The 114,624-nt window shown below is 34.8% G+C and overlaps 4 protein-coding genes and 1 long non-coding RNA gene across 13 annotated transcripts in view; 3 read left to right on the top strand and 2 right to left on the bottom strand.

Annotated features, from left to right (window-relative positions):
- LOC108358870 (uncharacterized) overlaps positions 1–8,770 on the top strand; it is a 28,144-nt gene extending 19,374 nt beyond the window's left edge. The window contains exons 2-3 of the mRNA XM_017610386.1: positions 1,675–1,797; positions 8,503–8,770. Of these exons, the coding sequence (XP_017465875.1) occupies positions 1,675–1,797; positions 8,503–8,691 (312 nt within the window). The 3' untranslated portion in view covers positions 8,692–8,770. The remainder of the gene's footprint in view (positions 1–1,674; positions 1,798–8,502) is intronic.
- Positions 8,692–10,092, top strand: LOC108358856 (probable serine/threonine-protein kinase dyrk1; the record flags this gene model as incomplete). The annotated part of the gene is made up of 1 exon (XM_017610353.1): positions 8,692–10,092. A coding segment is annotated over one exon (738 nt), but the record flags the coding sequence as incomplete, so codon positions are not given.
- A 42,079-nt stretch (positions 10,093–52,171) lies between these two features.
- LOC108358867 (uncharacterized) lies at positions 52,172–106,886 on the top strand. Of its 9 annotated transcripts, XM_017610383.1 has the most exons (11): positions 52,280–52,421; positions 53,742–54,022; positions 76,986–77,038; positions 79,177–79,304; positions 90,237–90,334; positions 90,416–90,530; positions 101,202–101,335; positions 101,392–101,676; positions 101,760–103,548; positions 103,865–103,979; positions 106,027–106,886. In XM_017610383.1, the coding sequence occupies exons 3-10, from the start codon at positions 77,002–77,004 to the stop codon at positions 103,937–103,939; spliced, it is 2,661 nt and encodes an 886-aa protein (XP_017465872.1). In that variant the 5' UTR covers positions 52,280–52,421; positions 53,742–54,022; positions 76,986–77,001; the 3' UTR covers positions 103,940–103,979; positions 106,027–106,886. The 9 variants fall into 9 exon arrangements, with proteins under 9 accessions (XP_017465869.1, XP_017465866.1, XP_017465872.1 ...); XM_017610380.1 differs by lacking the exon at positions 52,280–52,421 and adding an exon at positions 52,172–52,273 and having other exon boundaries at positions 53,774–54,022; positions 101,760–103,979; XM_017610377.1 differs by lacking the exon at positions 52,280–52,421 and adding an exon at positions 52,172–52,273 and having other exon boundaries at positions 101,760–103,979.
- Positions 79,555–97,536, bottom strand: LOC108358868 (uncharacterized). Its single transcript, XR_001846840.1, has 3 exons — positions 97,526–97,536; positions 96,238–96,243; positions 79,555–79,747 (listed from the first exon to the last, which is right to left on the bottom strand). It is a non-coding gene; the product is annotated as an uncharacterized LOC108358868 (long non-coding RNA).
- Positions 106,088–113,923, bottom strand: mus301 (mutagen-sensitive 301). The gene is made up of 9 exons (XM_017610374.1): positions 112,565–113,923; positions 112,099–112,277; positions 111,749–112,022; positions 111,456–111,661; positions 111,235–111,380; positions 110,720–111,173; positions 109,738–110,619; positions 109,540–109,674; positions 106,088–107,032 (listed from the first exon to the last, which is right to left on the bottom strand). Exons 1-9 carry the CDS (start codon positions 113,616–113,618, stop codon positions 106,964–106,966), a joined length of 3,399 nt encoding a protein of 1,132 aa, XP_017465863.1. The 5' UTR covers positions 113,619–113,923; the 3' UTR covers positions 106,088–106,963.
- Between the last annotated feature and the right edge of the window lie 701 nt (positions 113,924–114,624).

The following is a 114,624-nucleotide window of genomic DNA, read 5'->3' as shown; positions in this document are numbered from 1 at the left end:
CAATTGCAGCTCTAAAAGCACCACAAACAATTATTTTGGTAATGTGAATTACATTAAGCATCATGCCATCAGGTTTTTTTCTTACTAGCAATTAGTTGCTATTAAAAATTCATCCAGTAAAGCTTGCAAGTTCAGCTGTCATTTTTGCTCTCTCAATTTCCCCACCTTTGCTAGTTTCTTGCAAGTGTTTGCGTACGAAAACGACATTCAGTAAAAAACCAGTAAAATTAGTACTGGATTTACTGGATAGTGCATACGCGAACAGGGCTTATGCCACTGTTTGCGACTATGGTCTACCATTATTGCTGTTTACATACATATGTCTACATTCGTATGCCATTGTTTCAGTGACACGCTCATGTCATGTAAACTACATATTTGCGTCCACAAAGCCACCCATTAGAAGGGTTCTGAGCGCTCATACATACATACATATGTATTGTATTACATATTATGTGCATAGTTTTTGAATTTAATTATGCAAAAAATTGAATACTCAGTGAAGTGGATGCTTTCATACGTACTTATGTAGTATGTAAGTATGTTGCGCAATATTTCGTTATTTGTCATAAATACATACGATATGCACACATACATGCAATGCACATGCTCATGCATGCATATAATTTATAAATAATAATAATAGTCTAATTTATAAAAATTTGCAGGTCAATATGCGAACTGACATACTTTTTGTATTTTACCCAGTTTGTGCGCTTATTTGTAAGATTTTTTTTTGTTGTTCTTCATAAGTAATAAACATTGAGAGACAGGAGAATGATATAAAGAAAGGTCAAATAATGCTTCTGTATTAGCGCGCAATATCATTTGTTACACCAAAGTCATTAAGATCGGGCGGCAGTAGACAAGACGTCAAATCCTCTGTTCTGGATTACTTTATATAAGTTGATAACCTGTGGTGTAATCAATCTAGACCCCCCGAAGTATGTTTGGTATTGTAATCTCCTGCTACAATAAACTTACTGCCAAACTTTGGGAAAAAGTAATTAAATTGTTTTCCGCGGTATATAGCAGATACACTAAGGCCACCCAAGTGATCATCGATGTGTATTGCAATATTATGAATGACCTCATTACTATTTGATTCTAATTCATAGTGCTTCGTTCTGTTATGAATGAGAATGGCTGTTCCACTTCGGGCTTTCCCTTGTGGATGCTTAGTATCATAGAATTTGTACCCATTAATTTGAAAGTTATTAAATTTCGTAAGGTGGGTTTCAGATACAAGAAAAATGCTCTAGGAAAATTTCCAGTTCGTTTTTATGCTGCCCGTTCGCTTTCCAAAACCGAATTTTTATATTATTCTTGGTTTGGCTAAAATGGCTTGAAGTAATAGATTTTGATTTTTAATTTAAACTAGAACTCCCTTAATGAACATACACACACCCATACAATGTACATGCTCCCATGCATATGATCATGCATGCAAATAATACATAAATAATGGGGCGTATTCTTGTTTTCGTACGAATCGAAAATCATGAAATTTTTCTATCATTGTTTATACAAAAATTTCAAATTTTCTATTCGTACAAAATCCAGAATTTGCCTCAACAAGTCCAAAAAACTATAAGAAATGTAACATGGCATATTAAACTTAAGCTTGACAATAGGCCATTACTCTAAAATTTTTTTTCTAATTTTTACTTCCAGCAAGTTGATGGCTACACTGCGGGCGTAGATTATCCTGCCTACGAATCGGTGCCAAAAGGACTTTCATTCAAATGCCGGAACCGACTTCCTGGCTACTATGCTGATACGGAGACACGTTGTCAGGTACATACGTAAAATATAAAATACTCGCACACACGTAAAATTAAAGGACCGTAGTGGTTATGATCTTTATACTAAAAATCATAGTTTAATCGTTGAAATTGGATTTCTATTTTGCCGATCAAATTTAACCGTTATTTTAGGATAGGTCTCGACCCTATTAAGCTGGCATTTCAGGGTACTATTTTATATATATATAAGGGAACTCGAGCCCCCCCTGCCCCTACTTGGCTACGCCCATGTAACGGTTGTTTGTAATAGGCAAAACGAATCGATAGACAAATGTACACATAAATGATCAGAGTGAAAAAAAATCGATTAAGCGGTGACTGTCTGTCTGTCCGTCCGTCCGCCTGGCCGTCCGTCTGTGTACACGATAACTCGATTACAAATTGAGATATCATAGCGAAACTTAGTACGTGTACTTCTTTCGGGCGATGGACGGATGGTATTGAAAATGAGAAAAATCGGACAATAACCACGCCTACCTCCCAGAAATACGAAAACTGCGCTATTTTAATAACTACTGAAGATTATTCCTTCAAAATTGATATTTGCAATAATTTTTTAGACGAAAAATAAGAATATTATAAATTTTTGGAAAATGGGCGTAGCCACGCCCTTTTATGATTACATGTATATATCTCGGTAACTGGTCCACCAGGTTGGCCTTTATACAACATACCAAATGGCTGAAAATTTTGAAAATCGGACAATAACCAAGCCCACATCCCATATAACGGTAATTTAGAGAAATTCGAAATCATCGATAAGTTAGTAAATACTAAAGCTAATTGTTCAAAATTGATGTTTGCAATAATTCTTTAGCAAAAAATACGTTTATAATATAATTTTGGAAAATCGCGTTGGCATCGCTGACTTATGACCACATATGTGTAACTCGGTAACCGTCTTATAAATTTGTACCAAACTCGGTATGATTATTGTGCTGGTGAAATGCGACTAAAATTACGCCTACTTGTCATATAACGGTAAATTTTAGAAATGCTTGAAACTTCGATATTTCGAGATTTAAGTGCGCTAATTTACTCAAAATTGATACTAACAAAAATCCCTTGAAACAAAGTAGTATTATTAAGGAATTTCGGAAAATCGGCGATGGAATCGAAAATGTTTGAAATATGGGTAACACCACCCCTGCTTACCATGTAGCGGTAGTTTTCGGAAAAGCGGAAAAAACTATATTTAATAATTGCGCTGGGTACTTAATGCTCGGTTCCGTCCGAACTTAGACTTCTTTACTTGTTTTTTTCGATTATTTTTGTATCGCAAGTTTTGATTTTCATTTTTGCGATCATATTATAACCGCTATTTTGAGATTTGATTTTTTTGATCATAAAGATTTAAAACTTTCATAAAAACGCCCTTGTGAGAGAACCGTCCTAGTAGCGTTGGACCAGCAAAAGGCGTTTGATACCGCCTGTCATTTCACGCTACTATTTAGATGACATTGAGACTTCCTATGTTCCACAGGGACTCAAACGGGGGTCGGCGAATTATACGAGTGGTCAACACTCGTCTGTAACCTTTCCGGATCAAACTTCAAAACCAATAATGGGTACCACAGGGGGTGTTCTATGCTCGCTACTGTTTAACTTCAATATCAACTATTCGATACTAGCATCCGAGAATGGGATTAATGACCTCTACTCGAAAGTAAACGGTTACTTCCCTGAACATTATCGCTTTTTCATTATACAGAGTCTAACCACCTGGACGAAAGAGATAAATCTTCAACTAGTTATTTACGTCGATGGCACACAAATTCCGACGGTTAAAAAACCGAAAAATATGCACGCTGTCCTAACTTACATCGACCAACCACTGGACTCGACAGCGTACGGACAAAGTGATCAACGGCATTCACTGGAAGAGTTGGTTACCATCTACCACCACTCTCGACCTTATAATTCTATGATCGAAGCCCAATCTCCTCTTATCGTTCAGAGCATCTACTACCACGCGAGACCCGCGTCTCTCTGACCCATCTACCGTGTGGATATCGTTCCGCCGAAATCGTTCGTTCCATGGGCGTTAGTTGAGCCAATGACTTATGAGCAAACTGACTTAGGCGGGGCTTAGCCAGGCGGCTATAGGGGGTCCTGGACGCTATGGTGGTTTGCTCGAGATTGGTAAGAGAATGTCTGACCTCCCTATCAACCGTTTCAGAGTATTTTCCAATAAGGCACACTTGAAACGCTATCACCGGTTATGGAGCACTGGGGATGGCTTTGCCCTCCTGTGGTTCACTCTTGGACTGTGAGCTTCATGTAAGCTCAGCGAGCGCTGGGTAAAAACTAGTGCATATGCAATGGCAAGATCGTTCTAGCCTAGGGTAATCAAAGGAGCCCTCCATGGTTGCAAAGCTTCAACTGTTGCTGTTGAAAGACTTCGGATATGCCATTGTGCGATTGGTATACACGCAGTAAAATTAATAATCTTAACTGATCCCTCCGGTATCACCTATTAAGAGGATGACGAAGTTGCAGCATTCCTAATTTCAGACCAAATAATGGTCTCCATTCAGTTTTCGTGGTATCACAAAGACTATCTCCTGATTGTGAGTAGATACCACAGTAAAAATGAGTTTGAAATATTTAAGAAGCCTACACCACTGTTAAGGCAGTGTCACACGATTGGTACATTGGGACGACAATTATTTGAACAAAGTTTTTTTTTTATGATTGGAGTAAGGAAAAATATTTCGCCACCTGAGTGGAGGATCGACCTATCTCGGCAGCCCCATCTCAGAGTTACATTGAAAATGTGCTAAGATAAGGCATTTTTGAATCGGCAGCTGAGATAGGACGTTCTTTAACCAAATTCTGAGATAGGACGTTTTTAAATCAAATTCTGAAGTAGGGCGTTCTTGATAAGTTTTCTAAGGTAGGGCGCTTTCGAACTAGTTCCTATTTTTAAAACCTCGCTTAATTTTTCGAGTAGTGTGTTTCGGGACAGAGTTCGCAAAAATTCCTCAGTGAAGAGTAAAACTTCCATCTTGCTCCTCACAACAACTAAATTTAAAAAAGTTAAAAAAGAAAATGAGCTGTTCAACGTAATTTATCTTTCATATAACGAAATTTTTTTTTCCCAGATTTACCTCATGCTCCCGTGCCATTAAAAATAATACTTCTCGTAAAAGAGAATTCCGTCCATTTGCTTGCCTAGCTTTCTTCTTCTTCTTGTTCTTTTTCTTCTTCTTCTTCTTATATGGCGCATAAGCGATTTTGGCCGAGTTGAACAAAGCATGTCCAAGTCCTTCTCCATTTGGTCGTTCCATCACTGTGGGGCCTCCCGCTACCACCAGCGGGTTTAAAGTTGAATACTTTCATAGCTGGAGCGTCAAAGTCCATTCGATCGTCTTAGCCTTAGCTTAGCGTAAGGCCCCTAAATCTTCCGCAAATCTTTCTTTCGGATGTTCTCATTGTCCATGCTTCTGCACCATATGCCAGCCCGTGCGTGAGTTACTTATAGAGTGTGATTCTTGTAACGGGTGATTTTTTTGAGGTTAGGATTTTCATGCATTAGTATTTGACAGATCACGTGGGATTTCAGACATGGTGTCAAAGAGAAAGATGCTCAGTATGCTTTGACATTTCATCATGAATAGACTTACTAACGAGCAACGCTTGCAAATCATTGAATTTTATTACCAAAATCAGTGTTCGGTTCGAAATGTGTTTCGCAAACCCAATTGCTGCGAACGGCGACGAATCGACATTTCACGGTCTTCAGCAACACTCTCAGAAACAGACGCAATATTCTCTTCTGTACGCACTGTACGCATTCGTGTGGTTGGTTTAATGTCCAATAAAGTAAACTGAGTGCGAAACTTGGTCACAATCGCATTAATTGTTTGCTCACTTGGTCGATTATGTAGACCATAAATCGGACGTAAAGCGAACCGAACACTGATTTTGGTAATAAAATTCAATGATTTGCAAGCGTTGCTCGTTAGTAAGTCTATTCATGATGAAATGTCAAAGCATACTGAGCATCTTTCTCTTTGACACCATGTCTGAAATCCCACGTGATCTGTCAAATACTAATGCATGAAAATCCTAACCTCAAAAAAATCACCCGTTACAACGAAAGAGGACTTTACTTCTCAATTACCTATTTAGTCCAAAGTAGTACTTTTTGGCAACAGTGATTCTCCATATGATTTCGATGCTGACATTATCATCGGTGTTTATGCTGGTTCCCAAGTCAACAAAATTCTCTACTTTCTTGAAATTATAACTATCAACAGTGACGTAGGTGCCAAGCGAAGGCGCGAATGCGCTGACTGTTTGGTTGATTGCAGGAGATACTTTGCCTTATCCTCATTCGCTCCGCTTCCTTACCCAAATTAGAAAAGAAAAATTAACTTCGCGGGTTTTACTCACTCTTGTAGTTAATTGTTCCTGAGTGGCTCAATTCCGCAGGCCTTCTAATCTTCTCCAACATCAGATTAAAGAAATCACACGATCTAAAACCCCGTTTGGATCAACCGGCTCGGAGATTTTTTTCCCAATTCTGACAGAGCTGGTGGTATTGCTCAACGTCATTTTACAAAGCTGTACTAATTTCGCGTGCATATCAAATTTAGACAACGCGGCGTATAAACAACTCCTTTTAGTGCCGTCGAAAGCGGCTTTGAAGTCGACAAATAGATGGTGAGTGTTGATCACGTTCTCGCGAGTCATTTCCAAGATTTGGCCCAATAAGTTCATTGACGGCGGGCTTCGGTCGTTCACTTAATACTCTCTATAAGACCTAGATGGATTTACGAGCTCCGTTTTAAGAATATCAGCGACTGTCACTTTTAAAAACTTGCATTAGTTTAATAAATAGAACACAAGAAAATATACTGAGGTTGTTTACACTTGCCTGGTTATCAAGTTATCTGATTCAAAATTATTATTGTGTAGTGTATTTTATTGTTGTAAACCGAAAAATTATTTTTGTTTTACGTGGGAAAAATTATTTTTGTTTTACTTTATAATTTTGGGAATATTTGTTCACATGAAATTCGTGAAAATTTACTTTTAAATTTCTCATCAGATTTTGCAAAAAATTAGGCTTTGTGGTTAGCGTATCACCATTAAATTCAACAAATTTCGAATTTAAAATTTCCAATGTATGCAAAGAACTTGAATTTGTCTTGCGCAGACCGCCCTCCGATAAGCAATTAGCAACATTCATATTATATATATAAGTATAATTTTGATCACTTTCTTCACCCGTTCTGAAACCTAGTTTCGTCAACCCTCTTTTTGAGATTATGCATTAATTTTCAGGTTCATCATATTCGACATCTTTGAGTGGACTGATGAAACCTTCTGCTTAAAGAAAATATTACTGCTCGTGATCAGGTAGCTCGAATTTAATGAAATGTCATAATTTTATTAAAAGTCAATTGGTTAACAACAACAACGAATGTCATTAAATGAAACTACCTTCTTTTCTGTATCATGCATAGTTCAGCTTTCGTCACTCGAAAATTTTACCTCAAAGAGGTGTCATATATTCATTCATATATTTGAGTATATTCGTACATTCCTTCCAACTAAAAAGCATTCTCTTGCATACCCAAAACAAACGCGAAAAATACCTCCCATAGAACCTCATTGAAAATTTTTCGCGATGAGTTTATCGCGATAAGCTGTTGTGAGTGATCGCGAATGGATTACTTGCATCGTTTTTCTCATTTATGAGAGGCCGAGAGGAAATTTCTTTGCTTTTTTCGATCGCGAATGAAAAGCAGCGGAAATTTTTTTTTCGATCGCATCCCGAATGTAAGAGATGATAAATTTGTTTGCATTTTTCACTCGCGATAAAAGAATGCAAAAATAGATTTGGAATATTATCGATCGCGATAAATCTCATAAATGAATGAAAACGAATAATCATAAATGATAATTTCCGAACCCTGGGTCTAATGCTCAATAAGTTAATAATTGTGAATCTAGTTTTCATACTAACAGATACATCATCAATTTTGTTTGGATTGGAGGGGGTCCAATATTGAACAGTAAAATATATTTGTTTTTACCCACAGAAACAACGATATTATCGAAATATACTAGAATTAGATAATACTCATTTCTCTGAAAGTCATGAGACCCATGGGTCCCAAAGTATATTCCGTTTTCATGTTACTTGAAAGACATGGACAAAGACAATATCGAAATTGTAATTTCAGTGTCTGAAATATATCAGAAATAAACGTATCCGATATGGAAAACTGTAATAGTCCTGTGAAATTGTGAAATAATCAGATGACATAATGACACTAAAAATTTTAAAATGAGTTCACTAAAATTTAATTAATGTAAAAATAAAGATTTTGGCAAGTAGTTATCGAATTTAATGTAAATATAAACGTTTTTTAAGAAAAGATATTAATTATTTTTAAAAGGTAAATTTTAATACAACTATTTTATTTATACTCCCAAATTTAGGATATAAAATCCCCTCTACCAAAAAACTTTTTTTTTACAATTGAGCAATTGTCAAAAATCTCCTTTTTAATCAAAAGTTGTTTATTGAATCTACCTTCTTTTTAGTATCATGATACATATATCAGAGATTTCACACACTTTTTCATAAACATAAATTAAAAAAAAAAACAATGTTGAAAGCAAATAATAAATAGAAAATTGCCTTTTTCATCTTCCTTAAAAAATATATTTTCTTTTTTAGATCTGGCATTGGTGTCTGCACTCTGGCCACCAGTACTCTTTTATATGTCCCAATGGCACCGTTTTCAACCAAGCAGTACGCGTTTGTGATTGGTGGACGAATGTTAACTGTCCAGTAGCTGAACAATTGTACAAAAACAACGATGAGCTATACCAAACCACCGAACCGAATCCTCAGCAGTACCTCTGATATAAGGCCAATCATATAAATCAATCCAGCTTATTAAGCCAACAAAATCAAAATTATCAAACCCAACGGCAACGACAGCAACAGCTGCAGTATTCACGACAACAACATCAAAAACTACAAAGACAAAGGACGCCCAAAAAATTTCATGTGGACGATGCCTATTATGATGCTCGCGAAATTAATGGCTTGAGTGAGTTAACCGGATCAGAATTTGCGCGAACACAAACACGGCTTAATAAGCAATCTCAACCACAGCCACAATCCCAATATCAGCAACAGTTACACCAAAACTCATTGCTGACCACTCATAATTTACCAAAAATTAGTTTTAGAGGCAACATCAAATACTCTCAAAATAGTAGTGGAAATAGTAACAATGACAGCAACAATAATAATAGCAACAATAAAAATAACAACTATCAATATAAGAGCAATAACAATAGCAAAAGGAATGAGAATAAGAATAATATAAGCTACGGTATATCAAACCAAAGTGGTGTATCATCAAATGGTCGCAACTTAAACAGCCGAAATAATAGTAATCACAGCAACAGCAATAGCCGCAACAGCAATAATTCGCAGGGCAAGCATAACAAGAATAAAAGTACATCAACCAATGCCAATAATGTGGATAATGATGAACTTAAAGACTACAAGAGTAAAATCAAAAACAAATACAACATCGACTACGACCATTCACTGGATGAGGAATATGAAATAATCGAGGCCATCGAATAAATGCATCTAATCGCTAACTCCAGTGAATGATGAACTTGATGATCTTGCCGACGGTGGCGTTGGTGCTGCTGATGATGAAAGCGATGGGTAGAACTTAAATTTAAGTGCCTCTGATTTTAAGCCTCATGCTCCAATGTCCTCTAATCAGCTTTTTAAATGCATATGTATGTAAACGCATGTGTATGTATCTATCTGAGACGGCGAAATTGATGAGTTATTTTTGTCCAGATATTTGAGCCACGAAATGGTTTTTTTGTTTTCTTTGTGTATTTTTTATTGATGGATTGATTTATTAGCACTAAGTTGTGAACTTTTATACATTTTTTATATGCGATAATTAATTAAATTAAAATTTATGTTTTCTAATGTGATAAGCAACAAATTTAATAATTAAAACTGTGACAGCGTTTTAATCAAAGTTTTATACATATATTCCACATGCATACTTAGAGCTAGTACCTTAAGTATTATTATAGTTACTACGCCGTGATCGAGTGATTTAAGGTGCGCATTAACGCTCGGTAGGTCCAGGTAGGTCCAGAGCTCGATACCTCAAGAAAAACTTTTTCCAATAGCGGTCGCCCTCGGTAGACAATGTCAAACCTCCGAATGTATTTTCCCCCATTGAAACCATTTTGGAATAAAGAAACAGTGTAAATGCACTGTTATTCGATAATCATACCATCGGATAGACAATCTTTAGTTCTCTTTAACATCTTTTTGGATCACGAACTTATTCGCGAAAAACGCAATTTTATAATGACAGTTTAGGTACTACAATTGTTTACAAAAAGTGTATGGTGCACTTGGACTATTATTAACAGAATCCCAAAGAAATTCTTGTAATATTAAAATAACGCTAGAGTACTTCATTATATTGCTGCTTACTTTCACAGGCAGCTTCAAAATGTGAATAATGAAACAGTGTAATATCGACATACATCAATTCGTTTTTCTGAGTATGCAAATAAATAAAATAGTGTACAATGATTTCATATAAAAATGTTCAAAGATAAAATAGTGTATAAGCAGATGCTTTCAGAAAAATGGGAAACATATTTTTTGTGAATTATTAGCTAAGGAATCAATAGAGAGTGTGGTGTACTTAAAATGTAAATATTTTGAATAAGAAGCGCACATATGAAGTTTAAGTTTGGTCGGTTGTATTATAAAAACTTATAACTCGTTTCTCCCAAACTATATTTTTTCATGTTACACTACTTCATTACTCCGGCTACTATATAATTGAATTAAAAATTGTGTTATTAATTTTAAATTGAGCCGGAAATCGTATCACACCCTAGATTTAAAGTAAGCCAACTCAAATTTCAGATTCGGAAATATAACTGCTTGTGGATCGTACAGATTCAGAAATTTCGTCCACCTCTTCGCATATTACGGTTTCGGATGTAGATCATACACTGCACAAATTCTGGGAGATCGAGGAATCCAAACCACCTCTGTCAATGGATTCCGATGATCTTTTGGTAGAACATCATTTTCAGAACAAATATTCTGTTGGTCTTCATTTTAAAGCTTAGTATCCAGCTCTTAAGAAAACGGTCAAGAAAAAATTGCCATTATTTCGCGTGTGTGTCCAAGGAATTTTGAAATTTTTTATACCTCACAGCCTGTTGCCTCACTCTTTCCTCAAGAAATAATGGAACGGGCATATACTTCTGTTGCAAACCTGGGTTGCCTTGTGCTCTTTTTTCACAAAAAACTTAAGAAAACCGTAGTAGAAAGCGTACTAAATTTCTGAAGAACTGCGTACTGCCTTAAGGAAATTTGACTCAAGAAAATTTCTTAGCCATTTCTTGTACGTCATTTTATATGGAGTTTTTGCTTTTCTTAAGAGCTGGATATTAAGCTTAAAGGAAAACCATCGTATTTTTCAGTTTCTAGGTTGTATGCAGTAGAACGACACTTGTTAAAGACACGCCGTTAAGAGATCTGTATATCGTCGTTTAAAGTACAAAACCGCGTATCGTCATTCTGCAAAACCGCGTAACTGACGTTTGCTGCCAAAAATTGGATTTACTCACACAAGCTCTTGGCTCAATCCTTATCCATTCGTCCTGAAATATACTAGCCAGAAATGCGATTGCTTTATAAAAAAGAGAACCATTTTGAAATAGAAGTGTTTTTACTCTCTAGAAAATAATTTATGCAACGTCACATACGCGGTTTTGCATTATCTTCATACGCGGTTTTGCATATTTAAGTAATTACAATCCAGTAGGCTATGTTTGGTCAGAAAGGACAGGTTTCCCAGCCGCACTGACCCTGGGGTTGGGTGGTCGGTCTGAAAGGACGAGTTCCAGAGCCGGCATTGATATATTGCGGATATCCACATATATTATATGGCTCATTAGAAGATCTCTTGCCAGCCGAGTTGGGTGGTTCCTTAACCGTACTGAGTAACTGGTGCTTAGCCCTCTTATGTCATCATGCACGTATTTACATTAAGATCTTTGTGAATATTAGTATTTTTGACGTAGAATACGTCTTACCTTAAGGTATGGGGGCTATGTTNCGACCGCAGTCTTTGAAGTCTTTTCAAAATGGATTTGCACGCTGTGCCCCAAAGCCCAAGTCCATATGCTCAATATGGTTTAATCATCATATTAAAAATCAACATCTTGTTGGTGGCTTAATTTAGATTTGTGTCCTTTAACCCATTGAAGGCTTGCTTGTTTTAGTTTCGCTTGAGAAATTTTGTTTTCTATATGCTTTTTCCAGGTAAGTATTCTATCTAGTGTTATCCCAAGGTATTTGACACTATCTTTTTGTGGTATAGCCTTGCTGTTAATTTTTAGTGGTGGGCAAGATTCTTTCTTCAGAGTAAATGTTGTCTGAACACACTTGCTCTCGTTAACCTTTATCCTCCACGAACCTAGCCATAGCTCTAACTTTTTCAAATATTCTCGCAGTTTGGAAGAAGCCTCTCCTTTCACTTGAGTTGAATTGAAATTTTATGTGTAAGAAGGAGACAGTCCTATGACCAAAATGGGAGAACTGGTGCGTTAAGGTAACAACTGTTCAGCAAGAATTTACAACTGTTTCAAGAAAATGGATAATTGAAAATTAGTAATTGTAACTGCTACGTTGAAGGTCATTAAACATAATATCCATGCCGTGTGTGAATTGAGCAGTTTTCTGAGAATAGACAAATATTTAATCACAAGAAAATGGAAGAAAATATAATTAATATGTATGCATGTGTGTTCATATATATGTATGTATGTATATTTCAATTGATTTGAAATAACCCAGCCAGCAAAATATCCGAAAATGGAAACAATTCCGTATAAAAACCTGATGTTTCATCCGTTTTCGGACGTTTTTCAGATCAGTTCTCCCACTAAAGTGTTCATCCGAAACGTATGTGCAGAAAACTATCGAAAATGGTTGCAAAACGAATGCGCTTTCGGCTGTTTTCCTGAAATTTGTCTGAGTCAATTTTTCGTTGAAAACTATTTTATTATGAACTTCGCAGAAACTTTTTCATAGTTACAGGATACCAAACAAAAAACAAATTTAAGATTTTGAAATTATTTCAATGTGAATAAATAATTTTAATGTATTGCTTCTGACGGAATTCGAACCTGGGACCACCTGAAAGCTAACGAATAATTGCCAGAAGCGATCAGATACAGATAACAGATCAATAAAGCACCAGAGGTAACAAGTGACAGAACACTTTGCAGTATCACCGACGATATCCACAAGCGCAAGAGTCAACATCTGACTGACAAAATAAAATAAAATTGACCACCTCTTAGAGCTTCGCGTCCGCTTATGGGATATTTTTTTCATAACTGGATATTTTTGAGTGTCCGCGTCCGTTTATCGGGAAGTCCATGTATGGGAGAGCATTTTGTATTGAAAAAAAAAAAAAAATAAAAATTTTCATTCCCAAGAATGTGTCTTCTTAAAGAAGATCGCCGCTTATTACAGCGTCCGGCTATGAGAGCTTTCACTTTTATTTTAATTTGTTGTTAGTAGGGTCAAATTATTGTGAAAAAATGTCCTTTATTTCACATAAGTATGGTCGCTATAAGTGATCATATACAGAGACGATTTTTAAAAATAAAAATGTTAAAATTTTATATTGATACAATTACTACTGAAAAAAAGAAATTATTCAATCAAAATTCATTTGTATGAAAAAGTACCGTATAAGGTACGAATGTTCTCACAAAATCTACACTGATATGTAGTTTGATTTTTTTCGGAAGATTATTTTTTTTTTTTGTTGAAAAAGGTATAGTTTTCAGGTCAATTCAGTTATCCCCAAAAAAAATATAATTATCAACTACCTATAACTCCTACTTGGCCAAAAATCTTCTTAACAAATGCATTATAAATTCGTGCAATAAATGGGAACCACTATTTAAGTTTTACAGCATAATTTTAGGCCTAATAACAGTAAAAACAAAGCTTTTGGGTTTTGTTGTGCTATGTGTAAAGATCATACATACATACATATGTAGGTACATATGAACTTGAAAAAGAAACAGGGGATCACTGATCACAGCATAATATATATATATTTTATACTGAGTATATTGGTCAAAGAGCGCGTCCATTATTTGCTCTCATTCTCAACTAAATTTACGTACATAAATATGTATATTATACCAGTGATGGAAAATCACAATTTAAAATTGGGCCGAATTTCTCCGGAAAAATGTGCCTAAATGCAGGTCAATGTGCCAGGTGTAGGGAAGAAAAAGTGCAACACCTTCAACGAAAAAATGTCTCAAAAATCAACGCGAATTAAATGAATTATAAAACTGCATAGCCGAAAGTATGTCTAGTTTAAAAAAAAAAATTACGTATAAACAAAAATCATCGCTCAATCACTAACCCTGAATTACGAATTTTAAAAATATAGAGCATCAGTCACAATGTCCAGCTTGTGCAAACTTACTCGTAACTAGCATTCAGGCATTGTTGCGGATATTGGACAGTTCCATATGCTGTGGTCTAGAAAATGAGAAGGCCTGATTCCTTGTATATTTACATTTTGGAATTCAGGGTAAATTATAATTTAGTAAATTTGTTAATTTTCACTGAGATCATTATTTGTACATAATATAACGCAGTACTTTTTTTATATCGAAGTCAATGTTATTCGTATCACCAGAGCTTACTGCCTTTGGCGCGAAAGCAGTAACGGCTTTTAAAATTGCAGTATCAAGGTGCTCTTTTTTAAATCTTGGCAAAATTCAACTTTAAATTTCAAAGCATTTTTAATTACATTTTCTGCAAAAATTTTTTTAGTAAGAAATATTTCGGCTTCTGTTTATAATATTTATCAGTTTAAGCACATCAATCACGATCAAATTAAAAAAAAAAAATATTTTTAATTGCGGATCCGATAGAAATAGTGCCGAAAATCAATCCGAAAGGGCCGAAAATGGCACAATGCACACTCATTTTCCATCAATCATATGTACATACAATATGCATGCATACAAGTAGATGTATAGTAGTTATGTATGTATGTGCATGCATAAGTATAATAAGTGATATACTAACCAGTGCTCGGGCTACTGAAACTCGACTCAAGACTAACCGCCCAATTCTGTTGATTATTATTATTAAATTATTTGTAAAGAAATTTTATCAAATAAAAGTTACCATCGCATTCTGTGTCAATACGATTTCCACATGAGGGGAACTGATTTCCACATGAGTGTAATTGATTTCATTGCCACATATGTATGTATAAAAAATGTCAATTTAAAAGCAAAAAGGCGTTTGACTGCCGTAGGTAGGTAGAGATCAAGAATGATAGAATACAAGATTGCGCCGATCAGAGAGGATTTTTGAGAATTACTTTTGTGTGACGTCCCACTGGTGCAATTGCGAGGGAGAAATGCCAAAACGTGAGCAAGAATGGAAGAAGAAGAAAAAATGTTGCAAGGAAAACGTAAACAAGTTGCACCAGTGTGACGTCATGCAAACAACGATTCTGTCAAATTCGTTAAGACAGGAGGAATATTCTCTCAATCGTGGGTAGAGATATCGCTTATAATTCAGTGTGTCGCAGGTTTAAACGCCTACACATGCAGCATTTAAATGATAGAAACAAATTGTTTAATATACAAAATTTATAATTTTCATATGAAATTTTAATTTGTTAACGCTTGTCAATGTGATTTTCAATCCTGATAATTTATCAAGAAAAGAGATTTCGATTTCTGTGCTAGATTATTGATAAATAATAAAAAATTTACAAATTATACCATGATACAAAAAAGAAGATAAACAACTTTTTGATTAAAAAGCAGATTTTTGACAATTTGCTCAATTGTGAAAAATTCGAAGCGGCATTACCCAATTGTAAGTTTTTTGGTGCGGAAGATTTTATATCCTAAATTTGGGATTATAAATAAAATAGTTGTATTAATATTTATCTTAAAAAAAAATTAATATCTTATCTTAAAAACGTTTAAATTTTACATTAAATTCGATAACAACTTGCCAAAGCATTATATTAATATTAATACAATTTTAGTGAACGTATTTTAAAATTTTCTTAGTATCCTCATGTCATCTGATTATATCACAATGTAGTTTTCTATATCGGATACGATGATTCTGATATAATTCAGACACTGAAATTACACATTTCCATGTGTTATTTAATACATATTGTCTTTGTCCGTTTAACAGCAACTGGAATTTACTTTGGGACCCATGGGCGTGAAATTTTTCCAGCATCACATATTAGTTTCAAATGAAATTTTGACACACCAAAAAGTAAAGTATACAATAATTAGATAAAAACAAATTTTCAATCAAACTGATTGTGTAGTTCAGAGACGTCTTTTGGTAAATGTTTTGGAGGCTGTTTTAATATATCCGATCTTATTATATATTTGTTAGCTTTTCTACATTCTGAGAAGTTGAGAGAATGAAGTCTAATATTATTTTTTGGTCAACTACGACGTTTGTTTTCATTTTTTGCAATCATTAGTTCAGTTCGCTTGAGGAGTCACAATGCCCATACCGGCTGTACCCATTTTTTTGAAATTTCGGACACAAATTTTCCAAGAATAGTTATGGGCTAAAACAAAACCGATATCTAAAGGGGGTGTGGAACCTCCCATACAAATCGAATTTTTCATAGTGCATATCTCTGGAAGTATTTGTGGCAGAGTCCTGGAACATGATATGGATATATATATATGAAGTCAATGAATGAAGCTCATGGAAAAATATGGGTTTATTGGAAAATGCAGCGTGCCACCGTAGAACTTGGAATAGAGGTAAATGAAATCAATCCCAAACCTATGAAAAATGGGGGTATATGAAAATGATCTCGTAGCCAGCTACGAGAGCTGGCGGTATACGCCATATAAACTAAAATTCTGGTGACGCATAGATACCTCTGGAAGCATTTACCTAGAATACTGAGATGAGGCATTTTTCCAATGGAAATACGTACAGAAAAACGGGCGCGACACCTTCTGTAAAGTAACATGATCACAGGGTGTATCCCTAGAACCATGTTAAGCTAAACCTTGAAGGATTACATTCTTGCCAAGACCGACAGGCATAAGCTGAAATTGCGTCGCAAGTTTTAAGATCGGCTTGGGTAAGGTTTAACCACTTGACGCCCCTTTGTTTTTGCCGCTAATGAATTCTATAAACTGTCAGCTTTCACACTATTTAAAATGTTTAAATAGAATAAATAATAAATAAAAATTGTATACGCAATTTAACAGCTTTTTCACTTGAAACAGGAATAAAATACTATGCTTAAGAACAAAGATTTTTAAATCGACAAAAAAATAATAAGAAAATTTGAAGGATTTTAGATATTGGGTATGGTAGCACGAAATGTCACAATCTGCTGTTTGTCAGGTCGCTAATATGGCAACGAAAAAGTGGCAATGGAACTACCTTGTTTTTTGTATCATGAATTATACAAATTTTCAATTTATCAAATGCACAGAATCGTGCTGTAAAACACTCGAAAAACAGGAGTAAAATACAATTTCCGTGGGATATTTGCATTTTATTTTTTCTTAACAGCGGTCGCCCCTCGGCAGAATATGGCAAACCTCCGAGTGTATTTCTGCCATGAAAAACAGCTTCTTATAAAAATAAAATCGCCGTTCGGAGTCGGCGTAAAACTGTAGGTCGCTCCGCTTTGTGTGACAACATCAAGGCGCACGCCAAAAATCGGAGGCGAAGCTCCGCCAAACTATTATTATTACTATTACTAATTTATCCACTAAAAAATGCTGACCGAAATTTCCCTATAAAATAAAAGAGTTGCCGCCAGGAGGCCTCTATAGGCAATTAGTTTTTAGCTACACGCGGAGGCTCTTCATGAAGCAAATGTTACATATATATATATAATGTACATATATGGATAGTAGAGTAAACATTTTGGAATAAACCTAAACGCAGGGTGTCCCGACAGTACTCCAAAAAAAATTTGTTTTAATAAAAATTTTAACAAATAGTAACTAATATTGGAAAGAAAAAAATTTAATTATTTAATAATTTAAACGTACGGTTTCATAACTTTCGAAGGAGAAAACAAAAGTGATGCATAAAATCAGCTTTTCCTTCATCGTTAATGCTATCAAATCGACATCGTTCGTTCGATTTTCAAAAAGTTAGGTATCAAGTTAAAGAGTTGGACCTGTAGATGTGCAATAAGGTTTAATTTTTTGAAAGGGTTTGTCACCTGTCATAAAATTAAATGAAAATTATTTAATAAGTTAAATGAGTTATTAAAAGATGGGTAACAATCGAAAAGGATTTGAAAAGGCTATATTTCTTAACTACATGTAGCCACCTATTTAAAAAGTTGAATTCCATTTGAATTAAGGTAATAAGGTAATTTTTGGTGGGATGTTTAATGTTTTTAACAAAAAATAAAGTAACCACACGTAATTTTAGCAAAACGACAAATTATTTCTAATTGACAGCAATCTCTGGATATATTGGACATGTGGCTTTTCTACATATATTTTTGATAAATATTCATATCTAAATTTAAATGAAAATGAACATCCATTTAACATATAAAAAAGCGATTTGTTTCTAAATATGTATTCACCGATATTTAAAAATGTTTCTGGACCATTTCGAAATATTTTTTATACGCGGTTACTCGTGGGGTGTCGCATACACTCCAAGCCAATTTTAAAGCAATTTTTTTCTAAACCAAATGTGCGGAAACAACCAGCGTGTACCAGCTGATAAAGGGGGTCAATGCACTCAGTTATTAGAACAGGCGCGGTTCAAATACAAGTAGAAAACTAATAACGCCAAAATTATAGGTAGTGGGTAGGGCTGTAAATCACAATGAGACTATCGATGTTTGAAGAATCGATGTTTCGAAAAATTACATCGATGGTAGTTAGATGTATCGTATTAAAACGTCGATGTTTTAACCGATATTTCTACATACATACATACCTATGTACATTAGAGTGGCCCAAAATAAGTAAAGTCGGAATCTTAATGCTCTCACCCCTAAGATTGTTCTATATCGAAAAAAGTATACCCCTATTTTTTATTTTAAAATCCAAAAATAATTATTGGTCGCTCAAAGCGCAGAGAATATCTGTATTTGTTTCACCATGGGATTCATAAAAACAGTGACAAACATCGATGTTTGAAGCCACGACCATCGATGCTGCTCGATACATCGATATTTTTTTACATCCCTATTTAATTATATTATAATTTATGGTGCACCTCGCGAGAGTAACCGCGGGTTAAGTGAGTTTGCTTTAATCAGTATCTGCATTTTTAATTTACATGCTTTGAATTCTTTACTGAAAATTGTAAGTTAGCTGCCGAGAAATGGCCCCAACAAGACCAGAACGAAGTAGATCTTAAAACTTTTCAAAGACTGGAATAAATCTACTCCGATCGGAGTAAAGTCCGAACGCTAGTATGCACACAGGGAAGTAACATGCTATATATGCAAGCTTTTGTTAACAAGACTCCAAGTAATGCTCTCTGAGCTCAGCAACAAGTATGCTCAGCTGGAGTACGTGGCGTTTGATAAAAACTTTCCAGTTGCCAAAGCATGACATCCAAAATCGGTTGATAGAGTGGCTCTCCTAAAGCGCAAGGGAAGTAAGAAATATTTATTAGAGTTGTTTGGATATTGGAGAATTTCTTAATAATTGAAAAACACTTATGTAAACAAAAATAAGTTAAACGAATTTTCTTATTTCTCAAATTAATTACGTTGTTTACCCGGTGTTGTATTAATTGTGTTAGAAAGTAATATCATTACAGTAATTTCGAAGAACTAATCAAGTAAAGCAGTGCAAATGAACGCCCGACTTTGTACATATGGATTCACATGCATGATTTATGTACGTACATGTATATCATACATAGGGTGCATTCCAAAATGTCAAAATCCAAACCATCAATAGCTTTTATTTCTAAACCACTGATGGGCACTGCCATGCCCGCGGGTAAAGCTCTTTTAGCTTTCAATACATTTTGTATAGGCGCGTTTAGAGTAAAAGCTCTCTCTGCGCATTCCTGTTCTAAACCGTACTAAAAGAAAGAGTATTACTTGCGTGACCTGGTTGAAAGCACTGGTTTACAGCAAAAATTTCATTTCGATGTCACTATCAAATTCCTATGCAGAATTGCTCGGTGATTCCGAAATCGAGTTTATTATTTTTTTCTATAGATATGTTTTCGCGATATTTGCAATTTACCGCTATTCAGCTTAAAAAAAAAGAATGGATAGTAGCGTCTGGAGAACAAAAGCCAAACTATAGTTGCGTTCCCCAACTTTTCTGGGTTAAAATCTGTAAAACTGTCAAAAGGCAAAAGCAGCCAGAGAACTGAGTACGGGAACGCTTTCTGGCAAAATCCTGTAAATTCTTGCAACTTCTTGCCAGTTAGGGAACGCAACTTATGTAAAAATTGTGATCCAGTGAAATTATCTTCTAACAGTGGTTGCTCACATTTGGTATTACAATCTGCCGAGGTTTAGAAATAAAAGAGACTTTGCATTGTATTTTGAGATTTTGGAATGCACCGGTACTAATTATTTGTGCACAAGCATTTGAATTTTCAACACAATTTACAAATCCGTATACTGCAAACCTATGACCATAAAAAGATTTGTATGCAAGCAAAAAATGTGTAACATAAAGATCGGTTCATTGTGTGGGTGGTCCGTGTTGAGCTCAAATTCACCTGGACTGAATACAACAACTAACTATGAGCTAATGAACTTATGAAGTTTTATGTACACATGTACATACATATGTATGTATGTAATTTTTTGTGCGAATGCATAATTCCTCTTGAACTCTTTCCACACCTTTAGTTAACTTAAAAGTGACACAAATTTTAACTACGTGATCGGTGCCTATTAGGACACCAATATTTCTTCAATCAAACCGGTAGTGAATGTGTTCACGCTTACTGCCCAACTGCGCATGTGTAGCGTTTTAATTCAAATTAGCAGAGGCAATGTGCCAATCGGTGTTGCCAGACTTTTCGATGCCAAATCTAGACTTAAATTTTTTTCGTGGCCTTGAAATTTCGGGTCTAGCGAAAACAAAAATAAAATATCAACGTTACTCTTAGTCACTTGAAACTTGCACTTTACCCTCCTGTAATATACTCAAACACTATGGGCCAAATATAGTAAAACTGCGTTTTTAAAGATATGATACATTTTAAAAAACTATTTAAAAAACTCAGCGCAACGTAGAATAACCAAAACCAGTACCAAATGAATGAAAAAATTCTGTAGGATTTAAAAAAATTAACATTTTTTGAGTTCACAAGAACGAACAGGTATTGAAATGCCCTTTTAATCAATTTTATTTTTTAAGCTAATAAAGTTAGGAGGACTATATTCGAGGCCGTTGTCGAGTTTATATTAGTCCTTAACATACATCTTTTTCAAAATAAATATTGCAAGGATATTCAAGAATACAATTTTTAAGGATATTTTCAATACCTTATGCACCTACAAATTTAATCTGTCCTTTGTTTACAGAATTTTCTCTTTAATTTCATACCCATACTGTTTTCCTAAGTAGATTGCTTTAAATTTTTTAAACCATACTCTGAATTGCTCATACTAATAAATTTTCATAGTCTTTTTAAAAAATCCTGACGTCACCGAGAAAAGCTAAAAACGCAAATTTACTGCTTATACATATTTAACCCAGATTGCCTGTCGCAAGGTGTTATGTGTTAGCTAGACATATATAAAAAAATATTAAATATTAAATAAACAAATGAAATATCGCGAAAACTGATCAACATAAGGCATTCGATTATTGCTACCATTGCAAATTACAAATCCCGTAAATTCCGGGATTTTTGAGGATTTTTTTTTAATTTTTTTCTTCGGAGATATGATCTGGCTTATCATGTACTTCTTCAAATCGTTATATCTCGGGTTCTGCTTATCGTACAGACTTCATCTTAACGTCGTTTTAACGCTAAAGAATCCTTTCTTTATATAGCATGGTCGAGATTGTCGTAAAGCTAACTTAAAGTGCGCAATATCCTTTTTGTGTGGCTTTTGAGGTCAGCCCATATCTGAAGAAAAATAAAGAAATCGTATTTTTAGTTATGTTACTAGATTATTCAGAATTTTTACTACCAAGTATAAGCTTACCTTCTTCTATTATCCCGCCCCATCGCTTCTGAGCCCCGGCTCGGTCAGAACCAAACTCTGGCACTCCTCTTTCAACATCCGCTTTTTGGTCCATCTCTTGAATCAGCACCTAAAATTGTGTTTTTTAAGTGGTGAAAACTAAAATATTATTATTTGTTATATTGATTAGGTATACTTATTTTGTTTTATAAATTTTTTACTGTTCTTACGATTATCGTCTCTCTTTTGTGCCCTTTTCGTGTTAGAAAATTACAAACTAGACGAAAGCAAGGTAATGATCAGCTGTTTTCGTGTTGCCAGACGAAAACGAATTACAAAGTACCCACGGACGAATGATTCGTGTGGCAGATGATCGTTAAGCGATCGTAGAATACATTAGGGCTGTTCAGGATGTTGTGGAAATGGTCTTTGATTTGCAGTCGAAATGGCATTTGCAAATTTTTGCCGTGGCAGCCGCGTGAATTTTATTGTTTGAATTTACAAATGCCCCACATATGAAAATGCAAGTGCTTATGCACAAGATCCTGAACAGCCCATTTGTGTAACGAAGGTTCCGTTTTCCTATAGAATGACCTTGTTCTCGAATAAAAGACCTTACTCTTTCCACGCTCATTTCCGAAAGCGAGACTTGAACAAGAAACTTGTTTACTAACCATTTTCGAATTTTTGACCAAGCCCATTGCTTACAGATTGCAGATTTTGAAAAAAAAATTATATTGGAAAACCGCATTAGTTTACAATGATATAATTTTATAGCACATATTGTGGAGCTAGTAAGTGCGATGGTTTAAAATATCATTATTTTCGATTTTTCATTACTTACTTCTTGCTCTTATTTATCAACTGATTTCGATGAATAAATTAATATAAGAAAAAAAGAAAAATAAAATATGTGCCAGCGACAAGACGCATTGCCGGTGCCAGTCTGAAGGTAATCGACTTCAGCGTTTTGCGATCTGCAAGTATTTCTGGCAATTTCCGACCGGTTTCGAGGCTTTTATTTTTAAATTTTCTCGTACAACTAGTTCTTCTTTGGAGACAATGAGTTTCTCAATACCAAATTAAAATCCTAAATGTTCGTTTTGTGATTTTTTGTTGGAATTTAAGCAGATGCGTTTACATATGTCTGTATCTACATGCGTATGTACATATTATATTTATGGTTTAGTTTGTTTCATAAAAAAACAATATTAAATTTAAATGAGTGGAAATGAGTAAGATCATTGGATTAAAGTAGATTTTTTGTATTTTTAATATTTTTATTGAGCTTTGTACCACGATTTTTTATTAGGAAAAATTGAAAAAGCAACAAAGTCTAAGCGGTAGAAGTTATAGCACTATTTCGGAGATCACCACATCTCCTCATCAGACTTCTTTTTCTAGACTTCAGCAGGGAGTTTTGTAGTTTTTGCCAAAGAAAAGAAGAAAAGGTTTCATTGAAAATATGTTTAAGTCCCTAACAACTCATAAGGATCCATATTTCCTAAAATATCCCTGCAGTATGGGGGAGCGACTACAGGACTGATGAATCGGTAGCTACCTGATAAACTCCGTCAATTACCGACCACTTGCAGTGTATTTCATCGATTACTATTGCAAGGCAATACCCTAGGCCAGGCTTTCCCAAAGTGGGCTCCGCGGCCCCCAGCGTATTTTTTTTTTTTTTAATTTTGGCCATCTACTGTAGACTTTCGATACTTTAAGGGAGCATGGCATCACCCATACATATCGAATAGTTCATTTTGCATCAAATGGCACCAAATTTTGAGTATGCAGTTTTATAGTTCACCCCATTTCCGCTGATGATGTTGCGCAGTTTCTCCGTATAACGAATGCGTAGGAGCTTTTTTGTATGGGAAAAAATGCCCACGAGTCTCAGTATGTAAAAGACTTATTCTGGTGGCTTAACTCCTCCTAAATGACCGAAACGATTATAATGATAATTTTTAGTGGCGCTGGAGTCGAGTTATTGCTAAAACTCGTCGATTCCGAGGCACCATGGATCTAAGTCAAATTACCCCCTTTAAATCAACCATCAGAACCATTGCGGTCCTTGCTTTACGATGACTAAACAGAATGTGGACCAATGATACTCGCCAGTGCAGAAATTGCAACCAACTATACTATACAGATTCAAGGCCGATTCACTATCGAGGCGCAAGGACTTCCTCCCGGTATAACGCTTTCGTCAGGTTATTTAAGACGGCAATGAAAGATCTGTCGACCACAAAACCAAACGTGAACGTGAATTGCTGGCGTAAACGTTGGACGTATATTAGTATCTAAAGGTACTTGCAATAGTTTTACGACTGAAAAAGTATTAAACTGTAGGGAGTTGAAAAAATAATAATAATTTCGTTTTCATAAAATACTAGCAGACCCGGCGAACTACGTCCCGCCCAAAATAATGTTTTTCTAAAACTAAAAAAAATAGTCTCTGCAATAAACAAAGTTCGGTAATTCCCTAAATTCAGTAAAGAGAGGCAACCGTCTCTGCGACTGAAAATGTGTATATACTTAAACAAAGTTAATTGGTTCACCGAAATCTGTCAAAATAGAAAATCAGCTTCGTGACAGTTCGTTGGGTTTCGATCTGTGTTTTTTTTTCACTTTAAGAAAAATGAATGAATCAAAAGTATATGATTTTGTATTTATACATTTACATTATTTCTTTATTATTTCAAAGTATTATATTCTAATAATATGGACACTCGGTTATGATAAACAATTTGACGCGGTCCCGTTGAGTCCGGATTGCACTGTATATGCTAATATAGGAAAAAGGTTACCTACGTACCAAATTTCAAGCAAATCGGACCATAAATAAGAATTTTTCGAATATAAGTATCGTTCCCTGGTTCACCTTCCGTAAAGTAATTTTTTTCCCCTTGACATGGTGATTGCTGAAAGCTATTTATAAACAAAATTTCATAAAAGCCGGATCGCAAGATAACCTGTTACAAAAAAGGGACTTCTCTTTATGTAATTTGTATAGCATTTTCAGTTTAAATGAAACCATTTTCAAATTAAGCGAAACCCTTTTCAAATTAAATGAAAGCTTTTTCATGTTAAGCGAAACCTTTTTCAAATTAAATGAAACTTTTTTCAGATTCCGTGAAACTTTATTCAAATTAAATTAGACCTTTTTTAGATTCAATGAAACTTTATTCAAGTTGAATGAAACTTCTTTTTTTATTACTTTGAATTAGCTGTTACGTGTTGCTCTCCCTTACGGCCAAGGCATGTTGAATACAGTGTTGCCGTTTCGGTCCAATTGAACCAAAATTGGTAGTTTCATTTCTTAAAATAAGGCTTTGGTAGGTTAGTTGTTTTGTTGCGCTTTTCGAGGGGTTTTGGTAACTAGAAAAATCATATAATTTATTCATTTTATAAAACTTCAAATATCTCTGTTTTCGGGAGTACATGTAAGGATGATGTGAAAAGGAAAAGAGAAATGGGACATGTCAAAATTTTCCACTATCACTAAGCTGGTGACAAATAGTGAAAAATATAATTTCTCCCAATATATTTACTGCTAGTGAAATGCCTAGTGCACTCAAAATTTAGTGCACTACCCCCAAATCAACACCAGGGTGAGCCGAAAGACACAACGCGAAAAATGAAACACAAAAGAAAAAGGGAGCAAAAGTCTGGGCAACATCCTGCTAGAGAACAAGGCGAGAACAAAAGTTATGAAAACTTAACGTTAAGAATGAGAGGGGCGTCTGCGTGTGCGGAGGAAAACGAGCGAGATCCACGGATGTCTAAGCCAGAGGAAAGTTCGATCATTTCAACTTCCAGATCGTTTATCATTATGGTGAACTGTCCATTTATAGAACAATTTTTATTTTTCTGTGAAAGAAAAGTTCGTGTCTTAAGTCTTTCGTTAACTTTACTTGCATAATTATTTTTCAGTTCTTTTTTAATTAACTTTAATATTCAAACTTCAGAAAAGATTTGTTCCTTTTTCGTTCTCTGTAAGAAATTTCCTGGGACTTTAGCCCCCAAATTGTTCTTCGAATGAAAGTTTCTTAGAATTTAATTCCCGTATTTTTTTCTTTGCCAAAACGTTCAGGAGAAATTTGTTAGCATTTTGTTCTCTTAGAAATGTTCCCGAAAGTATTGTTCGCATCTTTGCTCTACAGGGTTTTGTTCTTATATAATTACCAATGAGAACGTTCTCGCCACTTTTGCTCTCATTTTGGTTTTGGTTTTTACGCGTTCTTGAGAACAAAACTACGAGACCGACATTTAGATTCGATCATACATTTTGTTCTCGGTCCCTGTTTAAAAATATTAATATTTAATATTCTTTAAAATATGCATACATACATACATACATANTCTTTGCCAAAACGTTCAGGAGAAATTTGTTAGCATTTTGTTTCTTAGAAATGTTCCCGAAAGTATTGTTCGCATTTTGTTCTCTCTGGGAACGTTCCACAGGGTTTAGTTCTTATATAATTCCCAATGAGAACGTTNTTCAGTTCTTTTTTAATTAACTTTAATATTCAAACTTCAGAAAAGATTTGTTCCTTTTTCGTTCTCTGTAAGAAATTTCCTGGGACTTTAGCCCCCAAATTGTTCTTCGAATGAAAGTTTCTTAGAATTTAATTCCCGTATTTTTTTCTTTGCCAAAACGTTCAGGAGAAATTTGTTAGCATTTTGTTCTCTTAGAAATGTTCCCGAAAGTATTGTTCGCATCTTTGCTCTACAGGGTTTTGTTCTTATATAATTACCAATGAGAACGTTCTCGCCACTTTTGCTCTCATTTTGGTTTTGGTTTTTACGCGTTCTTGAGAACAAAACTACGAGACCGACATTTAGATTCGATCATACATTTTGTTCTCGGTCCCTGTTTAAAAATATTAATATTTAATATTCTTTAAAATATGCATACATACATACATACATACATATGTACACATGCATGCATGTATATGCATTTACAAGAAGTAAAAGTTTGAATTTAAGTACAGAAACTAATGTTTTAATTTATTTTTCTTGTCTTCGTCTACTCAAAAAAATTATGAAAAAAAATTTTCTCACTGAAAAAATATTTATCCTCACCAAAAAGAGTATACAAGAAGCTTTATGTCGCTTTACCCGGGTGTTTTTCGTTTAACCGGCATCAGCATATGTATATTACCCGGGTACCCGGGCAAATCGGGTAATATCCGGCTGCACTGGTAATAAAAGCCCCGGGTAATGCCCAGGTAATCGGGTTCCCGGGTACCCGGGTATCATCAGCCATAATATGTACATACCAGCATACAGCAGGAATTAATATCATTTAAAGAAATGACATGTCGTCCATTTCCTCTGTAGCGTATATAGTGCATATTTTTAGGCGCAATATTTAACTTCTTCTGGCGGGGCGACATCTAGAGTATTCTAAATGTATGTCTTTGATATGATATCTGCAACGAGGTTGATATCGAGACTTTGCCATAAATATCTTTGCTATTTTTATAGTATAAATGGTGGTATAGACACATAACATTTCAAGTTGATAAAAGCGTAAAATGTCCATTTGTTTTATTTCATTTTACTTTACCTTGGCCCGAGTTTTAAAGGCTACGATAAAGTCCAAATTTTTTTTGATATTTTTGTGTACTTAATATCAGTGAAAATATCCAAAATCAAAATGTGTTTTGAGAAAAGGTATAGGACGATATAAATATATTATATTGTTTCATCTCAAATTTCATTTTAATTAAGTATTAACTTAATTTTCAGAGTGGTGTGGAAAAATGGTTCTCTTCTGAGTATTCTTAGTACGTGCTTTATACTTTTAAAAACCAAAATGCATTTTTAGATGTTTAAGTGTATTTCAAACATGAGCACAGCCCAAATTTGCTTATTAGGACATTTTCTAAATTTTAGTTTTGCACAGAATAAGAGACTATTTGGCCTATAGTGCTATAGTGGGTTCGAAAGCTCACAGCGTTCGAAAATATTAGTCAAAAAAGACCCAAAAAATATCGATGCACTCAGCGCTACCTTTGTATATAAGTATTTAGTTCCAATCCTTTTAATGCATGCGTTAGAAGAAATAAAATGATATGTTTTATTTTATTTTCAGATATTTTCAAGTAATCAGTAATGTATGCAATTAAATCAGAAGCATCATAATATAAAAATCATCAAACTAGTCGGCGAAACAAGCATATTCTAAATATTAAACCTGTTTTTGGTGCAACAATTTAAACAATGCAAAATGAAGCGCATGCTTATAAACTTGACTTCAAAACAAGTAAGCTGAAAAATCGAAACAAAGTAATTGCATAATCAATTTGAGCGAAGAGATACTGGGCAACGTCAAAAAGACGAGCGTATTTAGTCAACGAAGCACTAAACCGATTAAAAATTTTCAGTTATAAACACCCTTACCTCGAACCTTTTTTCGCCGATTGGAAGATTTAGCAACGAAAAAACCTTAAATTGTCCTTTCTTCACCTCTTCGTATATAAAAAATAGCAAACATATCCACATAATTATGGAAGAGAAATACATATAAATTTATATACATAAATATGTAAGTTTGTATAGCAGCGCAGTCAAAATTAGTAAATCTGGAGCCAGTAAGACAAATAAAGTACATTCATAGTGATATAGCGAATTCAAACGAAGCCTCAAAGAACAAAGTTTCAACATTTCGCACAGCCTGAGCTTGAACCGGAGGAGACACAACCTATTGACGCTTTGTAGGAATTGGTGCTTGACCTTATTTTCGATTTCGTCATGGAAGGTTTGCAAATTCTTTTCGGGCATATATTAGAAATTTTCAAGTTATACCTCAAGTTCGGCATTATTACTTTGATTATATACTTTGCGGCCGAATGGTATATACTGCGGTATTCTGATTTCGATGCACTGATGGAACCAGTGAGACTGACGCAGCAGGTAAATAATAGCACTGCTAGTAAGATTTTTCGCCTAGCTTTGGATTTTTTTATAGGCTAGTGTGATGCAGTGAGCGTGTCATAGAAAATAGTTTACTATAATTATAAAATGCATTCATATCTACGATGCACATATGTTTTATTTTTATTGCCGAAGGCTTAACGGTTGCATCAAAAGTAATAAATATAAAAAAAAAAATATTATATATTCCTTTATGTATATACTTAAGTATGTTTATGACACCGGACAAACCAGATTTTTGGACTAAGTTTTTGTTATAGAATGAACATATGGATAATAAAAAAATAATGAAAATTAAGTAATAAAAAAGTAAATAGAAAAAACTTACTGGAAATAGAAAAAACTTATTGGATCTAGATAGTTATGATAAGGCTTTATTTCCTAAAAAAAATAAACAAATCCCGCGGGCCTTATTGCCTTTTCGGAAAAGAAATTAAGCCCGCGAGCTTTATTGCCTCCTTTTGCAGCTGGGCATCATTTCCTTTTCGATATGGCAATATCGCCCGCCGGCTTCATTTCCTAAAAAGTGAAATAAAGCCCGCGGGCGTTATTTCATCTATATTTTGGCTCTTGTCTCCATTTTAGAGTACATTCAAAAGCCCCTGTTCTAAATAAAAACTAATATGATAACATTGAACTAAATATTTGTTTTCCTTTATTAAAATGAGAAATTGAAGTTAGCGAATTTGAATGTATATACAGTGAAACCTCCCTTGGGCGGACACTCACCGTCAGTCATTTTTTGTCCGCCCAAGAGAGGTGTCCGCTTAATGTTTTAGAACTTTTTAATGTTTTAATTAATTGAATAGTCACTATTTCTTATTTGAATAAAAGATATTGATATTACATCGTTCAAACAAAAATCTGGTATTTTTTAAAAAGTGCACATTTCATTTATGTGCGTAAGTACATATTAAGTAATAACAAAATAAAAATAAATATTACATTTTAGTCCATAAACTACATAAAACCATAGATTCATTACATAAAAAACGGGGAAATTGTCGATTGACGTAAGTTTTATTTTTAATTTTTTTCAGTGTCAGTACCTTTTTCATCAATAGTTTTCATGTTTTTATCAGTCTCCAAGGGTTTCTGACAATTCAAATAACGAACCTTAACCACTGCGCAAACCAAACTAAATGTGTGCATAACAATCACATTTTGTGCGGGAAGTCCCCTTTTTCCATTTAGTAGTCCGCCTATGAGGAGTTCGCGTCCGCTCAACGGAGGTTTTTGTTTGATTTGTTATGAAAAGAAATCTTAATGTCCGTTGATAAGAGGTTCGCGTCCGCCCAATAGAGTTTTTGTGTCAATTTTATGCAAAATAACTGTCCGCGTCCGGCCAATAGAGTGTCCGCTTAAGAGAGAGTAATTTGTTCCGAAATTTATACTTAAACCTTGGTATAGGAAAAAATGTCCGCCCAAGGGAGATGTCCGTCTAATAGAGGTGTCCGTTAGGAGAGGTTTCACTGTTTTTAGGACATGTGTATTTAAGTAAGTACATGTGTATGTAAATTAAATGGCTGTCCCTAATCATCCGGAACTTCCGGACGAATACTTATTTTTTATTGTTACGGAACATCCGGATTATTATTGATTCGTTATTCGTCCGTATTTTTTTTGTCATTGGGAAAATTTGCCCAATTCAGAAGTCGCTTGAGTGCTAATTTGAATTTTACTTCTCCGGATGAATAGCGATGTCGAAAAAGATATGTTAAAAATCCGGAAAAATTAAATTGTTCAGATGAAAAGAAAAAAATGTCTTACTTTCTTATTGAGTAAGTTTCCTTAATCCTTTTAATGCCTGCGTTAGAAGAAATAAAATGATATTTTTTATTTTATTTTCAGATATTTTCAAGTAATCAGTAATGTATGCAATTAAATCAGAAGCATCATAATATAAAAATCATCAAACTAGTCGGCGAAACAAGCCTATTCTAAATATTAAAGCTGTTTTTGGTGCAACAATTTAAACCAATCCAAAATGAAGCACATGCATATAAACTTGACTTCAAAACAAGTAAGCTGAAAAATCGAAACAAAGTAATTATGTAATCAATTTGAGCGAAAGATAGATAGAAAAAGATATGTTAAAAATCCGGAAAAATTAAATTGTTCAGATGAAAAGAAAAAAATGTCTTACTTTCTTATTGAGTAAGTTTCGGTCGAGGTTAGAATACGCGGTATTTGTTTGGAGACCTTTTGATACAGTTCATGTGAATACATTGGAGTCTGTTCAGAGGGCTTTTATACGCTTTGCTTTGCGTCCGTTGAAATTTGTAGACCCTATTCCGTCATATCGTTCTCGTTGTTTGTTGATAAATCTCATGCCCTTAGAGTCCAGGCGTACTCTGTTATCGATGTGCATTGTCTTTGATATAATTGCAGGCTCTATAGATTGCTCACACCTCCTTATGAAAATTCGTTTTTATGTTCCCTCACGTATTCTTCGTTTTAATGAATTGTTTTTTGTGGGTGTTGTTTAAACTGTTTATGGTATGAATGCTCCTTTAAGGAGGACTCTCTCCCAATTAAATGCTTATTCTGCATCTTTAGACTTCGATTTTTCTTACTCAAAGTTTACTTTTAAGAATTTACTCATAAGGCACTTGTCATAAGGGTTTCCCTTATTCTATGAATATATTTGTCATATAGTCTGTAAGCGTCCTGTTTGTTGATAATAATAATAATAAATAAATAAAATAAAACACGGCTTCATATGGGTTTTGTGCATTGATATTAACATATATATATAAATGTATTTATGTAAATAGGTAATCTTCACAACATTTTTCCCATCCAATTTATCATTTAATATTCATTTCTTATCATCATTCTTGATATTTGGCTATTTCAACTCCAGGCTCAACCTATGTAAGCTTCAAAAAAGCATTGCAAGTTAAATTGGAAATTTGCATAAAAAATTTACCTCTTGAAAGTTATGTCGAAACCCCAGTGTTAGGTAGATCCCTCTGTTACAGGTTTTCACTTAGCCGAAGTGGAGCCGGATGGAGACGTCCCTGCCATACGCGGCAGAAATAGGCGGACGGTGCCCCTGCCCGGCTGGTTGATGTCCTCGCGAAGACTGAAACTGACATCGCCATACAAAAAATGCGATGGAGAGCACTTAGGTGATGGACAAGGAAGGGAACTTTGGTCCCACCCTCGAAAAATCCAGCCTCCATGACAAAATGTTCCATAACGGGCTGAGGCTGATCGACTTCGTCGGAGCCCGAAGCATGTTAGTCTGCTGCATCAGGTTCCATCATAAAAAAATTATTCAAGTTGATTGTGTTATGATAGACGGAAGTCACGCTTACAAAGTTTTGAATGTACGTACAATCCGAGGGCAATAATCGACTAGCGTCTGAGAGGCAAAAACTGTTCAAAGTTGCAATCACAGCAGGCGGGCTACATATTCGCTACTCGATTCTCACACCTGCTCTCAGAGAGCACTCTTCAACAAACCTGCGTATCGAGCAACACGTTTTCCGCTCATTACGTGCCGCTGCCGTTAGAGCTAGCCAGCGAGACCGAAAGAACAACTGGTAGATACGATGAGGAAAATCACGCCACTGCAGAAACAAAAGATGCCGCCTATAGGGTCACGCAACGATTAAGCGCAACGCGAGCAATGCGGGATCCATGTAAGGACCCGAAGAAAAAAGCGAGACGTATTTTACTTAGTGTGATTCTAAAACAGGCCTCGACCGGAAACACGATCGAAAATTTGACCACAAAATTAAGCGACCTGGAGAAGATTTCCAAACCAACCAACGCATCAAATTTCAATAATCTATTCTCATCAGTCTTCGAAGTACAGAATTAAATCATCAAATCAGACACTATGCATTGCTACTTGTGACAATGCGAACGCCACATTGGTTATTCTGCAGGAACGATTTAAGGCGAAAGTTATATCCCACAGAGTAGGAGTGAATTTTCCACCAAAACCGTGCGATTGGACCCTTTTTACCTTTCCTTGTGACTCGCAGGTCTGTTCCTATAAGTCAGGACCAATGGATGACCAGGGATGTTGCGAATATTTGCATTCGCATTCGTTATGCGAATGATTCGCTTCATTTTGCACTTTCGCATTCAACATTCGCATTCGCATTAAATGATACGAATGCGAACACGGATGTGCGAATGCGAATGTTAGGAATAACATTAAAAAAGTTATAATCAGTTTAAGTCATCCTTTTTATAGCTTAAAAATTTTGTAAATTATTAGAACATTTAACGAGTGCATAACCTATACAGTGTTTTAATCTAGTAGTCTAAGTTCAAAAGGGGCATATTGTATTTCTACTATACTATATATACCCTTTTATTTCGACTGTTTATTGGTTTTAATTGATTCCTCTGAGAAGGTGAGAAGGAAATGCGTTTGGGAAGAATTTGGTTTGGAAACAAAACTCAAAAATTAGTTGCAATTTCGTTAATGTTTCGCAAATTGCTTCTTCCATTCCACTCAACATCGTCTCGATCTTTTTGAAACCCCCAAAAGTTTACTCTAGCGGCCGCTGCAGCCCAGGTGTTTAGAGGAGCTTACTACCACTCAGTAGCCCTGTTCGCGTACGCACTATCCAGTAAATCCAGTACTAATTTTACTGGATGTCGTTTTTGTACGCAAAAACTTGCAAGAAACTAGCAAAAGAGAGCAAATTGAGAGAGCAAAAATTACAGCTTAACTTTGCAAGTTTTACTGGATTTTTACTGGATAAATTTTTATTAGCAACTATTTGCTAGTAAGAAAAACAGCTGATGGCATGATACTTAATCTAATTCACATTAACAAAATAATTGTTTGTGGTGCGTTTAGAGCTGCAATTGACAAAATAAACCAATTTGAATATATAATAAGATGGGAAATACTAGTTTTCTTCGAAAATTGCATCGGAAAATAACAAATTAATCAGCTGTTCATAAAACTAGCAACTTCTTGCTACTTTTGCGTCTTCGTACTTCCTTGCATATTTCACTCATTGGGAGTAAATATTGGCTTACTCTCCGAAATTTGGTTGCTGGGAAGTTACTGGATATTTTTTGCTGGAGAATACGAAAACACAAATAAAGATTTTTGCTGAACAGCGCACATAAAGGCAAAGTGACTAATTACGACGACAAAAATACAAAAAACCGCACATAACTTTAAAATACTCTTTGTATACCAGTCCACACTATACCATAGAAATTTTGACCTTTAACGCAACGCTTAGCACAAGCGCAAAGTTGGCTTTTCTTTCGTTCGTCGAATTAAAATATTTTTCTTTTAATGGGTGATAAAATAACTTCGCTTGTCTTTTAATTCTCATCTATAAATAACAGATTTGTCGACATGGATAGTGAGGGGTCTGGTAAGTACTTTATTTTTGGCTAAATACATAGTTTTTTGTAGAATGGTCTTAATACATATTTTATAAAATGCCTTTTTAATTGAAAACGTTTTGAAATTTTTACATTAGTTACAGTTATAAGAAAAGGTCCAACGAGTACAGCAATTTCTCTACAATAGTTCGAAAATCCAACAAATTACCAAGAGAAAAACATCAAGAACTCGTCCCCCCGTTTCCCCCTTCGTTAAATAGAGCATCTTTTTCAGAAGCCGCATACTGGGACGAATCGAGAATCTAGTAGTATAAATATGTTTACTTCATATGTATTTGACTGACTTCAATGAAATTTAGTATATAGGGGTTCTCGAAGTGATTTGTTACGAATATGATATTAGTTTTCAAAATTCAAAATGACGCATTCAATATGACGACTTTTTTTTAATTAGGTATAGAATGTTATGAAACATGATTTCTAGGCATTTTGGGGGTCACTGATCACGAAATTTATATTTTATTTTCAAAAATCAAAATGGCGGAGTAATTTTTTTCGAATTATGGATTATAGTAAAACTTGGTATCCAGACGTTTCCGGTGTCACAAACCGACTAATTACGATGACAAAAATAGGAAACCAAAATTATTTAAACCACACATATGTACATCTCTTTAATATATTCTTGACAAACCAGTCCAGAATGTAACACGAGAGTTTTGACTTTTAACGGAGTTTTCATACCAATATTTTATATTAAGGGTCCTCATCTAAAGTGATCTAAACATACGGTGACCATAAATATGGATTCAAAATGAAGGACAATTTTTCAAAAATATGCCTACATATATTTACGTAGTATAAAATATCAAAAGAGTATTTATGATTCTAAATTCTTAATACATTTTAAACTTTAAAAACGAATCACGTTTTCTTCATCGATATTAATCTTGTTTTGCATGAATATTTATAAAAGTATAGTAAAATACATTATAATTACAAGTAATTTTTAGCAAAAAAAAACCGACTTAAAAAATATATATATATATCTATATATTTCATGATCCAATGATCTAAACCAATTTAGTATGGGACCACCTCTGAGATACTACCTTTCCGTTGCAAAAAAAAATATTGGAATCGGTTGACGTGGTGCAAAGTTATGCGGTAACATACATAAAAAAAAAAAAAAAAATATTCCGACGAACTGATAACCTCCTCCTTTTTTGGAAGTCGGTTAACAATAGCTTACACGAAAAGTGAAAATCTTTAAAAGATTATTTTATAGGCAAATTTTGAGTCATTCAAAACGAAAACAATACCCTTTTTTTGTTTTTTGTTTTTTGGCACTTTTCGCAGTTATTTGTCAAAAATCGACCTTATGAGTCGACGTAAACAACGAGTTACAAAGGTATTTATGTGCCCTTTACAAAAATATATAATTTGTGCAGATTGCGCTTCATAGCATCTACATTTCTAATCCGATTTTCATTATCTTTGGCTAAAAATTTACTGTAATGATATATATTATTTATCGAATTTTTAAACTAATGAAAAAAATAATCAAATAAAACTGCGTATTTGATTGAAACTCTCACTTTTTTCGACTTTGACGACAAAATGCAAATGGTCGCCTGTAGCACTAATAATTTTCACTGAAGTCGCCACAAGTTATATATTTTGGTAAGAGGCACATCAGTACCCTTCGAGCTGTAAGTCGCTTACGTTGATTGGGAGATTTTTTCATGAGATATTGAAGAAAAGCTACGAAAAGTACCAAAAAACACTTTTTTGAAAAAATCCATCCATTGTCCGATAATTTTAAAATAACGAATAAAATGCGGGACACTTGGAAAAAATCAGTACATTTTCAGGTTTTTTAGGTTTGAAAAACTACGCAGGACCGACCTTTGAAAAACAGTACGGTCCTGCAAAAAACAGAACGGATGGTCACCGTATCTATACACAGTATAAAGGAAAATCGAGATTCTTTGTACGCGGTAATCTCGAAAACCACCGAACGGATTTTGACGAGATTTTCTCTAATTTACTCTGTATCGACAGGAGAGGATTTTTTTTATTTAGTATTTTAATAGGGTTGCCACCTGTCTAAAAAACTATAAGATCCGTACCGTTCGTTGGATTACAAAAGATGAGATGTCAAATTAAAGGGATTTGCCTCTAGAAAAGCACTAATACATTTTTTTTAATAGGGTTTCCACCTGTAAATAAAATGTCCCTATTCAATCATAATAAGCGTAGGCATCAGTTCTGTACCGTCACTGTCAAACGAAACTACTTAGCCTCTGGATGTGTAATAATGTATTATTTTTCTGAATAGGTTGCCACCTGTTTAAAAACTATTAGATCTTCACCGTTCGTTGGATAAAAAATAAGCTACCAAATGAAAGTGCATGGCCTTCGCATGTACAAAATTTTTCAAGTTTTTTGAATGGGGTTGCCACCTATTTAAAATTACTATCTTCTATACATAGTATAAAGGAAAAGCGAGATATTTTAACCACGCTACTGAACGGATTAGACAAGATTTTTTATGTATATAATAAACGAAGTACATGATGACATATGATTTATTTCTCCAAATACGTAAATGTACATAGGTACATATGCATACATTCCGTGGCCGGTTAGTAAAAGGATAAATTGATAAATTTATCAGTTTATCCACATTCTTTCATGAAAGCACCCTGGTAAATAATTGCATAAAATTGTCTATTATTTAACTTATATGGCTAGTTACGTCTTATTCTTACCTCGTATATTGTGTTCATTTGTATTTTAATGTGCTCGTAGCAAAATCGACCACTTGGCAGTCTCTCAGGGTTGAATTTTGCTAAAATTTATACGTTTATCCTCCAAAAATAAAGTGGTAAACTTTGGTTAAATAGATTTCCATACAAAGTTTGACAGTTCATTTATCAAAATGATAATTTTATCATTTTATCAAGACCCCCATTATTATTATTTTGAAAGAAGTCGTCCCCATATTAGATCCGCCATTTTGAATATTAAAAATTTAATATCATATTCGTTATCAGTCAGCTCGAGAATTCCTGGAAACCAAGTTTCATAATATTTATATATAAAAATGAATTGCTGTTCGTGTATTATCGCATAATTGAATTTTGAAAAATACGTTTAGGGAACTACGTTTTTTTTTCGGAAAGAATCTTAGGAGTTTTTCTACTTGATCGTGTTCTTTTACTCCCTACACTTGAGCGTAATAACCATGATTGATCTGGCGGCTGCATCAAAAATTTTCATCTTCTGTATCAAACAGATACGAATATGGTTAATGTGTCTCAGCCAAATCGCTTTAATGACATTCTTAGCTTGTACCAACTTTGCGTCTAAGGGCTTATTAAAAGGGAGATGAAAAGTAAGAAGCACGCCTAAATAGTTGTATTCGTTGACGGCTTCAATAATCTCGTTACCAGAACCCCAATTCCACGGGCAGGGAATTCTACCTCCTCTCCGAAAAATTATAATTTTTTACTTGTTTAGGTTCACTTTTAATGCCCATTGATTGCAATAAGTGTATAACGAACTAGTAATTACCTGTAGTTGTTCTGGGGACTCTACGAGCAATACTAAGTAATCAGATTTCACGACGTATTTGTTTGTTTTGTATTTGAATATATTTTTACAAGTATTTTTAACATCTCTAGTGATTTAACAGCCGAGATTTTTTTCACAGAAATTATTTAAAAAGTCATCTAAATATTAATTTCAGATGATTATCGGAGACTTCTCAATCGTTGGCATTAAGTTTCATAATCATTTCGATTGCCAAATGCGTTGAAAAGGTCGCCTGCATCTATCTTATTATTGGATAAGAAACATGTACTTGGCTCTATTAACAAATATTCATAGAAGTACTCCATGTTTGGGTTACATAATGCTTGTGCACACAAAATTGCACACTTGCCAAGGCCTTAAGTGATTGTTTGCGATTATAATCAATCACAACAAATACATCTACAAAATACACTAGGCATCTACTATGTATAAAATAAATATTAAAAGTCAAACAGCAAAAAGCGAAACTGATTTACAACGCAGCCAATAACCGGCAGGCCAACGAAGTCAACATTGAATTGAAAGTCATGCAAGCTTATGCGGTAATGCCAAAGAACCTAACGAGTTGGGCCAAGATTTACAAACAAGAATTGTAACAAAACCAAGCACCAGGGCAAAATTTACACCAATGTGTGCTAAACATCATTTTATAGTGTATACTGACAACTGAAACAAGTTTGACCAGATTTAAGGTTGGAAGCAGCAAATTTTGGTCTTAGAATTAAATTAGAATGTGTCACCGTGACGGCAAAGCAACTCGTGTATAAACCACTTACTTCAAAAAAACCTCAAATAGCAGCATAAGGCGACAGCGACATTTTTACCAACTAACAATTCAATCAAACGAAATCAGCTTCGAAACGGGTGCTAATCGCAAAAATACAAACCATATTAGCCCGCGATTTTCTATGAGTAAGAGCAGAGCTTATATTTCGTGCTCTTTCTTTCTTATCAAAGTGTTTACATACGTCCAAAAATAAAAGCATTTTTACATTACCTGTTATGCATTGCTCTATATTCGTAAATAGTGCAAACTACCTTCACCACTTTGAAACCGGTAAAGTAAGTTAAATCGACTATTATGCTTGGCACAACCAAATCGCACTTATTTGCTTATAAGCCAAGCTTTAGCTCACATTTAACCATAACTTTGTTATGGCGAAAAATCACTTCTTATATAAACATTCGCAGACGCATGCGCAATACGCGGCTTGAAAATCAAATAGTTCCTAGCATTTGCCCTTCTCGCGCATTTGCCGCCCTGACTAGCAAACATATATGTATATTGGGGTGGTCCTTAAAAAATCAATTGAACGACCTTTTCAGTCTCACCCCTCAATCGGTAATACCACGGTCACAGATATCACATATAAATTTTAGTCCCGATTGAAGACGGGTAAGGCGTGTCGCACAGGGGCCAATCTGAACGATTCCTCTACGGAGACTCAATAAATTAAAACTATTTTTTTTTTTTAACACCCAAAACGATACTACTAAAGTCGAAGATATCACACACAAATTTTGTTCCCGATTAGAGGCGGTTAAGATGTCTTCAATGGATAATCTGAACTTTGCCCCCTGTGCGACACGCCAGAACCGTCTCCAATCTCGACCAAAATTTATATGTGATATCTTCGTTTATAGTAGCATCGAGGTAGGGATTGCGGCTTAGCAATTCTGATGTAAAAATTTGCTTCCTGCATTTAAGGACCACCTTAATGTATATACATAACGTCGTTTAAAGTACAAAATCGTGAGTCGTCGTTCTGCAAAACCGTGTAACTGACATTTTTTGCCAAAAATTGGATTTGCTCACAGAAGCTCTTGGCTCAAGCCTTATCCCTGCGACCAGCCTAGCCAGAAATGCGATTGCTTTATAAAACAGAGAACCAGTTTGAAATATGAGTGGTTTTACTCTCTAGAAAATAATTTATGCTACCACACATAAGCGGTTTTGCATTTTGTTGATAAGCGGTTTTGTACTTTAAACGACGATAAGTACATACATACTATACATGCCTAGATAAGAGTTTGCAAATGTTTATAAATAGGTACCCTGCAAAATGTGGGACTATTTAGTACAGGGCCACGCTTCCTAGTAACCAAAATGTTCCAAACATATAGAGAAAAAGTGGTTTCATTAACATTACGATGTCATTGGACCTGACTACCTGCAGAAGACGGAAAGAAAGAGAAAGAACAAAAAAGTGAAAGAGGAAACGAGAATGAAAAGGAGAGGAAATGAGAAAATGGCAAAAATTACTCCGTGTTGTTTTTGGTATAGCGCGCGCTGGCACTCGTTGGTATTGGGAAACGCAACGCTTAGCGCTCCAATTTAGAGGCGGCAGTAACACATATACATATGTATGTCGAATTTCGTCGATGTTTTCATTGATAAATATCGATGTATCGTATATAAAAATCGATATTTTTGAATCGAATTTACTAAAAATATACAAGGAAATGAAAAATTGAAATGTATTTATCGAATTAAAGAGTTACACATCCTAGTTATACAAAAAAAATTCATAGGTAGGTAGGTAGGTTGTCGGGGTCGTCAATAAGACACACTTAGGCTCAGGGCCCATTGTGATGCCGCATGTTGGGTCAGCAACTCCCAATCCCTCCTAAAACCATTTTGACCTTTGAATGAATTTTAGAAGATCCCTGATTTCGACGCATCTAAGGTCCTCCAAGTTGTCGAAGAATTGCCTACCGAGAGTGGAGAGTCTTCGTCTAGATAGAGCAGGGCATTGGCACAACAGGTGGAGAATCGTTTCCTCCTCTTCTTCATCTTGACAACTTCTACAGAAGTCATGTGAGCGTAGGCCAAGTCGATAGGCGTGCTTGCCAATTAGGCAGTGTCCTGTTATGACGGATACTAATAATCTAATATTGGACTTATTTAGACTCAGTAGTAGGCCAGTGCGGTTGGCGCTGAGCACCGGCCATAATTGTTTGGCAGTTTTGCAGGTGATTTCGTCCTGCCACCTTTCGTTCGCTACTTTAGTGAGCCTCTCGGAGATAAGTAGCTTACAAGTTTGCAAGGGTATTCCTATTTCGTCATTTATATCCTCAAAAGGAAGTTTCGTGCCAAGTCGCGCCAGTTCGTCGGCCTTACAATTCCCCTCTATGCCGCAGTGTCCCGGAACCCATATTACCTTTGGGCGAAATGACTCAGCCATCTCGTTAAGAGATGCGCGGCATTTCATGGCTACCATGGAGGTTGTCGACTGCTTCGTGAGGGACTTTATTGCCGCCTGGCTGTCAGTGAAGATGTAGATATCAACTTGGGGTATCATATCACACTTTACCAGTTTCGTGGCCCTGGCGATTGCCATCAGTTCAGCCTGAAAAACGCTACAGTGGTCCGGGAGACGAAAGCTGAGGGAGATTCCCAGGTGATGGGAATATACACCTCCTCCAACCCTACCCTCGAGCTTTGAGCCATCTGTGTATACATGGATGGACTCTCCACTACTTACAACGTCATGCTTCCACTCTTCCCTTGAGGGTAGGAGGGTCGCGAACGCTGTAGCGGGTGCAGGTTCCGGAAGTGCATAGTCCACCAATCCGGGTAGCCCCGGAACCTCCGTTAATATTCTACCGTGACCATAACTGGTATTTGACCACTTATTTAGAATATTCATTCGAATTGCCGCGCCACTTGCGACTTGTTTGGCATGTAGGTCCACCGGAAGAAAATTCAGTAGGGCATACAGTGCCTTGGATGGTGTTGTTATCATCGCACCAGTTATGAGTGTGGACGCAAGCCTTTGAACCTTGTCCATTTTTTTGAAGTTTACCCCTTTCCCAAGGGTGTTCCACCATACCACTATACCGTGATAGAGAATTGGCCTAACCACCGCCGTGTATAGCCAGTGTATTATTTTGGGTTCCATCCCCCATTTTTTCCCTATTGCTCTGCTGCAGGAATATAGTGCCACTGTTGCTTTGCGCACTCTATCTGCAACGTTGGGCCCCCAGTTTAGTTTCCTATCTACTATGAGACCTAGATATTTGGTCTCTTCCTTTATTGCGAGGGTGTTGCCCTCTAGGGTTATGTTCCCGAGATCAGGTATCTTGTGCTTCCTGGTGAACAGCACAAGGTCTGTTTTTTCAGGATTCACTCCCAGTCCTCGCCTATTACACCACAGGGATAGTTTATTGAGGGATCTTTGGATCAGATCTGTCAATGTTGAGAGATGTTTACCCGAGATAGCTATTACAATATCGTCGGCGTATGCAATTATCTGACCGCCAATGTCTTCAAGTTCCCGAAGAAGGCTGTCTACTGCTATATTCCACAGGAGCGGTGATATTACTCCCCCCTGGGGTGTACCCCTGACGGTGAACCTTTTTATTACTGATTCACCTAATCCTGCGCTTATTTCTCGGCCGATTAACATTCGTTCAATAAATGAGGTTAGTGAATTGCTTACTCCCAGATTTATCAGAGATGAGATAATCGCTGCAGGAGATACATTGTTGAAAGCACCCTCGATGTCCAGGAAGGCCGCGAGGGTGTATTCTTTGTAATAAAGTGATCTTTCAATTGTGTGCACTAAAGAATGGAGTGTTGTTTCGACTGATCTCCCTTTGTTGTAGGCATGCTGGGCTGCCGAAAGTTTGCTGCCCACCTTGTCTCTAATGTGCCCATCTATTATTCTCTCTAGAGATTTCAACAGGAAAGACGACAGACTAATTGGTCTGAAGTCTTTTGGTCTCGTGTGTGTAGTTTTCCCTGCCTTGGGAATGAAAACTACTCTTACCTCCTCCCATTTGTGGGGTATATAATTCATTCGTAACACTGCTTCAAAGACTGGTACGAGTATGGGTGCAATCATTCCTGCTGTATGCTGTAGGTCAGCGGGAATAATGCCGTCTGGTCCCGGAGATTTAAACGGTTGGAAGCTGCTAATAGCATGCTTTATGTTCTCCTCGGTTATGATATTCGCTGGAATGTCATCATGGTTGCCTATGATTCGGGTATTTGTGACTCTACTGTGGAGGCAACCCGGAAAGTGCGTCTGTACAAGAAGCTCTAAAAAATTCATAAAAATTAAGTAAAATTTCAGCTGTTTTATAGTCTAAAAACTGTATCTAATGCATTTCTTGGGCTAATCTGCTATTTTGCCAGAATGCCAGTCCACTTGCTTGATGTAGTGAATACCACTGTTATGTCAAAATTACTGACATCAAAAACTGCCGCAACTAACAGCTGTTCAATCAAGTTCATAAAAACAGACCAAATGTAGATATCGCACGGCATGTAAAAGACTGTCGCCAAATTTTGGTGTCAGGTGATTGACAATCCATTTTCATTACTGATGTCAAATGTGAAGTGAAATTTTTAGCATAAGTCAAGAATACCAGCCGTTTAGCTATGGACAAACCAAAAATGCGGCTCGATAGAACTCTTCATGCCCAATTTTTCCCCCTTGTTTACTTCAAGATCTCGCTTTAAAAAGGAAAATTATACGTTGTCATTAAATGTAAGACTTTTTTTTTTATTCATTGTATAAGTACAGTGGTCGAAATAATTGTATCCGGACCACATTTTGACAAGTTTTAATAAATTATTTTTGTTGTTGCTTAATTTTGGTTATGTTTTTTTCAACAATTCAACAAACTTTCATGAAAATTTCTAACTTTCTTAATTAGATTTCCTAGAAAGACTCTGGGTATGCAGCTTTGCAGCTTTGTAGCACATGGAATTCTAGTAGAACAAAGTACAAGTATCGAATTCCAAAAAATCGGGTTGATTTTTAAGAGTTTTTTTTGTCCCATTTGCTTCCATATAACGAATACACACAATTTATTTTTATATGGAAGAAGCCCGTAACATCCTGGCAAAAAAAAAAAATCTAAAAATTAACCGTAATTTTTAGCAATTTGAAACTTAAACTCTGTTCTACTAGAATTCCTTGGGCTACAAAACTGCATACTCATAATCTTTCTAGAAAATCTAATTAAAAAATTAGAAATTTTTACGAAAGGTTGTTGAATTTTTTAAATATTGTACAAAAATAACCAAAATTAAATAACAAAAAAATAATATGTTAAAACTTGTCAAAATTTGGTGCGGCTATAATTATTTCAACCGCTGTATAAACATACGTATAAATGCGTAAGTATGTAACGTGAAGTTCGTATGTATGTATGTACAAATTTCTTTTGCTTTTGTAAAGCAGAAATAAAATAAAGGCAAATTATACGTCCCAAAAAAATTAGTTTCAATATAAATTTTCTTAGTTTTTTCACTAAATAATAAAAAAGTACGTGATTCATTTGATACATTTTTGCATTTTTGCTGATATTTTTTTGAGAAAAAGAACTTTTTATTTGTATTTATTTTTGGTTATGTGGCTAAGAAGAGCAATACGGATAATTAATCACATTAATGTCAGATCAATTGAATATCCCCTGCTGTACGGGGGAATGACTACAGGACTGCTGAATCGGTAGCTATAGCTCCATAGCGAAAGCCTCGATAACGGGCTGAGGCTAATAAACTTCGCCGGGGCTCGAAACATGGTGCTTATTATAGTATAGTACTAAGTAGGTTCTAGTATAAAAAGATCCATCAAGCTACATGGCTGTCTCCAGATCGAAAAACGAGAAACCAAGTCGATCATGTTCTGATAGAAGGAAGGCACGCTTCCAGTGTTTTAGACGTACGTACCCTCCGTGGGCCAAACATCGACTCGAACCACTAAATGTGCGCCTAAGAATGCAAAGGAAACTTAAGTCGAAAAACTGCAATCAAAGGCGGCAAATTTATTCGCTACGCGATTCTCACACCTGCTTTCTGAGAGCACGAAAACCGGCATAGGCAAGCAGTTCCACTGCAGCATGGCGGCATCTTTTTTCGCTGAAATCCAACTACTTCTTCGGTGGCGGTACTTAATGAGCGGGATATGTGGTTCCAATCAAGGTGTAGTTATCAAGGTGGTGTTGGGGTGATAGCTGAGTTTTTCGGCGTGGAGGGCATTACTTCAAAATGATGTGTTTGTTGTAACTCATACCAATTACAGTATGGATATCTGCGTATAATTTGTTAGTGTACGGTTAACACCACCTTGTTAAATACGCCTTGAGTGGAACCACATTTCCCGCTCATTAAGTACCGCCGCCGTAGAAGTATTTGGATTTCAGCGAGCCCGAAACAAAAAATGGAACGATGAGGAATTACAAGAAGCTGCAGAGAAAAAAGATGCCGCCATACTGCGATCGGGCGCAACGCAAACGATGTGGAACCATTATTTATTTATAAGTAAAAACATACAAAAGAAAACAATATATATACTTATAAATTAACATATCTGACTTAGTGCCAATATACCTGCGGACCTTAAGGTATCATGCTAGTTATTTATTGATATAAAATTTTGGGGAAAGAGTATTCCAAAGTCGAGTCATCTGCACCAATAACTGCCTTTCTGACGTCAGTATTTTGTATCCAGCAGCGAGTAGTTTAGAGTTTCTCACAGATTTCTTGGCAGTTATTCTGAGGGCAAAATACCCTAGTACTTTCGAGTAGTAGACTTTATTCAAAAGGAAGAGGGATCTGAACTGAAGAAACTTATCCAGGGACATGGAATAGATTGACTCAGCACGATGGGAAATGTGGTATCTTGTCTTGATTCCGAACGCAAAACGAATAATATTACGGGTCTTCCCTTAAACTTGTAAAAGCCCCGTAAACCTCGCAAAGCTTGCAAATTTACGAGCCTCGTAAAAGAACTATCAAAATTTGTATGGAGCTCTAATTACGAGCCCCTCGTAAAATTACGAGGCAAATTTGATGCGCAAATGACCTCGTAAACTGCAGTGTTGCCGAGGAGCGGACAATTTTTTACTAAAATTTATTATATAATATTGAAAACAAATGAAAAGTAATAATATGTGAGAGAAAATAGTGAATTTCATCCACTAACTGTACTAACATGGGCTTTCTGCGGATTTTCGCCATTTTTAATGCTATCTTAGCCAAAAGTGATAGAGACAAGATGGCGGGCTGTTAGGGAAAATACAACGAAACAAAAACTGTTTCACAAAATCCTGGTTGATCTGTCAAACAGTCACTTTACGCACCTATTTACACATTTTCACAAAGAGGGCGTTCCCATAAAAGCCTCGCAAACTTACGAGTTTTACATATTTTAAGACTTTACGAGTTTAAGGGAATCCCCTTATTATTAAACAGCACATTAAGCTTGGGTTTGCACGCATAACCACAAGTAGCGAAAATTTCACAGCCATACAATAACGATTAAAATGCGAATTCGTTGAGGGATTTAGTGTTGCGTAGATCAGAGCCAGTAGAGTTTACATACGACTACATTTATCTGACTATCCCAAGTTAATATTTTCTTGAAGATGATTCCAAGATTTTTGACCGTCTCTACATAATTGATACACATGCCACCAAGCATGATTTTTGGAAGGGTCGAAATGTCAAGGGGCTTTCTATAGATAACAAGCACTTGCCGCTACTTAGGGTTAAGAGTTTGTGCATTGTCGGGTGCCCATTTGTTAATACGGCATAAGTTATGGTTGATTTTAACAGCACAGTCGTGCATATATTTGAAAAAGATAGAGCTATGGCTAGGTTCTTGGAGGATAAAGGTTAACGAGAGCAAGTGTGCTCAGACAACATTTACTTTGAAGAAAGAAACTTGTCCACCACTAAAAATAAACAGCGGGGCTATACCACAAAAAGATAGTGTAAAGTACCTTGGGATGACACTAGATAGAAGACTTACCTGGAAAAAGCATCTAGCGTCAAGCGAAACACAAACAAGCAAGCCTTCAATGGGTTATAGAACACAAATCTAAATTAAGCCTATATAACAAAATGTTGCTTTTTAATATGATGATGAAACCATGTTGGGCATTTGGAATCGGGCTTTGGGGCACATACTTCAAAGACTGCCGTCGAAAATTTTACGCGCCATACGAATATCCACAAAGATCTTAATGTAAATACTAGAGCTGTCAAACTATCGATAGTCAAGTCCATCGATGTTTTACGATAGTCTTAAGGGTGACTATCGATACTATCGATAGTATCGACCCATTTCAAATGTTTTTCTAAATCCATTTATTTTTCGTTATCTTGCTTTTATAAATTTGTTTATTTTAGCGGTTCACGGTTGCATTTAAATATCGAGAAATATTGCTAGAAATTCATTCGTGTAAACAGTCAAAAAGCGATTTCAGAAATTCTCGCTACAATTCGCCTTTCAGGGAAAAAAAAAACTTTCGAAAGACACTTTACATGCAAGGTGCCACTGCTCATGCAACAGCTTTCTGCAATTTCTCAATTTGACAGTCTTTTGAAATATACTGCATTGCTCGGTCTAAGACGGCAATATAACCTCTGCTATTTCCACGCTTAAAATAAAAAATAGCGCTTTTAGAAATAATGCCATGAACCACTTAACAGATCACCCAGCACGGCAACCGCGTATTTGTAATTGCATTTGAGAAAGAAAATAATAGTTGGTAACGTCATTTTTTATTAGGTTGTTTCATTCGCACAGATTGTTTCATTCCGTTTCATTCACATGGCGGCGAAAAAATTACGCACTGCACAAAAAAAAATAAAAATATTTTTTCTCGCACACCGTCCTGGGTGATCTTTATTCGTTCGTTCATGAAATAATGCTGCCAATTTTTGTTCTCTTTGAGCCATGAAAGAGAATACGCTATCAATGAAACGATAGTGGCGATAGTATTAAAACTATCGATAGTTATTTCAAGTGATCAGACTATCGATACTATCGATAGTATCGGCGATAGTTTGACAGCTCTAGTAAATACGGTGCATGAGGACATGCAAGGGCTAAGCACCAGTTACTCAGCAAGGTTAATGAACCATCCAAATCGACTAGCGAGTGATCTTCTTAGCCCGAGATATACAAGAAGACTAAAAGCAAAGGATTTTTCCGATATTATCAAATAACGCGCAATATAATAAATTTCGATATCCGCAATATATCAATTTCGGCTCTGAAACTCGTCCTTTCCCAACACCAGTGTCGGTGCGGCTCGGAAACTTGTCCTTTCCGACCGAGCACAGCCTACTGGATTGTAATTACTTAAATATAGACAAGTGAAGGGGCGACGTGGAAACTTGTCCTTTACACTCGCCTAGGTAATGCGGCTCTGGAACTCGTCCCTTCAGACACCTTCCCAGCACGATATCCACGATCCTGCTGCTCGGAAGCTTGTCCATTCCGACAGCCGCAACAACCGCAATAAACATATATATATATGTAAAAAATAATAATCTAAGCATTGCGGCAAAAATTTTAAATTTAATGGTAGTTTGTAGGGTTTTAAAACTTATTGTTAGTTTCGAAAGAAAGATTCAACAAATAAATACATATTAGCTGCGTTCCTTATCTCCCAGAAATAGTCAGAAATAGTTCGAAGTAGCCAGATTTAGTCAGAAGAATTTTTGCTGTGAAAATATTGAAAAACGTCAAACTCAACTGAATTTAAATTAACGGAAATTAAAGAATACACGAATCTGAAAACTAAAAAAAAAAATTTTAAATGGAAGGAGGCAAAAAATAATTGATAGATATAGTAATTGTTTATCGTGCTTGTGTTAATGTGTTTTGTAGATACATATCTATTCTTATTTGACATTAGTTTTGATGTTGCTTTACTATTTTCCTGTTATACTCTTTTAGTGATCGCATTTGCTTACGCTCTTGCATTTTGACACTTTTCAGAGTTTAGTCAAAAAAGATAAGGAATGGACCTATTATGTATACAAAAAAAAAATATAAAGTGCGGTGAACAATTTCCTTTGTATGGGAGGAAATGCCTAGTACTATCAGCAAGAAAAAAGCGTTGTCAGGCAAACCAGAGGTACACTCAAACCGGAAGCTCGAAATAAGAATCAACAAAACACTCAATTCATAACAAAAACAAAACTGTCCCGGTATTGTAAATTAATTTTAAGTAAATAAAAACAAACGAAATTTTAACGTAACCACAATCGACTAGAAGGCCAGTGTTTTTGTTAAGCTGAATTTGGGTTCGGTTATACACACATACAAATGTATGGAGCACAGTCAGCGCAATAATTCATGATTCGATTAAAAATTTCAATTTGGAAAAGTGATTAATTTTATTTTGAACCCTAGTCTGGGCAGCCGCCAGTTCACAGCAGTGGAGCAGCTACTGTTCAACTGTTGATTTGTTAAATCATAATAGGTATATTGCTTACACCTGTATGTTATGTCATTGGGTTGGAGGGCTAAAGGGCTAACAATTGCCAAATTAACGCCAACTACTTAACAGCCAAATGTGAAGTGCATATACATACATAAACTAGTTATTAATTCCAATTGGCAATTTTGCATGTTGCATTCAAGAGCACGTGAGGAGGAAGACTTAAGCTTACTGGCGCCTCAGGTTTCTTTGACCTAAATTCAGGTAATATTTTTACACGCTGCATTTTTTAATTTAAAATTACGTTTAATAAAGGAATTAAGATTGATTTAAACCCCTGATGTCTAAGTTAATTCATTTTACTTGGTTGCCAAGAAACAAAACATAAAAACAAAATATTTATACATATATTTATGTTATATATAGGGTTACCATATGAGTCGAAGGAAAAAATCCGGACACTCGTAAGAGAACAAGTCCCCTTCCCGCAACGCATTTCTTGGTGGCGGTGATGCCAGCTTTTGTCCTTACGGGGACATCAACCAGCCGGGCAGAGGCACCTTTTCCATTAAGGGTCCGGACATTCCAGGTGCATTCCCTTCGTCGTAGTCCTTTAAACGTGTGCCGTGGTCGTCAAGGCTTTGCCTTGCTTTTTCACTGGAAGTGGTTTTTACGTGGCGGGTCCCAAGCCCAGTGCACAACACATTGCTGGGACGGAGGTGGTTTCGCAACCGAATACACGTTTATATAGCGAGACGCTTGCTCCAAGCAGTCACCCGCTTGCAGCCGAACCTACTGGTGAACAGACGCTACAGACTTCAGTGAGCCCTTAAACCGAATAAGTCGGAGTGGCCCCACCGAAGCTCCCTCTCTTTCTGCCGTGACCCAAGGCTCCACTCGGATTGGTTACCGCATCTCGCACATGGGTTGCTCACTTTGCCCAGAGTGCGCGAACGAGGACGCAAGAGTCGGGATTGAGTATAGCCATGCAACTGTAACTACATACCCAGCGCAACGACTATACCCCAGTAAATTAGGGACTTAAAATTATACCATCATAATCCTTGTTTAGTAGCACATGTCTTCTTATATATATTATAAAAAAAATATGAGAACAAAAGTTTTTTCTGAAATTTTTATAATTTTGCAATTCTTGAATGTCAATATTTCGCAAAAATAAGCTGATTTTAGTGAAATTGGATTTAGGTTACGTAGGTTATAATGAACAAAGTTGCATTTTCAATTTTCGTCGTACGTTTTAGTGAACTTTTAACTAATTTAGGAACAGTGTGATAATATAATAATATAATTCCCATACAAATCTAATTCTCCCTTCTGTTCCTATGAATTACTAAATTATTTAACAGAATGTATATTACTCCACCTAACAATATTAGTGACCTAGACGAACAACAGGAGCTGATGGACCTAAAAAATGTCACGAGCAAGATAAAAAAATATTGAATGAACTCGAACTCCGACCGCTGGGCTGTACAAGTATATATTAATTAGTGTTGGGAAGTATCGAGTATTTTTGAGGATCGAGTTCTTTGGTATCGATACTTTTAAGGATCGGGTATTTTTCAGAGTACTGAGTACTTTCTTTAAATATACACATGTTGGTAACATTTTCATACTTAGGGCCGTTTTCTCATCTATCCTTTAGATTACTGGCCACTTTATCGTCTCGATATACGAGTTTTCGTTTTCTCTACAGCGCATTAATTTCTCGAATTGATAAATTTTTGCTCACCCGATGCAATCTTTAAAAGTTTGTACCCAACTTCAAATTTTAGTTTGGTTTTTGTTCATGAGTCTGATATATTAGATATTTCAACCAAGGTTTTGGTTTTTTCTAACAGTTGCTCGTTCTCTATATTTGATTATATTGCATTTCCAACATTTGAAATTTTATGACGAATGTAGTGAAGTTTCACTCTTGTGCTGCCGTAATTACGGAATAACAAATTTATTTTTACCGGTAAGATAAGAAAACGAAAACACTTTAAAGTGAGGAACAATTTAACTGCCCTGTTAGTAAAGGCAACTTTACTGCTTACATTAGAAAACGGCCCTTAGTGCAGAAATCTCACAAGCTAGTAGAATTTTATTTAAACTAATATATAAAATGAATTGCTAACTGTACTGGGTACAAGTATTGTACTTGAAAATTATTGAACTGCAAATTGAGTACAATCCTTTCTGAATACCGTTAAATGCAAATAAAACTCAGTACATTTTAAGTCTATTTGACACTTAATACCGAGTACTTTGAATCGATCCTGAGTACATGTATCAAAGCGATTATTGGAACAGGGTATTTTTTAGTACTGACTACTTTCGAGTTATTTTGTGAGTACTGAGTTCTTTGAAGTACTCAGTATCGATACTTTTAAAAATCGGGTGCTGTCGATCCTTTTGAGAATCGAGTTCTGAGTACTTTTGGTATCGATACTGCCCAACACTAATATTAATGTAGGATATGCTTTCTGACGACCACAAATCCAAACGTGACCGTGAATTGTGGTGGAAACGTTGGACCAAATATTTCAATAAAAAAAATAAATAAAATTGGGCGGGAGGAAGTTCGCCGGGTCTGCTAGTAATTTGTAAAAAAAAGACAGCAATAATGTAGCATTTACCATTCAACGTGGAGTCGATATTGCTTGTGTGTGTACATTGAAATGTTCTTCTATTAACAATATCAGATTTGTAAACAAAATATCATTTGCTTGATATTCCACGTTATCTCCGGCTAAATCAATGATAATAAATAGTAATCTCAAAAAAATAGCATAAAATGGGAGACACAGCGGAGGGAAATACCAAATAAAAATAAACTTAAGTCAGACTGCTGCACTTACACAAAATCACCACCAAAACTGCTTAATAACTAGTTGGGAGAGGAAGTCAACTAATATGGCGAGAGCTTAGAGAAAAAGCTACATTTGCTGACAAAAATGTTGTACGCTTTTATGGCTGAAATTTATTTTAAAAACAGCGCATGCGTAGCTTATTTCAGCGCACCTCAACTTAACTCGCGATCAGCTGCACTTAACAATTCCAATCAATTTGCATGGAAGCAGTCAATTTTGCTCCATTGATATTCGGTGTCAGCAACTTCCAATAGCGGCGGTAATAATAAGCAACTGAACATTTTTTCAAGCCAAATGGCAGTTGGCCAATTGTTGGCCAATTTAGTCTGCGTTTGAGCAGCACTGCGTACGGTACACATTATTTGAGCGGTGTTTAGGTTTCCAGTGAATTGCTTAACAAGAAATGAGTAAATACATACAAACTTATTTGTTTCCTTAGTTGCGATACATACATACATAAATGTTGAAAAAATTGTGAAAAAATGTAGTAAATTTGTACGCGTTTCCGGAAATCTAATATGATTGTTTAAATAAATTTAAAAATTATGTGTTTTGAAAAATTTTCCTTAAACGAATTTCGTAATGCCAATTGCATATTTTCCACTGCCAGTAACTTTGAATGTTTTCTTTCGAATACCAAGTGAAATGAATAAATTGAGCAAAAATTAAGTTAATGTAAAGATAGCACAAAGATATTGAAAAGTTGGTGAAAATTAGGAAAGACACAACAACAAAAATACGGTCTATATATGTTAAAACTATTTATCGTAGTAGTGTATGCAATTTTTTGTGTTTTTTTTACCTTTTGCTTGCACTTTACAGCTGCAGTGCAGTATGCAACAAGATAAGTGTCTACGTACGCACACAAGCACAGCAAACGTACATATGTACAAGCATTTACAGCAAAAGCTAAGCCACCAACTACAAATGTACAGATACTCTACGTACTTATATATATATATATATATTTATATATACATACGTACGAATGTGTTCATATGTACATACATATCGTCGATGTTTTTGCAAAACCGCCTATCTTGCGACACCCAAATTTTACAGGGTTTTCTTTGAAGGCATTGCGTTGACAGGATGTATTTTATATAGCTATTATTTACCAAATCTCTGGTTTTAAAAACGATTTTAAGATTTTTATGCATAAATCTCAGGAGTTCAGGGTTACCAAATCTCATTTTTGCCACAACAGCGATTTAGGCTTTAGGATTTTGCAACTGGACGATGGGCGGTTTTGCAAAAACATCGACGATATATGTACATTGTACGTACATATTTAAAGCAGTGCGATCTGAAACAAGGGCGTGCTTTGGAGTTTTAGTTTCTTATTCAAACGCTGCTGTTGGTTGCATGCGAAACTTTATCCGATCATGCGCTTACTTTTGCATTTGTATGCATAAGTGCATTTCGTTGTGGTTTTCTCATTTCTTTTATTGACTCTCTTCATTTGTTCCAAAGCTTTTTTTCCACTGAACACATATTTCTGCCGCGGATTTTTGCTTGTGTGGTTTATAACTAGACTATATATGTAGGTAGATATGTATGCATTCAAGCATATATTTGAAGATACATACATGCGCTTGTGTATATAAATATCTTTATGATAAAATATAGATTTTTGTGCATAACAATATCAAATGATGCGTGCTCAAGTTTTTAATGCTATGTTATTATATTTATATTTTTTATTTCAAAAATGGTTTTATGTGTAGTAATACAATTTAATAAAATCGTTAATATAAAGAAAAAAACAGAAAAATGCTTGTTAACAGTGTGGAGAAGTGTTAAATAAAATTCTCACAAAAATACAAAAACACAGTGCAATAACCAGTCAAGTGAAACGAATAGCTGCTAAAAGCAACAACAGGAAGGGATTTAGGAGAAAAGCAAGCAATACCAGCAGTAGCAACGAAAGACTGAAGTAGCGAACTTGGATTTGAAATACTCATACCGTATCTACAAAAGGGTGCTGCTCATTTGAAAAAAATTTCAGGTAAGTTGAAAAACAAAACTTTGCATCCAACACAACGAATCAAAACAAGAAACAAACAACCGACAAGCGATGAAATCTTGCGAAACCTACCAAATGACACAATAGGCAAATTTGCATTCCTTCCGCCCGCCCGCTTGATTACCGAAACGGCCTTCAAACCAGCTGTGAAAATGCAAATTATTCGTAGCAAAATACGCTGTTCGCTGCTGCACTTGTGCCTGCATTACATATTTCTTACACAACAAATACAATAGTCAAAGAATACGAAATCACAAGTCGACACTGTTACATGTGTATGTACATACATACGCACTACATACACACTTAAGCATATTATATGCATGGCTACAAATAATTGCGTATCTTGAAAATTAACATTACTGCGGGCCCTTGCAACATACAAATTACGCACACATTAAAAGTTTCCAAATTTTTCAGGCATTGCTAATTATGCCCCATTGTGTGGCATGTACCAATCGCCCTTCACAACCAATTCAACTCTAAGATATTTTTCGCGGTTTTGTTCTTCGTTTAAACTTAACTTCAAATACCCATAGAAACGTGTTAGTTATGAAAAATTGCAAATTTTAAAGTCAAATATATGTACATACATACATACAAATATACATAAATATATAAATTCAAAATAAGAGATGCAATATTAAACACGTTGTAAATATCCATCCATGTCCGTACTTATTTAAGTGTGTGTATACTACATATTATGTTTGGCGTGGTGGGCCGCTGTTTTGTGTCAATGTGTGCGCCGGTGCCAACTGCTAGCAGCGCGTCATTATCAGCGTTGCCGCTTTGGTAATTTTTTTAACTTTGGTAATTTTTTTCCTACGTAAGTCTTTTCTCTTAAGTTTTTAATACTAACTTATTACTGATAAAAATTTAGAACTTTGAACCTTCTTACAATTGCACAAAACAAAAAATTTGCATCTTAAGACACCCAAAAATTGACGTAAAAATTTGACTTGACAACACAGAAATTTTAAACCCCAATGCCGCAACACTTTTGTATACCTTTCACAGTAGAGGTGGGGCTTCCGCCCTCTTCTCCGGCAACAAAAAAAGAGAATTCTCACTAGTAAGGCTTGTAATCCCTAAGCGTGTCCGAAGGAAGAAGCAAGCGCGACCAGCTAGTGAACCTAACAAAATGCATACTTTCAATGGCTTGGAAGAAGCTGGTATTGCATTAACTGGATTGAGAACCAGAGCTTCAGGCATAGGAGGAGTTATAGCTTGTGGCTCAGGAATTCCATGTGTCCATGGTTACCATGCCCGGCAGCTCCGCAGAACTTTGTGAATCCATTGACATAACGCGCTCTTACTCTGCTGCTATAATTGCAAATGCATTAGAATCCATAATTTTAATATGGACATGATGAGTATTTTTTTAATTCCTTTCCACTCTGTTTTCCTTCATTCAGCTGTCTTTGAAAAACTACTGATAGCTGGCAATGCTGCACATTTTTCCGCCAGGGTTGCAGCATGTCGATTTGGCGTTTTTCGTAACGTAGCTACGAATTAGGAATTACGAAAATTCGGGTTCTAGAATAAGGGTTTTAATATATGTTCGCAATATAGCAATTTAAAGAAACCACCAATTTTTCCCAATATGGCGGCTCGATCACAGCGCCTACAGTCACACAAATCAGGTTTTTGGATCACTTTTACCTGCTGGAACCAATGCTGAAAGAAAATAACTTTACAGGACTAATTACAAATTTGCCATTAAATACGAATGTGAGCCAATTATAAAATTGTAAAAGTAAATTTCGTCTATCGTTTGACGATGCATTTGCTGGTTTCATGTTTTAATTCATGTTTTGGTTTTAAGTTATATAAATACTTTGTGTAAAAGACTGTATGTTAAACACCTTTTAAATGTTTGTAAATATCTGAGCGATTTTTTTGTGTTGTGTTTTAAAAATATTTGTGAATTGTTATAGTTTGAACACATTGAAAAGCACGACCACAGCTGTAAATTGTTCATCTTCATTATCTAAATGCTTTGACGATGGTGATATGAATTTTTTGAACGCGGAGGAACTCATCTGCCGCTCGAAAAATATGAATAAATTTAAGCTGGCCACAATCCCAGTCGTGGTGTAGTTCTGTCGTCGCCAAAATAATTGTCTACATAAAAATACGTGGAAAAATTATTTTGCAGCTGGTCCATAGCTCGTCATTTTCAAATGGTAAAAAATTAAAAATCTTTGTGGCAACACTGGTCATCATAGTTATCAAAACCGCAAACGCCTGAAGCAACAGCATTGCCGCTATACACCAGTGGCAACAACACAAAACACTTTCGGCTCCGCCTGCTTTGATGCGCAACAAGAAATTGTAACAAATTTTCGCCAATTTTACTTTCAATTGCAACTCGCTTTCCTTCTCACTTACATTTGCTGTTTTTCTTGTAGTTACATACTTTTTTCGGTTAGTCGAGTATATAAAAAACATATGCACATGTTAATACCTATATTCAGTACCTACAACTATTGTTCTCTTTTTTTCAAAAGAGTTTTTGTTACACCTTTTGGGTCATCTTCCATTGTTGTTTGTACCTTACATAGGTGCCTTTTTGAATTCATTCGCATTGTAAAATATTTGATTTTGAATGCTTTTCATAGTTATACTTACCGTAATTTGATACGCTATTGCGTAAGGTCACGTATGTTTTTTATTTTTATTTATACATATGTATATATGTATGTGTGCATGTGTTATTGCAAATTAGCAATAATAACATTTTAATTGAGTAGTGAAATAATTTGCCGCTCAAAACTTTCTGTAAATATGTTAAAACTATTGTAAAATGCAAGCACAAACACAGATGTGGTTTAAAATTTAGATGTGCCGTTATCTTTTGCATTGTGTACACTAATTATGATTTATTTCCCAAAAATTATGTTAGGTACATTAAACCATACAACACACGTGTTCATATTCCAATTTTCTGCTTAATATTTCCCGTGTACAATTAATGGTGGTTTTCAATTATTACTAACATAAATCTAAAATAAGCTAATAGTAAAAACAAATATTTTTAAAGCAAGCTTTCTAAATATGAACCAAATTGGACTATAAATACGGGGTTTTCAAATAACTTAACTCCTGCGCCACCTATCGGATTAACGTATTCGGTATTTCGTATTACATTGTCATCGGGTTCTGAGCCAACTGTGAAGTTTCAAGTCTCTAGGTCATCGGAAAGTTGGTCAAAATTTGATTGCAAGATTTGCTCCTAGCAGACATACCTACATATATACCAAGGAATGAAACCGAAACCCAAACCGAAACCGTAACCGTTTAAAACCGTTTCGTTTTTCAAAACCGAAACCGAAACCGTAACCGTTATCTTAACCTAAAAAGGAACGATACCGAAACCATTTCAATCACAGGTTTCAATCGGTTTCCAGAAATTTACAAAAATAATAAATCAAAATTTCTTTGAAATAAATGATTTATTTAACCAAAATCAGCAATATTTTGCTAAAATTCTTGTTAAGTAGTAAATAAGTATGTCAAGGTAACTTTTCGCAAAAAGCTACTAAAATGGTGCCTAATAAATTAAATCTCCGATCTGGCATCGGTTATTTGGAAGAAGTCATTTTGATTTTCATTTTCACGTGTATAGTTGTAAAGGACACAGAAATGAAGGGGTTTCATTATTATGTAGTAAATATATGACGAAAATAACAATTATANATATATACAGAGTAATTTAAATTAATGCTTGTAAAAATAACAGAAGTGGCAGACTTATAATATTTTGTTAAAAACAAAAATACATATACAAATTGGAGATTGGTTTTGGTTTGATTCGTCATTACTTTACGTAAGAAAAACTTTGTACGTCAATTAGAGTTATCTATTTATGCCAAGCAGTCTTCCTAATCCCTTATTTAAATCTTTGGAAATATTATGGAAGATTTTCTAGTACTCACCACTATTTGAAGAATTTTGTGAGTTAAGTGGATTGGCCAGAAAATAAGAGGCATTTTGAGGAAAGTGTTATCCACTTTAATAAAAGCAAGAATGTCGATAAAGTCCCTAATACTAAGTGGTGCCACTCGTCGATTTATGAATTAATTCCTGCGTCTGCTTCAGCGTGAGGCGAAAATATAATGAATTATATGTAGACGAGGTATTACCGAAATTATTTAGCTTAAAAAACATAATGCTCAGCACTTCAAACCCAAAATTAATTAAAAAAAAAATACGCGAGAACACGATCGCTATATGTCGATTTTTACGGCACGAAAAGGTTATCTATTAATTTGGTATATATGGAATGAGGGAAAGCTAAATCGTGGTCATCCTTAATCGAATATATCTTTTTAGCAGAACAAAGGAAATTTCTATAAAATCCGTTCCCTGATTATTACAAACATATGGGCCAAATTTCGGAGTTATATATGCATCGGTGCACTTTTATTGCATTTTTAAGTCGTTTTTGAGGTTAGGTTTATATGGGAGGTATGCTTTAAAATAAATCGATTTCGCTAAAACGAAATGGAAAACACTCATTGAGAACATATTTTTAATGCAACTTGAATAATTATAATGTTTAAATGAAAGAAAATAAAAATTTTCTAAATTATAAAAATATTTTTTTATAACCCTAATGTCACTACACTTACAAAAAAAATCAACTTTCGTCAAATACTTTAAGAGAAAATGGGTTTTGAGAAAAATATTGCTTAAAAATATATTTGCTTATAAAAACTTTGAAAATTAAAATGTTTCAAAAAAATTCTCAGAATCCCCTTCACATCTATAAGCCTCTCTACCCACAAATTTTTCACGCAAAAATTCGAACTTGTCTGAAATCCGAGGTCCAGCTGAGAAATTTTCACCCAGTTATGAGTTGTTAACTACAATGACGACTCTCAAATATTCGCATACATTTACACAAAAGCCATTTAACTAGCTGTCGTTTGATACCAATATCGTACGTCCTTAATAGGTTAATTACCGTTCTTAGCTATATATTTTTTAATAGGTGGCGACTCTTAAAAGCACTAACATATTAATTTAGTATAAAAACCCTTTCGCTTGATGCCCATATTTCGATATTTTACTATCATATTTTCAGCAATAGATTTATAACTAGGTGGCAAACCTTAAACAAAAATTAAACGCAAAGCACATTTCTAGGTGAATAGCTTTCATTTGGCACCTCATTTTAAAATCGAGAGACCGGTGTAAATCTTCCGTTCTGCACAAAAAATAATAACTTTTAATAGCTGGTAACTTTACAAAAAAAAAAATAAGACGTTCTTCCTTGTACATCTATAGACCAAGCCCGTTTATATGACATATTATATGATTTTTTTTGTAATTGCGCGAACGGTGTAAGTTTTGTGATTTTTTAAGTGGGTGGCAGCCCTATTCAAAAAAAAAAATGTAACCTTCTTGCACTTTTAGAGGCCCCACCCTTTCATTTGACACCTAATTTTTTTCTAATACAACGAACGGTGCAGGTTTTATAATTAAAAAAAGGGGCAACCCTTTCCAAAAGAGTCGTACCTTTTTGTACGTTAACAAAAAATGCCTTCATGTATTTTATTTATACATAGTATATACATACACATATATTTAGATTTGATCTAACCCTGGTATTTGTATATTAGGGAGTTATTAGAATCCAGGGGGGCTACTCTGTAATGCGATGCGAAAGGCAAATACGTCGTATGTTATACGCTGTGGCGATTGCCTATCGCATCGCAATTCTCTTTCGCATCGCATTACAGAGTAGCCCCCCAGATAGGAGCTTTAAAACTATTAAATTCGAGTATACACAACTCTGGAATACTCGATTTGTACCTTTGACTTTTATTTTTGCCTGAAACGTTAAGTTTAAGATGTTACCACGGTTAACACGTCTTGTGAATACCCTCTATGTGTATGCATTTACATATATTCCTCTTAATAACTTCATTTTTTCTCGCTTATTTATTTATTTACGAAACACTCTCGATTTAATTTCGAATATCAATGGGACGGATGCTACGAGTATAAGTTCACTAACATAAAGCAAATAAACATATACTACAAGCTTAATATATGTAATTTGGCCATTGGATTAGCCACATAAAGACTTATTCAAATGCAGATTAAATATGTCAACATAAGTATGCAAGCAGGTTGGAAGACGTCACAGTTTTAGTAGAATAATAGATAAAAAAATGTTCCAACCGAATAAATTAATAAATTAAACGGGCAAACCAGTTGCTGGAAGCTGCAAGAACAGAACTTGGAAACAACACTTTTCTGAAATATTGGCCTACTTGTACATACCCTGCAGAAAATCTAACTAACCCAGAACTAGCGTAGAACTAGACCTTTTGCCGACAGTACTAGTTCTAGCTCAATACCCAATGAATGCATTCAACTGTTCAGTTTTACACGGCAATATCATTGACGGTGGCAATTGTCGCCCAGTGCATTACTTTGCCACTAGTTTTTAACCGGTTCCATTTTCGACAGTTTTTGATTGTATAAGAAAACGTTTTTAATATACGATTTTTGGATATTTTTCTCGTTTGTTTCCTTTGTTTTACAGATTCCATTTTAGGTACATAGTTTGTTAAAAAAAAAAATATTGTAAGCGGAACGCAAAAATTTAAATTCCTTAAATCTAAAAACTCACAATAGCCTCCACCGCGACTTGAACTCGCGACCAATGATGTTTGAGTCGGAGGTCTTCTCGCTGAGCTACTTTCATATTGTACGAGAAATGCAAATTTGTACACTTACACTGCAATTTTCAACTGTCCCGCTCTGCAGCCGTTTTGCACTAGTTCAGAGATAGTTCTGATATATGTAGTTCAGAACTAGTGCTTTGTCAGACTGTCTCTAAATTTTACTTCCAGTACTTGTTCATACTTACAAATTCATACATACATATACATATATTGGTTTTTTGGCTGGTAAGTAGATATGTATCTGCTTTGAGTTACGTGTTCAGCTGGTGGTTGCGCGAATAGCACAAGTCGACCGCTTTTGCCTCTGCCCTTCCTTTTCGTAAACCACAACTGCTGATGGCTACTCCTAAGGCGTTTCACGTTTAACGAGTCATAATTAATTAGCATCTGTTACCATCTTTATTACCATATTTGATAGGAGGCAAACATGTTTCCAACGAGCATAACTTTTTGTTGTTCTATTCATCTATCGGACTACTTTTAGTACCGCTGCTCTAAGACGAATATACATAGCATATCAGATTTCAAGGTCGTCATCGTCATCAGTTGACACTTTTTGAATTTCTCTTAAAACATTATGGCCTTTCGATAAATCTGCAAGTAAATGTTGGCTGCGAGTGCTAAAATTACGTGGCACTAAATTTCTGTCTAGCTTTGTTGAAGGAGATTATATTATAACAGACAACAAGAATATATATATAACAAGAATAACAGATAATAGATAACAAGAAAAAAATAAAACTGATATATTGGATATGTTTTGTTATGGTATGGTGTGATGTTATTGTATGTAATATTATGTTACCTTATATTATGTTATGCTATTTTATGTTATGTTAAGTTATGCTAAGTTATGTTATAGTAAGTTATGTTACTTTATTTTGTGTTATGCTATGCCAGGTTTTACTATTTATGTTTGGTTTTGTAGTCCAACGCAATTCACCTCAACTCACCCCAGCTCATTTCAAATCACCTCTTATCAACTGGTATCAGTTCACCTCAACTCACCTTAACTCAGCTCATCCCAACTGACTTCATTTCAACTCAGCTTACCTTAACTAATGTAATTTCACCACAACTACCCTTATCTCATCTCAACTCGTGTCAACTCACGTTAACCTATCTAATTTCACCTTATCTGAACTCACTTCACTTCAATGCACTTAATCTTAACTTAACTCAACTCAGATCAGCTCAGTTCACCTAAACTCACCTCAACTCTCCTTAATTTTAGTGGTTGAATTTCAACCGCTGGGCGAACACTAGTTATTATTACCGAGAAGATTTTAAAAATGCTTTCGCGAAGTTATTGATTAAAGTCAATATATAAAACTGACTTTAAACTCAAAACCACACGTATAAGAAAATAACAAATATTTTTAGTGTCATCAATGCACGCCTTATAAAAAACCCTTAACGATATCTAGCACAAAACAATTTTTTGACCTGTATAATCAACTAAGAAAAAAAACAGTTTTCACGTAACTTGGCAGTCTAGCAACATTAATCTCCTTATTTGAAATCATTTACCCCACTGTACGATGTGCCCTTTAGCAAATTGATTAGGGTTTTTTATTTGTATTTTTGCCGTTGCTCATGAAAATAAATAAATGCCCCTACATTTGATGAAGTCAAAAGTGATTGCATTAACGCAACAATCGCTGAAATTACATACGCCCGGTAATTGTAAATACACTAATACATTACGCAGCAGTAATTTCAAGAAATAAATGAACTTACGTCGAACTACAAAGAAAATTGATTGCATAAGAATTTGACTTACATATTGTACACGCATACATGAATTATGGCAAGGTTCAGGCGAAAATGTGTATTGATATTAAACTCTTGGCGCTGCACCTTTTTCTTTGAGCACAATATTGTTGGGTGCTGCCGTTTTACCAATAACAATCAGCAGGGAAAACTTATTTCCTAGTCGCATATTAACTGACACCCAGCCACACCGCTACAGACCGATACTTTCATTTCTTGTAACTTTAATGAATTTTTAATATATGTATATATGTAACCAATAAGCAACGGTCAAATGACGAACAAGCCAAGCAACACCGCGTTTAAGTATTAAGAGACTGCACAACAAAGTTCAAATTGAATTTCAAAAGTTTCATAATCCGCACTCTAATCCTTTATTCACACTTGCAAGGACCTTTGAAGGACTATGAAACTGGACAGTAGTTCTCTCTACTTAACCCACTTTTCGGCGTTAGTTTTCTTACACATACCCTGTAGTCAAATGTACTAATTGTAAACTACCTCACAACTAGTATGAACCGCATGCCTAACTAGTCAGCCAGCTATCCATGCAATCAACTGGTATTTTTAACATGAGGATGTCCTACGAGATGGCAATTGTCAGACTTTGGTCAGAAATATACCAGTCTCATACTAGTTCAAAATAGGCAGAACAATACTATCCAATTATGGACTAAAACCACTTCTTTGGGAGTCAAAAATAAAATGAATTCATGAATATACAATAAAAAACGTTTGATTAAGTACACTTTAATATATTACACATTTTTATTTATCAGCCTTAGATTTGCCAATAATTATTACATTTCAAATGCATTTTTCATTAAACGCTATTAAAAGTAAAAGCTTTAAGTACAATAAATACTATATTTTTATCTTTTTTAATAATATTGAATATGGAAAAGAAACCATTTTAGTTAAAAATAAAACGAACTAAAATAAAGATAAAAGTTTTCATTGAAATAAATTATATTCATTAACTTTGCACATTTCAGTGCTTTCTTTTTAAAAATTTTTAAAAGTAATAATTAATGTTTAAAATTTGAGAATTGGATAAGAATAAAATAAAAAAATAAATAAATAAAGCGGTTATTAAATATTTTTAATTTTTGTCTATACTTTGGCTTGTTGATTGATAATTGAAATTTATCAAATAATTATATTAATCGTGTAATTAAAAGAGTCAAAGATAATTGAAAATACTCAAAAATAACAAAATAATGATGTAATTAAAATTAACGAATTAATTAAACATTTTTGTTTAAGTAATTAATTATTAATCATTAAAAAGGTGCTAATATCGGTATTTAATCATTAAGCGGTTATCCAAAAAAACATGCTTTAATTAATAATCATTATTTAACAGGTATGGTATAATGGCGAGTACGTACTCGCTTTAACGGTTTACAATATACCCAAATAAAATTTATAATATTTAGTGTACTCTATTGTATTAAACTGTCGAAGGCAAATAAAACAGGACATGAATAAATAATTTTGTACTTGGTACAAGTCTGGTAATTTTCGAACTAGTTCGGTTTCAGTCAGGAAATTCTAGTTGTAAGCTAGTATTTTTCCTGACTAGTTTGGGGTTTCACTGCAGGGTACTTATGTATATGTATGTATGTATTATTTATTTATTTATATAACATCAAATTTATTGACGAATTTAAGAGCAATGGCCACTAAGCCCTTCATCTCTTATATGTATATTTTTAAGTTATTGACAGAATTGAATAAAACTATGAAACGAGTAATTTAAAATTACAATTTTATGCGATGGAATTTTCCATAGAAAGTAACGGTAGAAAAGAGTTTTTGGCTATTCATTCTATTTTACAGCTGACCATGGTGAAACATTCTACTTTGCATTCTCCGTAATGAATCAAAGCAGCGAAATTAATAAAATATTGTGAAACATTATGCTCTGCATTGGGTCGGATGTATTGAGAACTGGGATATAAGCTGACTTCCAAAACGTACCAATACAATGTTTGGATACCGTTCTTCTGCGGTACTTAAACTGTTTTTTTATGCAGAATTGCGAAACAATACAACCACATACATTGAATATTTTGAATACTGAATAAAAGAATGAATATCCTTTCGTAATTTCCCATTTTCTCGACACCTATCGCAATTGAAAACCAACGAAGCATCAACTTTGTTTCTGATGCGCTGATTACTCTTGCGATGCGTTTTCGTTACTTTTCGGATGCGTTTTGGAAAATTGTACATTGTCAACATTTTGTAGTTCGACGTTATGAAACATTATATTTTGTACGTATACAATGCAATTGACGTTTTGCAAGTCAGCCACATTTTCTCTCCCTCAACAAACTGCTAAAATTCATAAAGGAGTCTGGTAAGCTTGCAGAGGAGCAATTAACCCCCACCCAACTTAGTATATATCCCTTTCCTCAAAATTCTGTCTCCTGGCCTTAAGTACAATGAGCAATATGCCTGAGTGCTTGGAAAAATTTGTTTCTAGATTTTTCTGGCCACCCACAATTCGATTCCATTCCAAGCACTGTGAATGCGATCTTAACAGGTTTATTCTGCACATTACAGAAGATTTTGTGACCGGAATATTTTATTATTAAAAAATGTTACCAGTTCTTTTCGCCGCGATTCTAGGTACGTTGGTAATGCGGTTAAAATATTCAGCAATTCAGCTGTGAAAAATTGTGAAAATTCTGACATTGTATATTTCACGGGCCGATATTTTTTTATCAGCTTATGAGATGGTAACAAAATTTACCGGCTACAAGAGTACACAGAATGCGAAAAGGGTTTAGAAACTGACAGGAACTTTATTTGCCGGTTACAAAATTTGTATTACCAGCGCAGAATAGACCTGTAAGACTCACATACTTCCTATTTCATATTTCATTTCACACCACCAAACTGGGATAAAAATGCAAAAAACGAGTGGCTTGGAACTTGAACTGTTTGATATCATTTGCAATACTCCAATTAATAAAAGCTTATCTGGGATATCGCTAAAAGCATCGTAGTTCGATTTTCGTAAAATTTATGAAAATGCGATCACTGAATCCGAATTGCTACGAACGTATGCACTCAAAATATATGCACGTTCGCAGCTATTCGGATTCAATACTAGCATTATCGTAGAATTCACAAAAAATCTAACTACAATGGATTCAGTGTTAGCTCTGTATAGCTTATCCTGTGATCTAATAGACCTGAAGCCGTATACATACATACATCCACTCAAATCTCACGGTTGGCATGTTATTTTCTTTCTGCATGTTATAGTTAATCTCTTGGAACATCATATTGGATACTTATAGCAAGACCACCAACAACGATTACAATACGCTATTCGTTTTACACAATTAGCTGCACAAATTAATTTTCTAGTTAATGTTTTGATGTCGAATGAAGGGCATTTCCAAGCAAAACTGTAGATTGTGGGACTCTGAAAATCCAAGGGCAACACGCCAGCAGCAGTTACAGCAGGCAGTGTTTGGTACGGTGTTATGGCCGAAAAAGTTATCGGCCCATATTTGTTTGAGAATGAGGATGAAACTCCAGAAACGATTTCTGGAGCCTCTTACAGAACAATGATTGACAACTTTTTGGGGCCAACGACAGACTAGTTGCCTAATTTGTGGTTCCAACAAGATGGAGCGACTGCGCACACTACTAGGCAAACTATGGATCTATGAACTATGGATGGTAGGTTGTATTTGGCCCACCCTGTATATCAACTCGTGCGCAACCTATCAGTAAAATTTTTAGTGGAGTTATTCCTTTTCATGTAGCTAATATACGTTCTAAATATGAACCAAATCGGACTATAAATATGGGGTTTTCAAATATCTCGACTGCTGCGCCACCTATCGTCTTAGCTCATCTTTCGTATTGCATTGTAATCGGGTTCTGAGCCAACTGTGAAGTTGGTCAAAAATTTATTGAAAGATTTGCCCCTAACAAACATACATACATACATGCCTAGGGAGAAAGTTAAGCTTGTGAAAAAATTGCATACTCTTAGCGAATTTTTTAAAAATAGTTTTAGCAAGGCCTCCTCTGCGTTGGAAAGACCAGGTGGAGAAGGACTTGGCTTCACTTGGCATTTTCAATTGGCGTCAGTTAGCACAGAAGAGAAATGACTGGCGTGCTGTTTTGGACTCGGCCAAAATCGCTTAGGCGGTTACAGCGCCAAATAAGAAGAAGAAGAAGAAGTTTTAGCAAGAAGACATAGTGCGCTAACCTCCTCGAAAATACATATTTTTTCGTGGTTTAAGCGATACACCTCTACACCTTTTAACCGGCTTCAAAAAAGGAGAAAGTTATCAATTCATCGGAATATATATATATATTTTTTTAAGGATGTTACCGTATAACTTTGGACCATGTTAACTGATTTCTAAAATTCTTTTTGAAGAGGAAAGGTGTTACTTCGCAAGTTGTCCCATACTAATTTCGTTTAGTACTGATCATTGGATCATTACGCGAAAAATGCATATTTTAGAACTGTGATGAATTAACCGCAATAAAGTTCAGAAATGACCAACGAACTCAAAACTGATTAGTATTTTCAATAATATCTGTTGAGCAAGCCGTTGAATCCGTTTAATTCATTCAGTTATAAGTTGATAGCTTTCTAAGTTTTTGAAAATTCGAAATGCAAAATTCAATATGATATTTAAAAATGAGATAACTGGAGTTTTGGAAATTACGAATTTCGAATAAAATAAAAAATATAATAAGAAATCTAGATTTTTTTTTTTGGGCTGAACATATACATAGCAGATGGCCCAACTATCCCTAATTTATAAATATAATTACTGTTATTATTTCATAATTTGATCATAAATTCATTTTAGATATGTTCCCTCGTATATATGTAACTTAACTGAAAATGACAGTTGAACAACCGAAAAAATTTGAATGTGATACAGAACTCGAGATCAGTGAGCATTAAAACATAGTACGTTTAATTCTTGGGAAAATTTTTCTTATTTCTAGAGCTGCCAACTCTTAGGGTCTTAATTTTACGTAAATTCGTGACCAGCGTGTCTAAAACCCATATCTTACAAAAATTTCATTTTTCAATTCATTTATTTATTTAAATGCACATATAAGACATAGCCTTTTATAGTGCCATATTTCATAATAATTACAGATTAATAAAAGTTTGCCATATTTCATAACAATTACATAATGATAAAATGTTGGTATCTTAAAGAATATATGTATACTAATCAGTTGTTAAACGAATTTTTGAACATTTCTTATATTTTCAGTTGAAGAAAGAAATAGAAAAGTGGGAAACAAAAATTTGTAATAAGATGGTATGGGATTTAGTTTGAGAAGAAAGAATACACAGCCGATTTGAAGCGCTTTGGACTAGTTTCCAAATTTAGTTTTCTTGGCAAAGAATTCCACAACTGTACGGCTCTAACAAAAAACATTCTTGATGTAACTGAATAGTTAAAATAAGGTACGATAAGATTGCATGTGCGAGTTGACTGTGCAAACGTCAGTTTCGAAAAGAGGTATTTCGGGTAACGGCTGTAGAGTACTTTATACATGAATAACACCTAACGACGATCAAATAAAATATAGATATGCTGCAGTCAAGAATATTTGTCCAAAACTCGGAGATGCGATCAAATTTACGCTTAAGGTATATATATCTAGCGGCATTGTGAAATAATAATGATATTTTCCGAGGGATTCTTTATCCAGAAAACTACATATATATTAACTCGTGGTACGATATTATTGATACCAATAGCGTTTTAAAGAGCTTAAGTTTAACACCTTGGTGAATGAAGTACGCTGTTTTCCATAATTGCCTCAGTACAGAATGCATTCAGCTGACTGATGCGTTAACATGATCAATACACGTTCGATTTTGATTCAATGTAAACCCAAGTGTTTTAACAATCTTCTCATACTTCACAACATTCCCATTCAGCATGATTGGCGAAACATTATCAAGATTGTAGGGAAAATGAGGTAAGGCAATTGCCTGCATTTTGGACGAATTGAGGTTAAGCCTGTTATTTTTCGACCACAGAGATATAGCTGGTAAGTCCTCATTTATTCGGAAGACTAAGTCTTCTGTTAAGCCTAGAGGGGCAGGGAGGTATATTTGAGCGTCGTCAGCATAAAGATGAATTGATACATTTTTGCAGTATTTTTCTATGTCATTAATATATAAACTAAATAATACCGGACCAAGAATAGAGCCTTGCGGTACGCCCGATTTTACTGGTGTTAAGCTAGAGCGGTTACCCCTAGAAACAACCCTTTGATGTCTATTAGTCAAATAGCTTTCAATTAGTTTCAATGCATCATTGCTGAATCCGAATTATGTGTCAAGCTTTTGAATGAGGATTCTATGGAAAACAGTGTCAAAAGCTTTCGAAAAATCCAATAAAGTGGGGATTGTCAGGTTGCCTTTATCTAAGGATGGTGGAACGTCCTCCATGACTTTGAGCATAGCGGTTGAGCAGCTACATATGTCCCCTGCGATATGCTGACTGATTTTCAGATAAAAGGTCTTTTTCTATCAGGTACTTCATCATTTGATTCAGTAATACTTTTTCGAAAATCTTTGATAAAGACGGTAGAATGTTGATTGGCCGAAAGTCACAGGGCTGTGAGGCATTACTTCTTTTCGCAGCAGGTATAATATTAGCCACTTTCCAGGTATCAGGAATTCTAAGTGAAGTTAGCGAAAAACTTATAATATGCGTTAAGGGTGGTATGATGTAAGAAAGAACGAGCCTTATAAACCTATAAATAATATTGGCTTATTTTCTGAAAAATTAACAGTTTATTTGACTCTCTCTCAATCTTTTATTTGGCACAAAATTCGTGATCAGCACAGTCCATTTGAGAGGTGTCTACAGTCAAGGTTTCATTTTAACATAATATTCGCGTCTAAAACCCTAATCAGTGGTACTTTCAAAAAGATTTTCTAAATTTTAGAGAAATTGGCAGTTTATTTGACAGCTGTCAACGGTCAAACTATAATATTTGTGGCATATTCGGGTATGCTTACAACAATACTGCGATCCCGCAGTTTTATTATAATCGTAAAAGCCCTTTTTATTTTTCGGGTAAAACATGGCTTTTCCGACCACTGTGAATTTAAACGAATTTTCTCTCCAATTTCAATTATAAAAATTACTTTTTTATTGCACATTCAAAATGTGTAGTAGGTTGCTATTAACAATAGTAGGTATACATTTCGTTAGTTTTTCCTTGAAGGCATTATGACCGAAGAAAATCCATTAATTTCCGGTAGCAAAGCTGTCGACGCTTTTACACTTCCAGTAACTAGCGAAGGGCTAATTTGTAACTGTCTGAGAGTACTTTGAGCTGCCGGTAGCGGGTCATAAACTACTGAAGACAATGAAAAGCTACATTTAATATGTGTGCATGTAAATAAGTAGGTATTTGTCTTCACATTTGTGTACGTACAGATACATATAACTGTATTAATACAAAGTGTATATACATTTTTAACGAGCTAACAAAGGGGCTTGCTGACTGCAAGACGGCGGACATCAGTCACAAACTTGAACCTATAAATTATCGAACGTTTCCCAAAGCGACTTAAAATTTTCGAGTGTTGTAGCCATGGGCAATAGGGCAATTTTTTTTTGGTGCTAGCTCAATAACGCCAGCGTCACCTTTGGTGTCAGCGCAATAGCGCAGTGTACTGAATTAACACAAGCGGTTTGATCAAACTTCAACATAGCGGCCAGAATATCAAAAAATTTTGATTTTTATTAAAATTACCTTCAGCGGCTCGTCAAACCCCATACACAACACAAATGGCTTGCAGCAAAGGGATATTACGCTTGGTTTGTCAAGCCGCTTCTGTGCCGAAAACATACTCTTTTCACAACCATTTTTGGAACTTTTGTAGACCTAACTCGCGTTTCATCCACTTTTCTTCCCGTTTTCGGACTAATTGTCGGATTTTATTTCGGATTTTCTCCTAATTTTCGGATTTTCTCTTAACAAGCGCAGCAACTTCGCGCACGTGTATATGTTACTTATTCTTTGGAACTTCACAATCACACTGCGAAAAAGCGAATCAACACGATTTTAGAGGCAGTCGAGAACGAACTTATAAAAAATGTGAAAACTTGTGATTTTTTTAGTTTTCAACTTGACGAAAGTATCGACATAGTGGGACTTAATGTTCTTCTCGTAGTATTGAGGTACTTATTCGCAATGCAAATCGAATAAGAACTTTTGATGAGCGAAGTACTTGAGACTTACACCACTAGCAACGAAATTTTTAAAGCTATCGACAAATTTGTACAGAAAAATGGTGTGTGGATATTTGCAGTTGTTGGAAAAACGAAAGAGGCGATGTCTAGGATGAAGCAAGAGGCATAAAACGCCACGAGAAGTCTCTGTATGATTCGTTGATATTCCCTGGCGACAAGAAAGATGCCGCCACTAGATTTAAAACCCGTATCGGATGATGCTGCGAAGATAACAGAGGCCTGTGAAACTAAAATTTTTTTCTAGCACGTCGAGATTTTTCATTGGTGAAATGTATATTTTAGAATATCTAGCAATTTGCATGAAACCCCTATAAATAAACATAGTAAATCAGAAAAACGTATGTAACTTCGAGGTCAACGCTAAGAAAAGTGATAGCAGCCGGTTTAACCAGCAATTAAAATGGAAAATGATTTTTTATTTTCTGTCAATTTCCATATAAAATTCAAAAAATGTAAATCATTTTTCATTTAAATTGCTTTCGTGAAATTGGCTTTAAAAGTTATTTTCTTAGTGTTAACGCGCATTATCAGCATTAATTTGGAAGGTTTAGAAAAAACCATTGACGAATATTTTCCCAACAATGACTCTGAGGATGTCTACAGCTGAATAACAAACGCATGTTTCATGTGACCCGACAAAAAAAAAAGCTGAGATGACAAATTAAGCTTTTGAAAACCTTCTGGACATCAGTTAAGACAGCACTTTAAATATTAAATAATACGAAGGGAACCAAGAGAGTTCTGGATGCAAGTGTATGCAGAAAACACTGCTGTTGGCAAGATTGCATTAAAACTACTAGTGACTTTGCACTACTACTAGGGCATTTTCAACAAATGCTTACATAAACAAGAACTATTTAAGCAAAAAAACGAAACCGACTTCAATTCCCATATAAAAATTTAAGATTATCGTTAATCTCTTCATGATCCAATGAGCGGATCTAAACCAAATTAGAATGGGACCCTCACAGGTGGTAACACCTTTTCTTAAAACAAAAAGTTATAGTAACCGGTTAACGTGGTCAACGTTATGCGGTACCATACATACAAAAAAAAAACATAATATTAAAAAATATTTCGACGAATTGATAACCTTCTCCTTTTAGTGAAATTGGTTAAAAAAAAGCACCAGCACGCTTTCAGCGTCACATGATTTCAGGGTAAACTTGTCAAAGCTCTCAATGAACTTAAAGGAAATAATGAAGTCATCATAACAATTTCAGTCCTCACTTTAAAACTAAATGAGCATTAATTTGCATTGTGTTTTCATTTTTTCGTAGACGTTTGAAGAGTAGAAGTGCCGCGAATTTTTTTAGCACATCAAGGGTGCCGCGGTGAAAAAAGTGTGGGCACCCTGTAGTACACCCTACAGTGGTGTCATATCTATTATTTCTATAATTTTCGGTGTTGAGCAACGCTTGTACCGCCAACCTAATTTAATTGCCAGGAATGTAGTAAATGCCATATTCTCATCATTCTTGAGTAAAAGCTTTAAATTTGCGTTCTCAACACTCAAATGCAAAAACAAAGTACGTGTAAATTTTCAAGAGGCGAATTGTGTGTGTGCCTCATGTGTTGCTTGGTTTTAATGGCGCTGGCGCTTTCCATATGCTGGTGTTTGCGCGGCAACTCCGGCTAAGCTGTTAACGAATTGCGCCGCGCAGCGCAGTGTTATCCATGCCTAGAGTGTTGGCGGATGGTTGAAAAGTTTCCAGTCTGCTTACATATACACATTGTGCATACATACATTCATCGGCGTAGCCAGAATGAAATTTAGGGGGGGCGGGGGCTCGACCATTTTAAGCTGGCATTTTAGGGTAATATTTTATATACATACATATAAGGAAAATTTGAAAGTTAAGGGGGGGCTCGACATAGTTCAACATACTTTCGTAAAAATTTCGAGCTTTTTAATTGAAGTTTCTTAAATATTTTGAGTATGCAATTTTGTAGCCCACTCAATTTTAAAATAATAAAGTGCAAGTTTCAAATGGCAAAAATATCCATTTTAAGATTTTTTTCTAAGTTGTTGCGCTGTTTTATTCCATATATAAATAAATTATGGGCATTCGCTATATGAAAGCAAATGCAAAGAAAATTCTTAAAAATCAACGGTAATTTTTAGCCATTTGACACTTTGTTATACTAGAATTGAAAGAGCTGAAATTCCCCACAAAAAACTGTCCATTCCCCGATTCCCCACGCAAACTGAAATTCCCCGCAAATCGGGGAATTCCCCACAAGTTGGCGTCCCTGGGCTGCACCTACTTATCGCTACAGACACACCCTGCGCACTTGTACCTTACCTGCTCGCATGTATGTATGTATATCAGACTGCATCACCAAAAAAGTTACTAAGCTAAAAAGCTCTAGCAAAACAAAAGTTTATACAACCTTGCGCTAAGGCCTAAATTAAAGCAAGCCCTTTATACCCTGACCCGATGGTCACTTATAGTCATTTATTAAACAATAACAAAATACTGGAATATTAAACTCTTGTTCAATAAATGACTATAAATAGCCTTAGGGTCAAGGTGCAGGGATGGTATTTTTTGGGATTGTAGTCGAAATTCAAGCCCTAATTTAAGCCTAAGTGGCAGGTTCTTTCACCTTTTGCTTTATTGCGGTAGGTATTCAAACTTCGCCAAAATCGGTCTTTGCCGTTCAATAAATGACTATAAGCGGCCATCAGATCAAGGTGCAGCGACGGTATTTTCGCCGATAGTAGTCCAGAGTTTTGGCTTTTATTTCAGCCTAAGTGGAAGGTTCTATCACCTTTTGTTTCTTGGCTAGAGCTTCCAAAATATTGCAAAAAACGCGGGTTTTTGACACTTTGAGCTCATTTTCTCAAAATTTGGAGCTGATTAAAAATTTATACTTACGGTTTCGTAATCAGCGCAAAAAGTATATCAAAAGCAGTTTTACCATTGGCTTCACCAAATTGTTTTTCCATTTTTGTTAGCCTGTGTTATTGATTTATTGATGCTGTCTTTTTTACTTGTTTCAAATATTGGTTTAAGAGAAATTTGAATAACTGGGCCAAAATTTTACCGATTTAAACTTATGTGGTATCAGTTGTAAGGTATTTTCTCACTTTTTAAAACTCATTCACGTCCAAATTTTGTTTTTCACAAATATCGACACATCTTAATTCAACTTTGAATGACGCTCGATCATCTTACCGTTCTCTTTCATACTTTGAATAAGTTTATTTATTTAATCTTTGAAAAAAGTGCAAAAACAACATCAAAAATCTGAATATTTAGAATTCCATACATTTTTTTTTTTTTACATTTTCGTGCAAATTGTTTTAACCCCAAACCGTTTTGTCTGAGGAGATTTTTTTCAAAAAATACTTATAAAAAACATATATGTAATACTCCTACTAAAACACTACAGTACAGATATATCAATAAACACGTACGAAAGAAAAGGAACACATACGTTTACAAATAAACATGTACACAACACATATACAAAAACGGCACTCAAGTACACAATACATTGACAAAAACGGTACTAGACTGTCTCGCTTTGATTTCGGAATGCTTACACATTGCGAAGTTAGCTTACTGCCAATATAGAAGTATTACATATATGATAAAAAACTAAAATTTTGGAGGTATTTTTAAATCGGTCCAGCTCACGTAAATCTTAATATTTTTCTAAAATATTTTGGCTTCACCATACAATATAATAGATTTTATAATGGAGAAACGGTACCGATTTTTTTTCTATGGGGATCGATGCAGTCTAATGTACATATGTATTTGGATAGCATTCGTATGAACGGCAACATAAAGTCTTGCTTTTTAATGGCGAGGACGTGGCTCGAATTATAAATAGCCAAAGCAAGAAAACAAGCATTAAAAGAATTGTCACACAGCGAAGAAGAAACGAAAATGGCGAAAACGTGAAGATAGTTATGTATGTATTAAGGCCCCGCTACTGGCGTCACCATTGTAATTTAAATACCATTTTTGGATCATTGACACGACATTGCCGCAAAATATTGTGCTTTTTTTTTATCAAAACAAACGAATTCTTAAATGTAATAAATAAATGCAAATATACGATTTGTTCTTTAATATTGAAGAGGACATTAAATGGAACTCGTTGTCAATAGATTTTGTTATTACTTTTAGAAATTATACTCACAAATGAAATTTAAAATACGAGTGCATTTCTTGTTAAGTTATCCAAATTTATATACAGTCCAGTGATGAATAATTGTACCTTTTTCCAACGTTTGATGACTGAAAGGTACATTAGGTACAGTCACTAGATTTTAGGTACAATCATCTTTTGATTAGATGCATTTTTTGTTTTCTTTTTCTTTGCCGTGCTAATATATTTACTTGTAGGCACGGGAGGAGCTTCGCTTTCATTTTGAAGTATAAAAAATTCTAAAGAAAAATTGTCAAAAGGAAGAAATTAAAAAACTCATATTATGTATTATCTTAAACATTTTACATTCATTAAGAGCAGCCAAATGCAAATTACTTACACTTTATTTAGCTATCCTCAAAATCGTAATTTTTTTTGTTAATTTTAAATCTTATTTTCACTAAGTCAAATTCAAATGAGTGAAAACAAATTTCCAAATGGGACTAAAAAATGGTCTTTTGATTGATTTAGATCATAACAGGCCTTCAGGCGTGTACATCCACTGCTAAAGCGGCTATTTGTAAGCTTTTGCCCATAATATCACCGATAAAGGTAGGGATAAAGGAAAGCAAGTTGTGCCAAAATTTGTCGATAAATTTTGTTGTCAAAATATGACATAATGAAAACCACCCTTTCTTCGCCCATACATTCCAATATCTTGGATGTCTTCAATTGTCTTCCCAGAGCGTTTTTGCTTCACATCGAAATTCGTGCTTCCTTATTTTCATTTTGACGCAGTGCAATGTTGATTCTTTTACTTTTATTTGGCTTTGCTTTTTGTTTTCGCTCAATTTAATTTTTATAAATTTTCAAAACAAAAGAAAAAACTTTTGAAATGAAGTGAGCCATACAAATTTTGAATTTATTTATGTACAAGCAAATATTTTTTTCCGGCTTTTGCAAATTAAATAAGTTCTCTGCAAGATGGTTTATATAAAAAAATACGTGTACATATATGGTATACGGGGTATGGAAATATCCCTTTTCCCTAGCAGATAACTTATTCATTTTGTTTAAGTAAAGCGGAAAACTCCATCTGTTTAGCACAAATTATTAAATTTATAATTTCTAGCACGTCGAGATTCTTTTCACATATCGAGCCCTAACCGCCAAAAAGATGTTAGCGACAGTTTTTCAAAATTTTCTCTTTGATGCAGAAATGTTCCTAGAGCGTCCAGATGCATTACTGCATCACGACGAATCTGGAGGAAAAGTTTTTGAAGACATTAATGTGTAAATACAGATTTACTTGAAGAAATCATAAAACAGAAGTTTGGACGATGTTTTAAAATTTTGAGAGAGCTAACAGATTTTCCACTTCTTAGAAACTTTCAAGGCAAATTTTACTATTCCCAATTAAAAATAAAATTGCGCGTCAAAACTTAACTGTCTGAAAGTATTAAAATTGCGTAAGTTGCAAGTTTTTACTAGTTTTGCGTTCAATAACTTTTTTTTTTTGATAATTTTCTCTTGCTCTAAATTTTATTCTCTATTTTTCTTTTACGCCCTCGCTTTAAGTACTTACTCGAAAAGTTATTGAATGGAGTCATTATTTTAAGTAGATAAATGTTGTATCGTGTTTTAAAACCATTTACTAAATTTTTAGAGATATTAAGTTTTATGTACATGTAACATGGAATGATGATTTTCTTTTGTTCGACGAGAGAATCGAATTTAGATTATTTCCAGGCCAATTTGCAGGGATGGTATTTTCAGGAATAGTAGTCGAGAATTCTAGCTTTAATCTTAGCCCAAGTGGAATGTTCCGTCATATTTTGTTTCTTAACTAGAGCTTCTCAAATATTGCAAAAAACGCGATTTTTGACATTTTCGCTTCGTTTTTCGTAAAATCTGGAGCTCATGGAAACTTTAAACTTACGGATTCGTAATCGGCACAAAGAAAGTCTACAGTTTTAGCATTTACTGCATAAATTTTTTCCTCCATTTTTTTGGCCTGTGTTATTATTTTATTTAAATTATTAAGGTTAACTAACCATCTTTTATTCTTTTCAGACATCAAACTACAGACATGAAAAGAGCCAGGCGATGGCAGCTCATAACGGCGTGTAAGTATCAATACTAATTTGTATTCTATTAATGCAAGCAAATCCCGTAATTCCGAAAAATTTTAAATTTCAAATTAAGATTAAGAACTTGATTATGAATTTGAAGTATGGTCTTTGTAAAATGCCTTTTTGACAACAATCAACAAAAGGCTTGAAACTGTACTTTTATAATTGGAACCTTAGTCGTTTTTTGTGGAAGATTTAAAGAAATGTACTCATAGCGTCGCTAATGTAAACGAAACAGAAAGTTTTAAGGAAAAGTTACAAAATTTTTATACCCGAGCGCACTTGTGCACAAGGGTATATTAATTTTGTTCACATAACGGTTGTTTGTAACAGCCAAAACGAATCGAGATAGATATAGACAAATGTATACATAAATGATCAGGATGAAAAAAGAAATCGATTAAGCCATGTCTGTCTGTCCGTCCGTCTGTCCGTCTGTCCGTCTGTCCGTGTACACGATAACTCGAGCAAAAATTGAGATATCTCAACGAAATTTGGTATGTAGGTTTCCCTTAATCCAAGTTCCGTTGGTATTAAAAATGGGCGAAATCGGACTGTAACCACGCCCACTTCCCATATAACGGTAATTTCCAGAAATACGAAAACTGCGATATTTTAGTAACTACTGAAGATAATTCACTCAAAATTGATATTTACAATAATTTTCAGACGAAAAATAAGAATATTATAAATTTTTGGAAAATGGGCGTAGCCACGCCCACTTATGGTTACATGTGTATATCTTTCTTGCAAACTCGGCACAGTTGTTGGCCTTGGTAAAACATACGAAATGGCCGAAAAGTTTTTAAATTGGACAATAACCACGCCCACATCCCATATAACGGTAATTTCGAGAAATACGAAAACTGCGATATTTTAGTAACTACTGAAGATTATTCACTCAAAATTTATATTTACAACGATTTTTATACGAAAAATAAGAATATTATAAATTTTTGGAAAATGGGCGTAGCCACGCCCACTTATGGTTACATGTGTATATCTTGGTAACCGCTACACCATATTTCTTCCAAACTTGGCACAGTTGTTGGCCTTGGTACAGCATACTAAATGGCTGAAAATTTAAAAAAATCGGACAATAACCACGCCCACATCCCATATAACGGTTATTTAGAGAAAAACAAAATCTTAGACAAGTCAGTAAATATTAAAGCTAATTTATTCAAAATTGATGCTTGCAACAATTCTTTACCAAGAAATACGTTTATGGTAAAATTTTGGAAAATGGGCGTGGCACCGCCCACTTATGATCACATATAAGTATATCGGTAACCGTTCTACCAATTTGTACCAAACTCGGTGTGGTTATTGTGCTTGCCACATATAACCATAACGTTGAAATTTATTGAAATCGGACTAAAATTACGGCCGCTTTTCATATAACGGTAAATTTCAGAAATGCTTGAAACTTCAATATTTCGAAATTGAAGGACGCTAATTTACTCAAAATTGATACACCCCGGCTTACCATCTAGCGGAAGGTTTCGGAAAGGTGAAAAAACATATATTTAATACTTGCGCCGGGTATTTAATGTTCGGCTCCNCTTATGATCACATATATGTATGTATATCGGTAACCGTTCTACCAATTTGTACCAAACTCGGTATTTTTATTGTGCTCGCCCCATAACGTTGAAATTTATTGAAATCGGACTAAAATTACGGCCGCTTTTCATATAACGGTAAATTTCAGAAATGCTTGAAAGTCCCCTATTTCGAAATTTAAGGACGCTACTCAAAATTGATACACCCCGGCTTACCATCTAGCGGTAGCTTTCGGAAAGGTGAAAAAACATATCCACCCGGCTCCCCCCGAACTTAGACTTTCTTACTTGTTTTTTTTTTTTATTAAATGCTGGAAACTTTACGTAAGAATTGAGAAAAAACCATTAATCGAACCTGAGTACTTTATTATAATGGGAGGCAGAATTGTAAGATTAATAGATACTATTTCAAACAAGAAACATATGATTTTAAATGGGATACACAACTTCAAAACCTATTTTAATTTATTTATCTATTAAAACATTTTAGGATAATTTATGTTATATATTTGGATTTAATTAAACCAGATTTTTTATAACTCTTTTCAATTAACACCTTATTTACAGCTCTGTTTATGCTGGTCACAAATACAGTAGCAGTGGCGCCGTTCAAAAAAGTTTCAATTGCCACAACATCTGCGACGTCGACAACAACAACTAACACAACAACGGAAGCGCCCAGCAGTGAGACAAATGTACGTACTTTCAATATTTAATTAAAATATTAGTGTATAATAAAATTAATATATGGTCGATTCCACAGAAAAGAAAACCAGCCCGATTTTCTTCTTTCTTTCAAATGTTGTACATATTGGTGATTATAGGTATTCAGTATACCTGTCATCTGCTTCTGATACTAATTCTCATCATGTCCAAGCATTTTGTGTTTAATATTTTACCCAATAAATAGGTGTAACGTGGTCAGTGTTTTTCTTTTTATTTACATTTTTTTATTGACTTGATAACTATTCTCATTTCATTTTGGCACTAAATAATAAGACATATTTAAGAAAGTATTTGCGTGAACAATTGCGAATTGAGCGTTATACTGTTAAATTTTGACAGCTATCCTATTGAAATAAAGCGAAACTAACATTTGTAAAATATCCTTTGAAATCTTTATCTCTTAAGATTTTGACTATATATTTGCCTAGAATTCAATGAACGTTTTTGCAACATGTAAAACTGATAAGTTATCTGTCCCATTACTCGTGATTGTGTCCCTATCACTACAATTTTATAGAATCCTATACAAGTCTACAGCAGACTATAAAGGGTTTAGAAATCTATTTATTTTATAAAAATGTTTTAGAAAATGTTTATATGAGAAATTTTCTATAGAACAGCGATATATGTATTAACATTTGTTTATCTTAGATTAACGCAGTTGTAGAAACCACCGTACCTGTTGTGAAATTATCTTGAATGGCATTAGAAAAAAAAAATAATGATTCAGAAAGGATTAAAAAGAAAGCACATAACATGGTACTTTAGATGAAATTATGCCTATTTTAAGTTATTAAACATAAGTGGTAAGATTTTCAGGTCAACAATTTTAGTGAAGGATGATTTTTGGCCTAGTTAGAATTTTTAAGGCTAATCGAGTTTTTTTTTTCAAGGAAGAAATTATTAATTTATTTCCAAAGTAATTAATTTTAAAAGAAATACACGACAAATATTAAATCAAAGTACATATTAATTTTCTCTGCACCAAATGGCTAAAAGGAGGATATCTGACAACTTCTCATACAAGGAGTTTAGGGAGAAAAAATTTCATAAAATTGTTCAATTGAGAATTACATACCTAGCATTTTACATAAGAAACGATTCGATACTTTCCAGAAGATGCTTTTTAATTCAGTTTTAAAAAGCGATACACGTTCCATCGTTTTAATGGCATTAGGTAATTTATTAAATTGGTTAGATCTGGCGTATTCTATTCTTTGTTCGATACCTCTAGCCGACATCTAGCTACTCTAAGCAGTTCACTATTTCGGGTTTCAAACATTGATTGGTTCCTATAAAATTTCAAAACATGATAACCAAAACCACTTAAATAGCTGCTTTTTATATAAGCCAAAGACAAGTAGTATTGACGTAGTATACTCTTCGAAAACACTTAACGTTGAATGCCTTCTTGATAGGTTAAATACAAGCTTTAGTGCAGTGTTTTGACATGACTGCAGGGACCTAAGTTCATTGGTTACTTTATGGGCATACACTATCGGAAGATAAGTTAAATGACTATGAACGAGTGATTGGTAAAAGGACAATTTAACTTCTTTTGTTAGCTTATTCTTAAATCTATAAAGAATCTCAATAGCGCGAGATATTTTTGATTTTATAGAATCAATATGGACACCGAAAGATAAATTCCGGGAAAGACGTACTCCTAAATATTTAACTAAGTTAACTGCTTTGATCTCGTCACCTTCGACATATACGCTTTGATTCGCTTGACTTTTTATAAGGGGTCGAAACCGAATAAACTTTGTTTTCTTTGCATTTATGACCAATTTATGTAAACGTGAGAACTTAGAAATCACTATGGCATGTTGTTCAATCTGAACCTTTAGGACTGCAGGGGGTTTGTAAGGATAAAACAAGCTTATATCATCCACAAAAATTACAAAACGGTCATTTAAATCAAGATTTTTAATGTCGTTAATGTATAACTTAAATAATATCGGCCCCAAGACACAACCCTGCGGCACACCATAGGTAATAGTTCTTAAGCTACTTTTTGATCCATTTAATTCCACATATTGTTTACGGCTCGAGAGGTATCTAATCGGTTATCAGTCTATGTTCTCTATCCCATTATACCTAACATTTCAAGTTTTTGCAATAAAAAACTATGATCAACCAGATCAAAAGAATATCATTTGTCCAACCCATCACAAACAATATTGACAACGTTGACCACCGCTTCTTCAGTGCCACAACCCTTTTTAAACCCAAATTGATAAGGATACATCACCTTTTCGGATTCTAGCATGTGTACTGGTTGGACATATATGACTTTCTCAAAACCTCTATGGAATTCTGATCATATTAAAAACCGTCGCCAAGAAGAGTGATATGAGATCTCTTGTTAAATAAAGAGCTTTTGGCGGAATGTTATCGTGTCCATGGGCTTTATTTCTCTTTTTTTGGGAAACAAAGTCCATGGGCGTTATTACCACGGGCCTTATTGCACTCCACCTCTTGATACCTTATCTAGACAAGAACACAATATAATACTCAACAATTAGATTTAACTTTTTTTGGTATTTACAAGAAGAAAACCAAAAAAGATAAAAAAATATGTCTTATTTCAATTGGTACATACTAGGGATGTTAAATAGGGAATAATATGAGTAATTCGGAAAATGGTTTAAAAAATTTAGTGCAGTGTACTCAGGAAAACAGTATGGGGATCAAATTAAAGAGAAAATTCTGTAGAGAAAGAACAGATTCAGTTTTTTGGTTCATAAGGTATTGAAAATGTCCTTAAAAATTGTAACCTTGAATGTCCTTGAAATTTTGCAGTATTTATTTTGAGAAAATTATATGTTAAGGACTGATATAAACTCGACAACGTCCTCGAATATAGTCCTTCTAACTTTATTAGCTTAAAAAAATTAAATTGATTAAAAAGGCGTTTCAATACCTGTTCGTCCTTGTGGACCCGAAAAATTTTATTTTTTTTTTTAAATCCTACAGAATTTTCTCTTTCATTTGGTACCCATTTTTATTCTACGCTGCACTGAATTTTTTAAATAATTTTTTAGACTTTATGATGTCTTTGAATTTATAAAGTTGTTGTAAAAAAAATTCTAAAACTAAAAACGCAGTTTTACTGCAAGTAATTTATAATAATTTTTTTGCTGGAGGTGTCACGCTTTTTTCCATACAAATTTCCAAAATTCACAAAAATCAACGATATTTTATAATTGCATGAAACTTCATTTTATCCTACTTTAATTTAATGGGTTATAAAACTGCGTACCTAAAATTTTTCTAAAAATACTGAGTAAAAAGTTTTAAATTTTGGCAAGTTATTCTGCACTTTTATAATTTGTGTACAAATTTTGTAATGCGCATTTAAATGCAGTTAATTATATATAAAATGAGGTAAACTTTTATACAAACATTTGAATATTAAATAAAGAAAATAAATATAGACTAAACTGGTTGAAATAAGGCGTTTCTTTTATTTCTGCCACTAGTATTATGAACTTCATTCAGCCACACAATGCATATGTTGACAGTGGCGGATACAGGATTTTATTTGGGGAGGGGCGATTGGGATGGACTTGTCGAATAACGTTCAATTACAGGCATCTAACTTAATTCATAGCGGAGTGACCAATCGAAGCTATATGACCTACAAGACAACCTACTTGAACCCTCATTTATTTTTCACACAAGTAGAGGTTCTAATAATTTTTATGAAGTCCGAATTAAAATGTTTTGTGATATAGTTTTACTTTAAGTAAGTTTCATGTTGTGAATTTGGCGTAAGGTCCCTTTACAGAGTCCCATGTAATAAAAAAATTATACTATTTTGCAGGGTTTGTATTTGCACACACATGCTCTGCTCACACACACGCCAGAAACACATTCAACTTGCACTCACTGCTCATACACATGTGTGTGCATAAGTGTAAAACAAACTCTACTCACAGAAAAGTGTGTGCTGTTTGTTATTAAGCACATGCACATGTGTGTGAGCCGATTTTTGTACAAATTTCAGCCCATGCACATGCACATAATATATTCTTAAAAGAATTTGTTTATTAAACGTTATTTTTTGAAAGACAATTCAATAAAAAGTGAGATGTTGTTTGTTTTTTATATGACAGAAAACATATTAAAAAATTATTTTAAGATTTGAGTTAGAATTCGAAGTGTATAAGTTTCTCTACGCATAGCACACACATGTGCGTGTGCTTTACATTAATAAAAAGAAAGTACACACATGTGCCCGTGCTGTTTACCAAACGGCACACACATGTGATGTGAGCAAATTTTTAATTTTTTATATGCACAGCACACGTGTGTGAGCTTAAAATGTTAGGATGTGCTGCACATGTGTGTGCAAATACGAACCCTGCTATTTTGTAAAAAAGCACAAGATAAAAAGTTATGCTCTGGGTTTATTAAAGCAGTATTTATTTGTGTATTTACTTATTTTTGACTTATAATGTTTGTTAAATGAGGGATGTAATTAGGTGACTTAACAACTTATTCGGAATTTTGATTATAATAATTTAAATTGCAACTCAATTTTGCGCTTTCATTTTGGGAATCTTTGTATTACCCGTTCATTCTCAATTTCTATATCTAAGGGCCAATTTCAGTGGCAGTTTGAACTTAGATTAGGTAAACTGAATTTAAAATAAACAGCTGACTGACATTTGATTGGCTAATCTTAGTTTAAAGCAGCCAGTTCGGGCTAGAGCTATCAGTATTTTCATGCATGGTACTATGGAACCATGTTTTTAACCGGAAAAGGGTAACTTTTTCTGAAGTATCGTTACTAGCTAGAAGTGTAGTCAGAATGCGGAGAAAATTGTTAATCAACGGAAAAGCATATTCGTCGTCCCATTTTCCAAGAGCTTCTGCTGCTGATTTTAGGTATGGCCTTTCGCTTACCGTTCTGACCACACTATATACTCTCCTTCCAAACTGATAGCGTCTTTTTGTAGCGTATTATATTCCCTAATTTTATATGTATGGAAGTAATAGTTCAACTCATCTTTCTCGAAGATCGAGCTAAATATTATGCATTAGCGGTATAAATATTACCTTTCGATAATAATCTTCGGCGCTAGATGCACGATAATTAGCCCGAAAATTTTATCTATCCGCCCTCCGAGGAAGGACAATGTCCAAATAGTATAATTCTTTAGCGATAACGGTAACTATCGCGGCAAGCGCTTTTTCTACGCATTTTGCTGTAATCCCCCTACGAATTTCTGGTTACACAGCCGAATGTAAAAAATTCACCGCGGAAATAGACAAAGAGATGTATCAAAAAGTTTGATTCGACATGCATACATATAGTTCTTATCATAACTTTACGACACTCACATATTGGCAAGATTTCACCATTTATTTTAAAATTTTTTAATTATAATTATTGTTTTTTTAAGGTATAGCATATTTTTAACCATATAAATCCAAGTTTCAATCTTTGTGCAAAATTAAAAAATAAATCAACAAACTTTGTAAAAATTTAAAGCTTTTCAATTAGATTTTTTAGAAACATTTGAGTATGCAGTTTTGTAGCCCAATTTCAAGTACCACTGATTTTTGGGAATTTTTTTCAGCGAAGGTATTGCTGATTTTCTACATATAACAAAAAAAATCGTCGAAAATATTTTGTATGGAATAAAATAGCTAACATGGTCAACAAAAAAATCGTGCCAAAACTCAGTTACCTTAACCTTGCAGTAAAATTGAAAAACTGCTTATTTACTCAAAATATTACTTAAAAATCGAATTAAAAATTTCGAAATTTTTACGAAAGTTTGTTGATTTTTTAAAACGTTGCACAGCGATTCAAGCTTGGATTTATATGGTTTTTATTAAAGATTATACTATATTTTTATAAACAAGTATTGAAAATTAAAACATATTAGGACAAATGATCAAATCTTGTCAAAATGTAAATGCCGTAACGTTATGACAAGGTCCATAAATTCATAGTATTTGCATACCCATTGTTGTAATTTTTAATTGAAGAGATTTACATGCTTTCTTGTTCTATAAATAATCTTGTGCAAGCCTAAAAAAGGAATTATGATTGAAGATTAAAAAAAAAATTGTAATTTGTTTTCAAATCGAAAAAAATTTTTGATTTTTTAAAACGTTGCACAGCGATTCAAGCTTGGATTTATATGGTTTTTATTAAAGATTATACTATATTTTTATAAACAAGTATTGAAAATTAAAACATATTAGGACAAATGATCAAATCTTGTCAAAATGTAAATGCCGTAACGTTATGACAAGGTCCATAAATTCATAGTATTTGCATACCCATTGTTGTAATTTTTAATTGAAGAGATTTACATGCTTTCTTGTTCTATAAATAATCTTGTGCAAGCCTAAAAAAGGAATTATGATTGAAGATTAAAAAAAAAATTGTAATTTGTTTTCAAATTTCTCGCTTGAGGTAATATATTTTAACCGAAATCGATCGCCCCCATCGTATAATAAATATATGGTAGGACAGCTTCTCAGACTATATTGATGCAATTTTTTCGTGTTAAGTTGTTGGAAAATAATGAATATATAAATTCCGGGACTAATCCCTGGATCCCCGGATTGTATGAACGATGTCCCGAAAATCCCGGAATCGAAAAAATTAACGTCCTAAGTACATACGCTGGGCACAACTAGAGATCATCGGATCGGACTAAATAAATCCAACGATCTTGGTTACTCGAGTGCTCATGTTTTAACGCCCGAAGTCGCAGTCTAATAATTACATACATAGATAAATTAGTACCTAACATTGTGCGAGCAGTTCGTTGACAATATGTACATATGTATGAGCAAACACTTTCCTACTTTACGGAAATATTTTATTCCACATATCGTCACCTGAAATGCAAAATGACGTAACAACATCGCCACTGAAATGAAAAAAGTCGTGAATATTTTTTTTTTTTTCATAAAACGTTGTGGGGAGTTGTAATTTGATGAAATCCATCATAGCAATCAAAAAGTGAATTTTAAATTTTTATAAGTTATGGCTTTTTGCATATCAGTGACGACAATGCTACGTTATTTTGCATTTCAGGTGACGATATAAAACATACAATGGCACAGAAGTTTGTACATATGTACTTAGTTGCATTTGTACAGAGAATTTTTAAGTGCAGCTTGGTATATGTTTTGCTTTTATATTTCTGATTTGCTTTTCCTAAATTTTCGTATCGTGTTCCGATTTCTTCATTCTCCTTTTAAGTTCGTGCACAAATATGGATTTCGACGCCCAGTTCCTTACTCATGCGGCGAAAGTTTTTAAATTTTTCTTTTAAAGTTGATTATTTCTTCTTAAGAAATCCAATGCAAGTATACTAAATACATATCGTCGTTTAAAGTACAAAACCGCGTATCGTGGTTCTGCAAAACCTCGTAACTGACATTTGTGCTAAAAACGATATTTGCTCACCGATCGCTTCTGGCATCAAGCCCTTATTCATTCATACTAAAATATCGATACTTAGATATAAGAAGAAGAGATAATTGGGGATAAAAGAGAGAACTGTTTTTAAATAAGACAAGTTTTATGGCGTTTTCTTATCTACCGAAAAATGTTGCCTTCTCAGTGCCCTGTACGCACAAATACCAAGGAGAGGGCAATGAAAAGGCACAATTTTTTTTTAGAAAAGAAAACGCCATTACTGTCTCCTATAAAATTTTGGCAACCTCACATACGAGGTTTTACATTTTTTTGATCCGCGGTTTTGTACTTTAAACGACGATATATATGTATGTGCCGAATTTATAGTTTTTTATGTTATATTTCGAAATACATATATGTATATATGAGGCCATGAGAGCAGAAGTGGCCCAACCCAAATTTTTTTTTGTACTAACCTACTTAATATACACCCTTATGCTGTAATCTGTCGTAGATTCGGTTTTGCTACGAATCGTGAAATTGGTATGCTGAAATCCGCGTTGTCGTATCGTAATTTCGAAATTCAGAGGCCATCTTCGAAATTCTTAATATTGGTATGCCTGAATCCGACGTAGCTGTCATTTTTATGTATTTGTCGGAAATTTCGTACGTAGAGCAACTAGTGTCGGAGCGAAAGAAATTGTTTTAAAATATTAAAAAAAAAAAGTGCGTAAACGCAAAAATATTGATTATTATTAAATATTTCCAACATATCAGGCCGAAGATCACAACAAATCGGACGCAATGCGAAAAAATGGTGGAATGCATGAGCGAAAGGCCAGACATTGTTCGACGCTTTGAAAAATTTTTAAAGTTTTTGTCAATGTTTTTGAGAACGTGGATTGTGCCTACCCCACATCAAAATCTTTCCCCAACAGCATGTTGGTAGCTTTGATACCGTTGGTACCGATGCTAATTTTACACTTCGCCCAAGCTCTTCCTCCATAATTATTAAAACGCTTGAAAATGCGTCATTATTGATGCGGAAATTTTTCACTAGCTAAATGGATCAGAACTACTAGCGATATTGGACTATTGCGGTCCGAGTCTCCCGAGGCAGACGAAGCTCCGTCTCGTCTACTTCAGGTGGTTGTGTGCCCAGAATGGAGTTCACAGGTCTGGAGTCTACGTAGCTTGAGACTGACTCCCTGTGAATGCCGCTCAGGGCCTGTCGATATGTTGACTGCTCCAGAGGTTGCCTTATGAACCTTTGGACTTCGTCAGATGGCCGCTGTGGTGAAGGGGTTAGTAGTGCGCGCCAACATTCCGCAGGCCCGGGTTCAAGCCCGGTTCAACCCAACATAAAAAAAAAAACGAAAAAGTGTTTTCCTAATAACGGTCGCCCATAGGCAGGCAATGGAAAACCTCCGAGTGTATTTTGCCATGAAAACAGCTTCTCATAAAAATACAATCGCCGTTTGGAGCCGGCGTAAAATTTTAGGTCCCTCCCCTTATTTGACAACATCAATGCGCACGCCACAAATCAGAGGAGAAGCCCGGCCAAGCATTAACAAATGTGTAAGCACCTATTCTATTATTATTATAGTCGCAAAGAATTTCCAAATTTGTTTACTTTGGCAGTGAATTATCTCCGCGAACCACCTTCCAAAGTGAACTCAAAAAGAGTGTTCAGTGCATCGGCTAGCATTTATGTTGAAAATAGAAATGAAAAATATATATTTAAATATTTAGATAGTATTAAATTTTATTATAAAAATGTAAAAAAATCCGAACTGGATTGTTAAATAGAATCTTCTATAATCGAAATCTGGAAATATAATCTTTTATAATTGAAGTCGGATAACAGGAAAAGGCCGATTAAGCCGGATTCCGGATATCTACCGGATCCCCTAGTTTTCACAAAATTTTGCATGTAAATAAAATTTTGACTTAGAATAGTTTTTTCTTTCGATATACAGTATTGGACATATCTATAGCACCCCCCTTTCAAAGCGATATTGTTTGCCACTTATGTTTAATTATTTGTTTGTAAGAATTTTCAATTAAAATACAGTTCATTCTCTAACAAAACCCATATAAACCAATGTTTTAAACTTTTTAAAAGACCGCAAAAAAGTGCAACAAACTTTACCTTAAATTTCAAACTTTTTTCTCAGAAGCTCTAGAATTTTTTTGAGTACACAGTTTTATAGCGCATTCAATTTTGTCCAATAATGTGGAAGTTTCAAGTCGCTAAAGATTACCGTTGTTTTTTTAGAATTTTTTTCGTCTCATTTGCTTCCATATAACGACTAAACACAATTTATTTTTATATGGCAGAAACCCGCAACATCCTCGGCGAAAAAAATTCTAAAAAATCAACGATTATTTTTAGCCACTTGAAACTTGCACATTATTAGACTAAAATTGAATGGGCTATAAAACTGTGTATTCAAAAAAATTCTACCGCTTCTGAGAAAAAAGTTTTAAATTTGGGTGAAAATTTGTTGCACTTTTTTGCGGTCTTTACAAAAGTTTTAAACTTGAGTTTATGTGAGTTTTGTGAGAGAATGAACTGTATTTTAATTGAAAATTCTTAAAAATAAATAAATAAACATGAGTGGCAAACAATATCACTTTGAAATGGGGGTGCTATTGTATTGGCCTATACTGTAGGTTTACCTCAAAAAGTATCGATATTAGCGATTTGGTGTTCTAGTACTTTTTTGTAGGAAATTGAATGACCTAAAAGTTTGTGATTCGCAATTTCTCTGTACTTCTTGTTATTTACGAGATAGGGGCAAACAAACGGGAATTTCATGAAAATATTGGGTTTAGTGACCCGTATAAACTCGCTGGTAGGAGTTTTAGTTACGCCGCTATGGAGACTTTTGTAGAACGTTCAATTTTGAAGAATCATTGGCCATGATTATACCATAAAATTCCTCTGAGCTATAGAGTTCTGAAGAAAAAAAATCAAAATTTACGTGTATTTTATATGGGAAATCTTTGCACGCCTTGGGCGATTACTCAATGCTAACATTAAGGGTTCAAATTTTCAGGGAGTGTTTTTAGGTGTTTTCCACAAAATTACGAGGTAGGAGGGAAAAAATAAATAGTCGCAAAAAAATCACCCTAATGTAGATACATATTTATATATGTATTAAAGCAATAGCAGTTTTGAATAAAACCCAAAACAGGTTTAAATGCTAATTTGCAGATTATTTTGCATTTGACAGAACGAAAAACTCAAATCGTTTATTTTTGTGTGTAATTATATAACCAACATTTGTCTGATTTTGCAATAATACGCATGACGTGAACATGCCTACAAATGCATTATTATTCCGAGTTTGTGTCTTAAGTCTTTTGTTAACAGCAAGTGGCAATTGTTGATCAAACAATCTTTCAAAATTTTACTTGTTGTTTGTTTAATCGGTTAGTGACCGGCACTTATGTTTATTAAGTCTATTAAAAGTTGTTGTACATTTACCTCCAATTTCAGTCGGATAACTCATCGGGCACAACGAAAAATCCCAAGTTGACTGGCATCCCACAAATCGACTACATCTGGGATCCAAACCTTCCACGCGAGCTGAGAGGGTAAGTTTTAAATATCTTTACCATTAAAAAAAATATTTGTTCATAAATTTACACATATCGGTGCTTATCGGATATCTACAGTTATAACCTTTCGAGCTACCCATTTTTCTCAACTGTACCGCCTGAGGACGACATTCACTTCAAATGTGATGGTCTGCATGATGGCTTCTACGCTTCCATTGAACATAAATGTCAGGTAAATACATTTCTCGCAACTTTAAGTGAACTTACAGTATACAATATGATATGCATAAGTGCTTAATAAGGCCGAATCAACATAAGGCCATAAATGACCTTGACCCCTTAATATGTACTGTGAAATATACAACAATAAGCTTACCTATACTCTCCAACAGATAAATCGGTGTAGAAATAGTAAAGTATGCGGACATACATACATTTTCGTTTGCCAATTAATCCAAAATATTTTAACAATCGCTTTTTATAACTACTAGTTAATTTAAGGAGATAATGAGCAAATCTCATTTCGTTTCTTTCGACATATGTAGGTATGTATGTATTTAGTAAAATAGCAAGCTCGTACCCATGTGCGCACATATGCATCTGCGTTTGAAGGTTTTAACCAACATATTAAGAAGAAGAGTTTATAGCAAAGAGATTTATGATTAAATTAAATATTTCTGCATCATAAACAAAAGGAAAATTTTCCAGCATATAGAAGGATGCGAATTTCAAGAGAAGATTGTTAAAAATTGTCTTAATACTTTTCTTCCTATTGATATATGCACGTACTTTTATTTAAAAAGCTGAATTTGCCGAACTGTGTTATCAGCATATCACTTCGTACTTTCTACCAGCAGTCAGTCAATCTGGTTTGTCAAATGAACAAACGAAACCGCTACTACTAAGCTCTAATAAACTGTACTGAAACGTTTGTATGTGAAAACATTGGGGTGGTCAAAAAAAAATAGCAAAGTCGGAATTTTAAAGCTCTCACCCACTAGGATTGTTCTAAAGCGAAAAAAATTTACCCTTATTTTTTATTTTGAAATCAAAAGATATTTATAGGTCGCCCATGCGCTCAATGTTTTTCATGTATTTTATATGGGAAAAACCAGAAATGGTACAGAATTCTTGATAATCAATATTTTTCGATCGAAAAACTCTGGTTTTCTTCAAGAGACTTCCAATAAAAATACCCAATTGTTTATTTAAGCATTTTTTAATGTATACGATTCTTTATGGGATTTTTGGCGGACCTATAAGATATAATTACTAGAAAGAAGTGGTTAAATGAACAATTGGGTATTATTATTTGAAATCTCCTGAAGAGAAATAGAGTTTTCCGATCGAAAAATATTTATTTTCAGGACTTCTATACCATTTCTAAGCAAAGTTGTTTTTTCCCCATATAAAATATATGGAAAACTTTGAGCGCTTTGAACGACCTCTAAATATATTTTTTTTTTTTTTAAAAAAAAAAGGGTCAATATTTTCGATATAGAACAATTCTAGGGGGTGAGAGCATAAAAATTCCGACTTTACTTTTTCACATGTACATATGTATGTAGTTTTGGACCACCCTATTATATATACATAACTATGTACATATGTATGTGGTATAAAATTGTATACATTAGTCGCATTTGACCAATGTCGAATTGGAAGTAGCCAACTGTCTATGACTGCATCAAAAAACATGCTACCAAGTTGATCTTGACCTCAAAACTTGTGTAGCTGCTTACACTTTTGTTTTTTGCTGCCTTTCTGCTGCAGTCAAAGCTCTAAAGTAAAAATTTTGCTAGTTTTGACAAAACATTTTATAATGAGAAATACATATTTTAAAGTGCAAATGAGACTAATAGTTAACATTTCTCAGTGGGTTAATGCTACACTGCGGGAAATATATCTAACTACAATTTAACTTGAAGTTGATTAGAGAGAAACTAAATGTCACTATTATCTGAATATTTTCTTTGAAGAAAGCTATCTTCTATATTTCTATGGCGATGGCCGCGAAAAAGTCAAAAAAGTCTGAATTAGATGTAGCCAAGGGCGGTTACCTCTGCATTTGATGTCAACTAACTTGTAACAAACCACCCTATCAATAAGATAAACAAAATATATTTTTGCTTTTTTTTACTTTATCGTTTATTTAATTTATTTTATTACATTTCATATTTGCTTACATATTCTGCTGTAGGTGGTCCCATATTCGAACTGCGTCAGACATAACTTCAAAATGATAATATAATATATAATATAAAATTTCGATCTTCCTTTTATTTGTCGGCAATTCGAAAAAGTATTTGTGAAGTGCAGAAAGAAAGTGTATTCAAAGTAAAATTTGTTGTTTTAAGAAAGCAATCTCCCGATTACGTCTGCATTACTCCTGAATTACTTTTCAACTAGTTTCTAGTTAGCTTTTTGTAGCTAACTACAAGTTATATATTTTATAAAAATCCCGCAAAAAAGCTAACTCCAAGTTGGTTATTTTTTATCTTTACTTTTTATAAAACATCTATGTATTTCGAGTTTTGATCATATATACACATTAGGGATGCCAAAATAAGCGGATATTTTTTAAGTAATCTCGGGATTCGGGATCTATCCCGGGATTCATATTGAGACATAACTCTTATGAATATGAGAAAAAAATCAATAACTGAAAGCATATAAACTTACCATGAAATAAAACTATTTAAAATTTACGACAAACTGATTGTAAAACTCACATATGTATATATTCATATTCAACATCAAATGTGTGTGGTACGACTGTGAGGCCTTTTAAGTTTTATAAATAATAATTTTAAGGTAGAAGAATAAACTTAATAATGATTATAATCATTAAATTTGATCGAAAAAATAAAAATTAAGTAATAAGAATTTCTTTTGAGCGAAAAAATGAAACTCTAATTATACTGGTTTACAGCATATATATTTTATGGACGCAAGCTTTACTGGTGTGGAGTCCACTGCTGTATGTATATGTACAGCTATATTAAAAATCAGTATTGGAAATAGTACCCAAAAAGCGTAAAATTAATCCTAATCTTTTCACCCTTTTTCTACTACCCTCAAATGCATGGCCGTAATTGGCATGCAGAAAAAGTGAGGTTATGTAAGTGACATCACCTTATATTTACTTCACCATGAACCATGATACAAAAAAGAATGTAGTTTCATTAAGCAACTTTTTGATTAAAAAGCAGATTTTTGACAATTTCTCTATTGTGAAAAATGCGGTGTTAGCCAAATGAAATTTTTGGTAGAGGAGATTTGATATCATAAATATAAAAGTTGTATTAACCTTTGCCTTTTAAAAATAATTAAGACCTTATCTTAAAAATATTTAAATTTCACATTTCTTTATTTTTAGATTGATAAAATTTTAGTGAACATATTTTAAATTTTTTTAGTGTCCTTATGTCATCCGATTATTTCACAATATAGCTAGCCAGGACTATTACGATGGTACGATTGTTTCTCATATACCAATTCAGACACCGAAATTACATATTTCGATGTGTTGTTTAATACATATTGTCTTTTTCTGTTTAACTGCATGTCTTTCAAGTGACTTGAATGTGGAAATTACTTTGAGACCCGTGGGCCTCATGACTTTCAGAAAATCAATATTTTCCATTTTAAGTATATTTTGACAATATCGTTGTTGCTTTTGGGTAAAAATATATATAATTAATAAATTTTATTGTTCAATATTGGTGGGGGTGCAAGACTCGGGCTACGCCACAGGATTTTTGCGCAAAATACCTTTCTACGTTGTAAGGCTTCGGCCGCGCGTAGAAAAAATAACCCTTATCATAATTTATTAATAAATTTTTATCCGAACTTTCAAATCTTTATTTAAAACTACGTTTAATCATTTGACCACACGCGTAGGTTAAAATTTATTGATTCGGGTTACGCGTTTGGAAACAATAACGCAAATCCAAATACCTTTTGCTTGTTCAAATTTCGATTCTAAGAACAAAATGTTTTTAAATAAACAGAAAGTTAATAATAAAATTTGAAGGATTTTAGATATTGGGTATGGGAGCACGAAACGTCACAATCCGCTTAATTGTCAGGTTGTTAATACGGCGAGGAAAAAGTGACAATGGAACTACCTTCTCTTTTGTATCATGATTAACTAGCTACAAGAGAGCTCTACTTTATTAAACATGCCTTGGGTAAAACCATTGAGAGGAAGTCTGACATTTGTCAGCAATATAATTTCAAACTCAAACTCACACACACATTCTCAGTTTCAATCTGAAACAACAACAATTATGTGCAATTTCATTTTTTTATTTATAATTTTATATGATTTTAAAATGCTTGCAAACGTCAGACAAAATCATGGCCGACGAATTGGGAGAAAGAATTTACCTTGTAATGTTTTTATTATCGTACAGTTTCATAAGTAAAAACATTATCAGCTGATTGCCAAAAAATTCTTACAGTTGAGGTCACCTGTTTTTTGGCATGTGCTCTTATCTTTTACAATTTCTTTCCTTTCTATTACAATTTCTTTTATTTCTATTACAATTTATTCAAAATACACTAACACACTAACCAAAAGCACACCTACAGCCTGCCAGAAAAAAACTGTAAGAAGAGTTACTTTACTTATGGAACTGTACGATGGTTTTTATCATGGTATATATGCTCCAGTGTACATAAAAATTTTGAATTTACTAGCAATATATATAGAAGTCCGCACTGGGCCTGGATTAAAGCCCAGTTTCCGAGCAAAGTCAATATAGCGGTTGCCCCTCGGCACTTCAACCAGTTCTCGTCCTTTTTAAAGAACGATTCCAAAAAAATAATAATAATAATTAGAAACTATCAATTGCTTTCACTCATTTCTTCATAGAGTTGGTGCTACTTTTATATGAAAATTCATACGACTTATGACCAGATTCAACGGGGTTAGATCGCCGAAACCCCGTTTAGGTCAGCGAAGTATCTCAGAAGTTGTGCGTCCATAGGGCTACATTTGCTATGTATGTACAGTGAAACCTCCCTTGGGCGGACACTCACCGTCAGTAATTTTTTGTCCGCCCAAGAGAGGTGTCCGCTCAATGGAAGGGAAGCTTATTTTAGTACTTTTTAATGTTTTAATAAATTGAATAGTCACTATTTCTTATTTGAATAAAAGATATTGATATTGCATCGTTCAAACAAAAATGTGCATGTCTTTTTTCAAAAGTGCATACTTCATTTATGTGCTAAGTACATATTAAGTAATAACAAAATAAAAATAAGTATTACATTTCAGTCCATAAACTACATAAAACCATAGATTCATTACATAAAAAATTGTGAAATCGTCGATTGACGTAAGTTTAATTTTTAATTTTTTTCAGTGTCAGTACCTTTTTCATCAATAGTTTTCATGTTTTTATCAGTAACAAAATCCAACCAGAAATCTAAATTTTCGGTCCATGTATTTATTATTATCTATTGTTATAAATTCATCAGAATTGGAATTGGATTCTGCAAGGGTTTCTGGTAATTCAAATAACGAACCTAAACCACTGCGCAAACCAAACTAAATGTGTGCATAACAATCACATTTTATGCGGGAAGTCCCATTTTTCCATTTAGTAGTCCGCCTATGAGGAGTTCGCGTCCGCTCAATGGAGGTTTTTGTTTGATTTGTTATGAAAAGAAATCTTAATGTCCGTTGATAAGAGGTTCGCGTCCGCTCAATAGAGTTTTTTGTGTAAATTTTATGCAAAATAACTGTCCGCGTCCGGCCAAGAGAGTGTCCGCTTAAGAGAGAGTAATTTGTTCCGAAATTTATACTTAAAACTTGGTATAGGAAAAAATGTCCGCCCAAGGGAGATGTCCGTCTAATAGAGGTGTCCGTTAGGAGAGGTTTCACTGTATTTATGCTGATGCGTTTCAATTGATTCTAATTCGCAGCAAACATAGGACTCGCACCTCAAAAGGTTAATTTCTTTGTTTACAGTTTTTTGACATTGTAACTAGCTGCAAGAGAGCTCGAGCTAGTTGTCTATTCTACCTAATTAAATATGCCTTGATGGTATCTATCAGCAACCAAGGCTTCATTTTAAAAAATTTGGAGATACAAGAAATAATTTTTCTCAATCAAAATTTCCTCGGCAACCACAAAAATGCGGTTGTCAATATACATAGTAACTCATTTGTTAGCTTACAGTTGCCATCTGTAATACAATTTCAGTCGCTTGCACCGCAACGGATGTTCGGTTGCCATCTTGAATCGACCCATTAGTATTAGCTAAAATGTATGTAAAAACGTTGTTTCTTTTAATATTCACTTATCGCCCGCCAAGGAGATCCCAGTTTTTTTTTGTTTGAAGGCTGCTCCTCTTTGCAACAGAGGCCATTTTCAATACTAAATATTTTGCAAATATGTATGTATGTAGTTTAAGTACGTACCCACTGGGAAAATAGGTAAGCACCTTCCGAGGTAAGCCATGTTTTCTTTCAGTTTTTAGTACCAAAATTGTCATCATGGCCAATGTCATCTACTAGTAAAGGGCAAAATGAACACCTCCGAAGACACATTACGTTGTCAGTTGCAAAATAACGTGCAGCCGAAGTTATTTCCAAGCACCGAACTACTCCGAGCGACTGCTCTGCATTACACGTAACTTACTTTGTAATGGTCTGATTATGCATACTTCGCATAACTTCGCACAACTTCGCATAAACTTCAAACTGTAATTTCGTATGTACTTTGTGCCTAATTTGTATGTATTCCATTACCCAGAAATTAGCAGAACTTTTAAAAACTTAGGTATCTGTTGAGTTTAGATTTTGCTTCACGTTTTCTTAAGTTACATTTTTATTGCACTGGTACAAATGGTTGTGCGAAGTTATGCGAAGTATGCATAATCAGACCCTAAAGCGGCTCAGAAGTATGTCTGATACCAAATGTACATTCTAAATTCCTACTTACATAAGGCGGCCATGCCTTTGTAAAAGTAAGGTACGTTCGGCAGGGAAATGGTAATGACTGCCAGGTGAAGAGTAAGTTGCTAATAAGGCATTATTACGTGCTCCTAATTCCCACTGGGTATATTGCTTTTGTATATACATAGATATGTATAGATGTACACATACGTATGCAGTTAAGCAATCACTTCGGATTTGGTACTACTATATATTAGAAGTGTACGTCGATAATAAGATTTGAGGCGGCTGCTGGACGAAATCAATTATCTCGAGAACTAGAAGAGATAGCGAAATAAATGTAATGATTTTTTAAAGATTTTAATATGGGGAATGAGGAAAAATTGTCTCTTGGATAAGAGAATTGCTTTGACCTTTAAAATAAACCCCAAATATATTAGGTTTCCAATTTTTTTATTTTTTTTTACTTGAAACCAGTATACAATGAACTTTTTATTTTATGCTGTTCTATTATTTATTATTTATTGCTGTTCTTGCGGCAATAAATTCATTTCCATGGTCACAAGAACCGAGAAGCGAATTTTAAATTTTTTTTAAACGACTTCAAAAAAGGAGGAGGCTATCAATTCGCCGCAATATTTTTTCGTGTATTTATGAAACCTTTGGACCAAGTGAACCGATTTCGATAATATTTTTTATCGCAAATGTGGTACCTCAAGGATGGTCTCATACTAATTTGGTTTAGATCCGATCATTGCATCATGAAGAAATTAACAATACTCCTAAATTTTTATATGAGAACGGAAGTCGGTTGTTTTTTGCTTAAAAATAACTTGCTAAAAAGTTAATTTCAAAAAATACAAAAATTCAAAATTTTTACTTTTTGAGGTCATTTTACTTTCAAAGGTACATCTGAATGAAAAATTACCTTTGACCTCAAAACCGACAGCCAAAAGTAAAATTTTTGATTTTTTTCTGTTTTCGATCTAACATGCAGTGAACCTTAGAAAAAAAATGTAGATGTGTTTTTTTTTGTTTTTGCGACCATGAAACTGCATTCCTTGATACAAAAGCAGCAAAAATATATGCACATTTAGAAATTTTTAAAAGTTCATTGCATACTGGTTTTAGGTCAAAAAAAGAAAACACTTTTAATTTTATATTTTTGATCAAGGCAATTTTCCATCTCAAAAGCTTTGAAATATCGTAAAATTTATTTCGCTATCTCTTCTCGTTCTCGAGATATTTGATTTTGTCCTTTTTTCAAAATGGCACACACTGCGGGTGCGATGCATTCTCCATTCAAATTTATCTAGCTGCAAAAATTACTAGAATTTAGCAGCTTTCGTTCTCATAGAAAAAATAACCACAGAATGATGAGAACGCAAAATTTGCAAAAACTTACTAGCATCAAAATTGCTGATCACTTCCATAGGTATCACAGGTGGTCATTTGCTAATTTATTTGCCGTTGGTACATTGTTCTCGATTTGTTTTTTTTTTTACATATGAATTATCTCCTTGTTCCAAAAAAATTAAATAATAAAACTAAAAATGTACGCTTAAAGTGATCCATTTTGCATTTAAACAATCACCTTACTCAATTCGAACAAGACTAGCAGCTAGCTGCATTTTATCCATTTTGGTATATTTTAGGGAAAACTTGTATGTTTGTATATTAGAGTGATCCAAAATAAGTAAAGTCGGAATTTTAATGCTCTCACCCCCTTGTATTGTTCTATATCAAAAAAATATATCCCTTTTTTTAATCAAAAAATTTTTAGAGGTCGCTCAAAGTACTCAATGTAGGGATGTTCATTTTTCCGCTTTTTACGATCCCAGGATTTTCGAGATGTGGTTATCACAATCCCGTGATCCGTGATGATTCAACAACTTAACTCGAAAAAATTGCTTCTATCTCTCCTACCATAAAATAAATAATAAATATGTAAATGGGTTTGGAACGTACTTTTTTATTTAAAGTGGCGTTTTTATTTTTTCTCTCTGACGTCAGGATTTTGTTTAAAGGATCTTTTTTATTTCAAAGTTATGATTAATTCCAAAAATTATTTCAAAAATTCAATGCAATGTAGAATAATATGAGTACCAAATGAAAGAACAAATTTCTTTAGAATTTGAAAAATTGAAATTTTTTGGATTCATAAGGACGAATAGGTAATTTTTTAAGCTGATAAAGTTAGAGGGACAAAATTCGAGGATGTTATCCAGTTTGTATAAGTCCTTAACATATAATTTTTTCAAAATCAAATAATTCGAAATTTCAAGAATACAATTTTAAAAGGACATTTTCAATACTTACTTGTCCTTATGAACCAAAAACTTGAATCTGATGAAATTCTACAAAATTTCCTCTTTAGTTTGATACCCATACTTCTTTTCTAAGCACATTTCACTAGATTTTTGGATTACTGACGTCAGAGTGAAAAACTAAAAAAGCAATTTTACTATATTTGGCCCATGGTTTGGCGAATATGTGTGTATATTGTTTTGTTTGTGTAAAATTTACTACCGCACAGTGTTATATGTATAATGAGCTACACAGAAAAGGAGTTTCTATTATTACCATCAGTGCAAATTACAAATCCAGAAAATCCCGGTATTACAAGCCAAGAATCCCGGGATTTTTGGGACCTAATGAAGGCCGGGATGCCGGGATTAACATTCCTAGCTCAAAGTTTTCCATGTAATTTATATGGGGAAAAACCACTTTTCGTAGAAACGGTATGGAGTTCTTGAAAATCTATATTTTTCGATTGGAAAACTCTGGGTCTCTTGAGGAGACTTCCAATAACAATACCCAATTGTTTATTTAGCCATTTTTTATACTAAAGATTTATACCCCAATTGCATTTTCTGGGGGTTTTGACGGACCTATGAAAAAATGGTTAAATAAATAATTGGGTATTATTACTGGGAATCTCCTGAAGAAAATCAGTTTTCCGATCGAAAAATATTGATTTTCAAAAATTCTCTACCATTTCTACGAAATGTGTTTTTTGAAAAATTTTGAGCGCTTTCAGCGACCTCTAAATATTTTTTGATTTCAGAATGTAAAAGTAGGTGTATATTTTATTCGGTATAGAATTTCGACACATAAAAACAAAGAAAGTGGAGAGTAATAGTCAATAAAGCAATGTTTGGCATATGCACTTAGCAAGTGTCAAATAAACAGAACGTATTAAAGTAATAAGTTGGTGGCACCTGCAATCATGCTCAGCAAAGCTTGATGCATCCTCCGGAAAACTCGTCCGGAGTTTATTGCCATTGGCCACAGTGCCTACCCACCAATTTTTGACTGAATAATCTTTTTGTTTCGGTACATGCTTACAACCTTCCTTCTCGCTGATTTAGGCAACCCTTTTTTCGAAATGGCAGCAGCTCTGATCGAAAAACGTGTTTCCTATATTTCCTTTTTAAGTTGCGCAAATTAGTTGAAAAACAAGTAATTTTTAGCAAAAAAAAACCGACTTCAACTCCCATATAAAAAAAAATATATATATATATATCTCATGATCCACTGATCGGATCTTAACCAGATTAGTATGGAGCCACCTCTGAGACACCACCTTTCCGATGCAAAAAGAGTTATCGAAATCGGTTGACGTGGTCCAAAGTTATGCGGTAACATACATAAAAAAAAACAAAAAAAAAATAATATTCCGATGAACTGATAACCTCCTCCTTTTTTGGAAGTCGGTTAAAAACTAATTTAAAGAAGTATTTTTTTGTTTTATAACGTTATTTATAGTAGTTCCTTCAAGAGATATATTTCAATGTACGTACATAGGTATATATATATATATATGGAATTTTGTACATAATTCCTTAGACGTCGAACGCTGAACGCCGCCGCGTAAATGACAAATAACGGTACGGCGGCAGGGCACGGCGGCGTAAATGTACTATATATGTAGATATTTAGTTCCAACCTAGGTTTGATTGTACTGTTATTAAACTATCTACAAACATTGTAGGTATATCATCACTGTGTCTATGGCATCCGACACGATTTCCTCTGTGCCAATTTTACGGCATTCGATCAGCGAACTTTTATTTGTCACTTCGTTTCCGATGTCGATTGCGAGGGTTCAAAAAATTATTGGAACAGGTATTTAAAAACTTTACAAACTCATTTTATATGATTAATTCGGCCGAGTTTTTCAGAAATGATGATCTTTATATGGCTACGACAACAACAACGACGTCTACAACCACTACAGAACCACCACCAACTCCACGCAGACGGCTGGTAAGACCGTTGAGACCATTGCGGCGTCCGATAAATCGTCGGCCGATAGATGATTATTACTATGATGATGAGGAAGAAACAGTAGCTGCTTATGAAGATGATTACTATGAAGAGCGCTTGAATCGTCGTCGCAAACCCAGACCACGGCAACGAAAACCAGCACCTGAGTATGAAGAAGACTACAGCGACGATAAGCCAAGGTAAATTAAGTTATAACACAACTAAGCTGGATGACATCTGTTGCATGGTGTATAGAAAACCGTTTATCCTTATTCTTTAATAGGCGTCACAATCCCCGTGATCGTTTCCGTGATGATGAGGAACTAGAAGATGAGTATGATTCTGATCGGCGCAAATATGACCGACCTAATACACGGCACAAACCGGCTGACCGGCGCAAGAGTGGAAGTCGTAAAACTACTCCGACTGCTGGACGTTTAGGTGGTGATGAGCGTCGCAGTTTCAACGATGATCGCGCCCAGTCGGGTCGAAAAGACAAAGCGCGTATTACTCCGTCTTCAGATTCAATCGAAGCTTCAGATTCACCTCCACGTCGTCTTACTGGAAGACGTCGCATTAATGAAAAACGACCATCCCCATCCGGTGTTGATGAAATAGATGAATACGAAAAACCCCAAGTGCATGCACCAGATCAAGAGGAGGCTGCTGAGGAAGAAGCGCCTCCTAAAGTTAAGACTACGCCCAAGCCATTAGAGGAATTTATAACGCCCAAGGCCGGTAGTGGCTCCGTTTACGCACGTCCACGTGCACCCCCACGAATTGCACGCCCTGTTCCACTTAACGAGAAGAAGAAGTTCCAGTATCCTGTACAGAAAACAGGCACCACAACCAGGCCTGAAATTACGCATGCGGTTGATGCCGATTACTATGAAGATGAGGCCTACGATGATATGCATTCACAACGCGCCCACCCACGAAGGCGTGTTGTCGAAAGTAAGTTTGATGACGAAGAAGAAGTACCTAGCTCGAGAAGGCGTAATCAAAATGACACGCCTTTAATCAAGAAACCTTCACGAACAACCATTCGTCGCCCAACAACTGAGAAGAAGCATGTGGCAATCGCAGAAGAGGATGATTATGATAGTAGCAGTGGGATATCTGATGAGCCTGTGGATAGTCACACTAGCAGCCGTCGACGACCTTTCACCACTCGCAACCGTGGCTCTTTTGGTCCCCCCGTTGGCCGCGGTACTGACGATGTAGACTTTGTGGATGATGACTACGAAGAGCGACCACTGCGTCCGGTTCATAGGCTGCGGCCAAAAGTGGCAGCTCGTAAGGGAACCAAGAAGCCGCGTCGCCCAATAGAAGAAGATGTATATGAACAAGAACCTGAACCCCAACCACTGAGTCGCCCTAACGCCAATCGCCCTAGGGCAAAAATCAACACCCGTTCGCGGCAATCCTCAACTACGACGACATCAACAACGGCCGGTCCACACGAGGATGAGGAAGATGTAGAGCCAGAGGAAGTGGGGGAAGAACCATCGGTACCCGCCGCACTAAGCAGGGGCTCTGTCCACGCACATTCAGGACGCACAGCAACGGTACGTGTTGTCAAGCGACCATTCTTGCCTTCTCGCGGTGGCAGTCCCTATCTACCACGTGGCCTACAACCGGTTGGTGTGGCTCTTAAACCACTCAGCACACACACAACGGACAGCACTCCCCTCGACATGGGATCCACAATATCAGGTGTGCGCCTCCTCGAGCATGGTGCACCGATATTGCGTGATTCTGGCAGCGGTTCAGCCCCCACATCAGTTCATTCATATCTACATGACTCAAATGTCTATGACCGGGAAAGGGAAAGTGAATTGCAAACAGCACAGATCCATCGCACCACCTTGCCACCGCGAAGTGCATTACCAATGTTACAGGCTCGGCCAGAACCACAACCCAAAATCACTTTGGACGAGCTCTACGAAAACGACTATGACGTCACATTAAACGACGCACTCAACCCGACGCTTAAACCGCTTACGCCGCATCACAGCAATCATCCAAATCACAATAGCGCTTTCGAGAATGCATATGCTTCAGATCCGGGCGTCAGTACATTTGTCAATAACAATAAGTCACCAAAACTTTTTCACAATAACAACAATCAATACCAACAACAGCAACATCAAAATAAGCATCAGCAAAATTCCTATCAAACTAAACCGCAAACCTCGCTTAGTCAATCCCAAACTCATTTTGAATCACATCAAACATCAAAATCATTGCAATCTCAAATGCACCATCAAACCGAACATTTACTCGCACAACAAACAAGACAGCAACAACAACCACAATCACAACAGCAACAACAACAAAGCTCTTATAAAGACTACAATAGTGATGATTCATATTTTTCACCAACAGATATCCGACGGCGCGCGGTCGTTGCAGCGCCACAACCGTATTCCAGTCGAACGGACTACAGGGGCGTCGGTATGAGAATAGCCCAGCATTTCTATGATGATTTGGAATACTAAAGGTTAGACTAAAGGTCAAACGTTTTTTCATAGCAAATGTATTCATTCATACCCGACTAAATGCATATGTATCTACATTCGTACTTACATATATAAATTTTTGTGTTCATATGTACATATGTATGTCTTCTGAGCATTCTTAGGTTTACAAATACGTTCTCTTGCTTTCATGAACTATTTATTCATTACTAATTTCGTGTTACCTGATTGCGCCATTCACTTACGTACATACATACATACATACATAAAAAATCGCAGAAATAACCATACCCTAACTGCCAGCAGTAATGAAAAGCTACAAAATTGCGATTCTTAAAGCTCGAAATGATTTCGCGAAGCGTTATCATTGTGTGGCGCATTACCTTGCCTATGAAAAACCGAAACAATACAGTCTCCTTAAATGTTTCGGAATGCGAATGAGAAAGTTAGGAATAACATTACAAAGGCTACAATCAACTTAAGTCATCGTATTTATTACTTAAATATTTGGTAAATTATTAGAACATCGATAGATAAATTTCAAAAGGGGCATATTATCAGCCTCATTGCGTAAGTCGTAAATAAGGCTGAATTGTTCGACTCGACATTAGCATTGTCTACTGTCGTGCTGAAATAAGTAAACGACGAAAAACATCGAAAACTATGCAGTGCAGCCAAGTTTTTCCGTTTTAATACACTAGTCGAGTGGAAATTTTAAGCAATGACGTTAAATTTTCGATACGATTCGACTTGCGAAAAACGACTTGGACTCTTGCAATGAGGCTATATATTTAAAAAAAAAAAGGTAGTTTTGCTGCCTTTTCTCCCATGAGGTGATTTCTTAGAGGCTCGGATATAAAGCCGGCTGCACCGAACAATCGCTTACTTGGAACGCTGGCGGGTGGAGCGCTCAAATATTTCCGGGCCAGATCTGTTAATTTGTCGTATTTTAAACAGTGTTCACACTATAGCATAAAATACTTTGTTTCGATCAAATTACTTCACATGAACCAAGTACGTTCACGTTTCTTTCGTAATTTCTATACGAGTGTGTGGTTTGGGACCTGTTCGAGTCACATAATGAAAGCGGCAATACTGCAGCACTGATGAAAATTTGCAAACTGTTGCAACTTTCGAACTGATAAAAAGCTGCTAGAAATTCACTCCGAACGTGATACTTTAATAATGCATGCAACACTGCGGTTGTGATTGCATCTCGAACAAGCCCTTGTACTTGATTTCAAAAAACAAATGGATGCATACCTTTAGGCATTTATTCAAATTTCCTCAACAGTGGGGGCTAAAATGAATGAATAAATCTTTTTTTTCTTCATTTGGTTCTCGATTTATGATAAATTATTTCATTTCAATTTAATTACTTGGTTTCAGCATGATTTGCTTATAAATTACAAACGAACAAATGAGAGGATTTTCACCGAGATGAGCTCCTTTTTCTTTAAGATATGCCTTCAATTGAGCTTAAATTCCACATTTTTTAATGTCACCAGATTCTACATCCGAGCCTTTGCTTTCGCTGGAGGAATCAAAAGTTATTTCCAGGTTGCTTATAAGACTTTTAGCAGTACTTGTTGAAGGCCCATCAATGTTGCTTGATATACTACTTAACCGTTTAGCGCCTGGAGCTAAATGCCGGTTATTGTCCGCACCCTGTTTAGACAGACTTAGAGCCCTTTCCGCATTATTAGAGTGGACTTCCTGGTCATGTACACATTCGCATTCGCAAAACATTCGTACCATTTGATGCGAATGCGAATGTCGAACGCGAATGCGTAAAATGATGCGAATCATTCGCATAATGAATGCGAATGCAAATATTCGCAATATCCCGGATATGTATGTATGTACATAAATATATATATATTTTTGTTTTCAAAAATTATCCATTTCAAATCATTCTCTAAATTTTTGTGCATCATCAAATAATACCTAAGCTCTGAAGAACATTTCCCCACATTGTTTATTTCATCCATGGATCCGATTCAAATTAATGTCTGTTCTCAAAATTAAAATCATGAAGTATATGAAAGTTACTTTTCATTCCCATTCAAGGTCTCTGTAAAATGTAAATAGGTGTATTTGAAAACAGCCACACTTCCCAGCAGCACACACACAAACACACAGCACACGCAGGTCCGCTTGATAACAACAGGCATGTATGTATATTTCACATCCGAACACATCAGGAGATAGTTCCAGAAATTGTGTATTAAAGAAAACACTACATTCACGGCATTATTCAAAAAGTAAAACATAGATAAGAAATTAAAGGAAAGTAAAGTGGAGCTTGCAGATTGGACAAGAAGTAAAGTATGTGTGCAATGTTAAGTTTTAGTTTAAAATATCAGAAAGTTAAGCTAAAAGTTTATAATATTGAAATACTCAATTTTCGTGATAGCAAAAGACAAAAGACAGAATTCTTTTAATTTTGTCATTAAATAAAATGATTTTTTGTGTATACAGTTTCTTTAATTTTTATTTTTATTATTACTATCAAGGCGAATTTATAAATTATATATGAATTCGCCTTGACTATTATGGTACCCAGTAAATCCATTCAAAGTTGTATGGTTTCCTAGCGATTTCGACTAGTTTTGTTTTCCGGATTATCTTATTACGTAATGTATACTTTGTAAATTATTTTGTACAATTATAACACATTGGAAAACGCTATTTTAAACGTATTTTAAGCTTAAAATACTACATTCCGAGAGTTACAAATTACAAGCATTGCCTTGTGTACACTAATTATTTTAAAATTAATATTCTATGTTGAGAATTTCTAAATTACATGGTGAAATTTTAACAATAAGAAACTAATGTTAACATATATGTATGTACACGCATTGCGCTGATGAAAAGGCGAAATGTATTAAAAAGCAATAAATAAAAATAATGATATCTATGTATAAGACCATCAATTGTTTCATAATTTAAAAGCAATTTTTTCATAAATGCTTTTTAATGATAAAGTTATTCACAGATAATCCTATGTCAGACACATTTTCAATGCTTCTGCCTCTTCCTCTAGGTAGTCCAACTTCTTCATTAGTATAATCTGTGAAATTAAAAGCACAAAAATAACATTAATAGATACATACATACATATTTTGTCACATCATTAAATCTGCTGCGTTCTAAAGCAAACAAGACTAGTATATCTCTTGAAGAAGTAAAAAACCCCTATGTGGCACCGAGTCCGCCGCTGCCTTTTTTTTGCTTTGAAGTGCATTTTCAAGATAAAAAAGTACCAAACTTAAGAGGAAGAGAACCGTAAGGTGTGCTATTTTTATACCTGCTAGCAATGGTAATATAACTTTGTTCGCGTAACGGTAACGGTCAAAACTGCGTAAAGTAGTTTGTATAAATCATTCATTTCAATGGGTAATTCAAGTCAAATTGTTATTATAGTTTATTTTTGAAATTTGAAAGCATATTAAAATTTGTTTGTGTTCACTTTGTCGTGTAGAGCCATCACAACTTCATTTGATAAACACTTATATATGTAGATGTAGATTTGTAAACATATTCAATATTTCGTCGCTGGAATAATGAAATAGTGTAACATGAAAAGTATAGTTTTGAGAAAAACGAATTGGAAGTTTTTATAAACCATTACAAACCATACAAATACCATTTCATTTTTCGGGAATAAATTAGTGAGCCAAAGAGATATTTAAGAAAACTAAAGATTTTTCTAATAGATTAAAGAATGGTCTATTCAATGGTGCAATTATCGAATAAGAGTGTATGTGGCATTTACACTGTTTCTTTATTCGAGCGACGATTTAATATACGAAGAACACTGTGGCCCAATATACCCTTGTGGTTAGCTGATTAAGTTAAGTGACATTTTGAACAGTTTTGGCTATTTTTCGTTTGTCTATTTAATGTTTATAATTGCTGTATAAAAGTTTAGCACCACATAAATCCACATTTCAATCTTCGTACAAAATTTGTAAAATTTTTAGATATGATGTTTTATAGCCGATTACTTTTATATGGACGAAAATACCAAGCGCAGCCAACAAAAAAAAAATATTAAAAATCAACACGCTGATTATGTAATGTGATAGACTTTTATAAAAAAAAATATAAACATTAAGCAACAATAGAAAAATAACCAAAACTGGTCAAAATCTCACTTAAGCACAAGGGTTGCCTGTCGAAGTCGAGCTCTCTATATCAGCTAACGCCTTTTATAGACGTCGATGGTTTGCTGAAGGTAAACGGAAGAATTCATGCTGCTTATTGCCTGCCGATAACAGCCAGACGCCCGGTTATTCTGCCACAGAAGCACTACGTGACACGAATTCTTTGCTTGAACGAGTCATGTTTGCATGGTGTATGGCGAAATGGGAAAAGTGGGTTTGAAGAATGTTTGACAAGCCGCTTGTGTGGTGTATTTCGCTCTTTATAACAACTCTGCTGTGTAAAACATAGTAACATTTGTTTATTTCAAATATATCGATAGAAAATTCGTCAAAAATTCCTCAAAATAAAAATCCTCAAGCGCACCCGAAGTTCCTCACGTAACACTGAAATCGACGATGCTGTTAGTAATCACACGATGCGACGATGCGGCGATTTGGGAGAGACTTCGCCGACCCAAACGGGGTTAGGTAGCCGAATCAACAGGGTAGGTAGGGAATTTTCGGTATGTCGTTATCACAATCCCGGAATCCTGGAATAGTTCCCGGAATCCCAGGATAGGTCCCGAGATGTAGATATTCATTATTTTCAACAACTTAAATCCAAAAAATTGCTTCTATCTCTCCTACCATAAAATAAATAATAAATAAATGGGTTTGAAACCTACTTCTTTACTTAAAGTGGATTAATTCCAAAAATTATTTCAAAAATTCAATGCAATTTAGAATAAAAATATGGGTACCAAATGAAAGAGAAATTTTCTTTAGAACTTACAAAAATTTAATTTTTTGGATTCACACGGACGAATAGGTAATTTTTTAAACTGATAAAGTTAGAAGGACGAAACTCGAGAACGTTATCGAGTTTACATAAGGCCTTAACATATAATTTTTTTCAAAAACAAATATTGCAAATTTAAAGGATCAAATTTTGAAAAGGACATTTTCAATACTTACCAGTCCTTATGCAACAAAATATTGAATCTGATTAAATTCTACAGAGTTTTCTCTTTAATTTGATACCCATATTTTTTCTCTAAGCACATTTCACTGGATTTGTTAAAGCATTTTCGAATTTCTGTCGTGAGAGTGAAACAACTAAAAACGTCAATTTTACTATATTTAGCCCATGGTTTCGCGAATATATTTGGTTTTTGTGTGTAAAATTTACTATCGCACGGTGTTATATGTAAAATGAGCTAAACTTTTATAAAAAAAATATTAATTATTAAATATTAATTTAAAAAAAAAGAGATATAACCAATACTGGTCCAGAAAAGGTGTTTCTATTATTCCCATCAGTGCAAATTACAAATCCCGAAATTTTCGTGACCTAAAAAAGGCCGGGATCCCTAATACATACGTACACTATATAAAGATATGTACACGTTTTACTACTTTATCAGAAACTTACCTTTGCAGCCGAGATAATTTCCTTCGAAATTTTCATTGGCATATGCTCCACCAAACGCACTAAATCAATTGGTTTACATTTAGCTATGTCTTCAATAGTCTTGAAGCCCGCACTGTAAAGTTGTTTGGCACGATTCTGAAAGAAAGACAGTCATTTTTTCTGATACCAATTTGTTTATTATATCATCATTGAATATACTATTTTTACGGCCGGCAAATCAAGTAATGGTTCTAACTCCATTGTACCACACCGATCCAATTTCGCACTTATCCGCTCAAACAGTGATTTAAAACACCAAAAGGCATCCAATTGCTCACAGAGCCGCACTATTGCACTGGCCGCTGCAGTTGATTGATTTATGAGCGTCTGTAACATTCCTCGTTCTACTTTATATCTTGACGCTACTACATGCAAAGGTAGTACATTTAAAATGTCGATCAAAACCAACACTTTGTAGAGACGATTCAATTTTAGTTCCAGTGGTCCTTGAACGGACATCGTCTTTGCCATTTTCACTGCAACCGCTTCGGTGAAGCCGAGAAGTTTGAAGAGGGCTTGCGTAGTATCATCTAATGACATATATACCCGATAAAGTATACCAGCTTCCGCTGGAAATAACTCATCACCTTTTGCATTCGAATTGAAACTCACTACTAGATACAGTAGATGTGCATAGTTCGTTAATATTAGTTGTTTTTGCGCGAGTTTCAGCTCCGCGTGTATTGCGAAGGCGTGTTTATAATCAATACCTGCCTTAAAAGCGGCACGACCAATATTTGTAAGCTGAAAGCGTGTCGATTTGCTTATGAAAAGACGGCGATGCTCATGAGATGTTCGACTGCTTACATTTTGAACGTCTTGTGTTGTAAGTATGTCTGGGATGTCCTTTTTGGATGCCACCGAAGCACACAATTCCAATACTTTGTGTTTAAACATTTCACGAATAAGTTTAAGAACCATTTGTTCTGTCGAAAGTCCTAGTTGATTGGCTTGTACAGAAAGCAAAGTGCAACCTACAAGACGATATAAGTCTGTGCGGCAGTTAGCAATTTCTAAACCGATTGCACTTAGAACCAGACTCTGCAAATAAAATTAAAAGATAATTTAGTGTTTTTAACATGAAATAAGTTAGCTAGTCTTAATCGTAATAAACATTCGGCAAATTCCTTTAGTTACATACCTGTAAACCTATGCAATCTTCGTAATCTAAAGAAGTTATTGCTTTATCCATAGGCGAAAAAAGCATTTCGCCAACACGAATATTGTCTCGACTTGTTGTAATTAGAAAACTTTCACCGGCCTCACCCATGCCTGCACGTCCAGCACGCCCTACCATTTGTTTATATCTACAAAGAGTCATAAATTCCGAACCCACATAGGGTGCACGTATGATAACACGCTTTGCGGGAAGATTAACACCCGCCGCCAAAGTCGATGTGCAACAAATTACACTTAATACACCAAAACGATATGCAGTCTCAATAAACTTCCGTTCATCAATGGTAAGGCCCGAGTGATGATAGGCTATGCCATATGGTATAGTTTTAGCCAAGACGTCCCCAAGCACACCACATACCTTATCCAAAGCATCCATTAAATCTTCTTTTTCACGTTTTCGATGTTGCACAAATTTTCTATACGGAATATAATAAGTTATAAATTTGTTGGCTTTATATAAGCTTGACATAAATGTACTTCGGTAAAATGCGGCTCAAAAGCAAAGCAACATTCTCACAATTTTTCCGCGATGGACAAAACACCAGCACACAGTGCTCAGGAGCACATTCTGCTACCAATCCAGCTAGATGATCCGGGTCGGAACGTGATAAAGATTCGCTGTACTGAGTTTGAAGAGAAATTAAAATAAATATGTACATTGAAGATATATAAAATATTTAATTAATTTATTAACCTACATTGAAATTCACATTACGACTGTAAACAAACACTTCATCCAGTGTTTTGCCTGCTGTATTAATCTCCAAAATATCGTTGCCACATTTTATAAACTCCCTCAACTCAACAGGTCGAAAGCTGCGTGTATATACATCTGCTTTTAAAAAGCTAGAAACTTCTTCCAGGTTTCCGATAGTGGCACTCATACCGACGATTTGAATATTTACTAAAAATTATATTCAAAAATGTATTTATCTATAATAACAACAAATTAGTGCAATAAAAAAGTGATCACTATGGACGAAGCAGTTACCATCTATGAACATAATTTTTGTAAGCAAAGCTTCCAATGTAGCCCCTCGTCCCTTTTCGCCTATCAGATGCAATTCGTCGACCACAATCAGACCTATTTCGTCCGCACGTTGCGCCTCAATTAAGCTGTCTATTAAAACAGCACCTTTCTCAATCGAAGCTATAAATATACTTTTTCGTTTTCTCCGTTTCATTGGTGGACATTTTCCCTTCCCGGCGGTATATTCGTCCACAATAAAATTCATTGCGATTGCAAATGGAGACATAGCGCTGACCTATATTAATTTTAGATATGTAGGTATACCTTGAATTTCGTTGGTTAAGAAAAATAATTTTTGAATACTCATATACCTTTTCTTGTACTATTGAGACATAAGGCAGTATGAAAAGTACATCCTTTTCACGGCACAACACCTCGCGCAACATTAATATTTCGGCAACAAGTGTCTTTCCGCCGCTTGTTGGGAGGGCATAGATTAAGTTCCTGCGCTCATGAATAGCTGGCAGATTCAAGCATTCCTCCTGCCACTCTGAGGAATATAAGGTTTTATGAATAAAACTATTTTAACTGAAATAAAGTATCGTCACCCATATGCCAGAAACACGAATGTACAAATTTACCAAATTTGAGTTATTGCGTTGATTTGATTAACTATTCGATGTTCTATGTTATACTGAAACTCAGAATACCAGGCGTACACGGATACCACAATATTGTAAAATGTTAATTAAATGAATGTAGTGGTCTCATTAAAAAAAAAAATTGATTTCCCAACATTTTTTTTCTGGCATAATTCGGACGATATTTAATCCTTACCGTATAAACTTTGTATGCCCTTATATTCGAAAATCATACGTTTAACTTTGTCCGGTAGTCCAAAGAATGCACCTTTGCTTGGAAAATCGTTTTCTATCTTATCTGAAAATGCCTGAGAGTCCCAGTCCAGTCGAGAAAGATTAGCAATAGATGTAATATTTGATAAATGACTGTGCACTGTGTACTGCGATCCACTAACAAAATTGTCGCGCTGGGGAACTTTGATTTTCTGTCCTGCCTTACAGCTAATTGGTGCAGGAGCATGAGGCACTTTAAATATTGCAACGTCATCAAGGAATCTTTGAGAGTTTTGAACTCCCGCATCATCTTGAATATTTTCTACAAAAAGTTCTTTATCCTCGTCTATCGTCAGATCTTCTATATTAATATTCGCAAATATGGTGTCATCGAACTTAAGTTGCTTTTGGCTTTCAGTCTTTTGCTCACTGTGTAAATTAATGGTATTAAATATGCTCTCATCAGCTCTGCCTTGATGAAAGTTATTACTGCTTTCCACATTTAATAATGCTGTGTCTTCCAAGGGTGTTTTATCTGTCATGCTGTTTTGATTTATGCTGGTAAAAAGCTCTAGTGGACTGTAGCTTATTAACTTTTCCACTGCAGATACAGTTAGGACGCTCTTATCGTCGTGGCAATTATCTGGTAAACAACTATCATTCTTGGTTTCAACAATTTCCTCATATTCAGTCATCACAGTATCCAATACAGATTTAGAAAAAAAAGTATCTTCCTTAAAGTTGCTTAATTTTAAGCTATTTTGCTGTGTTCCAAAGAGTGTTATTTCCTGATGGGCACCCATAGTCATTTGAGAGCAAAGTAAGTTGGTATCATTTTTCTCAAGGCTATGAGTATTAATTTTATTATTTATTACATAGTTCACTTTAGAAGCTGTGAAAAAACTATCTTCGTCATCTTCAGGCCAGAATAAATTTTCCGTTTGGAGCACAGCATTTATTCGCTTTTTATCTAGGCACTTCCGTTTAGCTGTTAATTTTGGAGAACACCACTCGAGTTTTCGCGCGTTCTTCGACATTGCAAATATACGCTAGTAAGTTTTTTTATGATAAATGCGAATTTATCTGGTTAATCAGTTTTGAGTGTCATCAAAATAATTTTAAACTTGCGCCACTAGGAATGGACAAAACATCGTAGCACTATCGCTGCGTAAATGGCTTAACATTTTTCTTAAACATCGATCGTTGATGGCCCCTATCGATGTTGCTTTTATATGGCATTCGCACGCTGCGATTTTACAGACAACAAAAGTTGAATGCGAAGTTGAATGAGAAGTTGAAAGTGAAAAAGTTGCCATTCCTATTCTGACGAGGCGGTTTTTGATTCAACACGAATTGTTATTTACATTATTAAAAATGAATTTAAATCCCAAATTTTTATCAGTTGGCGTAAATTTGGTAGAAGTGCTTTAAGCGAAGCTGAAAGATAAAATAAAAGTAAAAAAGTAAAAAAGAAAAAAAGTATGTATACAGAATGTAAACAAACACAGGATTGCTAGGAAAAAAAGTTGAACGTGCACAAAGTTGGCTGGCGACCAACTTTGTTGTAAGCGATTAGTTGAAAGGCCGTTCGGACGAGGCGATTTTTGCTTTCAACTAAAAGTTGCCTGAAAAACCATTTGTTTATAGGGCTTTCGCACGCGGCGATTTTTCAGGCAACTTTTAGTTGAAAGCAAAAATCGCCTCGTCCGAACGGCCTTTCAACTAATCGCTTACAACAAAGTTGGTCGCCAGCCAACTTTGTGCACGTTCAACTTTTTTTCCTAGCAATCCTGTGTTTGTTTACATTCTGTATACATACTTTTTTTCTTTTTTACTTTTTTACTTTTATTTTATCTTTCAGCTTCGCTTAAAGCACTTCTACCAAATTTACGCCAACTGATAAAAATTTGGGATTTAAATTCATTTTTAATAATGTAAATAACAATTCGTGTTGAATCAAAAACCGCCTCGTCAGAATNAACACTTTTAGAAATTGATTCCACGTGCACATGTACTGCATTTAACGCAAATATGTATGCACAC

Source organism: Rhagoletis zephyria, unplaced genomic scaffold (genome assembly GCF_001687245.7).
Source record: "Rhagoletis zephyria isolate East Lansing unplaced genomic scaffold, Rhagoletis_zephyria_1.1 Rzeph_scaffold_00306, whole genome shotgun sequence".
Classification (NCBI taxonomy): Eukaryota; Metazoa; Arthropoda; class Insecta; order Diptera; family Tephritidae; genus Rhagoletis; species Rhagoletis zephyria.
Note: the sequence above shows the minus strand (reverse complement) of the source record. Positions and strands in the feature narration are given on the sequence as shown.

Coding starts and splice junctions, on each gene's coding strand:
- LOC108358867 (XM_017610380.1), top strand. CDS start 77,002: ATGAAAAGAGCCAGGCGATGGCAGCTCATAACGGCGT. Junction 77,039..79,176: donor ATGGCAGCTCATAACGGCGT/GTAAGTATCAAT, acceptor CCTTATTTACAG/CTCTGTTTATGCTGGTCACA. Junction 79,305..90,236: donor CGCCCAGCAGTGAGACAAAT/GTACGTACTTTC, acceptor CTCCAATTTCAG/TCGGATAACTCATCGGGCAC.
- mus301 (XM_017610374.1), bottom strand. CDS start 113,618: ATGTCGAAGAACGCGCGAAAACTCGAGTGGTGTTCTCCAAAATTAACA. Junction 111,662..111,748: donor AAAAATTATGTTCATAGATG/GTAACTGCTTCG, acceptor TATAATTTTTAG/TAAATATTCAAATCGTCGGT. Junction 107,033..109,539: donor AAATTATCTCGGCTGCAAAG/GTAAGTTTCTGA, acceptor TTAATTTCACAG/ATTATACTAATGAAGAAGTT.